The following is a 144,179-nucleotide window of genomic DNA, read 5'->3' on the forward strand; positions in this document are numbered from 1 at the left end:
ATCAATGTAATCCCTTTATTTAGAAACCACAAAAGACCTCAACTGTAGGCCAGAATCAAGAACATATGTACATTTACAACAAAAAATCAACAGTTAACTCAAATCCTCTGGAGGTATTTCATTTGAAAAAGGCCTAGTGCATACTTGTTCCCTAAGAGCATGTCAGCAGAGGCTATAAAGACTGTTAAATTATCTTTAAACATTGTATTTATTACAGATGATTTAAATAGGACACCTGTATGTCTCGTCAATTTTATTGTAAAACAAATTATAACAAACAAAGCATACAGTAAATGAGCACAATTTACATGGGTAGAACACAATCAGTTCAAAGTGAAATACTCTTGGCCCTCTTTCTAAAGGTGAAAAATGAGGCCCTTTCCAGTTACAGTCTCAGGCAGTATTAGATGACTGATTTCTTTGTGGAATTTGACAAATTACGGCAGGTTAATATGAACAAAACAAAAAAGTCCAGACATTGTCTCTGTGCTTGATTTTTCTCTCTAGTACTGACTTGGTGTGTATGCCACAGATCCTGGTGGGGGTACAGAGTAGGCCGGCTGGTAGGAGTATGCTGGCTGGTAGGTGTATGGCTGGTATGTGTATCCAGGTTGGTAGATATTTTCCCCAGGGTTGTATACAATCCTCTCATCTTGGTCCTGGGTGCGGGGAGCGTGACGGCACAGCAGGATCACCCCGGCAGTGAAGAGCAGAGCTGAGGTCACCCAGCCGATGTAAAGAGCCTCCCCCAGCTCCCTGCGCTGGGCATCGATCAGCAGAGGGTTGTAGAAATCTCTTATTATGACATGGCCTGTCCAGGAGACGGGGATGATAGTGGTGACACAGGCCAAGAGGAACAGACAGCCTCCAGTCACAAGAACGATATGCTTGGTGCGGGCCCGTTGGTCCACCACTTTGGTACACTTCATTCCAACTGCTGAAACGATAAGGGCAAAGCAGGCCAAAGCCACAGAGCTGCACATCAGACCCCTAGCAGCCTGGAGGTCCGGGGGCAGAAACAGTAGGGAGTCGTACACCTTGCACTGCATCCTGATGTTGGCTTGTCTGTAGCAGTTCATCCACAAACCCTCCCAACGTGTCTCCATTACAATAATGTTTTCCTCGATGAAAGCTGTTACCTTCCACATTGGCAGGCCTGTCACGGCTGCCACCCCGATAAGTCCAATGAAGCCGATGACGATGGCCACAACTTCGCAGCAGATAGCATCTTGACGGTCCTTTTTCTCTATTCTCTTTTTCTCTTCATATACAGAATCTTGATAATCTGCATAGGCTTTGGCCTGTTTCTCATCATAGTAGGACCCAGCGTAAGATTGAGGCGGCTTGGTGTAGCCACTGTAAGCCGTGTAAGAAGCCATTATCTCAGAGAGAGCCAAAGACAAGCTTTGGCAGCACCCTCACAGCTCAGGAAACAAATCTGAGGAAGAAGAAGAGCAAGTAAAAGAACTTATACACCCACAAACATGCCAAGGATGCAATGCAACCGTACTGGTTCAGCTGCTTTACAGAGAGATAAAAGGTGACACACCAATGAGTGCTGATTGTTTTGATGCAAATACACCTTTCTTCTCTAACAATAGATCTGGGTGATTTAGAATGAAGAATAAAAATAAAAAAAAGACTATAAAAAGCCACAGTGGGTTAAATAATGCATCCTTTCTGTTGTTCAGCTTGAACACATTAGACACAATTTTAAACATCACAAAATAATCTTGTTTTTCAAACTAAACAACATAACCTGGAAATCAAAAAGGTTAGCTAAAATAGACTGTAAACATGAATAGTACATAAGGTCTCATTGTCATTTTTCGTTGGAATTTTAAATTTTAAATATCAATAGAAATAATATTAGAAAATCATGTGTAGGCAGTTTTTATGTAGGTAGTGCTAACCCTAACCAATTGTTTTTTGTAGAACATAATTTTCTCTCTCTCAAACCAGAAGCTGATACAATGAATACAGATGTCTAATAGGTAAACTGAGCTGATGAAAAGGTGTTGATCACTGAAACTGGAGTAGGATTGGTTTCTTTGTAACACTGTGCTGTTCACTCACCGACACTCCCCCCTGCAGTGTGAAGTCTACTGACATAATAACTTGCTGTATTGTAATACTTTGTAATGTGAAGTTTTCATTGCAAAAATAACAACTGAACTGCTAAACCAGGAGATGTCTGGAGTTGTAGCTGTTCATGGTTAAAAGGTTTTATTCAATACTTAAGTATATATATAGATATATATATATATATATATATAATATTATTAACAGACTTTAAAAAGTTCAAACATAAAATCCAACCTTTGAGAAACTTTAATTTACATTGCTGGTTACATAACTTCTTGGCCATGACATACTGCCAGCTCATAATTTCATTTAATCAATTTCATTATTTCAGCCTTTGAAGGAACAATTGAGCAGTTCAGAGAAAGAGTCCACAGTGAAGAAACTCTTGTGAAAGCACGGAAGCATATTGTGGTACAAATATCTTTATTTGTACATCAAATACCATCATATATTTTTTGAAAACTGTCAAGGACTTTGGTCTCTATTACTTGGAGAGGAACTCATTTCCAGTGCAACAACATCACAGGGTACATTTGTCATTTACACAGTCACATTGATTAAACAACGTTTTGTGGATCTAGTGGAAAAAACAATCGTACAGAATTTGCACACTTTCACTCTTTCAAATGTTTGATACATGTTAAGTTGAATTTTTTACATTTCAGGCAGTACAGTACATTTCTTCACAAGTATACTTGATGTTTATACGAGCTGGATAGTGTCCTTTGCAGATACACACTCTGCTCTTTCTCCTCTTCCCTCGCAGCCACAGCATAAGCTTCAGGGTAGGACTCCTCTTCCATTGATCTGCGTTTGCTGTAGCTGAACAGAACAATGATCCCGGTGATCAGCAGAATACCCGATGTGGCCCAGCCAATGAAGAGAGCGTCCCCAAGCTCCCGTTTCTGAGAATCCAGCGTTGTTGGGTTGTAAAATTTTCTGATGACAGTATGACCCACCAAGCTGACAGGGATAAGGGTAGTCAAAAAAGAAAGGAGGAACAAACAGCCGCCTAAAGCCAGGGTAATGTTTTTGCTTTTTGTGTCATCACCACAACAGTTGCACTTTCGGGACCCACATCCTGTGATGGACAGGGAGAGGGCGACCAGGACTATGGAGACGCACATGAGCCCCCTGGCTGCCTGCAGCTCTGTTGGGAGAATTAGCACTGAGTCGTACTCCTTGCACTGCATCCTGAAGTTTTCCTGGTTGTAGCAGGTCATCCACAAGCCCTCCCAGAGTTCCTCCATGACAATGAGATTGGCCCCTATGAAGGCAGAGACCCTCCACATAGGCAGGGCAGTGACCAGTATGGTCCCAAACAGGCCAATGAAGCCCAGGATCATGGCCAAGATCTCTAACTTTGCTGTCATTGCTCAGAGTGGAGTCTTGTTTCTAGTTGTTTGTCTTATGAAAAGAGTGCTCAACGTCTGTTCCAAATATGTGAAACATCAACATGCCTGCAATGTCATCAGTCTGGTTTTCGTTGACTTAACATTGGTTCTTTCCAGTATTTGAACTGCAACTGAAAAAAAACCTACTTTGCATGTCAGACTTTCATCTTTAGCTCCCCCTGAAAACCAGAAAGGTGTGTTGCACATTTATCATTATTGCGCATCAGTCACTATGACAAACTCCAAGAAAAAAAAATGATCTGATTCATCCCTTTTGGCCTAGTGCATTTACACATACAAGGAATTTAATTACATTTTCATTGCTCTATATTCTTGCTTTGTTTTTTTTTTTTGGAAGATCACAAGAAAGCTGAACAAAGATAGACAAAAAATAATCATAGCTATGGCTATGCACAAATCAATCTGTCTCCTGAAAGTTATAAACCAGAATACAGTAGTGAAGGGGTATGGATGGAATAATAACTTTATATAGGCAAAGCAGATTACATGTATATTTCAACATTTCTTTACAATTTACAAATACAGTCAACACAGAGCTTCTAAGTCTAATATGTACGTATAGTTGATGTTTTGAGTAACACGATTACTGGACAGGGATCATTGTCTCACATGATAAGACTTGTGTGGCAAGGCACTGCTTGTGTGTTCGGTGTTTTTAGCGCTATACGTAGTGCCAAAAGGCAGACCATTTGTCCAACCTTTTTGACCTGTTTGTCCAATATATTATAAAACAACAGGGTTCAATCAGTGGGCTTGTAGACCTTCATGTTGACCAATACAGTAAAGGCTTTCATCATCACAGAAGTCAGGTCGATGGGCCTGTAGTCCCCGTGATCATCTCAGTTTTGGAGAACATAATCAAGCCCAGACTGTAATACATCATAGTCTCTCAAATCCTTTTCAAACATAATTGTATTAAATCAAAAAAGCTCAATATTCCATATTATACCAGCTTCATGTGCTGTTAAGTTACTGTGCTATATTGTATCTTATTTACCTCTAGAGTTACCTGACTGTTTGATATAGGAAGTCATTTGGCTGTTTAAATGTTGGATAAAGGAATTGACCTAGGATAAAGGATAAAACTTGTTTTAGCAGCAAAGAGAATCAAGTCAGAGTACTGAAAATATTTCTCCTTTAAAATCTGAAAACTTTGGAGAGAAAGTAAATAGAATTGGGGTTAATGCCAATTTACTGACTTCTCTGTTGTCACTTTGAAATGATTTCTATATATAGGCACTTTACTTATACAGGCGTTGTAACTTGCTTTAACTAAGACTAAAATGATTGCAAGTAGATTCAAACTGCTGATAAGGAGGAAATGTTTCAGAACAGCTGAGGATTGTTAAAAAGAGCCTCTCCTTTATTTAAACTTGAATTGGTCTGGGAACGGTTACACCCTGTTCACCATTGTTTTTGAGAAGTTGGAGAGACAGAAAGGGAAGAGAGAGAGAACAAGATACAGCAGTTGAGGTCATCCAACAGGAACAGAAACTGGAGAGCCAGTTGAACAGGTTTGCTGAGTGATACTATCGTCACATCCATAGCTGCTTTAAGAGTAAACAGATACGCACATGCTGACAAATGTGCACCTTGTGACTGAAATACATCAAACATGCACTGTGATGTATTCTTGTACATATGTCACATTAAGCCTGCCTGTGTGGGAATTTTGTATATACATTTGAGTTACATTTCATGGTAATATGATGGGCGTTGAAGAAACTGAACTCATGTGAGAGGTTCAGATAGTTGTTGGGGAAATGGTACAGTTACAGGAGACATCAAGAGCAAGTCTGCCTCCTGCTGTATGCAAATGTGACTGCACTTTCCTGAGCCGTAATACGATGATAAAAGAAGAGTTAATATCATGTTTTTCACCTTTGTATTGCCTGGCTTGTTTTCCCACTTATTTCAGTGTTTATTTTTAGATTTAATGTTCAGATGTCTGACTGACCAGAGCTCAAATTGTAAGTCAATGTATTGATCCAAAGTACATATCATACGTTTATAAGTTAACTGTTTCATTACGTTTTCAAGCAAAAACATGTTTTGCTTCTTAAATGTAAGGATTTTCTGCCTTTGAGCATTTGATCAAAGTATATATCAAATATATTTGAGGCTTTGGGTATTAACCTTTTTTTTGGCATTTAAAAACTAAAACATTGACAGACAAACCAGCAGAATGACAGTTAATGACAGACAAAAAAAACTGCATCAAAACAAAATGCATCAGTATCCAGTGAATCAACTTTGTTATTTTCTCGGGTAAGATGTGAATCATTTCCTTCAAATGAAACCTGTCCCATCTCAGCACTCTTGTCATTCAGTGCTCCTGCAGATACTGTTCTGCAGAGCTACAGCCCAGTGAAGTCTGAAGTAATCGTTTCCCTTTATATCTGAAGGAGCACCAGAGCTTTTGTGGTGGGTTTGACGATTGACAAGTATGAGAATGAGAATGAGCCTGGGTGCCAAGATGCCCACAAAGCCCATAGACATAAGAAGGAGATAAGGCTTTGAGAGCTATAGCGTTTGTTTATCTCCTGTTGTCAACATTTTTTTACTGGACAGCCTTAACTACAGGTGTGAACGCCCACAGGACACATTGAGGGAGGTTTAAGATCCAGTAAATCAGGCTATATATGGTGATGGCCTGCGATGCATTTGTCCACTTTGGTCTGGCAGTGTGTGCATACACATGTCCTGAGCCACATCATCCACTCTCCTCCTGTTGATGGCTAAGAACAAAGGTTTTTCATGCTCTCTGTAACTGCATGAATCAGATCGGTCCTGTATGCACACCCTGATATAATGCATGATGCATGTCTCCACATGCTGTGGATGACACGTTCGGGAGAGCTGACCAACAGTCTGGTCATCAGATTTTTTTTTAAAGTTCACATATAGTTCTACTAGCTCAGCTCTTTCACTTCCAAGTGAAAGGGTTTAGTGAAAACTACATTTTGTTCAAGACATTTCTCTTCCCTTTTTTTTTTTTTGTGATGACTGCTGTTTTAGCTCCTTCCCCATCATTTAGACACCTCTCACTCTGAGGCTTGAAGACCTACAAAATGGCTCTTGATGTCTTCTGAAGGTTTAGTTGTGAGTTTCTCGTCTTTTGTTCTGGGATTGAAGTCTGTCTTTCAGTGCTGCTTTGAGGCAGAGCGAGGAACATTGATTTTTTTTTTTCTTTCCTTCTCAGTCATGTCTCGGAACATTAGCTTTTTGATTTTCTTACATCAAAATATTGTTTTGCAGAGGCAACATAAATAATTCATCACAATAGAGAGGAGCTTTGTATTATAAGTAAGAAACAATTGTATTTATTATGATATCAATACATTTCTTCTATATACACACAGTAATAAAAATGCAGTCTTAGTAGCACATTGAGTTGTTTACAAGTATGACTTCTTTCACTGTTCAGGCATACTGCAAGACTTTCCCCTTGATTGCATGAGCAAATTTGGACTCTCCCTGTGAAAAAAAAATGCTGCTTATGTTTTTGCCAACAAATGTACATGTGTAATTAATTTCCATGAGAATAAATTAAAAAAAGCATTACTTTGTAATCAATTACCAGTGAACAGTTTAAAAAAAACAACACATTTTACAAATAGCTGATGAGGAAATTCTCTACAATAGTGTTCAGTGTTGAAAATGAAATGTAAAATCGAGCGTTCATTAAATGGCAATACTGAAGAGTAAAAAGGTAAAACCCAAAAACATTGCTTCACAGTAAACAAAAACATGAAATAGCAAATTCAAGTAAAACAGGATGATGTTAAGTTAAAACAAAATAAAAATAAAAATCCCCTTGTGACTGTTAACAAAGGAGATATTACGTAACTCAACTTTAACAAGAGAACAATCAAAATTCATCTGGTTTTTAAAGATAGCTTTAAACTGTAAAACAAGACGTCAAAATAATATTATACATAACCAGGAAATCTTTCCCATAACATCTCAGTGTATATTCATGTGAAAATATTTTTACAAGTACAGTTAACTATGCAATACATGACTGTCCTTAGCAATTATTCTATTTCTTTAAGGACAAAAAATATACAGCCCTTAACTATGATAATATCTCTGAGTCACATAGACAAACAAATATTCATGTTTTCACAATATCCAAATTTGGCAACAGCAGGCAGGACTATAGAATGCTGCCCAAATGTGCAAACCATGCCAATCGAAGCAACTGATTAGATTCCATGATTGTACCAATAATTCATCTTTCAAAGCTTACACTTGACTTTTATGTAACAGCATTTCATTTGGGATAAAGCTCCCTCATTCTTGATTCCTGTATTGCTCCACTGATGATCCTACCTGTACAAAAAGCATTCAGCAAAGTAAGGTAAGGAGGGATATATCTTCTAGCTGTGCGATATACGTCAATGCCCATGCATTGTTTGTGAAGACTGATGACTGATCTTATGGAGCCCATGTAAAGCTGTCTAAGACACTCACTATCAGCCTGTGCTCGTCAGCTTTTATGTGCCACAGTCAGAGGAAGAACCTGATTTCTCCCTTCGTACCCAAATGTCATCTTTCACTGCTTGCTCTTGACCCTCCAGATCATCATCATCATCAGGTGTTTCACCAACTGTTGGGGATTTAAGGCTCTCACTCTCGGTTTCCTCACCCTCCAAGGATAAAGCCATGACAGGAGCCTCCAGGTCATCCTCAGCGGATGGCATTCTGGGAGGCTTGCTGAACTCGTCATCCTCATCACTAAGGATGTCAGTCTCCTTCACCTCTTCCCGGTCCTCGTATTCCTCTAGGTCAAATTGTTCCTCCACCCAGCGATCTGTGTCACCTGCCACCTCGGACTGCTGCTGCTGCTGATCGGGTTCATCCTCCTTCTTTAGTCTGTTTGAATCAGACTCTTGTGGTGAAGCAGGGTCCTGTTCGGGCTCACCATCAAAAACAATGTCTGTGTCTATGGTGAAGCGGTTGCGCACCAACTTCCTTCTGCCGAGTGTCCTGGAAGGGGCAGATGCTACCCAAAAAAAAAAACAACAACATATGATTAAAATCAAGTCATTGAAATTGCTTTTAAAACTCTCCCATGACATTGCATTATATTGTGGTATCATCTTATAAAAACTCTTTTTTTCAAATGTTGATGACTAGCTGAATGTAACTGTTCATCAGAGTAAAATAACAGATTAAATAAATAATAAATAATAATAACGTTTTGCTTTGACTTTAAGTACAAAAAGAGATTTTTTTAAAAACAATATGTAACTTTTTTTTTTTTTTAAATCTATAGGCTGAAGTTTATTTGAATGCAGAGATCTCCCCAAATTGACAGTCTTATACCAGTGCATATCATATTGCTGATTTTACAGTATATCTATACATGTGGTAAAGCACCAAAACATTCTATCTGTGTCAGAAAAAGAGCAGCAAATTCAGAATTGGGACACTTGGAGCTGGAGGGAGAATGTAGCCACAGACTGGCATTTACCTGCTCTATTTATGGCAGGACGGGCTCCCTTCAGGGCACAGAGGCGCTTTCCTCCAAAGGGCACATACTGCTGGTTAAGGGGTAAACTCTCTGTTTTAAGGAGCTGCCGGCGGTGCTTTTCTCTCAAGATGGAATGGACTGTCTTCAGAAAGTCTTTTTTACTCTCTGGAGAGCTGAGAGAGATAAAAGGGCATGTTATCAGTTTGACATTCTATAGATATCAGCTGACAGCACTTTATCAGTGCAGGCTTCAATCTTCAGAGGAATTCAACCTCCATCAGAAGAGATCCTTACCTACAGCACAGCTGAAACGTCCTCTCTGGCCTCCCCTCTGACTCTGACTTTGTGTGGACGATCTCACACACAGCAGAGCCCTCGCCATCTAATAAAGAATCAAAATGCATGCTGTCTTACATAAAAAGCAATCTGGTAAGGTTTATATGTTTTTGATTTGAAAGGAAAAAAATATTTCAACCCGTTACCTAACATTATTCATCAAATAATTTACCTGCATTCGCCAAGGATCTGACTTGGAGGGCATCAGTTGGGATCATGTGACGGTATCTGAAGGGGTCTTTTTCTTCAGAAGCTTCAGACACGCGATGGTAGCCACCCTACAATCATTCAAAACACAGACATTTAGTTAATCTTTTCTGCCATCCCCATGCTTTTGAAATAAGTCTCAGCAGTTATATTTTACTGGTGACCTACTGGGCTGATTCTGATTGAATTAATTAACAATGCAATAATACACAATAATGTATATTTCAAAAGGGCTTTGTAATAGTTGATGGCTTCTTTTTCTGTAAGAAACGTACAATTTTCTTTTTCTGCTTGGCTCCATCTTTGCAAACGAAGACCACTGCCATTTTGAACACTGAAAAAAAAGTGAGGAAAAGGTTATCACTCATAGTCAAGAAGGCGTGAAAAGATTGAGTTCAAATCACATCATCATGGAGGAAACTGTATTCTGACATACCAAATGTAGCCAACTGGGGCTCTTTCTTCCATTTTCCTAGAGAGGCTGGGGGGTTGATCCAGCTCACAGTGGTGTGGAGAAGCAGGTCACCCATGGACAAATCAGCAACCTGGCAAAAACCAGCAAAATATCAACTGTCACTCTGAACGTATTCAAGTTGTTAAAAGATCCAAGTCATTCATTCAACATACCTCTTTCTTGTCCCCACTCTGCTCAGTGATGAGCAGATCAAACACTGCTCCAAACTCCTCATGGATCTTCTGCATCTCATTGATGTGGCTGGCAACTTTGTTCATGGCTTTCATGGCAACTGCAGATGGGAGTAAACATCAATTAATTTGAGCTGTAGTGACCGTGCACATTCACCCACATGGTCCCCTCTTGGAATGATTAGGTCTTAACCGTCAGCCTTGTGGCCCAGTCTTACCATCAAGGTGGTAATGCTCCTCGCTGTCTGGGTCTGTGAGTGAGTACAGCTCCTTCAGCAGCAGGGGATACTTAAGCACCCTCTGAATTGGTTTGATCAGGTATGACTCCAGGGTGGAGGAGTGCTGCTGCTTGGGGTTTCGCTCATCCAGGAAGGCTTTGAAATCGGCATCGGTTTTGGCTGCAATGACCAATAAAAAACACTAAATGTAACTCTTTCAGGCATCAAATCCACTTTCCTTTCATTTTTTCCTTTCCACAACTGATATGTTGGCATGCAGATGATTCTACGCTAGTGTTTTATTTAAGTGTTTTGGTTTATGGCCTGCCATATACAGTATAAAAAAGCTCAACTCTGGTATGGGGCGGATCTTTTGTTTTCGTTCTTTCGTTTGTGGGCAGGATAATAAAATATGTTTACAGTTTTCATTAACAGCTTTATCTCCATCCTAACTCAGAATGGCAAATAACTTGTTAACCTGTTGAATGTAAACAAAGCCATCCACTCAAATGTTTAAGGGAGTGGATGTAGTAGCAACAGGCTGTTCAACACTTCCCATTATATATCATACAATCTTGCAAGGCTCTTCAGCCCCGGGAGCCAACAGCTTGAAAGTATGCAGAGGTCAAATGGACAACTGTCTGGCTGACAGTTCCACAGAGCAGATTTATGGAGCCTTGCAGGATATGGCAGATGGTTGATGGATAAATACATCCTCTCCTTTGAGGCAAGAAGGAATGTCAACCCAAGAGCACATTTACTCACCCTTTACGAGGACCTTAGGGACTTTGGTGTGGCTTGCGCAGAAAGCACTGTAGATTTTAAAACGGTCTGCATAGTACAGGAAAGAGCCTCCCAGAGAGAACAGGATTTTCTGTGGAAAAAAAAAAAGGTGGCAGTCAGACAACCAGTAGTTGTTAGAAACGTTTTGAAGTCTCGTTGATGGTCATATTTCCATGGAGTATGATTCACAAAGATAGGGAATACCTTAAACTGATCCACTCGCTCCAGCTTCTCTAGGTCTGGAACCAGTCGAGTCCCATCTTCCAGGGTTTTAAGAAATTCAACCTGGAACTCCACCATTTCTGGCAAGTTCCCAAACAGAACATCCAGCTGGAGGATAAATACATAAAGGAAGGTCAAATAATGTCTCCTTTTTTTCTCTCTCTTTATATAATGCATCTAATAGTAAATCCTTCCCACAGTTAGAGCCTGGACGTGATCCAAAAATGCATCTAATTACAGCAAGTGCATGTAAAACATCTCTTAACTGCAAACCTCCCCCTCTCTCATCATCATCATCCACCCCTCTTGTCCTTGTACACAGATACTCTCCACATGATTATGTAAGCCACTTTTCACTTGGAACATTTCAACTGTGTTGGCATTTAAAAGGCAGCTACCCCTCATTGGCTCCTGGGGAACATTTAACATACCTCATCCTGAGTGAGGAAGGTCTCTTTCTGCAGTGGGGTTAAATATCTCCCAATGAGGCAATTGAGATCCTGCAAGACAAAAGGGAATCGTGTTTGAGAAAAGGGCTGCCCAAGTCATTATGTGAAATACAGAGAGAAAAACCACGCTGCTTTACAAGTTTATTCACAACAAAACGGTGATTAAGTCGAGCAGTCTGACAGTTTCTTCTGTGTAAAAGAAAGAATGGCTGATGGATGCCTTGCAGTACAAACTTTCAAAGGAAAGTGAGTGGAAAATCATTTCCATGAAGGACTATGGTAACAGTTACCTAAGCTGAACTATAGAGAGCCTATGAGATTCATTTGGAGATCTGCCAAAAAAATAGAAAAATTGACCATCTAATGTCTCCTTTATCATCCTTATTATAATCTTAAAATTAACTCAACCTCAAAGTAACTTTCAATTAACTGTGAGTAAAGAAGCAGGTCAGTAGATTCTTAAAAAGTTAATTGTCTGTATATAAACATTAATAATGCCTGCTATTTAATGAGTTAAATAAAAAAAATAACCACAACAATGGATGCATAAAAACACCACAAGCTTAAAGTGACAAACCCTAAAGTGATGAAATTATGATCTGTCTTTTTAGCAATTTTAAGCATTGTTTTCATCAAAATAATTATTTTTCTCTGTTTCCGTATATTTCATCTACCTTTTTATTACATTTGTAACTGAACAGACAGTCCCTGTTCTGCACATTTCACACATAGACCTACAAAAGGTATCTCTTAACTCTAATAACGACAAATAGCCAAAATATCAAACAACCCCATTTGAAAAAATCACAATACACCATCCATCATACAAAGTGTTATTACAATCTTAATAATGTATAGCAAGCTCCAGCTGAAATAAGATACAACATTTGCGATAGCCTTGACTTTATCCCATTATATACCCTCTCTAACCCAGTTATTCCACTGAGCCACATTTATACCGGGCAGAAAAAAAGATTAGGCAATATCCAAGCAAGGGCACAGCTGTGTCCCCTTAATGTCTCCTGGGATGGAGATATAAATATGGATTGGTCATGTGGAATAGGTAATATGTTGGAATAAACAAACCTGAGGCTGACAGAAACACAGATCAATGGACAGGAGGAACAAACACACACACTCACAAAAGACCATCTGGCTCTTACAAGTAAGATGAGTAATACTGACTTTGACATAGGTGCGTTCGGTCTCCACCAGCTCACAAATGACTTTGCGGAGCTTGTCGGCATCCGAGAGCAGTCGCAGAGTTGCAGGAGGTGGAAAGGGCGAGTCCGGGCTAGGCGAAGAGGACACACACTCCGAGGGATTCATGTCATGGAGACTGCGACAGAAAGCAGCGACTTGCTCTGTACTCTGCAAATTGAGAGGAAAAGAAAAGTCTAGCATAAAAAAGCATGCAACTCCGATTTGGAGGCAAAAGAAGTCAAATCCAAAGATGTATCGGTCAGTAAAGACGCAGCACCTTAAATATTAGATTGCTGTTGTTACTTTCCATGCATATGCACAGAGTCATGACTGTGCAGAGAGTGAGCCTGGAAAGAGGAAGAGAGGCAGCTCTAAAAAAATCATTTGCACTAATTTGGTCTATTTTCAGTGTGTCATAACAATGACTCTCCACCTACCTCTCTTTCACTCACATCCCTCTCTTTCCTGATGTTTTCCTCCTACTGATGGATCAGTGGTGTAATGATTCATCTCTATCACAGAATCAAAATATACACACAACAGACCTGTCCAAATACAGTATGGGTTGCCGTGGAGACCAGCCTTGATGTGCACTAGACTATCATTTTGGACAAAAATAGACCCCACTAAGCAACAGCTTACATGGCTGTACTAATACCAGTGTTTCCCCTACCATTATATTAGGGGGCGCCACCCCCCCCCCCCCGAGGGTCAAGTAAAAAATAAAATAAAATAAAAAAATACATTAACCCTTTCCGATAGAAAAGGACAGCTGTCATTAAAAGTAACGCATGAACACCAAGATGTTTGTGTCAGTGTGTCGGCATGTGCGTCCCCCCCCCCCCCCCCCCCAAAAGCTGTAAACCTAGGGGAAACACTGAATACGGGTTACTTTGAATGCAACAAGCAACAGGCACATCCACCCTGACAACCTAAGAGGCTTTTTAACATAAACACAAAACAAAAAACACCAAAACTGTTGAAGTACCCATTTCACCTGTATTTCATCTTATGACAGAGGGATGTAACAGATCAAACACTTCCCCTACTTACTATTTCAGAGCAAGTAATACATAAAGGTTATATGGTTAAGTTGCAGGGAACAAACCTTTATAGCCTCATAACAGGAACCACTAGCTGGTATTGAAGCCACTGAGTGCAAAGCAGAAAGCTGAAAGGTCTCTAGGTGGTAATATAAGGATTTTTATAGGCCAGACAGAAGCAATTTATTCTGTTGCACCTACAAGCTCCTTTGAGAATAATAATAACAAAGCCTCCATTCAGCAGTTTTGGATGGGTCGTTATTATTCTCAAATAAACATAATCTTAATTAAATTCTGAAGAACAGGCCTGACATCATTCTAAACATTTGAGGCTCATATTAGGCATCACTGATTGATCATTGAGTTCCAATCATCAACTTATTGTTTAAATTAGTTTGAAATCCATGTTTTCAAGATTTACTTTCATTGTTGCTTCTAATATTTCAAAGTCAAATGTTAATTACATACAGAACATCGGAGGCTCTTTTGTATCCAATGCCAGTCACACATCCTCTCAATGGTTATCAGCATTGTTATCTAATCAGACAGACACATCCATGTGTGAGGCACGACAGCAATTTGTCTCTCTAGAAAATGTTCCCAAAGGCGGCTCCCAGATCAACAGATGAGAAGTGTGATAACGTATGAAAATGTAATCTGTGTACCACCTTCACTGGTGCTTTGTTGGCTCATTCTATAGTATGGAGCCACTGTGTTAAGTATTCTGTCAACCTTGATGAACTTTTCAATGATTAAAATATCATAATCTCTTAATCGCCATCACAACCATTTGAATATAAAGAGTTGATATATTAAAATCAAGTTGCCTGACAAAGGTCTCCCCTCCCCAACCAAAACCTTCCTTCACGAATGCATTTACTGTGAATGTGAATGATGTGCTGTAATAAAAACAGCTTTGGGGATCATGTCATCACAGATCAATTGAGATCTACTCAATTTGCAGCCAGTGACATATGATGACATAATAGTTTTCCTCGATGTATTTCTTAGTTCTTGCAAACCAATACTTGTGATTAGTGTATAATAAAGTGAAAGAAGATGTAAAAGAGCAGCTTGGCATCAAACCAGCACAAATTCAAACTGCATTCTTTTGATTTTGCAACCCAGAAAAGAGAAAAGATGGGGTGAAATCTGTAAATAAATCTGATTCATTTCATCAGCCCAATTATTCATCTGAGCTCAGCCAGTTTCAGTGAGCCTGATGAGACACAGTCACAGCCCAGTCATACTCTTCACAAACACAATCCAGGCTCATTAACAGCATGACAGCTCTGCATGCATGGACAATCATGACATGGCAGGGTGAAGAGAACTAAAAGAAAGAGGAGGGGGTCAGAGCATTGACTGCCCCATGAAAATACCAATATGAAGATAAAAGAGGCTAACATTTATAAAACCATGCATTGTCAGAGGCAAGGCTTTCCCCCAAGTAAAGGCAATTGAAGTATGAATGCAGAGATTATGGGTTAAGAGAAGATTGCACATCTATTTTCTGAAACTAAGATAAGCCTGAGACCACAGCTCAAGATGCAAACAGAGAATACTCTACAGAAGTCGCAGAGTCACAGCAAAAGCATATTGTCAAAGTCGAGTCACTCCTACATGCAGTGTTTGATTTTGCATCCTGTGAAGCACTCCTGTGATTACAGGGCATCTCTGCGACACAGTGGTGACTCACAGCTTCCTTTTGTCTGTCTGTAGCAGCCAAAAGCATGTGAGACACAAACAGTGAGAAGCAGAGGTGTTTCACTCTCACTGGAATACCACAACGGCTTGCCATCTATCACAGCAGTACCAAGAGTTTGCTAGGTAAAGGAAAGCGGTACAAGGAAGGAATCTCACCAGATGAAGTATGTCATGGACGGAGTCTGTGGAGCGCTTGCTGTGTTTACTCCACTTCAGGATGGACATTGCCAGGTGAAGGTGGACAGTCAGCGTCACGTTAGGAGGAAAAGTGACTCCAGGCTTTTGAAAGAATCAAGTCTACCCTGCGCCTCTCCAACACATTTCTTCTCACTTTTGTCTTCCTTTTTTTTTTTTTTTTAAAGGAGAAGGTCCTGTGGAGTCTGTGATGAGAGATGAGCAAAGCTGCTCAGCCTCCTCCTCTCCGCCCACCAGCGCCTACAGCCTCCCAACTCCTTCTTCTCGCCTTCAGAGTCTGCTATAGATCTGTCACTGTTATGTAGCCGTTTTCTCTCCCTCCCTCCCTCCCTCTCGCTCTCTCTCTCTCCTCTACAGACTGGTTTTAACTCAGGCACACAGAGTGAGTGTGAAGATCTAGCCAACTCCAGCACTATCATAAATGAGTCTTTACAATTCTCCAGACCGGAGCGAGAGGAAAGGAGCAGGAGGCAAGAGTCTCCTCCTCAAGGTTGTGGTTAAGCAGGATTGGCTGGGAGAGCAGCACCGCAGTAGAATATAAATGCAGGGATTCAGGATTAAGGACAGAGGAAGCAGGTTGTACAATAGGGCGAAGAATGGAAAAACCAGTTTGGGAGGTTTTGCAGGAGTAAAATGAGGAGTTGGAAATGTTGAGGTGTGCCAAAGAATGTTTGATGACAGGTCACAAATCAAACAAGGTACAAGTCCTTGTGATAAGTTCACATAGCAATGACTATACCCTTGTTCAGAGAAATAGAAAAAACTCAAGACTTATATAACAATAAAGTAAGTTGTTTAAACCAATACAAGTTTGGGCAGAGATTAATACATCCAGGTTGTGCTGTTACTGCGTGTTGCATAGTAGAGAGGCGACTGGTACTGGGTGAAACAATAATTTATTTCTGTATTCTTGTCTTTTAGCCCACAGCCTGTGCCATTAGTTGTATAATCGCCTGTAGCTGGTCTAAACCAGTCCCAAATGTTGAGTCTCGAAAAAAAGAGTCTTTCGAAAATGAAGTTTTTGCTCTGAATTATTAGCAATATTCTCTGACAACTAACTTGTGTAATCATCAAAAACTGCACAGAACATGTAAAAGGCAGCAGCAGCCGCTTCATTAAATCAAGCTTTTTTTTTTTTCAATACATAAGTGTGCCTGGATTTCTGCCCTTTGTGCAAATAATGAAAAAAATCTTTAAGGGTTGTCCATCATTTCATATTTTTTGGAATAAAAAATGTACTTGTGGCTACAGGTGTTTTAGGAAACTAATTTGTAGGATCTTGTTTTTTTGTTATGTTTGAGCTTGTGGATTTTAAGAAACAAAGATGCAATTCATCACTCATCTCTGAATCATGATGCTGCACTTTGTATAGTTCTGAAAGAATGTGAAGGTTTTCAGAGACAGCTTCAATGATTCATCTTCAGAAATGTAACCTCAAGAGAGAGAAGGGGCCGTCTACATTAAAAGAGGAAAAGAAAAGAAAGGTGCACAATTTTAGTTGAAGTTAAAGAATGCTTTGTCATCTTTCTCAGTGATGGCGTGTTCTTGTTACCGCTAACACTGTCACCGGCTGTATATGTGGATCTGCTCATATTCGTTCCTTTGTTACTCCTTGCCGCTTTGACCATCATTTTGTTGTAATGTTTTTCATAAACTACTCTGTTTTAACTCAGTGAGTTGCCTTTTGTTGTCTGTTTGTGTATAGTTAACATTTTGTCTTTGTTTTGTTTTTTTCTGTTCTGTTTCAATTTTTGAACTGTTGTCAATTTTTATCATCAAGTCATGTTGTGATGTGTCGTCTGTTGGGACCCCCTTTAAAATGAGATTGGACATCTCAAGGGGCTTATCCGAATAAAACAAATAAATACAATTTAACAGAACAAAGCATTGCTAAACCACTGTGAAGACATTCTGTGCACGTCCCTTTAGTTGGCTTTCATTCATCTGGTAGGATATTTGATGTACTGCTGCTCTTTTAAGAGACAAAAACAAAAGAGTTGAAGTCACCAGTCCATAAAATGAAGGGCAAGTTGGAAGAATGAGGTTCTCCCATTGACGTTTGATGTTCTAGTGAATATTAAGGAAGAAATAAAGTTTGAATAATTCAATCTAGAAGAAGATACCCATCCTACAGCGTTTCATCAGCAGCTGCCCTTTGAAATCAGCTAGTTTCAAAAATAATACCAGGATTTAATCTAATATAAAAACGTTATTTCGCTGCGTCGTTTTTTTTACAACTTGTAATCCAATGTACTTTAAAAGCTAAATATATTTATGTCTCTTTGATTTCCACTCTGTAAGAAGCTGCATATATGTACTGAAAGGAAGAGAGAAAACCTGATGCAAGGTGGTTCAAGAAGCAGGATAACACCTGGGTAATACGGACACGGTTTTCTTTCCTAAACAAGATCAAATAATCCAGCAACAGATGGTGATTCAAAATGTGAACACAGTCTTTTCAAATGCGTTTTTTACAATTCCACAGAGCTGAGAGGATGCAGTGAAGGACAAGGTACAGCACATCATATAAAAGATGTTCTTTCACAGGTTTTCATAATAGAGTCCAATGTGTGCCCTTACCTTTCTGCACTCATCAAACTCACTGAAGATCTCAGAGTCTTCATCCAGGCTGTCTCCTGAGCTCTCAAGCAACAGTCCCACACCGTCATCAAGAATCTCCTCTGCAACAGGCAAAAACAAAGTACGAGTTGCATAAAAAACACTGAATACAATTTGACTTATATTTAGACTGCTTCATTTTCCACAGCAATTTATGGACGCGTCTAAAATAATGATCCTAGCCTTCTATAATTGTGTTAAGTTTTAAGACCTTTACATTAAAAAAATGCCAACCTTATCAAAGTATTCCACAAGGTTGGGCTGCAGCACACTGCTGAGATCCTCCTATGCTTGCTAATTAACACCCTGTAGAGTTAGTGTTTGCATAAATTAAACTAGTGTCACTAAGAGCACCAGCAGAAGTCCTTTCTGCTCACAAGAAAGGAAAGCTCAGATACTGAGGACTGCCTCCATTTCCTTTCTGATCCATTTGGTATTTTTTGGTACAAAGTAATTACACCCCAGCTGGTCTGATAAACATGATCACAGTGTAAGCGGTGGGTTTGAAACACTAATCATGAGTCCTGAAGCTGTACTTTTGGAGTTAAACTCTTTTATAACTGGTGTTTCTCACCTTGACTCTGTGAGAAAATGTCTGTGTAGAGATCTTCCTGTGCGTCTGAGCGGCGTGGTGGCAGGTAGCAGAGCTGACGGCGTTCCACAGAAGGAAGGGTGTTGACTGTCAATGCAAGCGAGGCTTGAGAAAATGCTGCCTTCATGTCGGAGAAGTTGAGACTATGAGAGTCTTTTCCGTTTAGCTGAAGTATTTCATCCCCAGCATTTAGACCTGCAAAGTAAGAATCCCATCAGCTGTGAGTCCATTTGCTGCCTTTCACACATCCATACATTTAATCAAAAGTATCTGCACTAAGAGATGAATCAAGAATCTATCTCACCTCAGTTTATTGATTGACCATAAGATGCTTTATTAAGATAAGCAGATCATTTTAAGACATCTTCAACAAAGTTTAAATACTACTTTGGAGACTATTCAATGCAAATGAGATGTTATACATTTCCCTTTTCACCTTCCTTTCTTCTTGATCCCCTTTTTGTCACCTGCAGGTATCACATATCCTGCTGCAAAGCATCACGGCCTGTGCTCTCTCTGCACTGTGACCATCTTCATTATAATATGTCACCTCCCTCAAACCTGCAGTCTAACTTTGTAGCAAAGCTACTGATGTGAAGCAGCTGCAGTGAAGCTTTGAATTCATTGTCATCCTTCACAAAGGCCAGTGAGAGGCACTGTGGTTATGATTATAGTAATCAACTTCCCTAAGAACAGCTGAAACGTTGCTGCCTAGTCAAAAAAACATACGCTAATGCATCTCTGAAGCAGAAAAGCAAAAAGGTCTGTTGACCTCCATGTACGATGAGCCTTTTCTTTAGAAAACAAGTAAGACACTTGCCGTCTTACATTATGTCATGAGTTCACACACAGATTGTCTTTGAAGGGAGTTTATTTGATGGAAATGAAGCTTAATGTACCTTTGGCGAAGGCTAATCCGCCTGCCTTCACATCAGTGATGTAGAGCTGCTGTACTTCATCCTCCTCCACCACTGAAATGGAGAAACCTGGAGGAGGGAAAGGAGAGGCAAGAAGTGTAGGAGAGAGAGAGAGAGAGAAGAGGGACTCTTACATAAAACTCATCAGAGGGATTTGTGCAGTACAAATGGGAATAGTGTGGAAAAAAACATGGGCCATGTTTAGGTCAAAGAAAAGCAATTATTGTGCTGACAACAACAGCACTGCATATGAAATCTTTCAAATTGACTTCATTACAGCATCTTAACTGCAAACCAAATATCAAATTATAAATGTCATCTAAAAAAAAACAAAACTACATAGGATAATTCAAAAGAGTACCTACCATAACCAATCATGCAGGATTCATCTCGGTCGAACTGGATTACTTTAGTTATTTTGGAGCAGAGCTCAATTTCTTTGTAAAGCTGTGAAAGACAAAAAAAAGTTACATAAATCATAAAATAACGGCCTACTTTATTCATATTCTGGTGGGTGGGTTTCTGACAGAATGGAGAAAGAGCGTTCATTTTCTGTTTCATTAGACAAAGCAGCTCTAACAGAGGGTATGATGTGTCATGATAACACCCTGTTACGACAAAAGTCACTGCAGCTATTGCTTATTAAGGCGCTCCTTTAATAGATTGATGTTTTATTGCATGCTCCTCCCAGGCACACAATTCTCCAGAGAATACATTTGAAATTGAAAGGACAAAAAAAAAAAAAACCTATTAATAATTCACAACTGCGATGCGCTTGTGGTTTTAGTTCAGATTGTGATTCTTTACACAACAAAGTGATCGGGGCTTGCTCACACCTTTTCTATGCCTTTTTAATTTGAAGTAGTCAAAGATATATTCACACTGAAAGTTACACACCAAGTCGCACACATCTTCTTCTGGTTTGGGAATGTAGAATTGCACTTGGTTTTCAATAAGGAGTTTAAGCCGCAGGTAGTGCTTAGTAGGATCCAGTTGATGAGCCTGTGGTATGAGAGCAAAAACGACAGAATGAGGATGTGTTGTTTGATAGCATAAACGTGAATCTATTTTGACAACAAAGGTTTACTAGTTCGCATTTTTACCCAGCAAAATAGCGATGTCATCTTTCATACATTATAAGTCAGACTGTTATTTGTCTACTTTAGTAGGCTTTCATTACTGAAGTGCTCTGTCCCTGATCTTTGTCACGCAAACATCACTGTAGTGAAATGTCATCCTTGGGTCCGGTAAGGTCAGGTCGTTTCAGGTTAGGATGTGTTACCTTGCAAATGGTTTCCAGAACACACAGTGCCGACTCCCCGGGCTGGATGATTGTTAGCACTGGCTGGTCATTCGGCAGACACACCCAGGAAGGAGTGAGGTGGTCAGGGACCCACAGGTCACTCTCCGTGCTTGGCCGTGGAAAGCTTTTCACAGTTCCACCTTCACTTTTCTTTGAACAAAGACAAGAAAAGTCACATTTAACTGCAAAGTTTGGTCTGCAGTGTTGTGTCGTATTACCAACTGGATATAATAGATAGAAAAATCAGAAGAAAGACGGCTGGCTTCATAACGTTGGGATGAAGCTCCCACTTATTTTTGACCTACAACACCGTGCTAACACCATTAGTCCTCCTTACCGTGTGTTCATTGGCAGGATCAACAAATGTGCCTTCCAAAGGCTTCTTCGCTGGCTCTTCGCCATCAGCAAAGACCTGCTAGGACAAAAGGAGAAGGTCAGGTGGTCATAACTCAAAAAGCAGATCTATTTAACGCTGACCGTTTCAAATAAATGAAAGTCTTACAGACCTGGTTGATACTGGGATGAGCTTTTGTTTTTTTCTTTGAGGTAGTGTCAAGACCCCAGAGAGAGGAGAACCTGCTCTTGCGCTTGCTGCAGGAACGTGACATGGCCTGTGTCCGCCGTCGCACGCCGGTCTCTGTGCGAGCTGCCACCTGGAAAAAACCCCCCCCGAAATTCAGTCAAAGCTCAAAAAAAGCTGACATAGACAACCATCTGTTTGACCTCATTTCATGTCACACTTAGCTAATGTTTTAATTTATTCATACAGAACAAAAATAAAGGAATACATAAAAAAGCAACTTGAAGGGGAACAGATATGTGGTCTTGTACGATGTACAAAATGTAAAACATATGCAACTCATCAGAAGGCATTTTCACTTATCTGTTTAAATTAAAGAGGAGAAGGGGTCAATTTGGCCTTGTATGATAAATAAGAGAGATGAAGATGTCTATTTCACACAAACACACTAGCCTAAAGCAGGCTTTTACCCAACCTGGCATTTCTCGGCTGCTCGTATGCGACAAGATGGCATTCAAAGCACTGTGCGTGTAGGACCAAGCATGCTCTGAATCTAACCGCTTCTTGATCCGTCAATTTTTCTCATCTCTTTTTTGGACATAATGCTGATAGAGGGATTCGCGGAAGTAGACATGTGCAAATTTGAGGGGAGAAAAACAGTAGGAACGAAGAAGAGCGCTGTTGGATTGTGCCTTTAGTTAGATGTCCCACTCTGCTACCTCTTGCTGCCCAAACACCCACCTGCTCCACAGCTTGCGTTGGTGGTACGGGAAAAAAAAAAAAAAGAGTACATCAATGATCTGAAAACTTGTCTCTAAAAAATCGAATACTTGTTTTCCTGTACTACAAGTGCTTTTTAGCTGTGGAGTACGTAACCTCCATACAGGAGTGGGAGGAATAAAATGAAACAAGCCTCTTTGACAGCTGCCCTGCATGAGACACAGCCTTAAAAATAGCACTCATTGTCGGGAAAGATGTTAAACAGTAGATGTATGAGTTCCTAGAACCACCATGTGTACTACTAAGTCATGACAAGGTAACTTTGAAAGAATATACAGTACAGTATTTCACTATGCTTACTTCTAAATGAATGAATTTCTAAATTTTAATGCTACAGTTTGTGTAGCTGAAGTAATCTAGAACTAATCATTACAAGCTTCACTATTCAGTGATTTTAAGACAAATTTGTGTTAGCTTCAGGTTCATGCATTGAAGTGTATACATTTAAATAAAGTATCTCATACAAAGTGTAAAACATCTATATTCAATAAAACCCAATATCAAAAGGGCTTTTAGTACAGTTGAAGAATAAAAGAGGTTATATTTACCAATGCATGGAAGGAAGAGACGGAGAATATCCCCAGACGTCCCATGGCCAGCTTTGTGGGGCGAGATGCAAAGGCCAGGAGGCGTTTGGGGTTGGGCAGCTCTCCTCCCTGCAGACTGGCCAGGTAGCATCTGAAGCGGAATAGATCCATGTGAAACTGCTCCAGGTTTTGCTCCCACAAGAAGATCTGCAGGATGAGAGGGAGACAATAAAACTTCCAGTTGATTGTTCATCAAAGTTCTGTTTGTCGACTCTAGCCCAAGACAGGGCATCTCCTCTCTTTGGAAGCTCTGCTGTAAATTTGTAAAACAGTATTGCCAACCTGCGCTCTCTGTAAGTAATGGGTGGATGTTTACTGGGGCAGTAGAGCAGCACATTGTGATTATGCACTGCGCCGTCCCCTCCTAGTCACGGTCCTACACTGCTGTTTGGAAGAGGTGGGCAGCACCATGGTGGAGGGCTCTGTATCACTGCCAAGTAGCCCAGAGATGAGAAAGAAACAATACTGCACATTCCACTGGCAGATAGAGTCTGGGAGCGCTTCAGCTTTCCAAGGAGCAGGCCTATATCCATTCAGCTCTGCACAATGTGAAACCTGACACTGCCAAAAAGAACCGCTCCAACCAGTCACTACCTAACTGACCAAACAAAGGCCATTTGATCCCCCTTCTCTGTAAACATTCCCATTCAAGACAATATGAGCCTTGCAATTAAGCAAGAGAATGGCAGGCTTTCCACTGGTGCCAACTGCCTACCATGTTGAGAAAACAAAAAGCAACCTGGTGGCTGATAAGTGTGGAGCAGCAGCAGCCTCAATGATGAAAGCTCTGATATCTGTTACTTAATCCCCCTCTTACCTCTCTTAGAAAATGATTGGTGGGTTGTGGTTCATCATGAAGCTAATTTCCTACTTTATCAAGTTCAACAGTTGAGTTTAAAGTCACAACAGTCAGCGACGGCAGCAGCAGGAGGTTGATGGCAAAAACTCTTGTGTTGATTAAAAGTTTTACGAGTGTTTCTGAGACTTTACTAAATTCAGGAAGAGCTGGTTCTTGACCTTTTATCAATCCCTCTTGGATTAGATTGCTTATCAGCACAAATAGATTAGTCAAATGTGAAGGTTGATTTTCACAAACACAAGTACTGAATTAGAGAAAAATGTTTCATCAGGTGGTACTGTCATCTTGAACTGAATGACAATTAAAATACAAAAAATCCATCAACTTTTTATTTAATGCCAAATCATAACCAAAAGTTATCCCAGGACAGTTAGTAATAAAGAAGGTCTAGAATTTCCTTCATGTCATTGAAAGACACCCATCATAATTTCACCGTTAGCAAGCAACAAAGTTTGGCAACTGTGGCAGGAAATAGTCTGCCCCGTTTGGAAATCTCAGATGTGTTTTTTTAGCTAAAGGTATATTGAAAAAACAAACAAAAAGACTACATATAAGCTCAATACAGAAAGAAATTGTAAGAAAATTGACAGGATACCGGATTGAGGATATATGGACAAAAGAAATTATCTTGACAAAATTGGGTTTATTTCTTTACTAGACAAATTGAGTATTTTAATATTATCCACTCAATGAAATAAGAGAGGTCAAATGGGGAACAGAAACAGATAAATGTAAATGTAAACAGCACTGACAACAAAGTCAGCATAATACTTCTCAAATTCTAATCCCACTGCCTGACGTGTGGGAACTCTGTAAGAGGCAAGCTGAACAAACAGAATACACATACCTGATCCAGGATCGTCTTCCTCTTCTTGGTGTCAGTAACAGCAGACAGCTGCATGTCTCCCATCTTCTTCATCTTCTCGTCCATGTCTATCTTCTGCTCCAGCTTTTTGATCTCGGCACGAAGCAGGCGGACCGTGTCCTCTCGGTGGTGTTGGCGGGCGACGGCGGTGGCACATGCAGAGTGGACAGCGGTGATCCAGTTCTCCAGCTCTGTCTGGCTGCAGGTCTGTGTGGGGACACACGGTAAAAGGTCAGAGGTTAAACAACAAAACCAAACGCCATGTACTTGTTTTTGGATGATTCACTGCTAATAATATACGAACATCAGGCTTTAAAGAGCATGAAAGGGGAACAAACAGTGTTAATATATGTTAAGGCAATGCTTACTAATGGGAGAATTTTGCACTTATTTACAGACCAGATGACATTTAAGTATTCTCTTACCTGGAAAAGAAAAGCATCTCCCAGGGAGTTGCTGAGACAGAACACAAAGTCCTTTTTGGGATGCTCCGGCACAGCCTGGACAATACTGTTCTCTACCCAGATGGCATGCTTTGGAATACTGTTGTTGTCGATCCCTGAGCGACCATCAGTCTCATAGAAGAAAAGAGTGCAGCCTGAAAAATCAAAAACAACCTATTAGAACAATGCTTGACTGACAAGAGAAAAGAATAATAATAATAATAATACATGATTTATCTTAAACACAGATTTTTTCAAGCAATTTAATTCTGCTCTCCAGTGGCCGATACTAAGAAGTGCAGCATGGCTCACTCATCAGCAACAAGGCACCATGATCATTCAAATGTTCTTTTGATTTCAAGCCCAGTCAAGTGCCATGTCATCTAATAATGAGCTTTGCATTGTGCATGAATTGAAGCTTGGTTCAATGAGATTAGTTAAGAGTTATATTAGATCAAGTTTCACTGCATGAGAAGCTGCATGTCAGTAGGAAACTAAACATTATCAAATGCCAACAGTGTTAACATGTATAGATAGTTATTTTATAGAATCAAGGTAAAATAATGAAGGGCAAAACGGACCTTTCAGGGAAACCCAATAACTCTTCCACTTGCGCCTCGTGGCTGACTCCACCTTCTTGTTCTTCTTATGTACGAGGAAGTTCTTGACAGCAAGCCTGCCAGCTTTGCGCACCATCCCCTGGGCAACACTTAGCAACGGGTCAGACTGGTAGGCGGAGCTCATAGTGCTTTGCTCATCACTCAGGGCCGACCCCGCCTCTTCCAGGCTTTCTGTCTGGCAGGAGCTCATTTCCAGTTCCTGGCGAAAGTTCTCGTACACGCCCTGCACACACTCGGCAGCCCCACCACCGCTGCTGCTGCCGCTGTCGCTGCCAGCGAACATGCTCCTGCCGGCAGCGGAGCACACGGAGAAGGAGGCCGACATGGTCTTGTACCTTCGGGACTGGTGCTCTGCCTCCACTGTCACCCCGTCGATGCCACTGTCCTCATACTCGCTGCCCTCCCCGGCTGTGACATCCTGCGTTGGGGAAGAAGCGCAAGACAGGTGAGTCGGCATGGTGCCCACCTTTTTTCATTGCTAAGAAGAAAGCCTTTCACCAGATTTTGGCCTGTGTGAAAGCAAAGCTGTCTCTGCAGATGCCGGATGGAGCCATTCTTCAAAATGAAACATGTTGCAAAGTGACTATGGAAGCCCAGTTAATCTTAAATTAATCACAAAAAGCAAAGCTGCTGTTGTGGGAGCACAGCCTGCCCTCCCTGTGGCACCGTAGGGTATGTCCTCTTCTACCCACATGGCCAAAGGCTCCTGAGAGATGAAGGGGGCTACACCGAGCTTGGTATCTCCATCTGGTCACATGACCCAATCATGCGCTCCAGAACTCTATTCACTAGGGCTGCCGGTGTCCCGTAGTGACAGGGCCACCACACACGTTTTACTGTTACACTCTTCCACAGGCCTCCCCTCATTATCATAACAAAGGACTGAGGCATTCTCAACAGGGAGTGACTTTAAGCTCTGCTTCCCCCTCCTGTCATTGGAGTTCCTCTCCCAGGAAAACTTAACAGATTTCATCGGGAAAGACCAATACCACACACGTGATATAAGCTTTCTTTTATACTTGAATCTGTTCAGTAGCTTATTATCTGTGAAGAGAATGCAGCAGAGGAAACGCCAAGACACAAGGGGGGAAATGTATAAAGGTAGGTGTCTTGTTGGTGATGCCACCAGACTACATTAAGATTCTGCAAAGCAACTCTGACTATGTCCAAAGAAGAACAAAAGAAGCAATGACACAGCTTGGACAGATCAGTTTCCCTTAAGTATGCTAAGCACCAAACTGCCATGAATACACTGTGTACTTCTTCATCAATGGAGAAAATGATTTGTTCTGTATTCTATTAATTGTTTCTCATTGTAGAAGGACATATTGTAAGTTATGTTAATCACCACAGTGTGAAATTGCTCTACTTCTTACCTGTATAGTCTGTGCCCTCCTGCCCTGCATACTGGCACAAATGGCAGCTTGGTGGCTGCTTAGGCCTTCAGACAGGCAGTGTGAGCGCCGGCAGGGAAGGGTGTATGCACTGTAGGTGTTCCCATCCTCCTCTGATGGAGAGAGCATCTTGTCATCCTCTCCCTCCCTTACTGCCCTGTTTCCATCATGCCACTTAGCATAGCGGCGTTGGGCTTTCTGACGGGCGGGGTTCTTCTGGCTGTAAAGCTCGTCGAGTGAGTTGGCCCTGTCAGCTGAGTCTGTGGGACTGGAATGCAGGTGGCCTTCGCAGTCAGTAAAGTCCCTCTCATTGGCCATGTCTATGATCTCCTCCGTGCTCGTCAGATGCTCTTGGCTGAGGTCCGACAGAGAGAACTCTAGGCTGTCATCTCGCCACATGTCCGCAGATTTCGACCTCTTCTTCTTAAAGCTCGCACTCTCTTTAAGGCCCTCCTGAGTTTTCTGGAGGTAAGTCACCTCGCCGGTGTACAAATCTTCATCCTGCACCTCGTCCGCAGTGGGGCTAGGTAGGGTTACATGCATTGTTTTCATGTGAACAGACAGATTGGCCAGGTCATTGTGGAAGGACACAGGGCGCAGGTTCATGGCTACACGGTCCACCCAAATGGGACTACCGAAGTCAGGAAGTATGTTTGTCTCATTGAACGGCTCCAGACCATTGTCAGCTAGGGATTGTGGGATACTTGGAGTGCTGCTTGAGCGTGTGCTCGTCTCAGAGTTCCTGTGCTCTATTTTCCCTGATGAAGCATGTCTCGTGCGTCTGGACTGCTTGTTGGAGATGCGAAGAGAGCGAGACATGTGCTTACGTGACAAATAGCCATGCTCATTTCCGTAGAGGTTATGGTCCCCGTTCTGGCTCTCGGCATTTCCCATGATTCACAGGCTGAATAAAAGAGGAAATACATCTTAAAACAAATTCCGGAGAACATGAAAAGAAGACAGGATTATCATTTTTCAGTTGCAACAGAATTGTTTCTGACATCAAATGAAAGAATGTCTTTCTGAATGTTAGTATACCTGCAGGATCTTATTGGTTTTTCTGGCATTTTGTTTGTCTCTGGATATTCAGTCTGGTCCTTAACCTGCTGCAACAATCCACAAAGTGCTGAAAAAAAATACACAGACAAGACAGCATATCACATTTTTTGCACTTTGTTCAGTTAGTTGTGTGAGCTTTTTGAGTTAAGTACGGTCTTAGCATAGAAATACATCTGCAGCTTAAAATGTAAATAAAAGAGCCAATAGCGTTTTTTCTTGTGCTTAAAAAAAAGAGTAGTAGATAGCCGCGTTTACTTTCACAGAGATAATGGGACCAAATATTACATGCACAAGGAGCACACCAGTTGCTTACTGGTTGCATTATATAAACTTCTGGCTTGCCAACAGTGAATTTACCTGACTTACACCTAGTCAGGTTCACCACAAGAATTTTTACTAGGGGGCACAGTCAAGGTGAAAAATGTATCTGTTAGCTTTTAGACATGCAGCTCACACTGAGTTTTTATGCATGCATGAAAACACAACATGACGACTCGCCCAAGAGTGTACAGTGAAACCAATCATAAGCCTTTGTCTATTGTAACTTTGGTTTAAACAGTGTAATTTGTTATCAAACAACAAAGACCAAGTATTCTACTTGTAACAGTTGCTACTTAACTGCTGCCTATTTTCTTTTGCCTACTTATAACCCTTATACATGAAGACAAGACAGCTTTGGACAAGCCAACTAGATGAAAATAACAACCATCACTCTGACAGAGGAAGCGATCCACTCAGCCCCTTTCCACATGCACAGGGGTTGTGTGAAGTGGAGGGGATGTAATGACAACATGAGCACTGTGACAGCCTGAGTGAGCATGAGTTATTCAGAGCTAAAGTGAACCGTCCATACAGCGTTGTTGTTCTCGTCTGTTCTCAAGCATTGCCTTCTGCATCCGAAAGCACTGGGACAGGGGATAAGTTTGCAACATGATGCACAGTTTGCACACTACCTGCCTTTAGGCTGGACAGCCTGCTCCAAAAAAGTGGTCCAGTTCTATGCCTGGGACCACTAACAGATGGGACAGAAAATTAGCTACACACATTGTGGCTGTTGTTCCTCCTGATGTGCACTCCCCTCCTTTTAGGACAGACCCTTTGGGGGGGTGCAGTGTTTTTGCGTGTGGAGTACACATTGGGAGCCAAACCCTCTGCTGCTGCATGCACTCAGGCTTACTGTGAAAGGGGCGTTACATAAACTGGAGCTGACCCCGTTTCTCTACCTTATGCTGCCCCCTTTCCCCCTCTTCATCTGCTCACTCATCACCCCTCACTGGTACTGCAATGCACAATATTTGATGTTGATGGAAGCCCTTCTTCTTTCTTTCCTTGCAGTTTATTGCCTGCTTCATTCCTTCCTCTTTGGTAGAGGAAAGAAAAGGAAATAAAAAGAGCGACAGAGCTTTGGAATGCCAGTGCACTCATTACAGGAAACAAGATTCACTGAGGGACACAAACATGCTTACAGATGCTGGTTCAGACATTACACCAAGGGCTTCTTCTACGCCTGTTTGTACCCTTTCAAACACAGTGCCCTTTATTTTTTTCACGTGTGTGGGGTGAAAGTTTAATGGCTCCACAGATGTCATCCCTGGAGCCTGCAGTCAAATGAAAACCTACAAGAAGGTTTTTGACAGCGGTAAGTATTTATGGATTAAGTTTCTGCTATTTATAGCACAGCTGTTAATACGTGCAGTACTTGATTTTTACTAATGTTCTTAGTGGTTGTGATGTAAATATTATGTGAAATAGACCAGGAATTAACTCCACTGTTTCAAAAAGAGATGAGGAGCTTAATTATAAGTAGATGTGGTTTCCTTCCGTCGGTACAGTCAAGACGACCCACTGTGTTGTGACCTTGGATTTTCCAGCACACACTCCATTTACTAACCTGGAATATGTTAACCCCCTGTTTACTGTATATGCCAAGATGTTTGACATATTTACGTAACAGACAATTCAATTAATTCTTCAATTCCTCCTGCTACTATGTCTTTGTTCCTTTTGTTTTCTCTCACTTTTTTTTTAGATTACCAAAAGTGACAGCAAAGTCTAAGAAAACCAAAAAAAAAATGAAGTGAAACTGAAGAATCTAACTTTGCTTTACTTTACTTTACATGAGAACAGAGTTAAACTAGTCGTCATATGTGGACTGCAAGACCACTCAATACATTCATGTTGACAAAATTATTAAATCTTGACAGTACAAACTGCCCCTTGTTTAAACTGTAACACAATGATTGATAGAGTTCAGAGAAGAGGGGGCAGCTCTCTTTAACCTAAAATCTTAGCAGATGGATCTACAATCAATGGTCAAGGTACTTCTGCTCCTTTTGAAAAGATAACAGAACACTAATTCACTCTAAAGATAGGTATCTAAACCAAATATTTATGGTGAAGTTCAGAGATTGACCTGATTTTTTTTTTTTTAAATAACAAATAATGCATGTTCTAAATTTGAAAATGTATGGGGGTAAATTCACTACATCCGAGTTACCAAAATATCTGAATACAGGATAGGAATAGTCCCTGTTTCCCCCCACTGTATCCACCAAAGCTGAAATACTGCTGGAGCTCTGATCAGCTCTTATTAATGCATGAGGAAGAATTGCAAGGATGGAAAAGATGCTCTAGTACACCAAATCCTCAGGAAGAGCCAGTGGGTTTTCCTAGAAATAACACACACCAAGTGAATGCTTCTTTTTTTTTTGATATTCTGTATCCACTAACATTCTCACAATACAGCCTAATAAACAAAGTGAAATCATCGAATGGTTTAGAAAACATTGCTGGTAATTTTGCAGTGCATGGCCCAAAGTGGGTCATTTTTAACAGGCTGCATAAGAGCACAGGACAGCAGCAAGTCTCAGAAGATGCATCCAACACAAGGCTTTAATGAAACGCATAACCACAGGAGATTCCAGCCACCCACAAATAACAAAGAAGAATAGTTTTATTGTGACCCAAGATTAGCAACACAACGGCTTCAGGGGAAAGCACAGAAATTCACCAACAACAGTGAGCACAGGAAAGGCTTCAAGCTGCTTCTCCAGAAGCTGCTGCTGTTTAAATATCCAAGTCACAAAATACATAAAGTCACGTTCTCATATATAGATAATCAGGGCACAAAGAAAATACTTAATGTCTAAATATCATGTTTTCAAAAGCAAGATTTGCCAAACTTCCTTTACCATTTTGACAACCTTTTTGTTTCCTTTTCATTTATTGAGTCAATAGTACGCTGGTTTGATGAAAAGAGTAAATGATCAATTACAGTTAAAGCCAACCTTATGTTCTTTCTAATAACAAAATGATACAACGTGAAGTTAACAACCATTAAGAAGTATTAAGTTTAAAATGGTCCCCATTGGCCTAAAACTAGATTTATCGTAAGAAATATGTATCTGGATGACACTTTTGAAACATAAATGTCAAATTGTGATTCATGCCTATAGAAATGTAATGTAACGATTTTGATGAGAGCTGAAACTGTTTTGGGAGAGACATGCTCATATTTCTTTTTCATGTGCTGTGGGATTTTGTCATCCCTGAAGTATGTGACAAGTAGATTTAAGGTCCTGTGGTTATTAAAGACCACTTAAAAGCACAGCTTATATTTGACAAATACTCGGGCCTGTTCGAACAGGATCAAGGGGAAAAGGATCCCAAGCTCCACCTGCCCTTAGTCTTCTCAAGATGCCCAGGGACAAAAATGTCAAGCTGCTTGAATCATTTGAGGAAATTATGAAAGTTCTTGCCCTGAAGCATAAATATGTCTTATGGACTTTGAAAACAAGGTCTTACTGAGTGTGTGAAACACCTGGTCACACATTCCTAAACTCCTGAGCTCCATGAGGTAAGACCTCAGACAAATGTAAAGATAACAGACTTACAATGCGACAGAAGATTCAACCACAACTTGAGCTTAAGTTTGACAAAACCTGGGTTAGACTCTTTATGTTCTCTTTCTTAAACACATCACTGCCATTAAAAGGCAACTGCACTGGTGAAAGGCAAGAATGCATTGGGCTGACTAGTTACAAGCTCCAACACAAAACCCTGTAATCTGAACACTCCAGTCCCTAGAGATAATAACACAGGTAGTTCTATGGAAGAGGAGTGGGGGGGGGGGTTTGTGTGCGTGTGTGTGTGTGAGCTGAAACGCTGTACTCAACACAGCTTGTGTCATATACCTCTGTGCGAATAGAAGACCCAAACAGCAATCTCCTGTTCTCATGACTCATTCTGCTCCCGAGTGTGCTCAACTGTAGCTAAGATTCTGAGGCTAGAGGGAAACTCTGCATCAACAAAGCTTTCAGCTTCTATTAAATGTTGCACTTTGTTGTTGGGGATGCTGATGGACAAAAAAAAAAAAAAAAACTACTTCCTCCAGTCTTTGCATTTGAAAGCTCAGCTGAAAAGCACATAACACTGGTGTGTAGCCAAAGAGTGTCTTCTTGGATCGGAATCCTTAGAAACCCTGAATTGCAGACAGCTGGAAAATGGGGCTTTCAGTGTTGATGAAAGCAGCAAACTTTTTTTGGAAAGCTTTTTGACAAGTGGTGGCACATAATATACAACAGAGCCATGGACTTGCCAGCATTAGGCCCCTCCAGCAAACAATTAAACACCCCTATTCATGCTGTATCAGTATGGAGTCCTGTAGGCTCAGGTAAGAAAACATAAAAAGCTGTTTGTAAACCTGTACCCATGGTTTATAAAATCCATATGCATGGATTTGCAGTCTGTTAGCACCTGTGCATGGATATGCTGGTGTAAAGTTTGCAAATCCATGCTCCTGATCTTTTGTCTTAAAAACAAGTATTTTTTGTTAACAGCTGATTAACCTAAACACTTTTATCTAATATGATGTCTGTGTTTTTTAAATTTTTTTAAAGTATTGCGGCTGAAGTCACATTAAACAGAATCTTGTTTTTGCAAACTCCCCTGAGAGTACCAATTATGATTCTACATAAGGCTGAACTACTGTGGTTTTATTTCTTTTTATGACAGATAAGCTCCAATCACAAGACTGTATTTGCATTTCCACAATTTGCTACTTTCAAAATTGAGCTATTTTCACTGCAATAAATCGTTAGAAACCATTTCTGGAGCTTGTTGCTGTGCAGCAGCTGGTCATGTTTAGCCTGGTGGCACCTTTGGCCCTGCAAGTGTTTTCTCTGGAGCACCACTGTGTGCAGAGGTCACCACTGCTGCTGCTGCATGGGATTTGTGTAGAACAGATGCTGCAGGTTTCGTTGGGTCAACAGATCTTTATTGCACTTTAGAGGGTGAAAAATGCTTACATTGCTTCTATGGCTGCAGTCAGTTAGACCGTACAGACCCCGATGAGACCCTGGTGATATAAAATCTCACCTAAACGTTTATGTTAAAAGATACAATGCTGAGAGAAACCATTGTTCTACCTCAACACTGGCTCAAGATACAGGATTTTGTCATTTAAATGCTCCGAGTACTTTCATCTCTATGATCAATACCAGCTATTTCTTGATCACATCCAAGGTGCCATCAGACCACATCCTGCTGACAAGTCTTTAGCCCCTCAATGACAACTTTTGAAGTCCTTCAGCAGCTGTTAATTGGGATAACACGTCAGCCACAGGCCGCTGTAAGACAAAGGGTGGTAAGTACAGGATGTGTTTGTAACTCTTCTCACTACAGTTATGGGGGGGGAGGGTTCAGTGGTTTTTAATGTGGGGTGGGGGTGGGGGTAGGGGGTGTCCTTTAAACTACTATCTTTATTATGTCACTTTGAATATTACAGCCTTTAAAACTTAGCCTGTATAAGTCATTTAGTTGATTTGGTCAAACCACCACAAAGATTGCTCTGAGCATTACTTACACGGGTAACATAAGAAAACAACCCAATCTAAAATGTCTCTTTCAAAAAGATTGTTTTTGTATAGCATCACAAATAATGTCTGTTTTTTGTGTGTAAAGCTGTGTTGAGTAAAAATGAATATACACTAAGCACATTTTTATAAACCTTATTTATTTTAAGAACTTTTATTTATTTTTTGGAAACCTCCATTTCTATCAGTCTGTGCTAAAAAAAACGATCAGCTGAGTTTACAGAGACTACCTTTAACAGAGATTCAAAAGGGGAGAGTCAGGCATACAAGTGCAAACATTATGGGTTTTTAAATTAAAACATGTTAGTGTGAATAGCATTAAGAACTGACAACGCAGTTTGAGACATGAAGGTTTAACAAAATGTCCTTTCCATTAGTGTTTCCGATGTAGCCCCTTTTTATTGCATTTGATGATTTGGATACACCAGAACAAAGTAATTCTGTTGAATCACTTAATTTAATCTCCGGATTTAATTAACCTCCCATTGATTCTGTCATTTTCCCTAAATTTCATTTCTCTAGATCACAGCCTCAGTGTTCATTACACAGGCCACTGTGTCTGAACATCAGTAATCCTTTTTTCGTCTTAAACTCTTACAGAAGCTGCTCCTAGATCAGAAGCAAGATCTAGTTATCTTCAATCCATTAAAGCACATCTGGATGAAAACAAAAGTGCAAAAGTAAACCCTTTGAAATGTTTCAAACTTCCCTCCTGATAGTAAAACCTTCAGATGTGTGGAGAAATGTGAGAAAGTGACAGAAGGCTCACACAGGAATTCAGGATCAATGTTTTACAGTTTGTGATGGGGAGTATTCATCCGAGAAGTGTAAAGAAAGCGCTTCATGAAAGGAAAAAAGGCGTCAGCTGCTGTGATAAAATATCAGAACCACAAAACCACCAGAGACTTCCTTGAGTGTCCCATCTCATTGCCTGTTACTGTCACTGTCACCACACAGAGTATCCGCACCAGTCTGCCTTTACATACTTCACATTCCTGACTTTAACAATCTACTCCTCTACACTCTGACTCCAAACACACCCAACAACCCCCCCCACCTCCTCTCACTAGGAGCAAATGTGTTTGACAGCTTTATGATTACAGATTTGTGATCAACGGTATCAATGCTGGGAAAACTGGTTACCAAAACACAAGGTTTCTGTTTTGGCAAATTGGTGCATGCACCGGGGAATATTATATGCTGGGAACTTGAACAGAATGATGTGTATGAAAAATGACTGTAAGCCTAAACAAACTGAAAGTGACATATATAAACTTTGTTTTGTCTTGTCTTTATTCCCTGTATTCTAGTTCAAGTTTAATAGTTAGTCTAGGATTTCATTCTGGAGATAAATTACATTTCATAAAAGTTAACTATATGTGCCACTCACATTATTTAAAAAGAAAATTGCAGAGACAATGAAAAAAGGTGTAATCAAACCTTTGAGACACATTATAATGAAAATGTATAAAGGTGCAATAATGTTTGAATATTTTCTGTGCTTGTATAGTTTGTACTGCGGTATGTCTGCGGGTTTTACCCTTCAGCATCGGTCAGCTCTTTTCCTTTTTCATTATATGAAGTTCAAATCTGATGTCCTTCGCTCTTCAGTAAGCCAGCAGTACAACAAAACAGCACTGAATGGATGTTGATGTTTTCAGACCAGAAGCCAGTCCACTGCTAGCCGAGCCATTCACCGAGCAATCTCAGTATGGCAGCTGACTTGTCTTCCTCTGAATGTCCCTCTGCTGGCAGCAGAATAAACACAATGCCAATGACACAGAGGAACAGCAATACTGCACTGGAAATGTGTTTTCTATATCTGGTTCACTCAAGATCTTTTCCACAGAGGCGATCGTTTGCTTTCAGGTCAGTGAGTTCTGAGCATGGCTTCAGTTTAAGTTGCTTTCTTTTATACAGAAATGTAGGAGCAGGCATATAATTCAAACTCCACTCAAAATCACTTCTGGTTTAATGAAAAGGTGCGTCACTTTGATTGCATTATCAATAAGCAGCTAATGTGGTCATGAAAAAAAGCATACATAAGAAGGTAGAGTATTTGATCATCCTAGTTCCTTAAGATATACTTAAAGCATGCATTTTAAGTGTAACTTATTTAATGTTTACATGCACAAAGGACATTTGCTCGAAATCATATCAGTTGACAGAGCTTGTGGAGAATCCCTGAGCACCACTCCAACCATAACACCCCTGGAGCTCCCAGCCCCATACTGTGTTGCATTGTGCACTGAGGCAGAGCCAAGGTGGATCCTGACACACATGACTACACAAAGAAGGGTAAAAAATATGTCTGTTTCCTCCAAGCGGCTCTGATCACAGTTCTCTCTGGCACTGTGGTAAAATCTCACCTAGAAAGGCACATTTCAGCAGAAGTATGGTACCTTCATGCATTTTACTAGTGTTTTCTAATAAGGCCAAACTTTTTAGTTAAAGGTGCATCCTTGTTGTCCGACAGTCTACCTATACCATCACATGTTATCTCAGGGGTTGTTTCTGTTTCTGTATGTCTCCCTCTTTCATCACAATCGCAACTGTAAATGAATCCAATTTAAAAAAAGTCAATCAAAATAATACAAAACAAAGACCTGGTTTACTAAAGTGTACTGTTCAAAACAGATACTCGTAAATGTTGCACGAGGATAAGCCTAAACAAAATGAGCAGTGGTTGAACTTTCTGGTGTCAACAAGAGGGGCTAGAAAAATCTAATTGTGGAGCGGCATGTCTCACCATGCTTAATTCGACTCTGAAAAACCACCTGATCTCAGATGAACTCGACTGGCTTGTAAGTCTACAATATAACCTTTGTTCTATTGCACACCGTGCCTTTCAATTAAGTGAAGCTTATGACACAAGATCATGCAAAACAATCTGCGATTACACATATTTTATTCTCAGGAGAGTCATTTTATTAGGTTTAATTAAGATAAAACTCAAGTTTCCCACTGAATGTGATTTTCCTATTAAGTATTTTAACTTAGAACTCATAGTTGTTGTTTTTTTTTTTAAAGCTTGCTTTTCTGCACTCATCATGAGAGCTTTGTCATGATTTACAAGCCTGAAAGCTGGAGCCTGACCTCCTGTCCTGCTAAGCCCCAAGCGGTCAATACATTTCCATAACTATGACACCAGATGACCATTTCTCGCCCCTCTCCCCACCACAGGAGTCACACAACCGCCTTTCAAACACAAAGCCCGGATTTTAAATGAACTCACACATCATGAAGTCCTCCAGCCCCCCTCCAGGATGCGCTCTGGGAATTCTCCTTGACTTTGACCATCTCCCACATTTGCAATTCATCATCTCTCTTTCTCAGCATCACAAAACCTCCACCACTGACGCCGCTTTGTCATTACAACTACGCAGACGCAAGCAGTATTGTTTGCATTCGGCAGAGAATGGAGAGCAATACAATGGCTCGCTGCCTGCAGTTGTAGGTAAAAGTTGTTCCCTAAACAGGAGTGCTACAGGTACAAACATGAGGTGGAACCCCACCCTAAACACAGGCTGTAAAGACCCCAGGATATGGTTACATCGTGTGTGATGTAACCATGTCCTGGGGTCTTTACACACACAAAACCCCAATGACCTAATAGTATATGAGGATGGAAACAAAATCACTGTTGCAAACTATGGGAATGAAACATTTCAACTTGAAAAATGCAAACCCTCAAGGCAACATGATTTGCAAGAGCTTTGGTTGGATCTGACAAATTTAACTGCAGTCTGAAATGTACCAAACCCTATGCTCACAGGCCACACACTGACTGTGTGTTGTTGGTGGTGTTGTTATTTAGCACCTTTTCTGATGAGTGGGAGGTTTAAGGCTGGACAGCCATTTGTCTCCTCTATCTACTTACACAGCCAAACACACTAGAAACAGGCAACAACAACAAAAATACACAGCACTTACAATGACTTACCTTACTCTGTGCAACCAGGAAGTGTCACTTCTTTTTTTCTCCAGGCAGAAGCCAAGAGTAGCTCCACACTGAGGGGTAAATTTCAAGCTCTACATGAGGGGATTGTTGATACTCTTCCTGTAAGTCCACAGCAGACTGACTCCTGTATGCAAGGATGAGTGAGGAACTGAGGGAAGGGTGGGGGAGTGACTGTTTGTAACCCCTCTCCTCCTCCTCTTGCTGACTCTTTCACACTCTTGGCTCCCTCCCTCCCTTCTTGCTCCCTCCTTCCTTCTATAATTCCATCCCCCTAAACTACAAACCTACTGCCAGGAGGAATGTGTGTTCCCTCCCTTGTCTCCTCTGTAATTGCCCCTCCACTCCCCTATGAGAAGCTTTATGTTTACACTAAAGTTGCAGCCTTTTTGCCGTATGAAAACTGATAAGATCAACAACTGTCATGCTGTTCATTTCCCCTGCCAGATCACTTACAGCTTAATTGTAAACTTGAGCTCATTTTTGTAGCCAAGACAGAAATTACTTTTGCTTTAATCTCTTTTCTTTGTGGCTAAAAAGCCAGATTTACAAAAACAGCATCCTAGGAAATTAAAGCAATGTTTACTTTGCTTCCAAGGCACTAAGGGCTGAAAGGGTCACAGTCTTACTGTGTTGTGTTGGATTAATTTGGACCATTCAACAACAGTCCAAAATGGACCTGTAAGAAAGAGAGAGAGGCTTGCTGTTGTCATAGCACCAGTGATGTCGTGTGGCTATCACGTCAGCAGCGGCAGCAGTGCCGGATTCATTTTCAGATGATGGAACCTGCGGAGTTAACAGGGGAGAGAGGAAGGGAGGACGACGGAGTGAGGGCACAGCGGCAGCGACAGTGTTTAGCTGCAGCCTGCATCATGTGCTCCAGGAGCAGCTTTGCATGAACGCTGAGGCAGAGGACGTAAACATCCTGACAGCCACGCAGAGGAAGGACAGGGGGAGAACCAAGATTGGAGGAGTGAATTGCCATGTCTAGACTTTGTGATGACTATGACCAACATAAAAAGCTCTCAGCACTGTGGTCAGACACTTCCTCTGAATGTAGATTCATGTCATGCCAAGGTTTTGACCCTGATTTTAAACTAAACCACAGGGGTTTCGTAGTTAGGACAGGAATGTCTGGTCTGCAAAGCCAGCCTTGTTTCTGAACTTGATTTCACACAGGTAATCTGTCCTAATGATTTGTCTTTTAGGGGTTTTGTCCCAGAATTTCGTCAAATTTCCCACACAAAACACACCATGTGCCAATATTGCCTTTTCAATAAGTGTTCAAACAATTTGTTTGGGATCTAATCCAGTGCAAACAAAAGACCTGGCAGCACATGAACCATCTGAAGTCATTATGACAAGAGATTGTTATTAAATCTGACAAATCTACTTCAAAGGGTGGGGGAAAGAAAATGTTGATGTAGTTCTATGATGTTGGGGATAGTAGAAATTGACAACCATATATTAACCCAGACTGACTTTCTTGTACTCAGAGAGGTGGTGAATTAAAAATGTAAGCTACATACAACAAGATCATCTTATCTGCTTGTCCCCGTGCCCAAAAATACTGGATCAGATTGCAGTGGTCTAAATGTGCCTATCAGTGAAATGCGAACTAATGCTGAATCCACGTCTGCTCTCACCACAGGCATCTTAGAAATGTAGATTGCTTTCAAGGTGCTCAGCTAAACAGAATAGTCTGCTTTCTCATAGGCAGCACAGGGCTATTAAGCTCAGTGCTATCCTCTCTCAATTTACTAACTGATTGAGTTGGACATCCAATTCATTGACAGGCCATTCGATACGGTGGAGCAATTTGGCAGGTGAGACTACGGTTACATATCCACAGCAACACTTCAGACTGCTGATGCTGTCCAGGTGTCACAACCAACAGCAATCACTGCCAATCACCTTCAGCCATAGTGAACAGAAAAAAAAATAACTGCTGAATGTGGAGCAGAGACAGAGTTCTATTTCCCCGGATATGCAATAGACTGACTCCACACAAAAAAAAGTACAACAATCTGACTCATTCAAATGTTTCTGTTAAAGGTTGTTTACATACGAGTGAATATTATGAAACAAAAAATATGTTCACAGATATAACGTAAAATCATTTGGAAATTTCTTGTCCGAGCCAAAGTTTCAATTAAACGTCCCAGCAGATGCTTTAAATAGTTTGTTGTTCCTCAATGCTGGTCAAATAGCATCTTCAAGCTTTAACGGGGCTGCCTGCCACTAGCCAGGAGTGTAGCCACAGACTGGCCGTGGTCCCAGTTAATGTGCCTCATTGCTCTACTACCAGGATGTAAACAAGCACAGTGACCGGATAGCATCTTGTAGGAGCAACACGTCTAGAAGTATTTTGATCTAGAAAATGGAGATTCAAATGTATGTAGACTGTTTCGGGGTTAAACTGGCATAATGCGTAACAACATTTATCACAGGCACATAGACATTAACCTGCAAGGAGAAGCAAAGGCTGGCCATTCTAGCACTAACATGAGCCACACGTGGATTTTGATACAAATGATTTGTATGTATTAATGTTGGCATGAAGTCACATGACCTGAGTACTTCAACAAACCCTCCCTTCAGTGTTTCTCCAGATATCAAGTGCACCCACTTCATTTCCCCTCCAACAACCCATAGGCTGTCAAATGTCTGTATCCCCCAGGATACAGAAACCATTCAATAAAGGTCAGTTAATAATTGTCCAAAGTCCATGCACCGTTTCATTGTTATTATTATTTACAACATTCTGATTGGACCATAGGATGAAGAATAATTCAACTGGATGCAGTTGTAAAGTTTACTCTTCCACTTGAAATGTGTTAATGTGAAAGAAATGAGCATTTTAAGAGACACAATGTCCTGCCCTTTAGAGAAAAAAAGAAATATACAGCAATTTCAATGTTGGCCGTCAAGGCAGGCTGTAATAAGGAAAAAAGACTTGTTGAGGATATTATGATTATATGAAAATGTTCGAAAACATCTACACAGTAGAATGAAACCATGTCTAGCACCAGCTGAAAGAACTTTGAACTACAAAACCAAAGTGCTTCTTTGTCTCGCACCAATCTAACTCCCAACAAACAAACAATGGGTGAGTGTTGGGCACATAATCAAGATGTAGATTCAACAGCCTCAGTCTGTTGATTCAAACTTTAAATGTCAGAACTGTACATCACAGCCTCTAGTATATTAACACACCCTGACTGTGCATACATCACATATTACTATCAACCAAGGAGGTTATTTGGATGCAGCACTTTGTTTATCATAAGAGCATTTTATATATCTACATCACTGTAAAGAAGCTCCATCACCACAAGGGTTCAAGTGTTTACTTTCTTCAAGGTCTCCTCAATCACAACACCAGACACTCTCCTGCTGCCCTTCTGATGAAACAGATGATCCATTGTACTGAAAAGGACACTATGTACAACTGATATCTCAAAGAGAAAAATGCAACTGTTACACAAGACATGAAAGCAGTAACCTCACACCGGGTTGAGATCATTAGCGGAGGATTCAGTGGTCTCCAGCAGTGAGTTGACTCTCAAGAGCAAACATCAAAGACAGCGGTACAGAGAGGGAAATAATTTAAAATGCGAAGAAAAAGCTGGAATTGATTGGTTGGGACTGAACCCATATAGAGAGCATAGGTAGCTGTCCAATATTACATTTTCAACTATGCTCTGAGCATATTTTAGTGCAGTGGTCTGCACTTAACAAGCTGCTGGGCAAGGTCAATACAGAGCCTTACATAAAGAGCACACTGAGCATCATTTTGCCCACACAAATTTGTCAGCTGCTAAAAAGCATACATGACTCAATTAGCAAATGACAGGTCAAGAGAAATCGGGATCATTAGATGATGTTTTATAAATATACTGAGAATCAAGTTTTAGGAAAATGGCAGAGCCTATACTGTAACAATAACATTTTGTAAATGAATAAAATAGAGATTATGGTTATGTGTCTAAACATATTTATTTTCAGCACAAATGGTTTAAACAATTTTGCAAAATTCAAAATTGTACATTTTATGTATGTGATTAACTTGACCTATTGTGTTCATCCTTAGCCACTATCTTTCAACATGTAATATTGGAACTCCTTCCCATGTAAATAGTCAATTAAATGTTAGGAAATTGTTACTAATTTCTTACAAACTTGAATCTTTCGTGCAAATTAGCCTATCTTTTGCCTTGATGTCAGGACCTCCGCCATTATGAAAATGCCAACAATTCATATTAATACTAATAATCATGATATACCAGTGTTTCCCCTAGGTTTAAAGCATTGGGGGGGTGGGGACAAGCCGACATGCCGACACGGCGACACAAACACTTTTTAGGAAGCTTGGTGTTCAGGTTTAACTTTTAATGACAGCTGTCCTTTTCTATCGGAAAGGTATCCTTAAATGACTTCTTTCCTTAATTTCCGACTCTATCCACTGTCATATCCCTACAATAAAGGCACAAAAAGCCAAAAAATTACTTGACCTTCGGGGGAGGGGGAAACACTGTATACCAACTAAAATCTCCTCCCACATCAAAGTCAACCAAAAAGCCCTTCTTCTCCTGTATTTGATTGACGGTGCGGTAACGTTACTCTAGTCTCCCAAAAGAGGCTTGTCGTCTCAGCAGTTTTTGTACTAAGTATCTATTTTTCATCCCAAACCACAAGGCTCCATCAGCCACATGATGCTGATGATCATCAACATGTGCATTTCTGACAGCCAGTCATACGTTCCTGCTCATGGAACAGGGAGGAGGAACAAAGCTCTGTAGATGCCTTCTGATCCTCGTCTGTGAGGATTTGCCAAATCCCATGACCATTATGCAGAGCTGGTACCAGAGTGCTAGTGAAAACAAAACACTAACCTTTGCATATAGACAGTAACCTCTTACTTTAGAATAGTAACCAGCCAGAACTAGAAGATAATCTTTTGAGATATTCCTTTTAGGAGAATACAACAACCTAAAAGAGGCTATGAATCCTTGAGTCTACACATTGCAGAAAAGCTCAATTTGCTGGGAGAAATTGTTTGTTTCTAAAAGGTGAGAGCATCAGCATTTGGCCTACTTGTTTTTTAATGTGATCAGAGTATTCATTAAGGTTTGTAATAATTCATGAGAACACCCACACGTTCATTATGCTTGAAAGGTGAAATTAATACATAATGTTTCCAGAGCAGTGAGCTGCTTGCTCCAAGCTTTTACTGAAGGGGGAACAGATCTCAGAGCCCTTGCTGTTGGTGCAAAGCGGCAACCTACAGTGTTAAAAGTGAAGCCAAAGGCGGAAGTTTAAAAAAAAAAACTGCAGTTCCTCAGGTGTCCACTTGAGGCTGGCTCCAAAAGCCCTAGAGGTCACATGCACACCCATTTAAAAGAAATGCTCATTTCCACAGCAGAAATAGACATGTTTACAGGCTGGTACAAATAGTCCATGCCTTTAGTAGCACACACTGTACTGGGAGAGGAATTGGTTGAATTATTTTGAATAACTAATCCGTTTTGATATTATTAAGAGTTATGCATTATTAGGGGTGACTGATATGACTGACTGATATGCAGGCAGATGTTTCGCACGAGCCTTAAGGCCTGCCTCAACTCCATCTCTTTGACTGTTACTATAGGTTGAGCAAAAGTAAGGTTAAGACAGCATTTTCAATAAGCCGTTCTCAATCATTCAAAGTTCCCTGCCTGCAACCAATGACATCACTGATACTGTCCAAGTTTTATAGAGTGCACAACTAAACATTTTTCTCACACCGCATGAAGTGCAGAGTCACTCTTACGTGCAGCAATACAAGGGGGGGGTGTGTGCTCTCGAAAGCATCTGGGATCAAATCTTGGCAAGCAATCTAGGTGCTTTTCCATATTATGCTGACTGTCAGCACATCATGAATTCATCACACATGACCTCACTTTGTCAGATGCAGGAATATGTGGCAACATTCAGCCTCTGCAATCATGAACTCATGAGAAAAATGTGTACATCTATTTTTTTCCAAATACATGTGTGACACAGAAGTGTGGGTTTAAAAAATTTAGCAAATCACCTGCTTAGCAGAACATGGTCTATATGAAGATGATACTTTACTTTCAGATGTGAACAATGTGGCTGATGAGCCAGAACAATTGGAATCCTCTTTTCAACTTTCCAAAGATGGTGGAAGACAGACTGATACAACAGCACATCAATAGTGTTCTCTAATGGAGACAGATATCCTGTCAGAGGAACAAGGGAACCCCGAGCTCTTGTCTGTAACTCAATACAACATGGATGTAAACAGGGGTTGAAGGTAAGCATAGTTGTGCTTCATCAATCAATTTGAGCTGGAAAGAGAACAAAGACTGCTTGATTTAGAAAAAAAAACACTCTTAAATACAATGTCATGTTATTATTTGATATACATATAGTAGAAAAAAAGGACTGACCAAATTGTTTCTTGCATAATTATGGCTGCAACAAGAAGTCTATCTTCCTCTTATATAAGGACAGAGTTGTTCTGTGCAGAAAAAGAGCTGATAATCCTCACAAGACTAACTTGGCTATCAGCCTGTGAAGACTGCACTCAACAAGAGAGAAGACCACTCACAGCTGCAACATCAACACTGTTACACAATGTGGCCGCTTCATTACAGGATTTGTGTGGGAGAAGACCACTCGCAAACTCTAGAGGGTTTTATAGAATGTGATTCAAATGGTCATATTTCAGCTGTAATGAAAGGGAGGGACATTGTCCTCTTAAATACATCCTGTAAACATGTTAGGGCAAAAAAAAGGAAAAAAAGACCAAAAATAATTGAACACTAAAGTAGAAGACCAGCAGATTTGAGAGGCTGAAAACAGCATATGTTTGAAGATATAAAAGATAAATCAACTGAATCATTTACAATCAAATTTAGATCAGATGAAGCATTTAGCAGAGGTTCATATTTCTATAATTAAATTAAACAACAACAACGGAATCATGAGATCTCTCTTTTTTATGAACAGAGCATCTATTCAGCCTCAGCAAATATGATTTATTCAACGTGACTAAAAGGAGGCCCAGAGTTAAGTCAAATCTTTAAACAACTTTGCTCAGTGTGCATACAAGTAAACTGCACTTGAGTACTGATGAGGTCATTTCATCAGACCATAGGTGCAGAATAATGGTTATTCAGATGGCATTTTCCTACCACATCTGGAGACTTGTGTGCATGCCACTGAGGCTTTGGCAGAACTCAGTGCTCTTATTGTAATACCTAAAAATCAGCCACTTAGCAGGATGACATGTTTCCTGGGAAATATTTCAAGCTCTATGTCTGTGGTGTAATTTCTATACTTCCATATATTATTCCATATAATATTTCCCCAGAACACCTCCTCTTCTTATTTACTCATCTAACATATGGTTAGACGTCAAGCCAAGTTAAGTCAGTCCTTTGATTCAAGTTATTTAACCCTTAAGGATTTCAAACACTTCTTAAAGACATGCTATCATAATGTTATTAACAATAAAAGTATTGATTTGACCACAGCACAAAGCACCGTCGGGAATACAGCAGTCATCAGATAGTATGTGTTGGAATGAATGGTATGTGTTAATGTTATCACACTGGGTTCAGTATGTTATTCACTTTGCACTAAGCAAAACACTAGACTCTCTTCAGTATTTACTTTTCACCACTTTGCAAAAGGAATGAAGCACTATGTGTAAGTGGGACGGAAATGAATAATTCACAAAGAGCACTTTTGAGGTTTAAATTATGCGCATCTGAAGAAATCAACTGTGTTTGGTTGTACATCGCTGTACACGCATGGAAAACAAAGTCATGGATTGTACAAAAAGCCAACGCATTACCATATGAATGTGCAGACATTCTTTCATGTGTGGCTGAAGTCGCTACAGTGCCTCAAATTGGGCTAACATTTGAGATCTTTGAGACGGAGAGTTAAAGAGTGTGGACAGCAGCCAGGGGGGGAGTAAAAACTAGTCACAGCTCGACCACACAGAGGCAGACAATAAGAGAGAGAGGGAGGGTGAGGTCTCTGCGCAGGCATGTCACACAGGTGTACTCGGGTTACCACCACTACCCTGAAGACACATCACTCAACGCTGGGGCTATTCTGCCGGATGCTCCACGGCTAGGTTGTTTATTCCATCACAGACAAGGCATTCAGATTGCTGTTTGAGTTATGCATGCAGGTTCCGTTACCACTGCAGAAACACTCTCCACAGGTTGACAAGATAATCTCAACTTTCATCCTTTAAAACATCAAGAGAACAATATAGAAAATAGATCGAAATTCCAAATTAGATTAAGCCAATCAAATTCAACAGCATCTTCCGACTATCAACACTGACTGTGCCTAATTCCACAAAAAAAAAAAAAATGAATCAGTGAGCTTTTAAAATAAAAAAATTAAACTGTTTGTTTAAAAAGCAAATTGCTGGAGGGGGTGTTGAGAAGATAAAGCAGGTACTTTTGACAGCCGAAAAAGCAGAATAACTCCATTCAAGCTACAAAGTTCTCAGTTACAAATGTGAATTAGATCTAATCTGATTAGCTCTCCGTGTTGCAAAACTTGAGCCAGGATAAACTTTTTTGCCCCAAATAACAGTGCAGTTTCTCATTAGGCCACTGCATTAGAACCACCGCTGTGAAAACAAATTGGTTTCAGTGTAATGTTGGAGGAAGCTGCATGTTTTAACGCTTCTGTTGGCGTGAACGCTGCAGGATGGTGTGACAGATTTCTGAGAAGAAGTCAAAACTAGTTTACATTAGCACTGTACAATAAAAGAACTGTATAGCTTCCACACATACTGTATACATTGAAAATGGAAGAATTCTGTCAATGTCTCCATGACACCTTCTGTTAGAGCTCAGGAGCTTTGAGCAGGAAGAGTATGAGGACAGAAGCAATGCTTTTAGGCAAATTATAGGATTGGAAACACGCTGAGCATTAGGACGGATACAAAGTGGATTATGCTGCGGTTTAAGAGATTTCTGGGAGTGTTGTAAGACTTTTCCTTTTGGGAAACTCTTTACTTTAAGAATTCACAAAAAAAGTCAAACACGTGAAGAAATGAACTATTAATTTCTCCCTTCAAGTCCATGGGGATTGGATTTGACATGATTAGATTTGCATACTATCACTTTAAGGGTTTTAACAACTGCAGTTTTACACTTGTGCTTCCTATAAACTATACTGTAGCAGACTAGCAGTTAATGCATGGATATATGTTTGTCTTATTTCCCTGGATAAAGTATTTTTTTCAATGATTATTTGAAGAAAAGTCAAACTGCAATCAACATGCTGCAGACCAAGAAAAAAAAACTGCGCCTTACAGAAAATTACATTTCATTTAAAAGCATGCATCGCATAAAAACACAACTGACAACAGATTGTAGGCCTATCGCTCAAATATCTTATATAATCAGCTTCCAACTGTCTGCTTCAATTCAGAATATGTTATTTTTCAGAGACTGAATAAAAAAAAACACTGGTCACATGTATGGTGTGATAAGACGTCTAAACATCTGATGCAGCACCATCTACTAAATTCACAGCATTGCACATTCACATCAGTTGAGAGTCCCCTTTAGACACCAGCCAGTTCAGGATGTTTATCACAGCACAACAGTATCAGGACAGGAAGACACCAATTACAGCAGCGGACTGTGGCAGTGACGCTGCAACAAACTTGACACCATAAGGTCATTGGAGTTAAGCAGCTGTACGAATGAGCTATTACCTTTCAGTCGAGTCACCTGCGCATGATCGGTGACTAAAGCACGGTGTAAACACAGGAGAAGCACCGGATCTTCTGTTTACAAGGCAGAGAGATGGAACCAGCATGATTAGAATGACTGGCTTCATGCAACAATTTACCGCACTGAGGCCACACGCCCCTTCAGCAGAAATGACCACAGAGACGTTCAAACACCTCCGAGGTGATGCGGATGTTCCTCTGTCCGTTTTTTTCCTACATGTCGGGTTAAAACTGCATTCTGACGCTGAGAAGAAGGCACATTTGTCCATAGGGCTGCTGTGCAGGATGACTGTCTGGGCATGCACGTAAAACCCCTTGCTGTATGCACCGTCACTCCTGCTGCTTTTACCCCCCAAAAAACACCAGATGTCTTACTGAATAGCCAGACACCAGATGTGCGACAATCGGTGAACATGAGAAAGCTTGTCGGACTCGTCCACTGAACCGTGTCGCCGCCTCAGTGCGGTATCAGCTGTCACCTCTGATAAACTTGTATGATTGAGTGACGCGGTCATGCGAACAGGCGGCGCTAGGACCACGCGGAAACATGTTCGGACATCGATCTTTTTTTTTTATTATTCCTTATAATAAATTAGGCCTGCATGCTTACCGGTGTCCCCTACATACCTGTCACCGCCGCTCCTCCGTTCTTGCTGTGTCCATCCTGACATTAAAATCTGCATGTTTCACACGCCGGTGTTAAGACATCCTCATCTCTCGCCTCTCCAAGGTCTGCCTGCCTGCCTGCCTGCCTGCCTTGCCTGTCCGCGGACCATGCGTGCTGTTTCACACCGCTGAGAGGGGGCGGGGCCCAGCTTCCTTGGAGACGGCGTGCAAGTGGATCACAGGAGTGCCACTTATTTCTTATCCGAGCCAATCAGCGGCGAGTCACCTCAAATCGGCATGAAATATCTGCGGGAGATGCAAATGTGGCTAAAATAGTGGTCAAACGGGGAGATATGTTAACCATAATAAATCATATTAATACTGTGGTGATGTCTGTCTGTGAGCAAATGAGACAAGATAGACGCTCTTAGTTAGTGGCACATCTGATTTATACATTTCAGACTAAAATAATACAGATTTGTGTTGCAATTATATCCAATATCATTGCGAACTCCTATAACATTACAGTCATACATAATTATCAATCCGTGTCTGTTGTCTTACAAAGAAATGACGTGTGAGTTTGATCAACAAAAGTAAAAAAAAAAACACCTCAAACACATCAAATGGTAGTTCCTGTTTTTAATATTCACAGCACATTATTCTACAAGGTGTGACCTTAATGTACAACAGAGGTTGGTTATAGTAACAGGGTTTGTTCTACCCTCTACTGGCAGGATATGAAATCCCTCCTGTGTTAAATGAAATCCACTTCTCTGCTGAGGAGCTAAGCATCAGTTTGGTAAAAAGGCATTTTAGTAAACACAAAAAAATACCCCAAAGGTATGTACTATGGATTTTACGATAATATTCTAAGAACACAAATTCTGGATAGGTTATTATGTCAAAAATACAGACTGTCTGTTAGCTTTCCTACAATGCAACTACCAAAGCTACAGACTTAAGCATAGAGTTCACATCTTCAAATATACAAAAAAGATAGGAAACGGCTAAAAGCAAGAACAATATTCACAGCAAGCAGTCTTGTCTCTGATGAACTGGAAGAAGCACAGAAAACATTCAGAACATCTCGTCTTGTTTCATCGTTTATTTCAACCTAAGAAAATGTTCCTGTGGTGTAAGAAAAAGTCTCAAATGTTCGAATCATTGCCCACTGAACCAGGAGTTCTGAAATTGAACAATGTCTTCCACAGTGGTTCAGCTTCATTTCCTTTCAGGTCCATCACTCCAGCCAAACCCTACCACCTCCCTCTGGAGAAAGGGGGCCCACAAAATCCTGGCCCCCCGTTTCGGAAAAGCCTTCCATCTCTGTCATCCATACCTCCTGGTCCCATAGGGGGAGGTCGATGGAAAGGAGGTCCACGAGGAGGGAAGCTCATTTGCATTCGGAACCTGTCTGGTGGAAACATAGGTCCTCCAGGCATCATTTGAGGGGGCATATGTGACATGTTTGGGGGTGGGAGGAAGGGAGGTACGTGAGGATTTGGCATACCAGGGGGAGGCTGCAAAGGGGTCATAACTGGTCGGGGACCTGGCATGACGCCTGGACCTGGCAGGTTGATGACTGGTGCGGTAGGAGACCCGAGCTGGTTGTCAGTGCAGGCGTCCGAGGGTGTGCCTTTGTCTCCTACAGAATCATTTATCGACTTCTCTGGAGGATTTAGACTTCCTGCTGCAAAAGAGGATAAGATAAGGTTTTATTGATCGCCATAGGAAGTTAAGTATTGTGGCAGCAAAAAGAAAGGAAGCTCACCGTGAGGCAACTTTGCGAGGTCAAACTCTGACGGGATAAAAGGAGCTCCACCTGGAGGCATGGCAGTGGGGGACAGCATGATGGGTGCAGGGAAAGCTGGTGGACTTCTGATCGGCTCTGTCTGTTCAACCGGTGGCACCTGGAGGACACACAGACACAATTGCATCCTTATTCAGAACAAATGAGCAAAGAAGCCGGCTTGACGCTGAAAAAAGAAAGAACTTTATTAACATTTTCTGTTCCCACAGCATGAAGCCGCTGATTGATTTCATCCCACATGTATTCATCTGATGTGGAAAGAAGCTCTAGGAGTGTTTTTGTACACTAATTCTCAGAGTGACATTTTCATCGTTTACAGAAGGGTCGTTGAAAGACGACGTGATCATACATCGTACTCCCATGCTTACTCTAGAGAAGTTCAAACAAAAAAGGCAAAGAAAAAGGAAGACATCATTTTTAATAAAGGTTCCCCCAGTGTGTTTGAGGAAGACAACAGAAGAGGCTGACATAACTTTCACTTGCAAGAACAGCTACTGATAGGGCATGTACAAAAAGGCCTTTAATCCTTTGATAATCTACACAATCTATAACATGAGAACGTGTGTGTCATACTATAAAACACAGACAGGGGAAATACACATGAACACATCTTTAAGATTCAGCTCAGCCATGTACAGGGATACAATGCCTTCACATTCAGATGTTTACCCAGTGAATATAAAACACTGTGTCATAAAGAGGCATATTTCAGGGGCTGGATGAACTCCCACAATTTGACAGGAAATGTAGGTGATGTCACTAAAGGCATTAGTCCTGAAATACAAACGAAAGTTGTCACCCAGAAAGATCTATTACAGAAAAGGTTTGATTGCTCGGCACATGGCAATGATATATAATACAATTTTTATTTTATATTTTTTGTAATGCCGTGCTAAAACAATGCTGTATAATACAAGGATGTCTTTTGCTGGCAAACAGAACAATCAATCAGAAATCTAGATCAAGTACAAGTCCTCTTTCAATAAAAATAACTGCTGGAACAAAAACAAAAGGGTGACATGATTTGTTACTTACCCCTTGAATACAGTCTGCAGATGTGAACCCAGCATAGCCAGGGTTAATAATATCCAAATAAACATATAATTACAGACTTCCTAAAGACAAAAACACATCACCTGCTTGTTTTGTGGCTTACATGTGTAAGACAGAGTTGAATCATCAGGGACAAACAGGAGCTTTAGTTTCAGTTGGGTTGAAAGTGCTTTAATTTGGCACACAGCACAACCTCACTAACTGTTTGTTTGTATGAAGTATAAATGTTGTACTTGGAGAACAGGGAGTGTTCATGGCCGTACGTTTTTTTTGCCACAACAGATCTCTAATAAAACAAGAAAGTAAGGAGTTTTAATTGGTGGAGCTGTTGGCTGCCGAGGGACACTTGAGGTAAACCATTAAACCTAAAAGGGTGCAAATCCTTAACATAACAATGAAGAACAAAGTGCTAAATGCTAAAGTGCTCATGATGGATAGGCCGGGTCTTTGTACCATAACAAAGAGTAAGGTCTTTTTACCTGCTTTTTGTAACATAACAATGAGTAAGGTCTTTTTACCTGCTTTTTGTAACATAACAATGAGTAAGGTCTTTTTACCTGCTTTTTGTAGTGTCTCGAGATAACACTTGTTATGAGTTGACGCTATACAAATAGAAATTGATTGATTGAGAGAACAATATTATATCTACTTTATTGATCCAGAACAAGCATCCCTTACTTACAGCTGATACAGTGGGTTTACTTTATGGACATATTAAATAAAGACAGATATGTGGGGAGGTTTGCAGTGTTTAAGTGCCTGCAAAGGTACAGAGTTCAAATACAAAGATGTGAAGATTCTAATACCAGGATAGAGGATCATTTGAAAACTCTCGACAAATAGAGTCTTGTATCGCAGTGAGAATATTTTTTTTTTAGTGGCCAAGAAAAGCCAATATTAACAAAAAAATAAGGCCTTAGGACAGCCATCGAATTCAATGGAAAAATGTTTTGAGTTATCCTTCTGACAGACCAACAAAAAGCTCAGTCCCTATGATGGAGAACAGTGTTGTTTTTTTGTCATCACAGCGTCCATACACACCTACTATGCAGCATTTTACAGAAATACAAATTCTATTATTTTAAAGATAATAAAACTGTGCTTTTTACATGAATTGGCACTTCACATACCCTGTTACTAGTGTACAGCTTGAGTAAATACTTAAATTCAACTATTAAATAAGCCTTGGGGAATGCTGCCATTTTCTTCCCCTGCTTTTGAACAAATGATATAAAATCTGAGTCATTTTCATAAAGAATTGAAAAAATTGTTAAAAAATAAAAGTGTTTGTAAAATAAAGATACTGAGATATTTATATCACAGTTTGTCAAAACTTAAGTTGGTAATAAATCATTGTGAAATATTTGTCATGCATTTAGAATGAATCCATCTCTATAATAAAAATCATAAATGTATTAATCATTCTTCATGTGCAGAACCGGTCACTGCATGACTGCATGACAGAGGTTTAATTAGTAACACTCGTTCAATTCAAACATTTCAGAGTTGATGAATTTAAGTCAGAATTGCTAAATGCTTATATCTTCTCATGCATTTAACCTATAACCCTAAAATCTATCATAATCTTAAATATCTTTCCCTCCCATGAATGATTGAGAACTATAAATCAAAGAGAAACCTTCTACATCAAATTAAAACTCACAGCCTACCAGATGCTCCAAGCTGATCACCTTGACTTTCTCTTCTTGGTGCTGAAGCTGATCATACAAACATTAGCTTCATAGAAGTTTACTTATTCATCTTGATAAGGATACTCTTCCAAATGAGACTGCCTGACCTCTCAGGGGGGAAAAAAACACACCAGCACAGCAAATATCACTACTGGTTCACAGGTTCAAAAATGAGCAGAAAAGATCAAAAGATCAAAAGATTTCTCTCAAGTTTGCTTTTCACACCAGTTTTTGATTAGACATCTCAATCTCATGTGGTGGGATGTGATGAGAAGACACATCTTTGCACTGATTGGTGGTTGGCAAAGGACAAAAAAAGAAAAAAAGAAAACCAAAAACAACACCAAAGACATGCAAAAAAGTTGATAAGGGTATATCTTTATAAAACACAAAAGTGTTCCCACCAAATAAATGCATTTGAAGTTTTTCTTTGTGCATCAAAAGTTAAATATCTACAAAGTATGACCCATGAAAAGTCAGCAACATAATGCAAGGTATTTTTTGGCACTAGACAAAACACTGTGTATTCTGATCAATTTTATTTACCTATTTGTGTACTTCATTTTATTATAGTTATGATCTAGACTTGTGTCCTCTTTTTTCTCTCAAATATTTTTGAGTATTCTTCTGGCACATTTTCACACAGAAAACACATTCTTCTGAGTACTTTTACAAACGTGGACTTTAACAGCTTGTGTTTCTGCACCTCATTAGCCCTGCAGTGTTCCTGAAGCTGTAAATTAGCCTTTGAAAAGTTCACACGTATTTTTTTTTTTACATTACTGGATTGAGTTTTAGTTTTGTTTAGGCACTTATAAGAGTGGCACAAAACTATGAGCATATGAACATAATCCAGACTGATTATTTCTGACATAAGGTCACTTCTTCACTGCAAGATCATTATTTCAATTTACTTGAATCTTGATTTGAATCAATAGATTTTACTGAACATAATCATTGATCAATATCTTGAAGTTTTATTTCAAAGATGTAAAAAAAGAAAAGAAAACATACAAATAAGCAAAAAACTTACAAATAAGCAGACAGAAAAAAAGTTATATGTACAAACCCTGAAAGATATCATAAAATAAGCTTTCAAATACCACGTCTGAAAAGTATAAATTTAATTAATCCCACCCCTTCTCCAATAGTTATTACTCATCCTGCCAGTTTCTTATTTTTTGTTACTTATTTGATTATACAATGAAATGAAATGTTTTATATTGAAAACCAGCTCTACTCTTTCTTCAATCTTCTTCAGCAGAAAGTTTGTAGTCTCCCTGATCTAATCCTTTTGTAAAATATTCCACCCAATCTGCCCAAAGAGTCAACTGCCTGTCAGCTTAAACATGGAAATGTATATTTAAGTTCTGTTATATTTTTCATGCTAATTTTAGATGCAACAAATAACACATTGTCTACACATAGTAGTAAAATACTCATTGTCCCATAGTTCACAAAAAGTGAAATATGAGTTTAACAATTTCTATTACCTCAAAAAAAGCTTTGGAGTTTACACTATGACTTTAATAATGTTTTCTTTTGTTCCCAACTTGGGGTCTGGGCCCCATTGGGGGGGGGGGGGGGGGGCGTCAAAAATCTATGGGGGATATCAAATTTAGATTTGAACATATTAACTTAAATCATGTTAACACTTACTGTATAGATTATACAAGCGTGCTCCATCTTGAAAGTGTGCAAGTCTTTTCTGAGGTGGTTAAAGAAAATTAAATTCTAATTGTATACCCCCAAATCAAATGTTTACCAATGAAAATCATTGATGTTAATTTAAAACAGCAATTCAATTTCCCCTAGTCCCAGTCCTTGGGGGAGCTCAACTTTTCTTTCGTTGATGGGGGTGTGAAAAGAAAAAAAAAAAAAGAAAAAAAAAGATATGTTGTGTATTTCATGGAAACACCACCAAGTGGTCATTAGAAGAACTGAAGGCAAAGGCTGATCGCACTGGATTAACATTTGGTCAGTTGTTGCTGATGGATCCATCAGGAGCCCAAATAAATCTGCTAGTTCTAACAGTAAAAATTCTGTCGACAAAATCAGCTTGGCTAAATTAAAAAAAAAAAGAAGTGAATTCAATGATGAAAGAGAAACGCTCAAACACCCCCAGTGGTCAAGTCTGGAATTTACTGATCAATTGAATGTTAACCTACCTTAGTCCAGCAGTGATGCTCAATGAAAGACCTTGTTGTCGTTTTCAGAATCTACCTACTGAAAAACCTAATTTCTGCAGGTAAGGCGTCTTTATTTCTGTTAGCCATGATGTAAATTCCTAGACTGCCACAGGGGGGCACCAGAGTTTGAAAATTTGAACTCGTACATAGCAGCTTTAAGTTTAATTCCTGCGCGTCTAAAGGACAGAAGTGCTGTTGTTGGCAAGTACTATTAGAATTTTATTTTTTTCATTATTCTTAAATTGTCTTGAGTAGCTTCTCAATGACATGTAACTTTTCATTTTAGAATGACTTTGAAGCAGTTATAAAGAACTTAAATATTGTACCGTTTATTCCACAGGGGCTGCATGGGTGTAGTCTTCTTTCAGTAAAATCTTGTTCTGGTTCCTTTTGAATATAACATCCTACTCACAGTGAAACTTCAGGGTTTTTTTATTTATTTTTTTATAGCAGGCATCAAAAATTACTGACAACAGACAATTTTGACTGATGGTCTGCTTTGCTCTGCTGTGTCCTCATAAAAAATGTGACATTTCATGACCAGTTCAAAAATAAAGTTGGACTAAAACTTTCAGTTTAACCTTTTTGTTCATCTGGTGACAAAAAGTCCCTGTACTAAACAATGAACTTAAGTTTTTTCTTTGGCAACCTAAACTACAGCAATTAAGATATAAAAAAATAAAGGGATTATTATGACTGTTATAGGGAACTCATTGTTTAATATGGACACTATCTTTCATGCCGTTTAAAATCTGTCCAGATAAAAATTCAAAAAGGGGGAAGTGGTTCTAAAGTCAAACTGCTGTGATGTATCACGCATAAGGGGTTAACAACAGAGGGGTCTGCTCTTACCCTGGTGTTCGCTCCATCAGCAGAAAATACAGGATGTGCTGCTCCATTTCTCCCGCAGGTTAAATCAGCCAGGCAGCTGGGCAATGTATCTTTGATCAAGACTCAAATCCCAGACGGGTATCATCTCGGTTTTTCCCCTCTTGTAAACATAATTCCTTTGTTCTTTGGACATACCTGCTACTTGTAAAACATGTGGAAAGAAAGTAAGGAGGCAGCCCTACAAAATACTGGCCTTGATATTTCAAACTTATTCACAAGTGTCATGAAAAAAATGACACTCAAATCTCAGGGTTACAACAATTCTCAGATCTTTACAGTTTTTTTAAGAAACAAATATAAGGCCATATTTTTTCTTCGGTTTTTGTTGATTTATCAATTTCTTTTAACTCCAAAAAAAAGAGCAGGACTTTGCAGCACCATCAGCTGTCTGCTTTGCTAGATATTTATGAAGGAATCTACCTTTCATTACTGAGCCTTTTGTTACCTTCCAGCCATTTCACAGCATCATCTGAAAGTGTGACGCCCAATATCAAAAACTTACTTCAATGACACTTCACCTCCATGAGGCTTGGTGAGAGTCAGATATTGAGTCTACACAATGACCAAGGCCCCTGCTGTACTACTTGATGTTACTTAAAAATGTGCCTTTCCTTGTAAAACAAGTGAGGTGATATAGAAGGCAAAAAGTGTACTATTAATCATAGTACTGAGCTCACGGCTCCCATTGAATGCATGGAGGACTGCTTCAGTGGTCATATTAATTATAGAATTTGTTTTATTCATTAAAGGTTTAGAAGGTTTTAAGAAGGCTGTTAGAAAATTATTTACATTTGTTTTTTAAAGAGTAAATATCTGACAAAAAGTGGGCAGCTCAAGGTTGTAAGTCTATAACATCCTGAATCTCTCTCTCTCCCTGCTTGTGCTCTCTCACTCACATTTACATACACTGTGTTTTTATTCTAAGCACCTGCTAGAGGACATTGAAAGTGTTGACTCCACATTTCTATATAATAAAGGCAGAAAAGCCCTGAATAAAATCTACAAATACATAGATTGTATATATTAATGAACTCAAATGACTTTGGCTCAATTTGGCCATTTATGTTCAGGCCACTTTTTAATAGTTTTATCGTTAATTCATTTATTTTATCAACACTATTAAACAGTAAGAAGGACATGGGAGGTGGTTTAAACTGAGGCTCAGATTTTGTACATTTGTGTTCCTTGTGTAAACACCACATATGCAATCTTTGCATGTGCCGCTAATTGTTGTTTTTTGTTTATATGCAGGTTTTTTTTTTTACGCTATTGAAAGGGCTGCCATACATTGTTTTAGTCTACACCTCACATCAACATACCTGATTACCTGCAGAAGCAATAATTGATAGTTGAACTGAAAACATTTGGATCCGTCTGCACATCCTGGATCAGGAGTTCAAAAAAAGTGAAGACAAATTTAGAATTTTCTGACCCTCTAATGAAACATTGAGCTCATATGAATGAGCTTTGACATTGTACCCCAACAACACAAGAGGCAGGGTACTGAGTGATATTTGACATCTACGAGACCAGGCAATGTAGAATGTTTTATATTGCAATACTAATGATAATTCAATATGCCTTAGGGTGCAAGGCAGATTTGTGGTTTCAAATCAATCTTACCACGTGTTACAAAGCTCAGTCCTTCACACAGATCCCGTTTACTTCTATGAAGCCACTTTTGACACATTTTAACAATTAAGAAAATGTAGCATCCTAATGAAATCTAAGATAAATAATAGAAAAATATGAAATCATTAACCATAACGGCATTTGGCAAGAGTAAAGAGTAAAACTTGCAGTGCCACAGGCCCTGTCAACTCCATTTATTGAGCAGACTGTCTGGACAGTTTAACTCCATGCTTTGCTTGTTTAAGATCATTAATTCTTTCTTGCCACTTTTTCTTTGTCCTTCTCTTCTCCCTCTATCCGTGCTAGCACAGGGCCAAGAATGAAACTCCATCCCTTTGGCACAACACAGACAGACCACATCATGTTCATCAGAATGTGTCATTTGACACCTTCACTTTACACCAAACCTGCCATACAGACAGAAGAGTCAGTCACGGAGCAGAAGCTGAGATGTGCTGATCCAGAAACTAAATGTGATGTGAAGAAACTGCAGGATTTATGGAGTTGACGCACATTGAAAAAATACAGCAGTTTGTCACAACATTCAAACTGTGCCATGACACTGCAGTTTGAGGAATCAAATAAATATAAATATGTAAACAATATTGTTGGTGTTGTGATGCGCATATTACAATGCAGGCTGAATTAACAGCCTGTGGTCAAGTCTATCTGTGCTGTACACAAGCCAGATGCAGATGACCGAACAAGTCATGTAGAGACATTTCCAAAGATATGAAACATGACTCATGTTACAAATAAAAAAGCAAATTGGTTATTAAGATTTAATTGACAGCAGCAAATTGGTTGGCCAGAGAAAAACCTTAAGATATTTGGTTGGTCACTATGTGGTTCACAGAACTTCAGCACTGATTTGACAAAAATCTAAAATGCCACCAAATGTAGATTTCTGTTAAGTCCTTAGACGTTAACCACAAGATTCAGTGCTAATAGTTAAAATTCTAATTTTTTGATGTATCCCTGGAGAGAAAGAGCTGTTTGACTCACATTTGGACAGAAAACACAGCAGCTCTTTGCCAGCCTACCACATCCAATAAAAAAGCTACCCACAAACATCAAAAGTGAAAGCAGCATGTCATCCTCCTGTAGTGGTATTCCTTAAAAGGTGATTGGATACAATTCAACTTTACATGGTGGTGGCCAGGTGTGGCACATAGAGTGGACAACTTCAAGATTTCAAACTGTATCAAACCAAAAAAAGAGGAACAAGCAAGGGCATAATCCAGATAATGACGCAATCAATTCTCTCCATGTCTATTGTGTAAGTGACCACTTGCTGAGTCTATACGAGGCCACATTGTTCTAATGCGACTGTTTGGAGCCTCTGGGGACAAAGGACAACATAATGAACAAGCATGCTAGATCTTTGTGTGTTTGACCCCTAAGTTGTCTACTTTTTCAATACTTGTATAACTTACTTTGAGTCCCTTTGACTCTTTGCTGCTTGATGAGGAGCAAACAGGACAGGGCTTGGGAAAGAGTCCAAGAAACAAGTGTCCCACCACAGCCTTGAATTTGCATCTTGCAAAGAAGGAGATGTACTGTGATGTAATGATTGCATTACATCACAGTACATCTTAATGCAAAATATCTTAATAGAAAACTTTCAGATAAGTTTAGTCTTTGGTAAAAATGGTTCCTTTGGTGATACAATATTGGCTTACTTGAGCTGTATGATCAGGTTAAATGAAAAGAATCAATAACTTAAACCTGCTGTATGTGGTGCAGGAAATGGACAATAAGTACAAAAAAGCCCACACGTTTTCTGATCCATTTCTTTTCTTGGTTTGGCTGATGTGATTGGATTTGAAGATACCACATGACCCTTCATGAAAAATAATCCTGTTCTTGTTTTGCTGGGAATTTTAATTTTTGCGAGAACCATATCTGAACATAAACAACAATCCAACGTCTCGTCCAGTTTTTATAAACAGTTTCCAGGCCAAGCGCAGAAAGTTGTTAACGGTGTTGTAGGCTTACCTTGTCTTCCGCTTGGACACTTCTCTCAATTGAGCCTTTGAGTCCAACCAGCAGCCAACAGTCAGATTGTCCCAAGCTCAAAACATTTGAGCAACCGTTCTTCAAAGTGGTGTGCACAGTTTAGCAGGCCTGCTAAGTATGGCAGGTGGCTGACAGTCCAGTTGGATCGTGTTTTGTTAGACCTACTTTGTTCACCATTTTCTATGCATATAGCCATACGAAGACTTTTTGATTTTTATTTAGAAATCTTAAAGACATAACTAAGAAAAACTTGTATTTTCAGCAGTTCAGACGTTCATCCAGTGTGAAGTCATGATCAATTAAATTTACTTTTAATCTGTTGCTTTAACCGAGTTATGGAAAGCTCACGATCAGCCTGTACATTCAGGAGTTAAGGATTCACAGTAGAGCTGAACTTTGTGTTCAAAAGAAACACATTATAATTATAGTTAGGGATACTAAAAACAGATTGAATTAACGATGAGTGGAAATCATAATTTCTTTGTATCACGCCTCTCATTGTCACTAAAAACTATTTTGGAGGTCTCTACAAAATAAATATTTTCTATTACGTTTCAAAAAGATTTTTAGGCGAGGGCATCCCTGCTGAACGACAGCGTTGATGTTTTTTCACTTTAAAAATCATTTTAAAGTTCAGCTTCTGATATTTGGATATGTAAAAACATTTGATTAATTTGAATACGTTGTTCAGCCTTAATACACACCTAATGATGCAACGTAACACACAATAATCTCACTAAGAGCCTTTTCATCTATTCACCCATCTTATTGTTGTCTTCACAAATGTTTTTATAAACAATCCCTGATAACTTCGCCAAAAGCAAACAGAGAGACAGAAATACTTCCATCTACACATACAACAGTAATTAACATTTTTTGTCATTCCCCACTTTATTATTAAAAGGTATTCTGCACAGAACAAGGCATCTAAAATGAAGCTGCAAGACCTTTTTGAAAAACAAGGAGAAATGGATGAAGAAGCATTATTGAATTAAATCCCCTCACCAGAGGAGTTTATCTGAACGGTGAAACGGTGGATGAAAATCACCACATTGCATTTCTCTGCAACACCCCATATGATGCGCAGACATGGGAGACTTTATACAACCCTTGTTGAATGACAACTATTCCGATATTCATCAACACTGAAACATCTCTCTTGTAATGGGAAAGTTTAATTCAGAACTACAAAATACTATCATGTCCCATATCTTGCACATACCTTTTTGTCCCCCGCCCCGCCTCAAAAAAATAATTCTATGACAATACATAAAGGACTGAGTATTGCTGAACTCGGACATAAGAAGAACGCAAAGATCCAACCTATTTAGTTTTAGCATCCCAGTGTGTGTTAGGGGTTTCTTTGAACAGTATTACGAAATAAGGCATATATCTTCTAATGGCATGGCTATTAGTTTTATTCATAATTATTCTTCATTTGTGTGGTTGGAGGATATTGAGCTAGTCCACAAATATTCACATATGCACTGACCAAACGGTATAGTGCAAATTTTGACACTAATTCAACTAGAGACCGGCAGATTATTTAGTGCAAATCACTCGCAGTAAATCGTAGACACAATCAGCAATGACTAGGCTGGTGATGGAGTACTTCACCACTTAGTAAACTATAACTTTACTGGATGCAGTCTTACAAGCTAATGTTAACTTGTGTTCTTTGACAGCACTTTGACTACTTATTTTGTTCTTATGTTTGGCTGAAGTTTACCCACTAGTTAATTACTTCACTGACATGACAGAATCCTCATTAATGTTGCTCCAAACTGTATGGCCTGTTATGGGTCGATGACCATCTTAAAGTATAACAGTAACGGTGTTGGGTCAGAAAGGTCCTATGTTTATACCTTAGGGATGAAACAATACCTCACAATACAATTGGCTCTACAATCTGCTTTTGGCTTCACTTTGACGGATGTGAGCAGCTGAAGAAGAGAAACGTACAGACATGGCGGAAGCAACTAAAGATTCTGAGGTTTAGAAAGCAAGGGTCAAGATGCTACATGAGCAGACAACAGACAAAACAAAACAGTGTGCAAACATTTTAAGAGACTGATGAACAAAACAAACTGCACAACCAATGTGATGCAGCACGTGAAGTTGCACCACCCTGCAAGCTCGAGACAACAAAAACATATCAATACCATACAGTGGGAAGTGGATTAGTAAACCAACTCGCCCAAACAAGTGCAAGAGCCACAGAGATTACTTCATGCAGCAGTGTTTTAAGGATTTCGGCTGACGATTGACACGATAGTCTTTTTTTTAAACTTTCTATTTCAACGTCAGAAACAAATTCTGCATCTCTTAATACTTTAAGAGATTTACCCAATTTGTGCTACACAAATCCTTTATGTATTTTAAATACACGTTTCAGAAAATCGTTTTTTAAAAAAAGGTATCAAGAACCAAAAATGTAGACACGTATAGCATTGTGAGTTTAGTGTATTGTTACATCCCTAGTACACCTTTGAGCACTATTTCTTAGTGAATGGGATAGTTTTAAAGGGAGAATCTACTGATCATACATTGAGGGTTTTTTCTTTTAAGAAATTACTTGTGACAAGATTCTTGAAGAGAAAATGAGAGGGGTTTCAGATAAGCTCCTTTACTCATTTGTAATAATTTATTCTTTGTAGATCCTCATCAAGAAAGTTGAATATCCAAACCAAGGCCATTAAACCAATAAAAGAACACTTGTCATACTGAAAAGAAGGTTTTGAGAGACAGTATTAGCATTACCTGTACGTGGGCAGTTATGGTCCCATCTACTGGTACACTTTCAGATGCTCCGTTAACCGCTGGTGCTTTGTTGAGGTCCTTGGCTTTATTCCAATCTTCACACAATGAAATAAAAATAGAATGACAACATAAGCTTAACGGTTTCTAATAACCGTCAGCAGGTGAATCTTTGGTCATTGGATCTTGGGTTAAGTGTTTACCTGGATTCAGTGTCTCCGCGTCCAGTATGCCCCCTTCCCGATAGATTTCCAAATCCTCAACTTTGACTTTGCTCCAGGGGATGTAGGTAACTCCTCGCTCCACATCCCAGAACTTTTTGTGAGCTGATTTTATACCTTTGTTTAGAGCCCAAGCGATCTAGACAAGAAAGGCAGTAGTTATAATCATCAAGATCAACAGAGCAAATATGAACAGTGACCCATAATGCATTTGTGTAAATGCTTAGGTACCTTAACAGGTTTTTGATTGACTTTGTAAGACCCTTTACTCAGTTTGTTTAAGGCTGTATTGGCATCTTGTCTGTGAACCATAACAATATAAGCACAACCCCTGGGAGGAATCATCTGTGCAAGGAGAAAGATCAGAAGGCATGTTACAACACTTGTTGACATCTTCAGATTGTGGAGCATTACAAGTGTCTTTGACATCAATTGTACAAACTCACATTAATCGACTCTATCTGGCCAAACTCTTCCAAAAGGGACATCACATCAGACTGCTGAGTTTTCTTGTCTAGTTGTCCAACCCAAAGTGTAGTGCTGCAAACTAAATAAAACACAAGCGATTAATATCATGTTCAACAAGCTGCAAACATGGCAACATCAACGTTAATATTGGTAACAACATTCACAGGCTTGCTTCTGTTGTCGTACATACCACTGAGCGTCTGGCTCTTTATGCTGGGAAGACCCTTCTGTCTGCGCTCTCTGTCTTTCTCTCTTTCATTTTTGTCCTGAGAACCAGAGCGAGATCCCCAGCGCCATTCTCTGGAGCGAGAACGAGAACGACGATGCCTAGACCTTCTTGAGCGGGACGAAGATCTTGATCTTCTTCTCCTTGGAGATCTAAAACACAAGATTGATTAGCCAATTCCCACATTAACTTAGTAATAAATGACATCATTTATTTCGTTTCATATTTTGAAACATCGATCTAAAACACACAGCACTAAAGTCTGGAGTGATGATCACAGCCACTTACCTTGAACCCGATCTGGATCTTCTGCTATAGCCTCTGTGTCTGCCCTCCCGTCTCAGAGCTGAACTTTCTCTCGAATTTTCCTATCAAATAATGATGACATGAAATTTTCAATTCACCAAATTAGAGGGCAGAGTGTAAAAAAAAAAAATTCAGTATAAATCTTGGTCTCTCCTCTTAAAATATGACACTAAAAAGATATTTCCCTGCCAATTGAGGTAGCTATGGCAGTGTCTAGGTTAGGATTTCAGATTTACCTGTGATTGCGGATAAGCCTCACTTAGGGAAGAGTACCCATCTGGCATCCTATGACGTTCAACATGACTTACACCGCCACTGTGCTGAGGGATGACAAAAAGACAGCCACAGGAGACAGTTGAAAGGCAAGACATAACAGGGACAGTTATGACAGTAGCTGAAAGGTCCACACAGAAAATCATTTAAATGATCAACACAAATAGAAGTCATCTTCATTTCAGTGATCAATTCAGCTTTTCAAAGTGTGAAGAAAAACCAGCAATTGTTTCAAACAGAGATGCACCGATAGCAATTATTTAGGCCAATTTAGGATCATGTTAATTAACTGATCATTGAAATAATCTCCCAAACTGCAGTTATACATCATCTCCCATTATCTCTCAAACAAATCTTCCCCAGAAAATGACTGTACAACCCTTTGTTTCCTGTGTTCTCGTGAATGTTCTGCCATCTTTTATAGTGGAAGTGTTTTTATATATGAAAGTAAAACAAAAAAACACATCAAATCCATTCTAGAAAGATTTAAACAGCCATGACTAACACCCTCTTTACCCCTGCTTCTTTGACGCAAGAGAATCGGAGAAGTTTACTACTTCCCTTTCTTCCGCTGCATTCTCCCTGAATCCTGAAGGAATTTTGAATTACCCAACAAATAACTCAAATAACCAAATTTCTTTTGGCTATTGCTTGCAGTCTCATACTGTACTGTCTCTCTTTTTAGCTGCCTTTTTGAACAGTATTTACAGCCGAGTTGTGTTGTGTTTTGTATTCATCAATTATCAAAATGCATTCATGTGTAATATTCCCTGCAAAGTGATATGTCTCACGGCAGCCCAAACCATTTAACCACACTCTCACAGGCTCAGGTTTTATTCAGGTGTCCCACTGTAACCAAAGAACATTACAGGAACATTAATTAAATGGTAAATTAATTTGTTGCGCGCCCTAAGCCCCGAGGAGAGAGAGACAGCGGGGAGTGCACACATACATAAGGACAGCGCAGATGTACACACCGACGTGTGCAGTGAGTTACTACGTGTGCAGTGAGTTACTAACGGGCAAGAACAGGGCAACTTTCTTTGCTTATCCTTGTTCTCCTCTGCTGATGGGGACGTCACCTCCACACTGACATGCTCTCTTGTGTGGGGTGGTCATGTGTTTGTGTTGCTGTGTGCATGGCATTAAATGGCTAGTGTGGGTGGCACTGAGATTGGTTTGGAATGGCCTACATTTGTGCGGACATGGCAGGTAATCTGTCACGGCCGCAAAAGATTGAAAATTGGCTGATTGTGGACATCAGCCGATCTATTGGTGCATGACTAGTTTCAAACAAACAACGCATGAGATAGTGGACTGATTAAACATCAGAAAATAAATAAATAAATCAATACCTCTGCACCGCCAGTCTGGCTCATCATATGTGGATGAACATTCTCCGTGTTGGGCATCTGACCGTGAAACTGGTTAAACACATTTTCAGGCATTCCTCTGTCATGAAAAAATATTAACAGATAGTTAGTCTGGTGATTACAAACAGATAACGCAATAATACAAAAACACATCAACTATTAGAGCCACGGGTCTTTTGTCAGGTACATATTTTGAAACAAAATAAATATAAAAGTAAAGATATGTCTGATCACATGAATCCATTAACTGTGATTCCAGTTCCAAAACATTGAAGTTATTCATTCAGTTTCATTCGCCCTGACAGGACATTACAATGTAAGTGCAGTGAATTCATGTGCATAGGTCCTGTTTGTGCATGTATTTATTCTGGTTCTGTGTGTGTGTGAAGTATGTCTTTCAATATCAGAGTGTAAACTAGAATTTAATAAATAAAAAGTATAAATAAACATTGTTTTTAATTCTGTGAAAAGTCAAAACCAAAAGCCAAGAAGGACTAAATATCTGTTCTACATTAATATTTTTTTTCCAAACGTGGCTAGACTTGGCAATGTAATACTTGGAATAAAATGAGTAGAGTATCTGAAAAGATTTATAGAAGCAAGTTTTAAGTCATAACAAATACTATTCTTGAAATAATGAGCGACTTGGGAAATTGGTTGAATCTTCTAATCGCACAAAAAAAAAAAAAAAAGTCCTCTACTTCATTGTTACTTCAACAACGTTTTAAGGTTGATTTGCACTGCAGGCGTTTTGATCTATGTTACATTTTTCATTCTGTTTCAGGACTGGCCTTTAAAGTAGTCGAATGTGACTAAATTTACCCGATTAGAAATTAAACTGAGATTTGATGAGAGCTTAATAAAACAAACCCCTTTCAGCAAATACACATGAAAACATCAAAGTAATGGACCCATAAGCAAAAAACATTTTTGAATAATGAGAGACTTCAACCTTTCCCAACTCAACCAGAAAGCCAAGGAGCACAAAACAAACTAAGAAAATAAAACATTATCTTTTGAAATACCCAGATGATGGCCATCGCAGCATGTTGGGCTAGAATAGGATGTTACAACAGATATTTATCCCACTCACACAGTACACAATAAGTATTCTATTTTAGATGCACTGATTGCAAACTATTTTCAATCAGCTGTCCAAGATAAACACCCAGCAAGGTGCTTAAGTCTCAACCAAAAAACTAAACAGTACCATTTTCCCATCACATTTACAACTAGAAGATACACAAAGCTCTCATTTATAAACAAAAAACAAAAAAAACAATGATATGAGAATATAAATAATATGAAACTCACTGTAACTGGGCAGTGCCTTCTTTAGCCATTATATCCTCAGGTTCATCATCATAGTCAAATCGGTCTAATAGTTTCTGGGGAAACAAATAAATATCAAAGTCAGGTAAATGAGAAAACAATTTGCAGAAGATCACAGCAGGTAAGGTTGCAACACTTTAAACTATGCTTTTACCTCAGCTAAAGAGTTTCTCTTCTCTGTGTGTGCATTGTATGAGTTATGCTGGTCCACAGGTATCTGAGGTGGGTTTGTTATGTTGTTTGCAATGGCTGCCAGACTCTTATCTGCCTGCTGAAAGCTCTGAAGCATCCTCTGCAGCTGCAAGAGGGAGAAGGAGGAGTCATCTAGAATTTGAACAACTCAAAAATAAGATGATAAAAAACTGCAACAGGCCCTTACACTTGTGTATTGCTTACCTCTTGTCCATGGGGGGACTGAAACAGCTGTGCCACAGCAGCTAAAGCATCAGGAGTTGGTAGTTTGGGCACAGCAGGCACATCCACGGCACTAGAGACAGGAGGCTGCATTTCTGGTAGGGGATCAACAGGAACTGTTCAGAAAAAATTATTTGAAGAAGATTAATGTCTTTCATGATCTCTTTGGACACAGTTTCAGCTTTTGAAGTTACAACGTCAATTCATGACCTCTTTGTAACACTCATGGGTATTTTTATTTAAAAAAAATTAACTTCACCTGCAAGTGTAGGAGCAGAAACACTAGATCCATCGGCCATATCCATTAGAGGCTGGATGATGTCCATGTCGAATACGCCATTTTTCTGCCACAGGTTCAGGACTCGAAGAATTTTGCTCTGATGAAAAAAAAAAAAAAAAAAAAAAAAGAATACCCGTGTTTAGATATTTCTTATAAGTCATTGTAAACATACATAATATTGGAGGCCTCAGCTTGGCTCACCTTATCATCCTCTGGGCAGTGGTAAAGGTTTTGAAAGGTATCTGTGAAGTTCTTCAAGAATCTGGGCGCAAATACATCCTTTTCAACACCAAACTGATGCCGTGACTGTCGAACAATAGAATCAACCACGTACAAACCAGGGACCTTTAGATCTGGTTTACACTAAAAAAAAAAAAAGGGGAAAGAAAAAAAAGATGTATTGCTGTTGTCTATTTAAAGATTGCAATACAAGCGTACTTTGATCTCAATATAATGAACGTTACACTCACTGCTCTATAATACATACCTTCTTGATGAACTTTTCCACTATCTGAACAACATGTTTGTAAAGCTAAAAAAGACAAAAACAAAAAAATCAGTCATTTCAGCTCACTACATCAAACCTTCATCATGAGACAGAACCGAGAATATAACCGAGATAACACCCTCGTTCATTTCATCACAAATACTATCAGTCAAATTAAAACTGACTGTTAATACTGAATGGCATCAAATGAGAAATTAACATTTCTTACATCAGATAATGTTTCAGCAACTAATGTGCCCACACTAAAATCACACCTAACACATCATATTCAATTTTTTTGATACCTCTGGAAGTATCAATGCCCATAAACGGATTGGATATTCAAGATCTTAAAAGTTTAATTAAGGAATGATTAAAGACAAATTCTGCACGGTTACATGCATGGCTTTTTAAACAATAAGTCAAATGAATGACAAAATGTTTTCATTTCTCAATTAATTATTTGTCCATCTATGATATACATAAATAATGTGATAAATGAGCCAGTCAAATTGCTAAAGCAGCACAGCAGAGATACGTCTACCAAATGTGTCAACACTGATACACCATTTAGTAGCAATGCTCAAGAAGTATGGATACCTCCTATTCCAAAGTAAACATAGATGTCAAGCTACACTCATTACCAGAAGGGAGCGGTTGGTGTGAAAATGATAGGCACTTAGAAGGAGGTATTCATATTTCTTGAGATGATTAAACCACCTTTGGATTTTATTAGCCATAACAGTGTTTCCCCTAGGTTTACAGCGTTGGGGGGGTGGGGGGTGGGGGGGACACGCCGACGTGCCGACACAAACACTTGAATTAACCTTGGTGTTCATGTGTTACTTTTAATGACAGCTGTCCTTTCCTATTGGAAAGGTATTCTTAAATTACTTCTTTCCCTGATTACGGACTCTATCCACTATCCTATCCCTACAATAAAAGGCACAAAAAGCCCAAAAACAAATATTTAAAAAAACCAAAAAAACAATGGGCCGCCCCCCTAATATAATGGTAGGAGAAACACTGCATAACCAAATAACACACAATAAACATATATTGTATTTATTTAGTTTACCTTAATTGCTTTGATTGCTGATTTTGTTACAGACATCATTTTAGCCCGGGAAATCGGAGGCTTCATGTCAATCATGGAGAACAACTGGTTGGATGTAAACAAAACAAAAATACATATATAATGTCATCTAAAACACTGTTATAAAGGAACAGGAAATGTTTCTAGTGAGAAAAGACAGGGATTTTCAACAGGCAGATAATACACAAGTATTACAACAAACATGTCAGAATATGATTTAGGATATTGGTAGCTTTGATAAGTTTGTTTATAACATTTCAACCATAGACTGTAAATATACAGGGTATATACTCTGTCACTGCACTATAACTTCACTTATTTGCACTATATCTCTATATTTATATTTGTTTAATTAATCAGTCACTGCAAAATAATAACTGTATATATTCTTTCAGTCACCACAACTGTGTATTTATTATTATTGTTATTGTTATTATTACCATTCATTCACTGAACAGAAATTGCTCTGGCCACTTTTTACACACTTCTCTGTCATATCACCACAAATATATTTGTATTGTTGTTTTTGTAAACGCTGCTGTTTAGGATTGCAGAAAGTTTCGTTGTGTCCTTGTATACAAAGATAATAAAGATTATTTCTCTCTATAAACATGTCTTCTGTGCAGTTTCATTTGTTTTCTACTCTTTGCTTTGACCTACACTCAATAAAAAATGTTATATACCCTCTAAAACATCCAGGAATCTGTGATTAGATAGAGTAGGTTTGTGTCTGAGCAGGTATTTGAGTTTGCTGACAAACACAGATATGAAGTTCAATTCTGACCTGTACTGTAGCAATAATTAATTGTAATCATGTGTTTTATGGTCACAGTGACCAGCAGTCTGACAGGCCATGGGTTAAATGCAGTATAAATACATTTTAACTCCCACATGGGGTTCATCTTCTAACTAGTCAAACTACGTTACAACACCAGCACATTTTATTTAGCACTTAAATCGACTGTTTCCCCCCCAAACAGACACACAAACAGAGTAGAATCCAAAGTCCAAAGTCCAACACGTAGAAACCTGATCACAGAGTTGGTTAAAATCGTCGTGGTGTGTGTGTGTGTGTGTGCGTGTGTGTTTACAACGACCGCGGCTCGTAAAAGCAAAGCTAGCCGATAGCAACGCTAACGCTACACAGGGACGTTAAGTTAACGATTTATTTATCATAAACCTGATATAAGGACACACAACTACGATTGGGATGGAAAGCTAAGTTTAAAAAACAGTTATTCTGACTCGTCATTATTGTGTTGGTGTTGCAAACGGACAGTTCAGTCGACACAGAAAGGGAAGGCCTGACACACGCTCAGCGGTCACTTTAGCCGACATGTTTAAAAACACGAGCAAACTTTACCTCCATGTTGAACGCGTTCACTGCATCCATACTGGTTTGTTATACTGACGACCGCTCGATGAACTTGCCAACTTTAACGACCACGCGTCGTTATTAAGTGAAATACATATCCAGGACCGGAGAGTAAACTCTGTTTTCTCTGAATGATTTTGTGGTCACATTCCTCTCCGACGTTCTGCTTAGCTGTTGCGGTCCCACCCTCTCCTGCGTGTCACGTTACGCACGGTTACGCAGTGGCGTTTTAGCGTCTGATGATGTCGTAGGGCAATGCTGCGTTCAAGAACATCGGAACAAACGAGCAATACCAAATATATAACAATTAATTTAATTTCTTTATTTATTTCGAACGATTAAAGAAATAGATGAAAATTAATAAACAAATGGAAAAAAAAAATCTGTATAAAATAAAAAAAAAGCCAATTTCAATATAATACACATTCGACTTGTTCGAAAAGGGATAGGAAGAAGCCTAGGCTTATCAAGTCCTACCCCCATTCTTCACCATTAACAAATGCAAAATCCAATAAAATAAAATAAAATAAACGGACAATACAAAAAAAATACTCCAATCGAGCTATTAAGAAAAACAAAACAAAAAAAAACATTAACATCTGTTAGATTTACATTCTCCTTCCTCATTTCTGTACTTTTCAAAGATATATCTTTTGTACATTTTTTTTAAATTGCATTGTATTCATACTTTGTTTAATCGTTTCGTCAAGACCATTCCACAAAACCACCCCACAAATGGAAATACACATACTTTTTAAATTGGTCCGAGCATAATGCTGTTTCAAGTTTAGTTTCCCTCTAAAGTTATAACCCCCCCTCTCTGTCTTTGAACAGTTTTTGTATGTTTACAGGTAGCAGTTTATTTTTTGCTTTATGCATTATTTGTGCAGTCTTAAATGCTACCAGATCCCCAAACTTCAAGGTGTGTAATTTTAAAAACAGTATATTGGTGTGTTCATAATATCCTACATTGTTTACTATAGGAATGGCTCTTTTTTTGTAGTGTGCTTAGTGTTTGTAAGGTGGTTTTGTAGGTGTTGCCCCATACTTCCACACAGTAATTTAAATATGGTAACACAAGTGAACTATACAGAATATACAGTGCTCTCTCATTCAAAACGTGCCTTGCTTTCCTCATCACTCCAATGCTCCGTGCTACTTTTGGACTAACAGCATTAGTTAGTTACTTTTGGACTACTACATGGACTAAGATACAGAGAAGCAGAGAAAACCATAGACTGTAAATATTGGAGAAAACCTATAAAAAAAACCCTATAATATTAATAAATAAAAAAATATAAATATAAAACATAAACAGACAAAGTAATGTATAGATGTATATCGTCTGTACCGTTTGTTCATTTTCTTCATCTTCTGTCTTTTTGTTTATGTCTTTGATTCATTAAAAGAAAGATAGGCTGGTATGTCATAGCTCATAGGATAATGCTGCCTTTAAGGACCTCTGAAAATGATCATTGAATTCTTATTTAATGGAAAAGGAATTTGGTGGTCCCTTTGTATGCGTTTGTTTCCCTTTTTTAAAATAAAAAAAACACTACGCTCCGATCCGAGTCCGACCACAGTTGAGATTTATATATTTCACAATTTTTCATTCGATTAATTGTCAATTTGAATATAAGAAAGACTTGACTGTGAATAAATGATTCACATTAATCTCTCAGCCTACTTTCCGTTACGGTGCAGTACGTGAAGGCGACCTCCCTGGGTTGCTGGTCAACTGGAAACAAATACAATAACAAACTGCAAGGGGTTCATCTGATCAGCTTTAATACTGAAGAGTTGGCAAAAAAATAATAAATAAGAGCTAAATTCTTCTAACAGGCTTTTGAATGTGAGTGTTAGAAAATCTAAATTAAAGTCACAACTGCTTGTTTGATTTCAAAGATTATGATTTCTGAAAGATAGAAAATGTATTAATACAAAAGGTTAGAAAAAACATACAGAGAATTAAAGGCATACTGTTTATTATTGAAAAAAATACAATTCCCAGTTCTTTTGTCTTGCACCTTGTTAAGTGACTCGTTTATGCCCTCCTGTGGCCAAACCTGGACACTGCGTGCCTCTGCAGATACAGTGCCACAAACGAAGAGACTGGAGTAGAGCAAACATTTGCGTCTGAGGATTGAAGACTTGATGAAATATGAGAAAGCAACTTTTTGGAGGACAAGGAGAAACCGTAATGTAGTTTTTCATCGTGGTCAAAATAATGTCCTCTACCAACTCTTTGGATTGAGATAGACTTTGTTCTATGTCAAAATGAGATGATGGCCATAATGGAGAACTCAACCAGTGCTGTGACATACGAGTGGGAATACTATGATGATTATCTTGATCCTGTGGTTGTGGATCAGAACAAGCTGAAATACAATAAATGTAAGTCTTTATACTTGATCTTTATTAGTCTAAGTTTTTCTGATATTACAACTGTTTTGACAAAATAATCCACGTTTCATGACAGACCCATAATATACCCTTTATCTCTGTCTATAAAAGATTATAGGATTTTTATTTTATTTTAATTTTCTTACCAAAAGTCAGTCATTAAGGCAGTTTCTATGAGTACAAATATTTTACCATGACCCAGTTGTTTATATTTGAGCAGTTATAATTTAATAGCTTTGTGTAACATTTGTTGGCACCATACAAATAAAGATTGATTAATTGAACTGTCCTCTTCCATTTCAGACTCAATAGTTATCATATTTTGGATCGTCCTGGCTGCTTTTGTGGGATTTCTCTTTCTTAGTCTGAATATAATGTCTGGCAGTGGACACTTTTCAAGGTAATTATCTTTAAAAGTCTCACTACCTGAAATGTAGGTAGACAGAACTGGCTCCACTAACTGAATACTGAAATAAACATAAATGTATACAATGGACAAACATGGGTACTTTTGCTAAATAAGACCACAAAGCTCTTCTAACGTTTCACTTCTTATTATTGCAGGGGTCAAAGATCAAAAAACAAACACAGTCCCAGTACATCAACTGCCTGACCTGAGATGGATCTGATTGACGACACATTTTACGAGTGTAATGATTATGAAGTAGGACGTTATGTAACAATTGTCACAGGATTTAACCAGCAGTGTATATATACTGTACTCAGGAATGCTACCTTAGACATAAAACAGTAGTAGAAGAGATCAGGTATGCTGCAGTGATTTCAACACTTTGAATCTAGTCTTCAACTTTGTCTAATATATCCTTTGTGATCTAATTATCCCTATAAAAATGTAACAGTCATAGTTTTTGTCAAGCAGGAACGTTATGCTAAAGAAAATGCACAACATTTGTGACAGATTTGTAAATCAACATTTTATAACAGCTTTTATAAAATAACTTCAGTCTTTTACATGAAACAAAAAAAGCAGTAAAATGAACGATTACAAGGTTATCTTATAACCAGTAAGTCTTAAACGAAGAACACGGTAGTGTTCACAGGTTTGATCTATCTCTTCATGGTGATGATGTGATTACAGATGGCTCTGATGGCTGTTTGAGGCACTGATGATTTGGATGCTTTCCGTTTCTTGCACTTGGCTCTGGTCACCAAACTGATATGAGACAGGAACAGGTCGGTTGATGCTGCTCCACTCCACAACTCATGGATGTATAATGACAACAGACACAGTCCGGCTTCTGGAACAGAGAAAACAATCAATAAATGACTTACAGTACAACTTATCACAACTGAGTGATGTTCCATACAGCCATCGTTCTCTGGCTCATCTCGGCCAATTTATGATTTTTAATTTATCAACAGCAATTTAAAATATGTTGAATTCTGTTTACACAGCATATGTAGCACATATAGTGCAATAGTTGTTTAGCACCAATACACCAAGTCAAATTCCTTGTATGTGTAAATGTACTTGACAATAAAACCTGATTTTGATTCTGAATAGTTTAACTCATTTGTAAGGCACAGAAGGACTGATTTGGTTCTTTTGTACAAGCATCACCGCACTAGAACTTTTATTTGATGGAAACTACAATAAATGCTACACAACATACACTGTCTTCGTATGTTTTCATATTGCCATGGTTTACCTCAGGAAGTAAGTCTTTCTAAAACTGTCATTAAAAGAATCAGCTTCCATCAGTATGTAAATACACACAGGGAAAATCAGCCTTGTTTTCCCCCAATCAGTATAAATATTACTTTCATAAATGTCCTGTTGTAAAATGTAAAAGCTCCAGAACCAACATCAACTAATCAATTCTTGTTTATTTGCATTATGCAAAAGCCTTTGTTAAATATTTTTGAGTTATGCTGTGGAAGAGTAAGTTCTTTTTTTTTTTTTACAATATTGATATAGTATTGTTGGTTTGCATACTAGCTGTCATTGATGGTTGACGTGAGAGTCTCTCAATGAGGCATCATGCTCTTACCACGTCTACACTGATCGTCCGAGGCCTCTGGCAGGCAGGCAGAGACGACTACCTGGTGCAGCTCTGGAAGGTGGCCTTGGCTCTCCAGGAAGTGCATCATAATCTTGGTGAAAACATGGCAGGTTTCCACTCTTGTTGAAATGCTGGAATGATACTGAGCCTGAAGGGTCTGATGGTAGAGTCGAAGAAGGTCTGCTTTCCAGCCAGGATCAAGTAACACAATGTCAACACTTCCCCTGTGCTCAACCACAACCTTTTCAACCCACTGCAGGAATTCTTTGGTTCTGTTTTCATCATACACATCCTCCACCAAGCACCTCAGGGACCACTTGGTAAGCAGGTGCGCAGTATCACCGGCCAACCCACTGGGACCCAGTTTGTCTCTTGGCAGAGCTAACTGGGCTTCAGTGAAGGGAAACACAGGCTGCCAGTGAACGAAGATACTGCTGAGGTAAGATTTACACTCTGTCAGGAGACTCTGTTCTTGTTTCTCAGTCTCAGCGTCCTCTGCCAGATTCTCTTGTTTTGTACGGCTCTTGGAAACAGAGCCTTTACCACGGGCCTTATCCTTCCCAATCCCTTAGGAGGAAGCAGAACAAAAAAAACTGTGCTTAGTATACTAATAATGCAAGAATGATTTATCTACTGACACAGAAGATTTACATACTTGAATGTTTTCAGTAGTAAAAGAAGACTTGAAGAGTACAACATTCTTAGCAATGGTTTGGCTTCATGATATGTTTTTGGTATTGGCTTTATTTATATGCCTCATAGGTTCAATAAAATGAACCGCAACAGAATCAAATTAACTGTGAAACCAAGGCTGGCTATAAATCAGCATGTAAAAGTATATCTGTTAGAAGATTAAATCACCTCCTTTACAAGACACATACACCAAAGTCATACCTCGTAATGTGAACTTGTGATTGGGATATCTATGTGACTTTGAATACATTTGATAATATTGATACTTTCTGAGTTTTTCTTAATTGTACTCCCACACACATCGATCTGGCGGCTTTTGCTTCGTTGTCTCATGCTGCTTTAAAAAGTCACACATTAGAAGGCATACTGCAATGTTTCCGATTCCCATCCCACTATGACCGTTATCGTCCACTGCAGCAGTGTTATAATACTCATTGTCACTATCGCTTTGCTATTATGTGTTTACTTTACATGTATATGGTCAATCTTTTGGCAGACAGACAGCCAGGACAATTTTTGCACACCATCTTGGTTGGACAGAAATCGTTGAATTTAATAACACTCACCCAACAACTCTTTCACTTTGTGCTTTTCAGACACAGCTTGTATCTGGGTAAGGAGTGCTGTGTTGCGGGACAGGGAGGCCCAGCAGAGCAGCAGAGTGAGGGCGTCAGTACAAGAGAGAAGCTGCGGTTGCAGTGTGAGCCAGTCCGCCTGTTTTCTCACATTGAGAGCTGTCCCACGATGCTTCAGTATAGAGCAAAGAGTCTGCAGAAACAGGCTGAGCTGTGTGGCCTTCACACGCAATCTGATGGGAGGAGACCAAACAAGCACTGACATCCTTGACCAAAGACAGTGAATGTTTATCAAGGTTCATTCTGACTGACATCTCCTCTTAAATGGTTAGAATAAAGTAAACGCCCCAAAGAGTGACTTTAATCTTCTACAACTGCTCAATGTTCAGTACCTGGAGGTTACAATGCTTTACCTGAGGTGTCTGCTGACACTTGATGCCACACAAAGGAATTCACTGATGAGTGGGAGTGGAAGACACTTCCCAGAGCGCTGAGGTTTCTCCTCTGAAGATGAGAAGGTCCCACCTCCATCCACCTGCTTCTCTTTCTGCCCAAGGTTAGTAAACCACAGCACATGGAGCAGATCTATGAGGGCAGCAAGCAGCTGCTGGTTGAGATTCCTGAAGAGAAAAGTACATTGAGGCTTGAGAAGAAAATGTGACACTGACAGAAGAGAATATTGTAGTTTTGATAATAATAATGTATGAAAACGGAGCGAAAGCTGGGACTGCACTTCACTCTGGGCGTACCTTTTTTCAACCATCTGTATTATCCATGACAGGAGTCCACAGCTCTTGGTGAGGTTATAAGCAGCTTTGGTCACACGGGCCGCCTTGGACAACACCCTGATAATCTGTGCCTATTGGAGCAATACAAAGAAATCATTTATTGGGTTTTTTTTGTGTGCAAAATTGAAACTGACTTCAACCTTGGCTGATTTGTCAATGTGATTCCCACAGTATGTACCTGTGCGGGTTCATCACACAGGGGGCTGCTGCTGAAGCCTAAAAGAGTCTGAAAGATGCCTTGTTGGTTACACAGTTCATAGCACTGTGCATCACTTAGGCCTTCCTCCAGCACACTCAGGATCCACTCTCGTTCCGTTTTGTGCTAGAGCAAATAAAAGAAAACACACAGTCAGACACACTCTCACAGCTGACACAGCTTATAGAGAAACACCACAGAGACTGATAACATCAGTCTAAATATCCAAGGTTGGTTAAAACAAACGGATGAAGGTTAAATGTTGTTGACACAAGATGAGTTTATTTGGACCGTCATTTGTCTGTTCAGGGTAAAATTCACTAATCACCGTTTAAAAAGTTGCAGTACAAACAAACAAACAGTTTATGTAACTTACCTCCAAGTCAAAGCCATAAAAAAGCTTGAAGAACTCAGGGACTTTTCTGAAGTCCAAACTCTGATGGGACAGCAGGAACCTGTTTAACACCACATACATGTGGTCCTCTGGGAGGGGGGGGGGGGGAGACAGCAAAGAAAGTTATGCAGAGGGCAATGATAAAATATGTTCTTTATATAGAATTGCAACATTAAATATAATATTACAGAGTGTCTTGTAAGATTAAAAAAGGCTCAAACGGCCTTAACAGAAATCCGTATTTAAACAATAGACTGAGTCGATAGTTTTTCAGGGTTACACACCAGGTTTGAGCATCTGCTGAGCCACTTTAGTGATGTAAGAGGTCAGAACAAATGGAAGCCTTTGATTCTGCTGTCGGATTCCATTCTTCACTGTATCCATCAAGTACAGCAACTATTTGATCAAATCAAGCTCGTCACATTTCTGAAGGAGATTTCAGCACGCATAACATTTTTAAAAAAAACTAACACGTTTCCATCGACTCTTTTACCTGTCTCTTCTCTCTGAAGCGAGCCCCCTCAAGGTGTTGGTAGAAGCAGCTCAGCACATGATACGCAGCCGCTCTCACTTTTGAGTCGTAGCTACTTAGAGCCATCACAGTAACTCCCAGGGCATGGCTGGATACAAACTTGATGCAGTCGATCACGCACTCTGTTGGGTAGAAAAATGAGAGCGTGGAACATAAATGAAGCGGCGATGACTGATTTAAAGGAATGACAACCCGGATGATCACTGAATTACACTCACCTGGCCCCAGGATGGCGCTGAATAGAGGCAAAAGAAAACAGGGATCATACAAATCCCCAATGTCCTTTACTGCATTGTTGGAGAACAGTAGCTGCTTATCGCTCTATAAAAGACAAAAATACATTCCGGAGTTATTTAACATAAAACATGTTTTTTTTTTTACTGTATCCCTTTTGAGATATCTCTGACATGCAGCCACATAATCACATTAACACTGGATGTATTGATCGTCTTTTTGTGATTTGGATGACCCTTTGAGGGAACTTTTTAAAGGGAATGCTGTTCTTCAAAGTTAATATGAAATCAAGGTCTACCTGCAGGATGATTTTGCGATGTTGGGGAAAGAGTGCAATAGTTTGCAGCATCACGTCGGGTTTCAGCAGGGCCAGCAGGTCGTCTGAGCTCGCTTGCTTCCACAGGGACGCTCCCAGGCTTTTCCTGGTCTTGTGATGCTCCACAGCTGCTGGACCCCACAGGAAGGATCTAATGTTGAACACACGTAGTGAGTGTCTGAAAATTAAAGGTTTTACTAGTGGCGTGTGCGACATATAAAGATCACTGTTACGTACTGAAATTTCAGCAGACTGACGTTGTTTCTTTCATATTCGTGAAGCAGCAGTAACAGTTTCTGATCTGCAAACCAAAAGAAGATGTGAGAGGAAAGAAAACAACAAAGAAGCAACACAGTAATCACCATATTATCTGGTTTACCTGTAGTACTCAGTGTCACTCCGTAGGCTCCAAGAAGAACAACAAAGTGATTGGTGTTACAAACAGTAGGACACTTCTTCACCAAACACAGAAGAAGGGACACCAATGATCCTGAAATGACAGCAACACAAGTTTTTTTTTTTTGTTTTAAAATAAACAATTGTCTTCAGGTTTTTAATTTTACGCTTTGTTCAGAATCTAGTCGTACCTTTAGCCTGACACGTGCTAGGCTCGTCATCAGAGTCCAACATGGTGGGCAGGAACAGAGAATGGCTGCTGATCATCATGTAAAGGGTGGATAAAGGTATCAGATCCTTCTGGACCTCACTGCCGCTGTACATCATTTCCAACAAGCTGCTCAGTGTGTTCAGGAAGTGGGGATCTCTGTAGCGATATCTGCAGGAGGAGGATTTGTTTTTTCCTCATTAAATGTCAAAAGCAAATGTTGTGGCCCTTTAAAACTAAAATCAAGAAGGTAAATATCTTACTTCAGTCCATTCTTAACAAAACTGTTCCATTCAGATGCAGAAATGTCTTCAGCAGACAGCTGTACAAAAAAGAGAAAGTATGAAATGTAAATCAAGTAAAAACTGAAATTCATCATGTGTGAGGAAAATGAACCCACAAGAAGTTCTTGCAGTTTTCCCAGGATGGCCTGCTCCTGTTCTGACAGGGAAGAAGTCTGTTCTTTAGAGCGACTGTAAGCTGAGATGAGACACTTGATGGCAGCACTGGTGACAGACTTCCTCCAGGTATCTTTTTCCTCTGGGCACTCAGACAGTTTCTCAGTGATGACATCAACTAGTTGCCATCTGGAGGGTAAAACAAGCAACAATTAGCTTATAGCTTGTGCGACTAAAGACATACAGTATCAAGAGTCCATTAATACCTTTCAAAACTGTCCACTTTTTGAAGAGCAGAGGGCAGATTTGTGATCAAGTCTTTGGTGTCCTTGATGTCTGCAGAGAGTTTGATCAGACTGGCAAGTGTTTCAGTTATTCGTGCTCCAGAGTCTTCTGTCAGCTCTCCCAGAGCACACTGGGACAATTCGGAGAAAAGCGCTCGCTTCAAAGCTTTCAGAGCTTCTTTTTGCACTACAAAAGCACAGAATTTGAAAATATTTAAATTAATATACAAATGTCAACGAGAGCAGAAAGAATGACAGCCTGCATACTTAAAAACAATAAGAGAACTTGTTTTTAATACAAACCATCCTTGGGCCTTGTAGGATCCTCTTTTTCTGCCATCTTTAGGTAGGCATTGATTAGTGGAAGGAATGTTTCTCTCTGGTCCGACAGCTTCTCCATGTTTGTTTGCTCTAGGCACCACATTTCAAATGCAAGGCAGTGTGTGGAGCAGTTCTGCAGCAGCAGAGAGCTGATGGCCAGAGTGTCTGAGCAAGGCTGCTTGAGACAATGCAGCAGCAAGTCAGTGTGGATAAGCTTGGCACTGCCCGGCTCACTGGACAGAGTCTGCAGGAGGAAGGCCTCCAGCGCAGGGCTGGAGCACGACATCAGCAGGGTGCCCAGGCCCTGGAGGTGTGCCTGAGTCAGAAAGATGCTGCGATCCTGGGTAGAGTTAGCTTTGGACTCTGTCAAGATCTGCACTGCTGCATTACCGTAGACACTTAGCTCAGATTGTGTGCGCTCACTTCTGGAGAAGATTAGGCTTTCCTGGGGGAGGAGAAGCAGCTTGGAGACCACCTCCCTCAGATAACAGGAGTCCATGCAGCTGTGCAGTGACAGGAGGGCCTGGAAAGGTCTCGACTGTTTTGTTTCAGCCTCTGTGCCTTTCTCCATTAGTTCCTTGACCACAGCTTTTTCTATAGCCCCCATGTAGCTGCAAACAAGATCCAGGTGACCCAGATCACACAGAGTGGGAGTGCTGATCTTCAGTAGGGCCAGTATGTCATCATTCAGCTGAGCACACAGATGTTTAAGTCGGACAGGGTTCAGAGTGTGAGGAGGCAGAGCAGCCAGCTCCAAAGCCAGAAACCACTGCTCCAAACATGGATGCTTGAAGATGGAGCTGAGTGCAGACAGAAGGACCTAAACACAAAGAGTGAATCAGTTATTCTAGTATTCTAAGTATAAGAATTTAACATGATCAAAAACACAAAAAAAAAAGTCTTATTTAAGGCAGAACTTTTTCCCAACCTGCTCTTTATTGGCTTCTACCGTGGACATCTGGTTGATCTCCAGAAAGAGATCTGATCCTTCTTGGAAGCTCTCTGTGGTCTCAGAGTTTTGGGTCTCCTGAAAGCCTTGTAGCCTGGACACCATGTCCTGGAGTATTTGCATTAAGGTCCTCAGAAGAGCAGTTCCTGTGTCTTTGGAGAACTGTGCAGAGGGAAAACATGTGTTATGTATTAATGGCTTAGATATGAACTGAGTAGTAATCCTGTTTTATGCTCTTACTGTGCCAAGGCTTTCCACCGTAGACTTTATGTAGAGTAAGAGCTGCTTGATTGCCACAGGAAACTCAACCATCAACATGGGAGCCAGCATTTCTTCCACATCCTTCCTGAAGGAATCCTCAAGCAAAGGGCTGAGTCCTCGGCTATACGCAGATTTCATCAGTTCAGTGAATGAAGAAGGGGTCAATGATTCTGTTGTAGGGCTTTCAGAGGGTTTGAACTGTTAAAAAAAAAAAAAGGGAGCCATTATTTTCTACACAAAGAAATCCCCGGTATGTCACCCCTTCAGTTAAACAATTTCCTGGTTCCTCACCAGTTCTTCCCGGCACTGCTGTGGTAGCCATTTGGAGTAATAGTGATGAAGATGAATGATGGAGGGATGAGGAGGAGACGAGAGCTCTGAGGTTACAAGCTCTTTATCGTACTGCAGCAGAGCCAGACAGAGGGGGAGCGGCTCCCTTTGACAATGCAGCACATCGGAAAGCACGGCAGACAAGTACTCATGTACCACCGCTGAGGAAAGAACAGATGGACAGGTGGTCAGCATCATTACAACATACCTTACTATTCACTTTGTCAATTTAGGAATCTACTTTAAAGTTTTTTTTTTAATCTTGCTCTTTTTTTAATTCTCATGTGGACCTATAGATCTAAAAAGTGGATATCAACTCTATACCAATGTACACACATTCATAGTCTCTGTATGAAACTATGGTTGGTAAAGTATTTAAGCGATCACTGACTTGATTAAAATAATGTTAAACATTAGTCATTGTTTGGACACAGCATTTCAGGCTATTGATTTATATTTAGGTCAAAGTGTTTTACCTTTTTCTGCTGGCAGTTTGTTCCGGGCCTCCAGGGCTGCGGGTACCGCCGCACTGAAGGGGAAGGTCTGGATAATGAGGTCTTCGCTCAGAGCTGGCCCAAACTGTTCCATCTCCCCGTCATTTCCCTCCATAATGACATCCAGCATGTCTAATACATCTACAAGACATTGTCAGATTGTAAACCCATAAAATGTTTTACACGCCGGCTTGTGGCTGAAACAAATAAACATGGATCTTTTTAACGCTCACCATCGATGTGTGAGACCGGGGTACTGGCAGTGTCGCCCTCCTGGCTGCTCAGGTTAGCCTGCAGATAAGCTGCCTCCTGCACCAGGCTGGCAACCTTATCGGTGTATGTGTGAGAATTACTCACCAATTTCCCTATCACCTGGAGCAAGAGGACAAGCGTTTATTATTGATTACTACTACTATGTATGTCCTAATTAAAATGTCTTCATTTATCCTAAAATAATTATATATCAGAAAGAGGCAGAACTGTTGAGATTTTATAAAGGATGTTGGCTAGATGAGCTCACCCTCTCCAGGAACTGAATGACTGTCTCTTGTTGGTTTGATTCTACTCTGGCCAGCTGGTCGAGCCAGAGCTCAAGCTCATTGTAGGTGTACTCAAACACTCCACTGTCCTTTAACACCTGGAGCCAAGGCAGGAAATACAAATCAGTTATATGCACAAAGTTTGGCAGAAATGCATATAAGATCAGATAAAAAACATCTGTAGTGAAGAACCTTTTGCTTATGCAGCTTTAACATCATACTCATGGATACAATTTGCCCAAATAATTATATTGCTCGAGGATTTTAAGTTATATGTGAACTAGTCTCCTGAACTCAGTTGAGTTATCTAAATCCTGAAATATCTGAAGAAATGCTAACATATCCTGATGCTTTGCCAATAGATTAAATATATATTAAAGAACTAATGTTACTTACTTTAAGAACCAGCATCCTCATTGAGTTTTTCAGGTGGCTGCTGCTGCTGCTGACAAACATCTTCAGAAGCAGGTACAGTACTGACTTCTCTCCAGACGATGATTCTGTGTCTGCAACATCCTGAGAAGGAAAGAAACATACCATACGTAAGAAACAAAAAAATGATTACAAATGAACACCCTCCAAACAGCGATCTAAAATCAAACAGTGTAACTTCTTTACCTGTAAGCGAAACCAGGAGAACTTGCTAGCAGGTAGATCTAATGCTAACTGCAGTATCTGATACTGCAAAACTGGGGGAACTTCCTCCCTCATGCCTTTATCGGACACAATCCCTGGAGAGTTTAAAAAAGAGAGAGAGAGAGAGAGAAACAACTTTATTTTTTCATTTATTTTTTGAAGAAACGGCCACATCCTTCTTGAAACATGACTCTTATGAATTCAATGATAAAAAAAAAGCATCACCTTTCAGGAGCTTGCTGAAGTCAAACTTGCACTGGCTAACCAGATGAGGCACTACTTTCTGGTACAGACATATGACCTGAAGAATCAGAGCCTTCAGCAGGATCACCTCGGCCGTCTCAGCAGCTGCTCATCACAAGGAACACGGTTCAATCATTAAGCAGTGTTTTCAAGTATTAACAATAAACATGCAGCCCGCTGTGACTGTCATTACCTGGAGCTTCGTTTTTGTTATCCGTCTCTTCAGCACCGCCTTTAGTTCTATTCTTTTTGTCTTCACCATCTGTCTTCTCCTTCTTGCTTATTGACTGCCACTTTGAGACGATGCCCGTCATATCAGGTAAAATCTAAGAGCAGCGTGAGAGGTGGATAAGTGATTCGCTCGGAGGAGCCTCATTACTGTTTGTTGGGTTTAAACACAACACAATGCGGAGCTTACCTTGCTAAGTGTCTCCCTGTACTGCTGCACCAAGTCCTCCATCATGTCAGGGGAGTGAACATCTGAGCCGAGGCCCTCAGATTTATCCAAAAGGTACTCGATGTTGGTTCTGGCTCTTTTCAGGATGAAATTCATCATGGACAGAGTTGTGAGCTGCACTGCTGTGTTGGCAAGCTGACATACACAAGAGAAGATTTTATTTTACGATACATTTTCAGCAATTTATGATTGTGCAGATGCAAAGTTTATTTCCATGAATGAATCGCTGTCACTTACACTGAGGCCCTGTGTGAAGAAGGTCTTGTTACAAACCGGAGGTACAGAGATCACCATGATCATGGAGAGGAGGCGCGGGAGGGGGGTGACCTCACGAGTTTGAAAGACTGTGGTGATATCTGGCTGGGCCTCGTAAATCTGAGATATACATCCAACACTCATCATTTGTTTTTAAGACAAGTTATGTAGAAGCAAAAACTCCCTGAACAAAAAAAAAAAAAAAAAAAAGGCTTTACCTTCTTCAGCAGCTTCACATTGTCCTGCCAAGCACTTTTGAGGCGGGGGGTGTAAGAAAACTGAGTCTCCTGAAAGTACCTGGCCAGAATGTCAGGACTCACTTTCAGCACATTAACCACCAGCTCTGCCACCAACACATCCTCGGTGGCCTGTTTCAGTCCCACCAAGAACTGAAGCAAGACAATGTTTCCCACCCTGGAAAAAAAAACAAAAAACAACAGAAAGATCCTGTAAACCAGCAAGTGGAGCGATCAGGAGGGAAAACATAACTTTGACAGTCTGATCTCTTACCTGCCGGCCGTGCCAAAGCTCGCGTCATGAAAGCTGATACCATGCTTGCGAGAGCAGCACAGGTCGAGAAAGAAACTGTGGACAAGTTCCCTGACAACAGATGTACCAGCATGCTCCGAGTCGGCTTCCATCTTTTGAAAAAAATGATAAAATAAAAGTAGAAGTAAATTCATAACCAACAGTTCAATTTTTGTCTCAACCAACAAAGTCAAAAAGCAATTCACTCACTTTGGTATCATCAGTGGTTGCGTCCACGATTCCATTCCACTTATACAGAGATGCTACGTTGGCCATTACGACAGGTGTGAAAAAACGCACTTTCTGTGTTTTAGTGATGCCCTTGTTTAGGACGACCTGCAAAATAAACGAATAACAACAAATAAAGACAATGAATCCATTAAAAAAAAAAGGGTCGTTTAATGTAACGCGTGCACCGCAGAGCACTCACTCTCGTCTTCAGCGTAGACAAAATGAGATTGACGATAGACAACCTGTCCTCCTTCACGCCTGTACTCAGGATCTCCGGCAGGAGTTCTGACAAACCAAGTCAACGTGTCATTAAAACAGCTGAGATAAGGTTACACTGTTTATTTTACATGTTTGCTGCATTTTTACCCTTGATTTCCAATAGCTGTCCGACTGTAGCGTTGTCTCCCGATACCAGAAAGGACAGCACGAACTGGATAAAAGCCATGCGGACATCCGGTTTTCCCTGAGTAGATAAGGAACGATGTAAAAAGAACACACACTGATCGCAACACATCAGAACAAGGCAAGAGCTACTTCACACCTTCTTATCCCTTCTTTTTGCCAGTCCAGACACAACTCTGTTGATGTGAATGTGACTCAGGACCTCTCTGGCAGCTTCAGGACCCTGAGACACTAAGGCGGACAGGAGACTGAGGCACTGTCGAACAAACCTGCACACACAAAACAAAACACTACGTCAGCAGGGGAGTGTGTGTGTGTGTGTGTTAAGGGATCGGTTTAGGGATCACGATGCACACCTGTGGTTTTCCGAATGGAACGATCCCTGCAGAAGTTTCATGTAGTTTGAAACTGTCTTTTTCACGATAGCGTTGCCGACCATGCTGAAGTGAGACAAGTCACTGGCTGTCCTCAGAAGAATCATCTCCAGGCTCTCAAAAATCAGCATCATCTGGCCGGAGGGAAAATCTGATAAGAACTCTGCATGGACAAACAACAAGGAAAAAGCCAGGAGGAGGTGCAGCAGAGAGAAGAGCTGCAGCTTACCTCACTCTCTACAGGATTGCCTCTGTCGAGCAGTTTGAATATTTCCGCACACTCCATTGAGATTTTTATATAACCTTCAACCACATCATACAGGTCGGGAGAAGGCAGCTTTTGAGCTGTTGATATGAATGTCTCCAGGCCTGCAAGTAAGAATTAAACACAGCAGGAGATTGTTATGTAAAACTGATGGTCTATTATATATTATTATATCACTTATCACTGTGTGAAATAAACGTAACATGTGACCCTCACCCTTCATGGCTGTGGTGGGTTCCTTCAGCATGGTTTTAAACGCAGTGCCATTAAACTCCGGAACCTTTTCTTTCTTCAGCGGAGTTTCGGACTCAGCCGAGTCTTCACTGCTTCGCTTTTTACCCATTTTTTTTTTTTTTTTAAATGACTAACAAAGTGAAATTTAGTGACTTCTACAATAACTGAACTCTCATGCCTTCACAGTTCTGTCACGTTGTGGTGTAAACAGAGCGACCGTCCAACCAAATGTATATCCGGTGGGAAACGTCTGCTGCAAAACCTTAGTTCCGCAATCTTTAGCTTCTGTTAACTTTAAAATAAACGAGTTTCTGTAACAGCCTACTGCCGCACTGCATCTTTAACATGGACATACTTGGATGTGTCATTTATTTTAAGACCTATCGATCTGTCCAAGGTGTTTTCTCTCGTGGAATCAGTCAGGAAATAAGCTCAGAAAATGACACTTTTTGACGCATTCACAATGAGCTCAATATAATACACCTAAGTTTCATCAGTTGTTTCGATTAATTAACCGAAACACGAGGTGGTGAGTACGTTTAATATGGTAACAATTTATTTTATTTTTTTCCAAGTTAACCTGCTTGTTAGTTAAGTAAAAAAAAAAAAAAAAGCTACAATAAAGGGCAAATTCAATACCAGAACCAACATACAAAGAACATTGGCAGGCATAAAAACACACATACAGTCCCAGCAACAACCATCTTCTCTAGTCCAGAGATCTGGTTGATTGAATATGATTTGAATTTCAGAAGAGAAGTGATATAATAGGGTGTTTTTTTTTTCTTGAATGAGAGTTTTCTCAGACAAGAATGATAAAACTCATTTTCCAGTCATCGCTTGTGAGGGCAAACTTAAACAACAGATTATAAGTTTGGTATATTTTCCCATCCTTAAGATGGAAACGCGTGTGTTTCTGATAGTTTTTATATCTTCATGCTGTTTAAAGTTAGAATTTCTTCCATCCAAATTCCAATTTTTCAAATGCAGTTTTTACTCCCACTGGATGGACCATGGCAGGGACGTGAACACTGGGATGATAGGTTCTTTAGGAGAACATGCATTTTGTTTTTAGGATTTTGCATGCCTGAAAAATGTTAAAGGCAGGTTGTTGTCCTAACATAGCTGACAGACTCTGTTTCATTTCTAAAATATTTGTGCTAATTGGAGATATGTCTGAGTGCAGTTCTTTTTTTATACACTTCAGTTTTCAGCATGTTTGTCTCTCCATTACAGCATTATTTTTGGGTTAACACACACTTTGTTGAGACCACAGAATGGTGGTTCAGCTCTGTAGCCTATTTGAAGAGTGTGTGGTTTACAACATAAGTGTAGCCTCTTCTCAGTTATTCCCTCAACAAACATTTGGATGCACTTTGTACCAAAAATTAAAATGAATGTTAAAATTGCAAGGAGCTTGTGCTGTTCTGTAAAGGTAGAAAGATAGTAATGTACATTATATGTTTGTATAGTGTAGGTGATCTTCACATTATGGACATAATAATCTATTTTTGTACATCATAAGTCTTGCATCTTATCAGTTATGTTGCATTATGACAAATTAGACTCATACAACAGTGATGTTTTTTAAATAAATTGCGCACATTTGCATTCTGAGTTTACTGAGAGATATAATAATGACATGTATTTGTAGGATTAATTTGAATGAGGTCAAAACCCTTTACATTAAAAAAGGAATAGTAGCATTAAAATCTGTGCAGTAGGCTGTGTGCTTGTGATCAAATTTCCTCTTTTAGCTGTCATTCTGTTGTCTGACCACCAGGGGCCACCATTGCTTGCTTTGAGATTTAAAGCGACCCACAAATTTACCTGATAATGATTTGCAGGTAACTTGGCATCAGCCTCTGTCCACATTATTCAAGAGTATGTGTTCTGTTTGTTAGTTCAGTCATTGTGAGAGGCGTCCAGATGAACTGTTTCGACATAATTATAAAGATCTTGTGAGGTTGATTCTGCAGCAGTCTGCTGTTGTCTGGGATGTTACTTTGGATTCTGGTGATCTGATTACAGCTCACTGCTGTGGATGCTATAAAACACATCTGCCTGTGGTGCAGAAACCACCAAAGGACATTTTTAGAATAAAGATCTAAAGCAGGCAAATGTTGCTCTGCCTGTTATACAACACACTGTACAATATCTGCAACACGACAGCATGTAGCATAAAGTTTTACATGGAGTTCATGCTACCGTTTCCTCAGTTTGATTACATATTTCTTCTTTTACAGGTAAAGTCAGAAATGTTGAGACACTTATTGTCTAAGGCATTTTGTTATTGTTTTTTCAGAGGTTAACAAAATTACATTTTGCCCACAGATTCACTTTAAATAGTGCTAAAACTTTAGTGGCTGGTGTTCTGATGCAACAGTTAGTGACTATGAGGATGTCTACTGACTGAGCTGAGCATTTAGTGAATGATATGCCTTCAAGCATGACAAAATGGATGAAAGTAGATCTTAGAGAAACCAGAAATCCTGGTTTCCTTTGCTAGAAAACACAATATCCTGCTGAGACTAAAACCTCTGAAAATTCAGATCATCCCTGCAGAGTTTCATCTAGACAGAATAATACCGCTAAATCATTTGGTCTGACAATCACACTTAATGTTTCAATACAAAACACATTTTCAATTTACTCCCATGTGGCTTTTATACCTGATCTGTAGTAATAGTTATCATGAGAGCTGTAGAACCATTAAGTAACAAACTATTACTGTGTCATTAAGTCAAATATAAAAACCTAAAATCACTTGTTTATGATTCTTTGACTAAGTCCCTTTATGTTTATGACAGGTAACATGTAGATGTGATTTTGTTTCGTTTAGTCTAATCCTTTCACTCAGCAGCTGTAGCTGGTTTGAGATTTTATCACATAGTGTTTGTTATAAATGTGTTTGGATTAATTCTTATGACAATGAGCATCTGTGATATGCATCATTACTGTTGTACACTGAGAAATATTTGTGAAGGAAATATGCATTGAAGCCCAACAAAGGGAGAACGCAGCACAATGATGACCAGCTGTCAATATGTCTTCCTTTCTTGTTGAGCTCTGTTCCTTGTGATGTTTCCACCCTGATGAGTTAGGACTCTCTCTTATGTAATAATGCTCTTAGTCTTAAATGATGTGCGTTTGAACTCCAAGGGAGAGGGTATTTAATGCATGAGAGAAAACTCTCCTGTGCTCCCTCTGTAGGACCAGCTGCTGAAGTGGTCGATGCTGGATTTTGGAGGAAGCAGGAGTGGCACAGTTATGTGAAGTCTTTTCCGGTCCATAAATGCCATGTTTATTTTTGAAGTTCTGGCCTGGTGTGCACCACTTCTCTTTTAAACAAAATGGTGGGTGTATGAAGCCTGTCACAGCGCTGACAGTGGTGGTCAGGCCTTTATAGCCCTGGGATGTAGGAGCAGGATGCTCATCAGTTCAAAGCGGCTGTAGCCACGTGTAGCTCAGGCAGATCATGTCAGCAGAAGGGCAAACTGCTTCCTTTCTTTGCAGGGCCAAAGAAAAAAAAAAGGGTTATTTACGACATTGGTGTCCTTCATGCCACAATGTGCTGCACAACTCACCAGTGATATATGATGGAAATAGCCTTTTAGTGTAATTATTCAGCTGAATACATTGATGTGGATTTTTTTATTTTAAAGTTTTTATTACAAAGAGATTTCCAAGTCATATAAAAAAAAAAAAAAAACTGTTCAATATTTTTGCACTTTCCTCTTGGTACAACTCAATATATGACAAAGTTATATGCCAAACTTATGTGTTTACTTCTACTGTTACGATGCCAGTGGCACGAATGGGTCTGGATAGAGACACTTGGGTGGTTTCCAAAGAGTTTTTTTCCGCAGCTGAAGCCACTTTACTGAGCCTGTTTTCACCGCAGTGCACCACAGGCCCTTCTGTGGGGTTTCTGTGCTTCCGTTGTGTGCCTCTCAGAGCCTCTCAGGCCTCCTCACAATAACACTGCAGCCAACGCTGTCAAAGGATCAAAGATCACCCCACGCCTAACAAACAGTGAGACACTTGGCCTATCAGAAACATCTGGGAGTGGTTGGGTGCAGCTGTTGGTGCGTGCCCACACCCCTGTAACAAACAGGACTCAAGCCAGATGCGGACATCATCTCACGTAAGGTACAGATGTTTCTGTTCCTCACAATCACTCGCCACAAGCAGAGTCAGGATGCTTTCTGAAGTCCTATTACATTTTGGCTGTTTATATTGCACCACGATATGGTTCATTGCCTTGGGATATGCCAATAGCTCGTGGGTTGTCACTACTCGGCAATTGATTGAAAACAGTGCTGCTGTTGCAAAATGCTTTTGGAAAACTGTGCACATTTTTTTGTTTTTCCGACTGGGTGATTGTAAACCACTAAATATCACCCAGTCTGACCCTACTGCTGATATAGAGGTGATGTGGCTGATCTTTTCGTACATTTTGAATAATAAGCACTTTTATTACAGTTCTAGAAATATGCTGCCAAGTTATGGTGCACCACAGAAATCTCATAACTTCTCAACGTGAAATCCCAGCAGCAGGTCCACCAGATTATTGATGTGACCCCCCTCTATTAGGAAGAACTAACCCGATCGTCTACATCATGAAAAGTGACAATTAAAAAAAACGGGGAAAAAAACCTGTAAGTAAAAGTCAGAAACCATTTGTTTTTTGAATTGAACTATAAATATCTAAAGTACTCATAAGGAAGAAGGTTCCCTTTCTCTGTATTATATTGTTGATGAATAAATGAGTTGAGTCCAGATAAACTAACGTCTCTGTTTGGATTTTATGAAAGTTAAGAGTTATAAGGAGAGTGGCTGATCTCGCTGACATTGGCACATTGTTGCTGTTTAGGAGTCTTAAGACCCACCTCCGCTCCTGCTGTTTGTCTGTTGCTAAGGTGACCGAAAGTTGGTATGAGACAGCATTTCCAAACTTTTGAGTGCCATCAATGGGCTTCAAAAGTCTTCTTGAGAAGCCAATGGGTGTCGTCACTTAAAGGCCATATGTTTTATATAGTCTATGGCAGGGATTCTCAAACTTTTTTGGCTTGTGTAACCCCTTTCAGAATTGTTTTCAGCCAAGTACCCCTTTGTCCGGCCAAGAAAATGTTTCGTCTTCCACCTCATTTTCCCCAACTGATTCATTGTCTCGTTTCAACAACCTGTTCATTTTTATCTTCCGCGCTCTTGTTAGCATGCGAACGTACACGCTTGCTCGCTGAACAATACACGTCAACAGACGGAGGCCCTCTGGTCGAAGCGGCTCTGCACATAATGCAGGCTATAGTATAAATGAATACCCTCAAGTTGGAAGTAGTTCCCTATTTGATGTCACATAGAGAACATATGCTGTTAATTAAGTTGTCTTAAATCAGTGTATGGATTTAAATCACTAATTTGGCTTGTTGTGATGCAACTTTTTTGAAATGACATTTGTCACGTACCCCTTGCAGTGCTTGCACGTACCCCCATTTGAGAAACACTAGTCTACGGTAGCAGTTCATGTTTTATTTGAATTTTGATATTAATCTGGCAGAATGATATGTTTGTATTTTTATCAATGAGATTACTATTTGCAGCTTTTTGATGTATAGGTGATATAATCACAATACTTACGTTTTTGATACTTATTGCTGAATTCATCATTTCACTATCACTGTTATACTAAAAATAATCAAAGGAAACTATTTGCACAGTGCAATATTCACAGATAATATACGATATAAGATAATTTTGCGAGAGTGTCAGTGTTGGATCTCCACTCCTGTTTATCATGCCATGGTATCCACTGTGGAGATGTAAAGTTAATGATACATGGACATGAGGACACCTCTTAGTGATTGCCAAGTTGACATATTGATGCACTAGATATGATGTCAAAAGCAGACCTGAGACAGTCTGCAGAAAGTCTTCCGTTCCTGCAGGCTCCCTGCAGTGATTAGAAAAACACTTTGGTGGATATTACAGCGTGTTATTCTTCCCTCTGCTGTCTCCGCCTGTTCCCTCTCTCTGCACACCATTAAAACAACATCTTTGGCCCAGGCTCACCAAGCATGACATCGGAAGCAAAGTTTAGTGAGGTACCCTCCCCATGACCTCCTACTCCCTTTTTTCATGAATGAAATGGTTTTTGTTCTGTACATCAAAGTGTGTGTGTGTGTGTGTGTGTGTGTGTGTGGGTGTGGGGATCTCTTCCTCAGTGTTTCTCTGCAGTGTAAACCATAAGTTCAAACCTTCTTATAAGACTTATGAGTTGTGATAAAATCAAAGCCTGAATGCATTGTTTTTACTCAAGAATTGATTTCCCGTTGTTGCAGTGCCATGTCTAATTTTGCTGTCTTTCTGTCATCAGTCTGTCCTCCAGCTGGCTGGTGGTCTTCAAAGAGAGAAACTATGTTTGTACCCTGAGGCTTTTAAATCACTAGGGACAGTCACCTGTCAGAAGAAGGCACTGTGGAGTGTTAGTCGAATCCTAACCTCATTACTCATAATCCTCCATATATAAAGAGAGAAGACAGAAGTGGGGTTCAGTGCAGCTCTTGCAGGTTAATGAGGAGAGTTAATGTGGTCTTCTTGAACATCAGTCAGCAGATGTGATAAAGCAGCGCTTCCTGAGAGTGATAAATCTCAGAGGTCTTCCTGTGAGAACATGATGTTTTAATTATTAACAACTCTCTTGATTTAACACAGACTGCAGAGAATGAAATACCTTTTCACATTATTTTAGTGGGTTTTTTTGTTCATGTTAGTCAAAACTGAACTTGGATAATGAGGTTGATTGTTATTAATGAAATCTACTCTAACCTCCCTTGTTCTAAGTCTTGTATGTTATGCAGACTTTGGCAATAGATCCTAACAGGCCTCGGAGTGGCATCCCGAGTACATCTCCCTTCCCTGTCAGGTGTTTTGGTTACAACCAGACTGTATATTAAGATGGATGGAGCAACGGTCACCTGGGAGTGAAGCCAAAAGATTTACAGCTCCCCCTGCTGACTGGCTGCAGTAATAACGTAAACCACGCCTCCTCAATGATTACAGATGGGACATGGCTCAAACTATATAGTTCAGCAAAATGGAAGAAGATGGTAAAGCGCTCTTCATTTAAACAACAGTCAGTGGTTACAACCCAACAATTAAAAACGAGGCATTACAAGCATTTGTCTTTTTAGGATCTCCCCCCCTCATATAAAGGAGAGTTCCCACACTGATCCCCATGATAAGAAACATCCAAAGAGGATGAGTAAATAAAAAACAACTCCAAGGTACAATGAAATGTGTGATAAATATTGAGTGTCTTGTTTGTGTTTTGGCAGCCTTTTGAAATAATTGAACACTGACTGTCAATTACAAAAGTTTGACTTCACAGAAACAGTAAAAAAGTGAAACACCTCTTCGTAGTTAAAGGTATTTTGGAGGAAGAAGCGGGAACAAACATTTTGTTGATTTTCATTCATTCCAGCTTCAGTAATTCTCAGTCTTTGCAATGGTTCATTAGCTATCTAACGTGCATTGTTCTGACTAAATCAGTGAAGTGGTGTGAAGGGTGCATGGATATGAACCAGGGTGAAACAGATTCTGACACGCAGAAGTCATGGATCGTCTCCAATCTTCCATCCTGAGCGTCTCCACCCTTCTTTGATCATATAACTATCTTTCACAACATCCTCACCATTCGTTAATTATTAGCCCAGGATTCCTGAACTGATGAGTCATGACTCTGTGTGTGCCTCAGGCAGAGGATTGGGGTGCAGACCTTAGCAAACCATCAAAGAGTTAAAAGGGGATGTGGTGATTTACTATATCTGAGGCTGTAAAATAATTTCTTTCACCATTAAAATGATTATACTGGTTTATTATCTGTCATTTCTGATGGGAAACCCTTCCTGTGTATTTTTAGTTGTGGTTCTCAGCAGCTGCTTTACAGAGTGCTACTGATTATAGTGTTTGTGCAAACCAAAGCACATATGGCTCCGACATGTGTCACAGCAGCTCTCTTCTTGAACATCTGTGCGTGACTAAAACTGAAACACGACAAACTCATGTTGGTTCTTCCTATGAGATTTACTCCCCATCACCTTTATCCTCCATCCTTCTTCTCAAGTATGTTTTGGATTTCTGTGGCTTTGTTCTCAAACTCCTGACAAGCATTTATTATGATTCCCAAGTTGGGCTTATTTTACACAACAGGCCTTGTTGCACGCTAGAGCAGTTTCCACTTGGGTGATTTAAGTCATAGATCATAACTGACCAGCTGTCCAGGCTCACAAAATGGTTGTACATGGTCACAGCTGTGTGCTATTGCTCTTTGATGTCACTGTATCCCTCAGATTCTCACAGTATAAATATCAGTCATTCAGTTGTGGAGCATGGCCAATGCAAAAATATAAAACTGTAAAATTTGAGTGCTTCTCCTTGAGGCCAAATACAACAGAGGCCCATAGAGAGTCATCTTTTAATGATAAACAGTCACAATAATCACTCCACAGTATGAGGGAGCCTGATAAGAAGCTAGCCTGATCTATATTTAATATTGCTCAGTTATATGTGGCCGATGATGGGTTTTGTAATGCCCTCAGATTGTGCAACGTGAGGGACTTCATCATCAAAGGTAAACTTAATCTTAATCATTAGTCTTAAGTTAAACTTTTGTGACGTCCCCTACTTTACTTGTATGTGTCTGTGCGGCTGTCTGTAAATGTAAATATCCTTTCTACCAGGTGCCAAAGTAGCCAATTGTCATATCCTGCTAGATCTTGAGCCCCTGGGCACATTGCTCCTCAGAGGATATAAAAGCCTACTTCTGGTGCCACACTCGCTCTCTCTCAGCCAGATCCCCATCTGCACCATTCTGCTTAGTTTAGCTTTTCTTTGTGTTAGTGCATTCTTCAGCACCCTTCACCACACCATGCTTACACATGCATACAAGCTACCTTGATGATAGCGACCAAACACACCTCATAAACATCTTTATCTTTGATTTATTCTCTATAATAATTTACAAATTTGATTAGGCAACTTGCCTTTTTGCATGGCCCATAAGCCGGGTTATGGCACATTTGATAAATAATGATCATGGATATGCATACTTTAATTGTAGCCGTTTTTTGTGAATGAGGTTTTCAAGACAGAAGAAAACTTGTGAAAATCTTGTTGGAAATAAGTGTATAAGGTTGTGTGTATGTGTGTGTTGACCTATGTGTGCTATTAGGGCTGAACAGTTAATGACAGTTTCATCATTGTCTTGATATGGGCACCAGGAACGGGTGCATCACAGATTTCTGAATTGGTCTTAATGAATCGGGGGATGGCTGGTGTTAATGGGCTAGCAGGGCTAAGGGCTCCATTTCTTTAACAATAAAGGTGAGAAAATGTTCTTCAAATAACTTATATTATAGATAGATTGTTTTAAATTTTGGTGAAAACTTTGGGTCGCAAACAAACCTAATAGCTGCAAGAAAAAAGTGACATCTCTGTATATGTTTCACAGCCTAATCTATGTAGTATCCTCTTTCTTTCACTTCTATAGTGAAAATGATTTACAGCTCACCGACTTTTGACCAATGACACAACTGTTGTGTTACAGACTGTAGAGATCCTAAGAAACTAGCATGTTGTTATTTGTTTTCTTGTTTCTTCTGTTTTATGTTGTTTGTAAATTTTCATCTTTTTTAACATCTTTTTTTTCTACAATACTCAAAAAATGTGTGAGTGTATCAGACTATAGGATGTTGACACTGAAAACGTTTAATGCTGAAAAAGGTTAAGAAAATTCTGAGGATGAATAAAGTTTCCCCGGACTCGTTTCTACAGCTCCTTATGCTTTCCTGGTGAGGGATGGGCTTCACTTCCATGTCCAATAAGATGTGTATTTAAGGGGCACAGTTCTTCAGACAAATGAACAGATACACATGACATCTTGTACTTTATATCCAATGTTATTTCTGTATGTAGCTAAGGATTACAACACTAGAACTTCCCTCATAGGCTGTACATCTAGATGTCAGTCTTTGGTTGCTTGATTTATTGAAAAAAATGTGTATCCAGTTTTGGCTAAAAATTGGTTTTATTAATTGTGCAGGTTAAAAACTGTAATTAAATAAAAAAAACAAATAAATGAACCGTTATAACACAGAGCACAACATGGGAAACAAATAAAGAAACCATTTAAGGTTTTTGGTTTCTCTGATTTTTAAAACACTACAGAGATGAAAGCAGAAAACCCTGAATTCTCAAAAACTCTTAAACTAGGCACTTGAGTTTTTACACCAAACTGCAAAAATAATGAGACTTTCCGCAGCATCCACTTTGCTGCGGACAAGTTTGTGTTTCTAATTATGAGTACCTAAAAGAAAGGTTGGCAAAAGTGTAAATCCCCAGTTTGATGTTTTGAACTGCTTCATGCACGACATTCAGTGAGCTGTTTTGTATTTGGCATCTCCAGAAGGAACTATTTACCATTTCTAACTATTCAGTGCTGTTTCTTGTTATGTGAATGTTTGCTCATGAGCGTGACCATATGGATCATGTGACCCTTCGACAAATTGTTGGTGAAGTTTGCAGCCTTGAGGGCTCATGCCTAACACACAAATACAGAACATCAGTCTTTGAATGTAGGCCTATATCCTATTTCTGTAAAGCAAAAACACCAAATCACAGAAAAACAAATCCTGCTGATGTCTTAAAGAAGAAAGCCTGTGCTCAGACCATCAACGTAATACAGTTACTCAAAGGATCCCCAGCACTTTCTAGTTCATGCAGAGCGTTAGTACTGACACTTCATCACGTCAATGTGTGCTTTCGGTTTCCCCTTCTGTATGGACTTGATTTAAAGAAGTTACATGGAAACTTTTAATTTATTTGTATTTTCTGAACTCACAGGCTTCAGTGACTACTTGTTCTATGTCTTTATTCACTACTCAGTAGTGGTTATCTTTGGTTTCTGTGTTGATGTTGATTGACAGGTTCTCAGGGAATTGTGAAACAACACAATTTTAGCTCCCTCTGCTATAAATACAAGAATATAATTTATCGCTGATGGGAGGGTGTGGGTCATTTTGTTTCCTGTGGAACTCACCGAAAGCTTCACATGGGCCAAAGAAAATGATCACTGCAAGTGACTCATAGCAGAGAAAAATAGTTTCCACAGTTATATATTATTTAACTTTATGTCACTCACTCAGAATCAGTTCTCAGTCCTTCGTTCGTTGTGATCTGCCGGTGTGGTCACGACATGAAGTGGAGTTCTGTGAGGTGAAAAATGAAGGAATTCAGGCAGCCTGCTCTGTGCTGACCCTGATAGTGATTGTTCACTTCACTGTCAAGACCCATTGCTATGGTGTGTTTCAAAATGACAGACCAAAAAGAGTCAACAGTTTCAGAAATGTCTCAAGTGACAGCATTGTGAAGAGTGGAGTAATGGGATTAGAGGCTTTTCCCCCTCTTCTAAAAGAACCGTTTGCTTGAACAATTTAATTGTTCAGGGAATTCCAGGTCATCTCTCTCAATGCTGTGCATTCCTCTCCTACACAACAGAACGCATTCCTGAGGAATAAAAGTGATCTCCATCAGAATCAGTCGGACTCCCTACAATGTCTGAGGAATGTCGTTCTGCAGGAGAACGACATGCTGGACTTTGTGATTGATAGTCTATTAATTAGAAAGAATTCTCTTTTTTTCTGAAGTGGGTGTCATTGTTATAAGCCAGACTTATGTTCAGACGGCAAGAGTCGAAGACAGAGCTCATCATTTGAAGTGTTTGAAGAAACTGAATTTGAAGGATAAAGAACGTTATAAATGTATATCTTTGGTTGTTTGCTGTAAATACAGATAGGTTTAAGTAAAGCTGAAGCACCCAAAGTTTTATTTCCAAACCACATTGACTCGATATCATGCCGGAAGACAAATTCTTCTGCTGATGAATCCCAAGCTTGGCAGACCATTTTTTTTTTTCTTGCTTTTTTTGTTTGTAGCTCAGTTTATTTCCAACCCAAGAGAATCACTTGAGGGAAGTATCGGTTTCATTGATTTTCTTGTCATTTATAAACTTTTCCTGAGAATGTTGCAACAAATTCATAGGCAGATACATTCTGAATAACAGTAGCTGAATATAAAGTGCTCATTTTGTTTACTATTTCTCATTAATATTCAATGATCTCATTAGCTTTGGTTACCATTTAAATGTGAAATGTCTTCTTTAAGTTCTCCAGATCTGACCAGGCGAATCCAGGATTAATACAACAAATACACCAACAAACAACAAATGTGCTCAGGAATCCAGCGTGCAAAGCTCAGAGCTGTTTTGCAGCAGCTTTAAACTGTTTAAAGGTGTATTTCCCTCTGTTTCTCCATACATGGACATATTTTTACTGTGCACATGCAATATGTAGGAGAGAGCAAAGTAGTTGCAGGCGCTTGCTGTCTTTGTCGTCAGAGAATGCACGAGAAACACAATATTGTTGTGGTTTGTCATGGACTGTTGTTCAGTCTTTTTTTAATGCACACAAGCACAAGCAGACCTTCTTTGTCAGCAGAGCTCTGCTTTCTCTCTCCACAGTCACACAAGTCTCACCTGGGACTCACAGAGCTCACAGCATCGTCTGTTTCACTATGACAGACGGTCTTCTTGCTCTATCTTGGTTTACAGGATAGACTATGAGATCACAGTTTTAATACAAGAAAAGAGCCAGGGGAACAAATTAAAACACTAAAAATGATCCATGAAGGCACATATAAGAAGTCGTAGCAGCGACAGTGAAATGTTTTGTTGGGTTACTTCAACAGAAATGAGTTTATTTCATGTTTTTAAATGCATCTGTGGGCAAAATAAAACATTTATTGGACACAGGTTGCAGCAAACTAAACATTTACTTTTATGGACTGTTAATCTACGCTGTCTGGACCCTCGTGTCCGTCAGAGCGACAAACACATCATTTATAGTCACTATCATCAGCTGTACTAACTCACATTAAGTTAATGGATAGCATGTTGTTTGAAATAAAATGAACATGTGCGGCTTGAGTTCAGAGTCCTGGCTCAGATTTCTTTACATGAAAGATTTATTGATGTAATTTTTTGGAGTCAGGAAGCAATAACACTGAACAGAAACCTAAAAGATCTTTAACATCATGATTAACCAGAGGATGACAAAAAGCTGGTCCTCCAGAATTGTATTAACCAAATGCAAACCACCTGTGCACTCATACCTGATATAACTTTAAAGAATTGTGCACATACAAGACATATGAAGAGGTAGATATAAGTGTGCTTTACAAGATAGTGCTACTGAAAATAATCTTTAACTTGTCCAAGAACTGACTTCACGTCTTCTCATCAATCAAGTGTATGAAGTGCATTTATTTAAACGTTACAAAAGAGCTCATATTTCCCCAAATGCACAGCAATCGAGAGGAAATGGTCCACGAGTGCTTCTGGTTAATGTTTCAACTCAATAAAAGTCCACATTAGACCTCTGCTCAAGCAGATGCCCAGCCCCCCTAAAGCATCACTGTGGTTCTACTTTAAATACCCAACACTTTCCACCTTTCCTTAAAAATATGATTAAATATTAAACAGCCCCTTTGTTTGGATCAGGAGGGACTGCTATAGAGAAAGAAGGCGTAGTTCATATTTTTATTGGACACCATAATTAACTATGTGAGAATAAAAGAGAGCTGAATGAAATACATGCTTATTGTTTCAGGAAACAAATGATAGTATTGACAACGTCAGTATCTACCCAATGGACCCGACAACTCAACCATGACACTCAGAATATTAATAAATATCAGGGCTGTTCCGTGACTGTTTTCTAAGTCTTGATGAAATTCAGATTTTGCATTCTTGCATGCTTTGAGAGAAAACATTCAAAGGCCTTTTTTGTTACCGAAGGCACATTTTCAAAGGCAAACAATAAAAATCTTCTGAGTTTAACAAAAACAACACAGACTTCAATGATTTGAGGGTCTGATGCTCTTCTCAAAAATTCAGATTAGTGGAAAAGAAAAGTCATAAATTGTGTTTGCTCAATGAGGATGTACGACCAGTTGGATCCTCATAAGCTTCTCACTCCATAAATAATGCATGAAGTAGCTCAATAACTACGTATTTAATCCCATTTTATTGCCTTGCATGTATCAGGTTTGGAACACTTTGTTGTGGTTGAAGTGAATTAATCTGGCAAAGGGCCTGTCACACAGTTAACTTTAATCATGATTACACTTGATCTGTTTATTATTTCTTCCATGGACTCTCAGCACAGCTAAAGGAGCCAAGCTCTGTGGTTTCCCCTCTAATCCACGGTCAAATGTCACTAAAATAGCCATCACAGAAAAATGGCAGAGACCACAAACTTATGATGTGGACAACATCTTACCTCAAAGTAGAACTGCAGATCTGTCCGCCATTACAGCACCTTGGCTTTTTTTGAAAAAGCGTCTCCGCCTATGACTCATAAGCGCAGCATAGTATAGATGCTCTCCACGAGTGAAGATGAGGAGCTGAACTCAGTGGATTCTCTGTGCTGGGCAATCATATGCATGGAAAGAGATATGAAAAGTTCAATAAGTAACCCATGGTTAAAATTGATGCATATAAAGTGTAAGGATGTAGAGGGCAACATGTGAGTAAGAAAGTGAAGCTATATGTTTGAATGGAACTAAAGTGCTAGATTAGATGCTCCGCTGGTGTTTTGGTGCAATCTATCCACAGTACAATACCTTGTGTGCTACAAAAACAAACAAAAACAAATGAATCATCTTGACATTTTTTTCAGGACTCATCATTTGTCAAAGTCAGATTATACTGTTCTGTCTAAAAAAAACTTTGAATAGCATGCTGTCTGCAGGATATTTGACCATCCATTGTCACGTCGACAGGCAGTGCTTATGAAAGATTTCAGATGTATTTGCACAAAATCAAAACACAAAGGTTTTTCTCAATAGTAATACATCTTGATAAGACAACAAATCAAATGTTTCTTTTCTAAACATACGCACAGGGACAGGCTGTAAAGATTCAGAGTCCAAGTCATATTTTGCATATTTTGCAAACAAACTCCTTTGTCCTGCTGCTACTGGACTCCTTTACAAAAGAGTATTTCTATTTTATCATCATTTCAATCATTGTTTTGCTTCTGTGCACTTAAATACACTGATGAGTAAACAAATCCATGCATTGTGTGATTTAGTTTGCAATGCCTGTCGGTTTGTCAGATTGAGTGACAGTGAAGCATAGAGGCAGATAGTGCAGGTGACAGAGATGCTTCAGCGTGAAGTAAAGCTGTAGGCTACTCACCCAGTTAAAAAAAAAAGAGGAGTGTACATGTGTGTGTGGTTTAGTGTGTTCAGTGTGTGTGATGCCTGTGTGAGTTCTCCTCCTCTTCCTCTGCTGTCACAGTAATAATGAGTTGCTGGCAGAGCTGGAACTCATTCCACTTGGTGATACAGGAGTTCACAGACTCTGCAGACAGAACTGGGTTGCTTGGAGGTGAAAAAGGTTCAGCTCGTAAAAATGTTGAACTACGACGGGATTGACATTGACCAAACTTTTTTTCTGAAAGTTTTATTACTCTTAATCATCACAAATAGAGTGACAGTCACAGCATGTCAATTCTATTCATAGAATCACTCTTTTATACTGTCACTGTATGTGCATGTGAGTTTACTATATATTATACAACTTTATATCTGTTATTGCCAACAAGACTCGTATTTCATCAATAATGACAAAAATCAATCAACCTTAAAAAAGACTGCAGGATGATCAGTTTCATGCATGTACTCCCCTTTCATTAAATATGATCATTGACACAGCTTGGTCCCCCGTTGTTTTTTTGTTTAGAGGCTCTAAAAGCAAAGTGACGAGGGTTTAATAACTCAGTGATCGACAGGAGAGAGAAACAGGGTTAAGACTCTCGCACCATTAGAGATTAAAGCACGGCTCCTCTTGGGGAGCAGAGAGCAGAGATGTAGGCCGTGCTCCTTTATAGAGTCGCAAGATGTGAGGGAAAGTTAGGGGCATTGATTCTTTTCTAGACTCAGATGAAAAACACCCGCAGGAGGTCTTTTGACTTCAAACATCTGAAGGGAAAACTGTCTGTCTGTGTGAAAGCTGTGTCTCCACATGATGCCGTGGTTGTGTTATGAAATACAGGTGAATAAAAGAGAGGCTTCGCTACACTTGAGTGCCTGGAAATATAAGAAATCCAACTATTAAATTGAATTATAAAAGGAAGAAAAGAATATTATGTTCAAAACTTAAAAACTCTTGCCTGATTAAATCTGAAGTCTAACATTTCAGACCTCCTCTCCACCCAGGTTAAAGCCACAGAAATGTGTTGCAATATGCATAAGGTACCAGCACCCTTATCTAAACTTTCCTGACTTTCATGTTTGTTTGTTTTTAACCTTAAATCAGGTTATTTCAACCCGTGATAAACCACGTTGAACTGAACAAATTGTTACTGGTTTACACTTCCCTTTTGCAGAGGATGGTGGCACCAAAGTTCAGCAATAACCTGGCTCTCCACTGTGCAGCCGGTGTGTCTCCCTGTGGCAGCCGCAGCAGCAGCAGCAGCAGCAGCACTGAGGAGGAGGAGGAGGAGAAGAAGGAGAAGGAGAAGGAGGAGGAGAGGAGCAGGAGGCTTCACTTCGTCACGTGTTGAATAAATTAGATTTGGAGAGGGACGTCCACAGCTCGGCCCCGGACTGTTCGGCTACAGTCAGCGTGCTGCAGCAGATACACACACATTGGATGCCGACAAGTTACCGTTTACTGGAAGAGGAGGACAGAGAACTTTTTCCGAGTTTCAATTTGATTTAGAAACGTTTCTTCTGGCGAGATATCCAAGAGAAGTAAAGAGGGGTTTTTAGCTGAGAAAGATTTTTGCGCCCAGCAGGAGGAATCTCTACAAACATATAAGGACACATGTTTCTGAAGTCCTGACATGGATGTAACTTTCACTTTGAACTTCTTAGGGGAATATTAAAAGGAATCTGGATACCTGGAAACTCGGCTTCTTTAAAGCACAGCAGAGCAACAGATGAATGTGAGTACCTATCACAGCATGTCACAGAAATCACACTGAACTCTGATGAAGCTGATGAGAGAGACAAAACAACACTTTTAACCACTTGTTTATCACACTTAACAGCTAATTACAAACAACTTCGCTCAGACATTTGTGATGGGGGGGGGGGGGGGGGTGTTTAAAACTCATAGGCCCCATGACTTGAGACGATACCCCTTCCAGGAGATTCGTTTCTCATAGCTGCCTTTCTGCCATGAAAGTAGGCGACAGTTTCAAAGTTGTTGACGCACATTTTACAGTAACCCTGAAAAACGTCTGTTTTCAAACAGTCCAAATCAAACAAGCATCCAAGTGCATTGTTGTGTTCATTTATATGTTAAACTCGTAAACGACATTAGTTTAGTTGTAGATGAAGCCCGAATGTGTCTGCAGAGATGATTCCGTGAGCAGAACGCGCTCAGCTCGCGCGCGTACAGCCCACTTGGAGGAGCAGACAAATATTTTAACAGCAGGTCATGTCGCACTTTTTTTTTTTTTTAAACTCCTCTGAGACATTCCTTTCAAATTGGTCACTCTATGGAGTTATTTGATTGTCTTCAGTGCTGCTGCTGCTGCTGCCGCTGCCGCTGCGCCTTTGTGCCTCCCCTCTCTCACTCCGGTTGTCCACATACCAAATGATTACCCACATGTCGGCACAGTTATTGTGTGTAGACTTGCCTTCATTGACCGTGAATGGGTGTTTCTTTCCCTCAATTAATGAATTAATTATGCCTCCGCTGGGTTCCATCACTTGCACTTTAGCTTTGAGTGGGATGGTTGCCATGGTGCAGCTCACTAACTATGCAGCCTTTTTTTTTTTTTTTTTTTTTTTTTTTCTAACTTCAGAGTGAATGAGGAGCTCAGACTCCTCCTTTCGTTTTCTCACCATGCACCAGTCATCAGTTTCAGGGGAACAGGAACAGCAGACTTGAATGTGTGTGCCACCTTTACAATGGTTACATTTCCACATGTGCAGGCCTTCTTAATACTTACTACAATAAGGGTTAAATTGGGCTAATTGACCCACAAGAGTATCACTTAGCCTCTTAGAATTGAATTGTCAAGGCTTTATTCATCTACCCATGTATCCAATTATTTACTGGCACATCCATAAATGGATTTTAATACTTGCTTACTTTTGGAGCAGTTTTAGAAATATTGAGAATTTGGCATCAGTATTTCTGTATCACCACCTTACAGCAATATTTAAACATGTGCCACCACTATTAAGACTGACCTGAGTTAAAATGTATAACTGCTAGAGATAAAAAAAAAAAAAAATGCAGCTCTAGTGTAGAAAACCAAAATGTGGACCTCCACTGATTTTATTACATTCCAGGGATTGTGTCATAAAGCCTCGAGACAGTGCATGAAGTAATCATTTCACCAGTCTCTTCTCTAAAGATTAGTTCCAGACTCCAAAAGCAAAACAAGTAACTGCAAGATGGCTTCATCAACACCACCTAGAAAGTTTCTTGCAGCCTCACAATTCTGCAAACTGCCTGGCTAGGGTTGTTTTTACTCATCTGCCCAATGTGTAACTTCTGGAGTTTGTTTTCTCAATCAGGATTACACTCCGTCGCCTCCAATTAAAAGTCTATATGCTGCGAGCAGGAGTTCTTCAATTTATGAACTCAGTAGGCCTGTGTTCTATTTAGAAACACATGATATTGTGAACGTATGGGCTGAACTTTGACTCTTCTTGCAGTAATGTTTTCCTTACTCTAAGTTTACCCTGCTACTGTAACTCGATGCACATGTGTTTTTAATGATGCACCATCGAGTATATCAGATGGTGTCATCTTCAAAGCAAAAGGTTTGTGTTTTTTTTAAATCCGGAACATCTTACACAAACAGCTGTACAAACCCATGCTGCTCTTGCTGTGGGAATGAGGTGATTCTTCTTGTGATGGACTCTCAGTAACCTTCAGGTAATTGTGAAAAACAAGCCAATTTATCCTCGGTTTTTGTTCAACCTTGGTAGTGCATGTGTATCTGAGGCCTGTGTTAGCTTTTTAGGCTCTAATAGATTTATGTTTGAAGACTAATTTTGGGCACAGAGACATGGAACTTAAAAAAAAGTCAATAGTCTGGCAAACACTCAGTATTTTAGTTTACTTTGTGCTAAACCTGTCATACTAATGTCCAGTCAATCTGCAGCTCCCTCTGTGGTTTCCATTACAGCTCCAGTGAGCCTCAGGCAGAGCGGCATAATAGAGAAACCACAGAAGTTTTGTTTGAGTTAACTGGAATCACGGCATGGAATAAGAAGCTAATTTTAAGAACCAGTCACTATAGATGTCCCTCGTGGTTTGCTGTGGTCAACATGGATTTGTTAATTAAAGTAGTGGACCCGAGGTAGTGTACTGAGGATCATATTTTTGATGAAATGGAAACTATATTAATCAGTATTTTGTTTTTTCTCCTGACAATCAGATACTCTGGTTAGATTAAGAGCCTCCAATTAAATCACAAGAGGCTATCTCAAATATCAGGTTTGATTACAGTTTGAAATTAAAACTCAAGATTAGTATTTGACAATCATTTAATATCCCCAAGATATGGCATGTCAGATGAAATGATAGTGTTTGAGTTGGCCAGTTTGAGCTGCGGCATATCCACAACATTAATTAGGGTGTTTAAAAACCTTTTAAGAATCATATTTATGTTCTATGAGAGGTTTGGCAGTGATAAGTGTAATGTAGGTTTTGGCTCATAGAGGGAGGCAGTAGTGTTTATGCAGATGTACTGACAGTCGTAGGTTTTGCCAAACCAAGAACCTGGCTGGTTGTCTTGATCCTGTAGTGCAAGAGAGAGAAATTTACACAAAATTGAAATATGAAAATAAGTAAGAAAGCAGTTTTTCTATTGTTGTAAAAGATGAAAATCTGTCACAGTTCACCAAACATGATGAAGACCACAGTGCAGAGGAACAAAAGCAGCCCTGATGTTCTCATCACTCGCGGCTGCCAAGGATTTGATGCTGATTCCAGTCGTGCTAGCAAACACCCAGAATTCATTCTGCATGTAAATCCTAGAAACCTTGGATTTTGTCGTTGACTTGCTTTAGAGCATTTCAAAAGAAAGTGGGTCAAGATGATGATAGTGACTATCCACAATGAGATGTACATACTGTGTTCACAACACATATGTTTAATTTAGAAAATCACCTCAATTAAGATTTACCAATAACATATGTAGCTGTATTTTCTGCTGATGCATGGGAGTATAAACCTCCATCTTTTACAACAGCTTAACTAAACTCTTCAATATGTTCATTTTTTTCCCTGATTTTTTTCTCAATTTTTTCTCCATTACTTTCCCTGAAGCCCCACACACATAGGATGTTACATTTAACATCCTGACTACTAACTGCCCACTAACTTTTGACATGCAGTTCTCTGTGATTGAAGCCTTGGTAGGCGGAACACCGTTGTTATATAATGTCTTAGCTTTAAAGTTCAGAACCTTCCTTTTGACTTAGCTCCAGACAGAATATTTTAAAACCATATGTTCGCCTTAACCTGGTATTGTGCAATTAGCCTACCCGACTGTGTCTGCTAAATCCATCAGGTTACTCTGTTCTGCAGAGGTCCTCCACTGTAGCTCAACCAGAGAGAGCTTTATTTCAGTTGTGGCATTTCGACAAAGATTCTGGCCTTGAAAAGTTATCCTTTGTGCTTTGGAGAAACCTTTTCAAAAGCGCATCCCCAGTGTTGCAGTAAAGTAAATCAAAACTGGGCTTTAAAGTTCAAGAGCTGTCAGGATATTCATGGATGTGCTTATGGTATGGCATGTGATGGTGGATTAGGACTTATTTCTTTACAGTTCTGTCATTGGCAATTTTTATGATCTATTTTGGATTCAGAATGAATGAATGGCATAATCTACTCAAGAGTGGATAGAGTACATTAACAGCACTGTTTTTCATGGGTTAGTCACTCTTCACTATAGGTTGAACTTGAACCGATTCATGGCTGTAAAGTTAGTATCTTCAGTGTTGCAGGATCCAGATAACGGCTGACTGAAATTAGCCCTGAAATCTTGTGTGCTCATGGCCAACTTCCAGCAGCCCTCAATTACAATGCTGCAGAGCCAGAAAAAGGGAAAGAGGTAGACTGCAAGGAGCCCTTCAACTCTGCTGTACTGCTCTGTCACTCAAACACACTGTCACCACTACGACTGAGACGGATCACCACACTGCCTTCAGGGACACATGGGAGGCATTTAGTGCACCATATACACACACAGACTCACATACTATTGACACACAGATACACAGATGTTTTGTAAACGTTTCCTTGCAGGTGTCAGTTGAACCACTAGGGGGAGCCTTGAAGAGCTTAAAATAGACAACATTTTCCTTATAATTTCATTTTGTATACCATGTGCCTTGGTAAATATTTCCTCAAAATAAAGCTATAAACTTTGCACACATGTCAAAACAGACATGAATTACATGAACATACCCAAAACCACAGAAAATTAAATCTGCTGTCATTATTTAATGAAAAAGACACTATAATCTTTGTGTGCCAGACACTCTGAGGTTTTGCATTATGCTGCAGATGGTGACAATCTTGTTGAACAATTTCCACACTGCTCCAAAATGTTTCTCAGTCTCGGTTACGGATCCTCTGCTGTGGTGTGGCTTGATTGCTCGCCTGGGCTTATTGTTTATACAAGAAATCCTAACACCCTTGTTCCTTTTAAATATCAATATTTGAATATTTCCCGCTTGGCTTGACATTCAAACTATTCATTTTAAAATGTAGTGTAAGACCAATGTTAGCTTTGGTTCAGTTAAATATTGACAAGGTTCTTTGAGGGCTGTTTCAAAACATAGCTACATGTGATGGCACATTAATATTAAATCCAGGACCTCACCTCCCAGACTTACATTAGTGGTACTGCTATGGTAAGCACACTGGGTAGTGATTTGTGCACCTTTTTAATTAGAGATGAATAGCTAGCCAAAAACTCCCTGTCTGAGGTAGTATGCTGCGGCCTGTGGGTTGAAGTTTTGTAGGGGAGAGCTTTCTGGTATGTAGAAGGAACAAGGTGTTAAATTATTAAGTGAACTAAGAAGTGTAGGAAAAATTTGAGTGCAGGTTATATTGTAGGTGCTGTGGCTGGGAACAGGGCCCATAAAACATGTGGGAAAGTGTTTAAGGCATACACTTATTTTTCTTAAACGTACTAACTCAGATTATTTTGACTCAGAAATAATACACCTTTTCTTAGTTTCTGCAGCTGTCAGGTTTTGATATCTCTCAGCTTTTCCTCTCTGTGTGTCTTCAGGTTTAAAAAGAAGGAGCCAAAATGAAGACAGCTGCCAAGGGTTTTGGGAAGTCTATAATGGACTCTTCAGGTTGGTGGAACAGAAGAATAGTGCTGATGGTGTACGTCGTCTTGGAGCTAGTAACTGTCCATTCAACCATCGTCCTGGGGACTCTTGAGCTACAGCTGGACGAGGAACAGCCGGCAGGCACAATTGTAGGTGACATCAGTGCAGGACTTCCTCCCGGCATTACTGCAGCACTGTACTTCATCTCAGACCATGAGGGCACAGGTGTGGGTTCTGATTTGGACATAGATGAAAGTACAGGCATTATTAAAACTGCCAAAGTTCTTGACAGGGAACTTCGGGATAGATACAACTTCATCGCAGTCACCATGACAGGTGTCACCGTGGAAGTGACAATCAAGGTGATCGACATAAATGACCACGCCCCAATGTTCCCAAGAAAACAGGCCACCTTTAAAATCCCTGAGCAGACTGCCATTGGCACCAGGTTTCCTCTCGATCCAGCTGTTGATGCTGATAAAGGCCAGCTCACAACACAGGGTTACCTTATCAAGGATGGAAATGTTGGCCAGGCATTCACATTGGAGACAAGGAGGGGCAGCAACGAGGTCCTTTATCTGGACTTGGTGGTCAATGCTATCCTTGACAGAGAGAAAAGATCCACCTATACTTTATCTCTGGAGGCCTTTGATGGTGGTTCTCCTAAGAGGACTGATCAGATAACATTAGATATAACTGTACAAGACATCAATGACAACGCTCCTGTTTTCAACCAGAGCCGCTACCATGCCATAATATCTGAAAACCTGCAGCCAGGAAGCAACATCCTGCAGGTGTTTGCCACAGACGCTGATGAAGGAGACAATGGGATGGTTCTGTATGAAATCAACCGACGACAAAGCGATCCAGACCGTTACTTTGTCATCGACTCTCGCACCGGCATCATCACACTCAACAAGCCGCTGGACTTTGAGATGAGGCGGGTCCATGAGCTGGTGGTGCAGGCTCAGGACAACGCAACCCAGCCAGAGGTGACCAATGCCTTCGTCACCATCCATGTAAGAGACTACAATGACAACCAGCCCACTATGACTATAATTTTCCTCAGTGAGGATGGATCTCCAAGAATCTCTGAAGGTGCACAGCCAGGCCAGTATGTCGCTAGGATTTCAGTCACCGACCCAGACTATGGAGAGTATGCAAATGTCAATGTGTCGCTAGAGGGAGGAGATGGAAAATTTGCCCTGACGACCAAGGATAGCATAATTTATCTGATCTGTGTGGACCAGATACTTGACCGGGAAGAGAGAGACACGTATGATCTAAGGGTGATGGCAACAGACTCAGGAACGCCTCCTCTCAGGGCCGAGTCTTCCTTCGTCATCCAGGTGACTGATGTCAATGACAACCCTCCTCTGTTTGACCAGCCAGTCTACAGGCAGGTTATCCCTGAAGTGGTGTTTCCAGGGAGCTTTGTGTTACAGGTAACAGCTAGAGACAAAGACCAGGGACCCAATGGAGACATTAACTACAGCATCCTGCAAGACCGAGGTACTTACTCTGACTGGTTCAGTATAGACTCTGTTACGGGGATAATCACCACTCTTACCCAGCTGGATTATGAAAAGAACCCCAATCCCAGTATAACTGTGGTGGCCACAGATGGAGGGAAACCACTGCTGTCCTCCACTGCTGTAGTACACATTGTGCTTCAGGATATAAATGACAACGAGCCTGTTTTTGAGAGAAACTTCTACAATGTTTCCATCATGGAGAACACAGCTTTAGGAACCTGCATTCTTGAGGTAAGACTTTTTTTTGGAAAGGTATTTCATTGAAAGTTTGAGAATTGATTGATTTTTCAAACATACTCCTGCACTTTAACACTGAGCTCATGCTAAAGTTGAACTCAGCCTGGGGCCAATAGTGAAGAGCAAAACAAATGAGAATTTATTAGATAAATAGGACAGGAATTTGTCAGACTTTCCTTATTCTTTACATTCCTCTCTGAGGAGTTATGTTTTAATGGTACAACTGTTGAAATTGGACTGCCTTAGTGAGGATTTACCTGCAGATTTGGGCCAAGATGATCTCCTCCTTGGCTGTCCTCCCCTTCACCTCTTAAAATGTTTCCAGGGTAACAGAGGCAGTGCAAAGTACTTTGTCAGCCCAAGCACAAAGGGCTTTTTCACATATCCACAGACAGAGACAAATTCAGGGCTTTATCCAAAGAAATAGATGTCACTTCACTCTCAAAAGGCACCTTAATTAGGCTAGTTGAGCGTGAGAAAAAATGGCTTTAGACGACGAGATGATTTAAAGTTCAGACAAATTACAGCAACCCCAGCGACTGCAGTCCTGCTTGACTAAACAGATTGTTTTCTCAAATCATTTTTGGCCATCTCATAAAAAAGACACAAATTTACAAAAAGACAGATTATTAGTTGTTTTAATCAGACTAGCAAAAATCAGCACCTAGGTGTTAAAAAAAAAATTCTGTTACACAAGAGTCTGCAGTAGTATTGCATGGATCAAGGAGTTGGATGCAGAGTTTAGTCCCGACAGACGGCCCAGCAGACGAGATCTTGGCCCAGGGTTTGGCCTTGGGAGAGGGAGGGGTGATAGGAGACGCAGGCCTTACCACGACTCCTGGCTCAAATACAGAAATAGAAGCTATAAGGGCTTCTTCTGGGAGGCCCCCTAATTATAAATCACAGGGACCACAAGGATAAGGAGAAAGGGGAACATACTGAAATTGATAATGGAAATTGAAACAGAGTCAAAGAATAATTAAAAAATGTATGCTTTGGAGAACTGTAAGTCTCTACAATAACTCTTTCCAATGTGACCTGAAGTTCATGTTTTTTGAGGACATCTTAAAACCCATATTTCTTTTTCCAACTATATGGTCAGAGTTGTTTTTCTTTTATCTGCATTACCCCCAGAAGCATTACTACCTGCTCTCAAACTCTCAGAGTATGACATGTTTGATCAGTTGGCTCGCTCTATGAAGCGGTTCTTTAAAGCCACGGCTCTCTGGCCTCTCTCGGGCCTGCCTGGATGCTGCAGACATGCGGTTGGCGGGCCATGTGAGAACAGACGGTTTTTACTCAGGGTGCCAGCTCTACATCCAAACATCTCAGCAAGACATCTGATGTCTGCCTTTCTTTTTTTGCGCTGATGAAATTCCCACTGTCCCCCCTATTTTCCCAAACCCTGTGCTGTCCAAAAAACCCATTTCAATCTGGGTATTGTGACCATTAATTCAAACGTTTGAAGTGGCTCGATTATTTTCCTCTGCAGGTCACCAGCACAGCAGTTCATGATTATTCTAATATAGTCTGGCTCCACACTGCTGTGCCTGTGATATTTTGCTATATTTCCCTTGAACATCGATTGGTTTATGGATGACTTTGGAATTAGATGTGTGGGGAAAACAGATAACTAAAAATAAGGACTTAAGCCTATTAACAGCAATCAGTCTTGTAACGCAAAATGCTAAGATCTACTGCAAAGAAAATAGGTCATCCTTTAGAGGGGAAATCAAATACGACATGAAAAACATTTTAAAAACCACAGGCTTCATTGTGGAATGTGTTTCATGAGCCATTAAGATTCTGTTTTCCATTATTAGTTTAACAAGTTTGATTGTGCAGAAGTCAAATATAACGGTTACTCTCAAGATCTGATGCCATAAGGAATAAAAGGATGCTGGTGTTCTCTTGCATATATTTATTTGACGAAGAGGTACTGTTACACTGTGTTTTAATACAATAGTTTGAAGTCCTCTAATAATAATAGAAAGCGTACAAGATTAAAGCCAAAAATTACCAAGAGGTTATTATTTAAAGCCTTGAAGCGTGTGGCTTTTGATTCCTGACATGGCTGAAGTGTAAAAAAAAAAAAAAAAAAAAAGATGTCGTCAGGGATAATGAGGAACATCAGAAAGTCTTAATATGCTTGAATCCAGTAAAGCAAAGCCTGGTATTCTTGGCTTTGAGAGGGATTTGCCATCAATTCTCCTTCGTGTTATTTCACTTATGAAATAATAAAGCACTCCCATTGGTTATGTCAGAATCTCACATTGGGGAATAATTTACACCTCATAGTGTTGTGGTTTTTAGTTGGTTTGGAGTGAATTGGCCCTCTGTCTGTTTCGGGGGGTCGTTCTGGCTCCACTAGAAAGGTGAGAGGGGGTCTCCAGGCAGCTGAGGGGGAAATGAGCCCTGACAAGTGCTGGCATGAGTGGCGGAGGTGACACAAGCAGGGGGGCTTCCTCGTCTGTCCGTTGGGCTGTCCCTCCAAATTCTTATCTGATCTCACTTCATTTCTCATTAGCTGGGTTTGAGGATAGGCCAGACCTAATTTTTTAAACCTCTCTCCCCTGTGGTCATGACAGAGTGGACCGCTTGTCATTTCTGGAGCCCCTTTCGCAACGTGAGACCAACACTGATTGCTACAATTGAAGGAGCAAATACTTCCATGTTTTTTAATGGTTGAAGCTGTGGCAAAAGCTTCTGCTTTGCCCCCCAAAGTGCTTCCTGACTGAGCACTGTCTTGGCAACTTCTTGACTGGCAAACACATCACGTCCCTTAAAAAACACACATCTGTGATATTGTGTAGAGTTGTGATGCTTTGGCTGTGATTTCTTGCGAGCAACATTATGGGCCATTTTTAAGTTGAGATAGCTAGTCTTTATAATCAGTGGAACATGAAATACCTCTCAAACACATTCATTATTTCATTGAAATCTTGAAAGGCAGCCTTGTTGAAAGGGGTGCCTCAGTAGAGTGGCACTCTCCATCATTTCTTCATCCCTGCCTCCATAAAAGCAATCAGTCTATGGGGAAAAAGACTACTCATAATTGCCCTGGAGAGAAACTCTGAATGATTTGAAAGAATGTGTTCCATTCACACTGGGGTTTCACAGTTTTTGTGTTCTTTAGTGACCACCTACTGCTGACCACCAGGCAGGCTCTAATAACACTGATACCAATACTTTGAGCCATTGTGTCCCTGAGCTTTATTACCTGCTTTAAACAAAATGCTGGTACCGCACTGGTCTGAGGTAATATCTAATCCAGAAATGTTCATAATGCGCTCTGCAGAACAGGATAATGATCTGTTTTTCACAGAATAATTACAGGAGTTTCTTTTATTGGTGAGGGGACTTTGGAAATCCTGCAGAGCTGCAGTACAGCAGCTTTTCACAATCTGCCTTTATTCTTTTGTTTGTGCAAAAATAGCTATGTAACATCACCAAGACTTAGTTGGTATTTTACATTTAAGAATTGAAAAGTATCCTCAAAAGTGACCCGTAGACAATAAATGATGATTGAAAGAAATGTGCAAGTGGAATGTGAAGAAATGAATTTGTTTAACATTTCTTTGTGGCTCTCCTCAGAAAAGCATCCCTCTGTATTTTAGATGCTAGTCTTCTCAGTGTAAACCCCACATGGCACCATCTTTAAATGCAGTGCGTGCAAATAGCTCATTGTGATTGTCACCTCAATTAAAATTCTGCAAAAAACAAACAATGTAACATGCAATAATTTGGTGACTAAAGGGGATACCTGACTGCTCAATCACATTGCCACATTTACCCTCTGTAATCCACTCAGTTAACTTGTCAAATAAAGCTTCGCTGGTGTAGCCAAACTATGGAGATGAGTGAAATTGCCAGTTTCAGGATACTATTTTGGTACACAAACCGTGGAATCAGTTCTCACCAGACATTTTTCAGGGGATGGTTTGTGTCAAACAAAATGTTCTCTTGTCTGTTTTAATATCAGACTGGCGCGTCTCCTGTGAGATTGGTTTAGCTTGAGGCCAGCTGACTCTGCTTTTGGTCTCCTCTGTTTCTTTTTCCTCGTGCTATAACTACCGAGCTTCGCTGTGGCTCTGTGGTATAACTGTATTTCAGGGAATGGTGAAATTGCAGGAAACTGGATGTGCTACTTAATGTGTTCGCAAATGTAATACTTCCTTGAACACTTACTCCTGGGCCTTGCAGGGGCACTGAAGCGAACATAAACACTGATGTACATCTGGATGGAGTGTGGGTGTTCAGGTCAAAGTTGCTGTGCTCGAGACAGCCAAGCGCATTTTATTGTGTTCAGACGTCCATCAGCAAATCCACTGCTTCTCCTTTTTCCAAAGGCACGGGAAGAGGAGAAAGCTGTGGTCAAACTTTTCATGATTTAGGGTTGAAAACAGAAGCTGGGTGGAAATATTGCTTATTAGGGGTAAACCGAATCTCCAAGAGTTTGAACACCAAACCTTGGAAGAGAATAGACAGAGCCCTTATTTGTGAATTATTAGTATAAGTAAAACATGTGATTGATGTGCAATCATTTTAATCAGAGTCCATGGTGATGTCCTTAGATAGCTATTAAAGTCAAACTTATTGTCCAAAACTCAAAAGTACTAGATGGAAATGATATAAACTGAGAAAAGCAGACCTTCTCATATTTCAGAAGTTAAAGCCAGTGAGCGTTTGCCTTTTATGCTTGATAAATGACATACAGGGTGCATCATTTATCAAAATTACTGTCAACAAGCTAATCTAATTGTTTCAGCAGTGGTTTTATTTATGTGAGAGAGCCAAGCCTTTTGAATAGTAAAGGGTTTTGACTTTTTTAAACATTTTTCTGACCTAATGTTTTGAGTCCATATCTTTTCTGATCCCGCTCAGGCATGTAAAATTGTAGCTGTCTTTCAAAGGTGCAGCCAAAAGAAAGCGAAACTTCTAAAAACATGTAAACAGTGATGTCGATGGATGTTATGTGGCTGCTGAGTGGTAAAGCGAGCGGTGACTCCAAGCTTTCCGAGTGACGATAAAGGGTCAGTGAGGCATCCATGCGGTGTAGTCTGTGACTGTGACGCAACACTTGTGTGTGACAACAGTCTGCTGGAGGGGTATCCTGCCCACATCTGGTGAGGAAGGAAGATGGGCTTATATGGCTCTCTCTCCTGGGATCAGAAATTTCATTAGCACAGTCTGTCTACCAGACCGTCTACTGCAGGTGAAGCAGACATTTGAGCACTGTGTCCAAGTTTCTTTTAAAGGGTGTGAGTATAGTGAAAGGAGAGAGAAAGAGAGGGAGAGGGAGAAAAGAAAACAGTCAGTCGTCTCCAGGGGGACAGTCAGACTCTGGCAGATGTGACAAAGGCCCGACTCAGCAGCTGGATCCAGCTGTTGATCCCTCCTCCAACATCCCTCCTCTGACTCTGAGGGGTGGGATCTCCCAAACTCTTTCCTGTCTCTTTGTCTCTTTTTACTCTTTCTCCTTGTGCGTCCAGACTTCTTATCTCTCTCCACTTCCTTTTCCCACACTGCTGCGTTCCCTCTGTGATCCAGTTACACCTCTTCACTTCCCCTGGTTTCCCTCTGGAGTGGTGACAGTGGGGTTCGAGCAGGTGAGAGCAGCACATCTGCCTGCCCAGGGACCCTCAGTTCTCCCTGGTTGACCTGAACACAGCGCCTCGTGGTTCTCAGTCAGGCGAGGCCCAGGCTTATCCAATTTGATGATGCAAGAGAGAAATGGGTGTAAATTACAAACAGAGTGAAGTCAGACTGCAGGTGTGTGTTCCTTCACAGTCCGGTTGTCACAGTGTTGTGTTCGAAGCACTTTTTTGCTTGACCTTTTTTAATAGAGACAATTATTCACTTTGCGTCCTCCTCCTTTGGGACAGCTGAATGGGATGGCTGGGATAGACTGAGGCTCGCTGCGATGGGGGCTGTCAGGCCTTCTGTTGTCACAGCTCGTGGTCGTCCTGCACATGTGCAAGACAGTTGGCACCGCAAAACAAGCTGGGCATCAGGAAGCATCATCTGCTTGTGATATTCATTCTGTTCCAAAGCAAATCTGAGCTAAATCATCCATCCAGTCCCCTGCTGTCCATAAGACGCCACCAGACTGGAAAGCAGATGCTAAGTGACAAGCCTGCCAGGTTAAAAAATCATTAACAATGAAAGTAGATATAAGAAACGGAACCAAAAATATAATTTTTCTCCTTGTCTGATGAATTTCAAGTCATGTATTGATCGATGCTAATTTGCCAACATGTTGTATTTTACATTCACTTAACTGCCTCTTTCCAGAAAAGCATGGGCTATATTTATACACAGCCCCAACATTTCTTAACCACTGAGCAAATTGTCTCCATATCCAGAACTCGACTGTTACAAAGAATGCGTCGCTTTTGTCTGCCAGTAACCTCAGCCCCTCTTCAGCCTCTGCCTTGCTGCTGCAGACTGCCAGTTTCAAAAACGCTTGAGAAGAAAGTTACCAAGCCCAACAAGCTCATGAAAAAGACTGGAGCATTCAGCTACAGGGCGTGTGGTCAGATCATTCTATTTCTGCTCTCAATTGAATCAATCTGGGTTTACCACCAGGTCTAGTTATGGCTGTGAAGATCGCTGAGCAGAAGGATTAATCAATACCTCCATTTTGAAAGTGAGGAAAAAGGTAATGGGGGTGGTGCTGCTGCAGAAGTCGTGAAACACAGATAAACCCTGCAAAATAAAAAGAAGGCCAGAGGTAACATTTCCAAAGCGGAGGGTATACTTCTCTGTGTTTTCAATAAATGTGGGGGAAACTGACACTGTGCGAGCAGGATGTTTTGCAGATGCTTGTTAACGGTAATGATGCTGCCAGTGCTCTTGGCTCCTGTGTGAAACAAATGATTGGTTAGGCCTGGGTATTGAATTTGACTAATACTTTCTGCATATTGACTGATTTGGTGTTGTTCTAAATGTTTCCAGAAAATGCACAAGTACACTGTAAAAACTGTTTATTTGATATTATATGAAGATTTAAATATTGGACACATTCTAAAATTAACAGTGCTTACATGTCAACTTAAATGAAGAGAAAATTTGGTAAAAATAATTTAAGTGATCAAATACTTGTAGCCAGTTCCTAAAATCAGACTTGGTTCTGTTGAATATGTTTTTTTTTAAAGACTTGTAATATGGAATAAGTTAGCAAGAGAGAATGACAAACCACACGGAGAGAGAGGTTTGTTGGGTGAGACACTCCACTTTTGCGCTGTGGTTCCCCCCACTTTGTCTGTCTTGGCTTTAGACAGAGAGGCACCCAGGCCTGCTCCCACCAGACTCCCAGTCTGTGTGTGCTGATGCTCCATGGTGGTCCACCCTCACACTGTTGGTTTCATATCTTGAAACCTTCGCCACATAGACCAGAAACGCCTCTCGTGTTATAAGGGAGGACATCTGTTCTGCCTTATCTACTGTTAAGGTTCTGCTTTCACCCAGCAGATTAGTTGTAATAAGGAGACAACTGCTTAGCTTAACACTGACGTCCCTCTGAGTGCGAGCAGCTGATTTAAAGATTTAGTAAGAGAACTAATTGCTACAGGGCTGCGCTCCTCGTCAATAAGGCTAATTTGGTTTGGTGCTGCAGAGTTTATGTTGAGAGTGGTGTGCTGCTTCTTTTAACCGCCGTGTTGAAAGGCTAAGTCTTTGTTTGGATTGTTGTGTATAGCCTGGCGCTGTGAGGAGCTCGCAGGCAGTGTGGGGAGCAGTGGGACTCTCTGCTGTAATTAGGCCGAGCTGGTATGCAGGAGAGCAGGACTCAGTGTGTGATGTGGTATCAGAAAAAGTGAACAAATTGCCAGGGACTACACTGTGTGTATTTGTGTGTCTTGGTGTAGACTAAGTTTTAGGGTGGAAAATTCTCTAATCAGATCCTCCCAGATTGCGTCACAAATGCATTTTTGTGAGATCCAGATCATCAGCACGGGAGACTAAGTAGCCTAGAAACCAATGATAATCTAATTATTCATTTACTCTGCACCTTCTTCCCATTCCAGCCTAAGTTGAAGGCTGGACATGCAGCTTTTGTGATCGGGACAGATGATTTCTATTGTTTTTACATTGAGTGACCTGCACACTGGCTCTCTCTCTTGGGCTTTTACTGGAGGTGGATCACCCTCAGAGCACCCATTAAAAAAGAAGCATCATGGTTAAGTGGCCAAAAAAAAAAGCTGTATTGTCTGCATCAGCTTCTGAGAAGTCGACTAATACTCCTAGCCATGCAGACGGGAAGCTGGTCAGTGCAGTAGCCAGGATAATGGAGAAACAAGTTGTTGCTTTCAACAATCCAATTCATCATAGGCTGGGCCTAAGGCATCCAGACATCTGGTTTGAGAAGATGTCTCTAGTTAAACCTGGCTGTCTTTATAGAAGATCCCCTGCACAATGTTCTTCTTTGGATTCTTCTGTTGTTGCATCAGGAATCCAGTCACAGTCACAGTCTTGTCCTGTGTTACAAAATCCTGTTTCATCCCTTCCATACCTCTCGACCCTACTTTACAAAAAGAAATCTCTGGAATAACCTATTCTCACAGTGCTGCACCAGAACATTCCCACAGATCTTTGTTTTTGTCAGAGGTAATGCTTACATGTAATCTCACTGAACAGGTCTGTTTGGATGTGCAGATGTGAATGATTTTGTTTTCTGAACTATGCAGATCTTTGGTGAACTGGGAGAAAATAAAGTCACCTGTTGCTGTTTTTTTCCCCCAACAACAAGTTATTTCTTACAGGACCTGATTAGACTGTGGATAAAATGATTAATGATGCAATTTGCTTTTTGTATGTAAAGTCACGTCATGCAGAGATACACCTGGCTCATTCAAACGTTTGTCTTGGATTGGTCGTTTTTTTTTCTTTACTTTTTAGTAATTTAGGGAAATGGCTTGACTATTTTGTTTCCTCTTTCTGTCCAATTCACAGTTTTCGATTACAAACTCTTTTACTGCTTGCCGCTGGGTAGGTTTAGCTCAATGGAACCTTTATGTTTGAGTGAGTTTTCTCTTTTTGAATGACATTTTTCAGTTATTCAGGACTGAAATCTGTGAAGATAGGCAGTTTCACATGTATTACAAAGGCTTTGATCAAAAATAAAAAGTATTTTCACCCCAGGGCAAGCCCTTGTGTGGTTGATTTTGACAACATAAAGAATCTCCTGGGCTCCGTGGATGTGTGGTCTCCAAAGCAAACAGAATATTTGATCAGATTGGTGAAATATAAAATCTTATTGTGCTGCTTATAAATCAACAAAAACCTCATGCATAAGAGCTTATTCTTAAACTGTGCGTTAATCTAGAGCTCGATTTCAAATTGTACATAATGATTTCAGTACTTCCTAAATGTGACTCTGCTTTTTAAGAGTCCTGTAATGTGTGTGGTTGTTTTCTGTGCTGCATTAAATATGTCACTCATTAGTTTGAGGTCAATTAAAATATCTGCCTTTAAATGCATTTTATTGATACCACTGTGTGTAATGTGAGAGCAGATGCTTTGGTTTAAGAAGTAACATAAAGCTTCTGCAGTTGCTTTGAGTGAATATAGCAAACTGAGTACATCATTTCTCTATAGGGAAAGATGAGAAATAATAAGGCTCCTTTTTCTGGCTTTAAATCTCAGATAGTTTCAGTCAACGCTCTTACCATGCCACAGTTCCTGTTATTGCTGCTTCTGCACCATTTTTTATTCATGGGTCTTCCCTTCCTAGTCTTTTTTTCCCCCTTAAGCATATTAATTCTACACGCTAAGGGGGCTTAGTGTTATCTATGCAGGTTTTTTTTCTTCGCCTTTTACCCTTTATTTAACTTTGAAATCTCAATCCTCCTCCATTTGAAATGATCTGCCCTCAGATCTTCTGCTCATGTAACCTACCTTCTACTTTAACAGAAGTCAAAACGTTGTCTTCGATCCAGGAGAAGTTCTGCCGCCTCATTTTGCTCACGTTAAGTTTCTGAAATGAAGGCTTTCTTTGGGAGCCTCTGTCCCTCCTGCAGTTCTGTAAAAGACGTGTAAACAGGCTGTTTAAGTGTGAAGTCACCCTGTGCCCTGTTGCTTCCGCTATTTATTCATCACACTAACGCACGTACACATTGGAGTATGCTGAATGCTTTCGCTAAATAGCTGGGGGTATCCTATCACTACTGCACTGTGACTGAGCCAAGCTCTGACACGATCTTCAGAATGTCTGCAGGAGATATGAGGAAAAATACTTTTTTTAAATGTTGTATGTTATTGACGTGTTCATTATTTAATGGTCTTATATAACACAATATTTTGATAATGAATTCTCAGAAGTTCTTTTTAGAAAATGATCTAATAACCTGCAATTATAAATTATACATATAGTACCAGTTTTTTTATTCTAGCATGGGGGAAAGAGTGAAAAAAAAAAGTATGAATAAAGAACAGTACTTAGACATGAATGCTTTTGGAGAGACTGAATGAAGGTAGTGGAAAATGAAACAAATGGGGAACGTGAGAGGAGGAAGAGTGAGAAAGAAAGCAGATGCTGAAGGGAAAAGGACGACAATTTACTTCATGCGGTGTGCGTGCAGAAGTGCCCTGTCGATGAAGCTGAAGTAGTCCTTTGTTACCATGGCAATATTGGGAAATGAGGGGAGGCGTAAACAAGGAACCCCATCGATTTCATGGGCAAATCATCATTCCAAAATGACTGCTTTCCGTTGCAACGGCGCTGGAGTATTTACACAGGACAGTCTGTAAGTGAATCATACAGAGGTGAATCATGAAACCTTGAATGTTCAGCTGCTCTGCACGGTGTACAAACACAGTCCTCTCTGACTCTCTGGTGTGTCAGGATACTGGACTGTAAAGAGTTAAGCTGTCCTTTCTCCTGAGTTCATCACTGTTTCTCTTTGGACTGTCTCAGCTATCACACGACATTATCAACACATCCTAAGGGTCTGGGGAACATGGAGCAGGGTCCGAGGATGTTTGTTTAGAGATAGAAACATCATGATCTCCTGGCCAGAGAAGGTACATTTATCCTGGTGTATAAACACCGAGGATAAACTGAGCTATCCGATGAATCTATATTGTATATCAACTGAGGTTTTCATTCAGAGGGGGAAATCAGGGGGGAGCAAAGGACTGAATATGTTTATTCAACATTTTCACCCCCCCACCCCTCCCCCCCGGTTGTTGTCAGTGGTTGGGCCTCTGCATCCGTCATGAAGGACAGACATGGGGGAGAGTTCACAAGGCTGTCTCTCTCTCTCTCTCTCTCTCTCTCTCTCTCTCTCTCCAGCTCTGTTCACATGTCTTTGTCCATGCTTTTCGTCTTGCTGCAAGGACTTCCTTGGCTCTGTCCCTCCGGCCTCCTCTGGGCACTGATAACACATTGGGGGGCATCCTAATGAAGTGCCAGCCTGATTAGATTCAATTTGCCCTTTTTTTCCACATGGGATGCAAGAGCTATCAGTATAAAAAACACTTCCCTTCAGAAACAAACGTATCCCACACCTACATCCCCTTGTTGCCCGGAATTGCCAGACCAATACTAACATTCGGACTTTATCTCACTGTAGTCATGTGAAGAAACAAAAATAAATCAGTTAAAACGACTGATGTGAGCTTTCATTGGACAGAGAGTCCGACGATGTGTTTAAAAAAAATACCTTGTCTCTTCGATTCAGAAACGTTGGTTTCCAAACAGATAAGCTATTTTTTTTGCCATTAGAGCCGACTATAATCTCATCATGTCATGTGTTTAGTTTTGATGTTCGGTCTGGTCACTCTCAGTCAATATTTACTTCATTACAGGAATTGATCGATTAGATAAAATAAGAAAAAGACAAGTCAGAATCATAAAATCTCCCTCTCCTGTCAGCCGTCTCTCAGAAGAATTTAAAGTGGAAGGACTGAACCTGATGTCATATTACATTTATGATCACCAAAGGCAAAATCCAACAGGAGAAATTCTTATCACACATGCCATATCACTATCAGATTCCATTGATGACCCAGTAGATAAAGCTTTTTCCTAGTCACTTGTAACTTTGGAAGATTTTCATTTTGTTTTTTAATGGTGGTTTAAATAATGGTTGTACTTACTCGGAGGCTCCTGTTCCCACTTGAAGTATTCTTGTATTCATTCATTTTAATGTTTGTTTAGTTCCTGAGTCTGTGCCTCAGGGACAATGAAGTTGAAGATCCGTCTGAGTTGTAGGGTATTATTCCTCTTCAATCAACTACATATCTGTACAATGTTCCTAAAACTTGAGTAAAATGTTCACAACCACTTTAAGTCATTCAGTTGAAAAGAAAAATGGTGTTATGTAAGGGTATGAGAGGGATAAGTTGTGCAGTAGTTTGCGTGCCAGTGTGTTCTTTTCCCAGTCTGGGAAGGTAGGACAAAGCTTCAGGATTTGGCCAGTGTTTGTGCAGAAGGAGAAGGGTGCATCAAGATGAGGCCAAGCCGAGGAGAATTTTGGCCTCGACATTCAGGAGACAACGCTTCAATCACAGCAGATCCATACTTACAGAACTGTGGGATCAGAAAACAATCCAGGACATAGTTTTTCTTCTGTGCGAATAGTACTGTTGACGTAATGAAATTGGCCTTCTAATTATACTGAATTACCGGTCAAGTACTTAAAAGTGGGAGCTTAATGAAATAAATGAGGTGATGTTGATGAAGAATCCATACACCCTGAGGCAGTTCTGAAGATAGATATTTTCTTACACCATTTTACCGATACCAAGACTTGGCCAGATGACCACTCCTACAGCAGTGCAGAAATATGTATAATATATATATAGATTTTTTTTTTCTCGTTGCCTTACATTACAAAAGATTTGAGGGATTGAAGCTGAGTCTATATCAGCCTGTAACATTAGTCGTGATTACTGACAATTTGATAGTTCTGACTCTCACTGTGATGCCTAAATATACAATTTAAAAACAATTATGAACATGTTTTCAAATGTTTGCTTCTTTAATCATGTTGGCGACTGTTTTATAATGCATGCCATACTGCTGAGGTCTTTTCAAGTTTATTTTTCTAATCTTGGATAGGACAGTTGAAAAGAGACTGGAAATGTGGGGAGGGGTCTCAGGTCGTGAGTCTCACCAGTGACCAGTACGTAAAGGTTACTGGGTGCACACTTCACCGACTCAGCTAAACCAGACCCACTGCTCAGATTTTTGTGAAGCACTTTCTCCATCCTTCCATGCAGTCAGTCAGTCATAGTGAAACACTAATTATTACAGTTTAATCAAAACTCTTTTTTTTTTTGTTAATGTCACATGACTGAAGTGTAGCATTGATTTAAAGTCAGATTTAAAAAGATGTTGGATCACACCAGCAGACTTGAAGGATTACACAGCCAAAGCAAGTTTATAAGAAGTCTGTCAGCTGATTTTTTTAACTATACAGAAATGAATGTAATCCAAATGAGGCCTGGGACATGAGTAAAAAGGCATTAAATCATAAATGTGTGTATTGAGAGACGGGGCTAAAAATACAAAACATTTTCAGATTTAAAAAATTGGCCGCTGAACCGAAGCTTCATGTTTGTTAAGAAGTCTCCGTGTCCTGGGAAAAAGTCGGCTTCTTTCTCTGCTGCTCTGCTGCTCTGCTGCTCTGCTGCTTTATAGTCATAACTTTTTTTGTGATTTTTGTTGAAGAGTTTCTCCTTCTCACTGGCAACATCTGTGGCAGTTCTGATATGACCTCTCCTTTGCTGGCTCATCTTTAGTGCTCTGCCTCCAGTGTAGTTTATTACTGGTCTGCAGTGTGCAGTAAGATTCATTAATTTGATCCCAGTGGTACTCACTCCTGTTTTCAAAGGAGAGCGTTCAGGATTTGGTGTGGTCTCCCTGAGGCCTGGGTGGTATGGTGAAAGGGATTAACGGTGTGACGTCAGTGTGCTCTGACTGGAAAGAGTGGCATGATATGCTCTCATAGCTGTGTTCACACTGGACAGTAGGTTAGTTTCCAGCCCTGCTAAAGCCTGGGAATCTTCAGATGTGGCCTCTGAAGGAAGCCAGTGGAAATGAACACCGTGGCAGCGGTGCGCTCTGTGGATGAGAGAGAGGAAATTGCTCGCTCATACAGCACCAAACTAATTCAGGGTTTTTAAAATCCTTTCCAGGCTCACCAAAGGAGACATTTTTTTTTATATAACTCTCTACTTTTTTTCTGCTTTTTATCCCATCAGGTAACAAAAAGAACAGAGGGGAAACGGTGTTCTTCTAAAGCTGAGTGGCAGCCTAGATTGGTGGATCAACCATTTAGCCATATTCATGCCATTCTGCAAAATAAATTATTCAAATGAATTCTACTCAGCCAGGAAAGCTCTGAAAACTTTGTGTGAAACTGCAGAACTCATTTAGCGTTGGCTGTTAGCAGAGTGATGGGCGATGCTGAGACTAAAGCAGATTGGTTCTAAATAAATCAAATCACTCCTTTATCTCTTGCCAGGGACCTTCTGACTCTGCTTTCACCTTTTCCTACAAAAACATTGCCTCAAGTACAAAAGACATAAATAGACTTTTTAAGTGTTTTTCACCTTGATAGCTGTTGTTTTGCTCCTATTTTCACCCTGATAAAAAGTTACTGTTAATGTTTGTTCCAATCTGGAGTTCTGGTAACCTGACCTAATTAAGGGTTTATTTACAAGTGCATCAGTATCCTTGTTGTTTCTTTTAACCCAGAGCTCTAATGTGAAGCGAGGGTTCCTTTAGAAGACCAGTCTAGACCCCTTTCACAGTGAGCTTCCTGTTGCCAGGCTGTTAAAAATGCCGGAGGAGTTGCCACAATGTGCCTGTATAGAATGGCTTATGGCACAAACACGGCGTTGTGTCCGTAGGGTCTGTTGGTGTGGGACAGCTGCTTTATGATGGTAAACTCCTTCCTGAAAGCTGAGGACCCCCTGCTAACTTGCCAGCATAACCACATTGTACGTGAATTGACTCAACGTGTTGGATTAGCTGATTAAATACAGTGATCCTTTCCCTCAAACGTGCAATCCTGACATTTAGGGCATTAGAATACCAACAAAGACTGTTCAATCTTTCTCAGGCTTTCTTTCTTGTTTATTCTTGGCCCAGTGTGAGGAAGACAGCAACCTGCATGTTAATTATGCTTCTCTGTGTAGCTCTATGGAAGAGCTTTCATGCAGGGATTAAATCAATGTTTGAGGGAGACAAACATGAGAAACAGAACAGTTTTTGGTCTACAATACTTCTGTTGTAGTTTTCAATAAAAAGGGTTAAAGCACTTTGAATATATGGATACAGCCAAACCAGTGACAGGGAGCTCTTGCCATCTTGGCAAGTATCTGTGCTAAATAAATACAGCAAGACAGAAGGGGAAAAAGGCAAGTGAATATTGGGATCCAAACCAGAAAACCGAGCCCTGTAGGATTTTTTTATTTCCCTCTGTCATGCACATAGACCGAAACACATCTCAACAGCCTGGAAGAGGAGGAGAGCGTTAAGGAAGATAGACAGAGAAGGCAAAAGTATAGATTTAGAAAAAAAAGAGTAGGAGAGGTCTGCGTAGGGCAGAAGAAAAAAAGAGTGAAAGAGAAAATGGAATAAAAATAGGCTCATGATGGAGCTGGTGTCTCGATGAGGCAGCCCACTAACCTCAGAGGCGCCACACTCCCGGGCTTATCCCGGCCCAGTGAAAAGGAGGGGCCACACCACACATCTTTGTGACTGCCAAGGCTCCAGCGTCGGGCCGACTCTCTCCCTCTCTGTCTGGGGGTGGAGGGGCCCGTCATTGAAGACTTTGAAACACAATAAAGCACTGCTCTCTTTCCCCCCGCCCCCCCCCCCCCCCCACCTCTGACTGACAGAGCAGCCCCTCATGCTTCAGAGCAGCCAGCATCCAGGTGTCACCTCAGACCTGCAGGTTTTTTTTTCTATGATTGGTTTCAGTGATGTTTCTGACTCAGTGTGGGAGCTTGATGCCACTGAGTCAGAAGCCTGACATTTGAACTGCGTGCTGCAGTGGAGGTCACATCAATCACAGTAAAGTTTTGGGCAGATGGAGAAGACATGAACCTGGCAGGAGGTTACTGACCCAGGACTGAAATTCCACCGGCTTCCTATCACTTCCTGTCATCCTGTGCTTTCATGTGTATGGCTGCTGGAAATATGACTGTGGGTGAATCAGATATGAAGGTGGTACACCCTATTAAAGTGACAATAAAAAAAAATAGATAAAAGATAAAATTCTTATCAGATGTATGAGGAAAGAAGGGAAGACTTGTTTTCAAACTTGTATATGCCTCCATGAGTCATCAAACTTTCAGTTATTCACATAAAAAGGTTTGTTTAGCCACTCTGTACATTAATTAAAACACCGCCCGGGATAAGGACCACAGCTCATACAGAAGCAATGTTTTCAAAAAGTTATGAATAGAGTAGATGTAGTAGTAACTTAAACGAAGGATTATGTTCATGATTAAGATGTTTAAGAACTTTATGAAATCCTTTTTTAATTAATCGCTTAGGAGTAGGTTTCTTCCACTAGTTATCCTCGTGATGTTTATCGATTTCTGTTCTGTAGTCAAACTTCAGATATGTATTTTCCATTTTCTCTCAGACTTTATCACCAAACAATGAAGACCAGCTGGAAGCCACGGGACGTCGCCCAAATGGTTTTTTTGTGAAGCTTAGAGTTAATTTTCAATTGTCTTTGAAAGTGGTTAACCTCAAAATAGTTTTGATTCAGGGAAATATGTTGCTGCAGGCAAACAAGGAGAGGACTTTTATCCAATTGAGTGTTTTTCATTCAAAATTCTCATTATAGGACCATTTGGAGCAAATTAAGTTTCATTTTTGTCTATGTCACAGCGTTATTCTTCATTTAGTGAAGGCCATGATAATATTCAGTGTGCAGAGTTATAGCTTTATTAGAAACCACCCAGTTTGCACTCTAAAGACCTTCTTCATCTGGTAGCAATCTCACCCGTGTGCAGTTTTAGCCACCAAAAGCCCAATCCATCAGCCACTGTCATGTGCCGCAATGAAATGTGAAAGGGAGTGTGGAAGCAGAGAGGAATAATGTCCTTTTAAAATGGAAAATACAAGTTTAAACTTGATTTGTGCTTAATTGCTTTAGGGAAGAACAGCTCATTTAGAAAATCAATAGAAAACTCCACTAATTTAAAGACGAACATGGCGCTGTAAACAAAGCAGCTTTCTCTTTTTAAACTTGCTGCTGCTCATTACTCTTAAGAAAACAGTGCGATTATGGTCAAATGTGCTGATTTCATTCATAACACAACAGATTGGTTGTAATTGCTTCCACTTTCATGTTTCACGAGACTGTCACCACAGTGCGTTTGAGTTTGATTCAGAAAATGAGCAGCAGACCTCGACTCCAATGCAAAGGAGGGAAAAAGCTGCCGTGTGCATTCAATATTAGTGATCGTTGCCAGATTACACGCGCCATATGTATTCCTTTTTAGAGGATAGACCGTATTTCCTCTTTGATAAATTCCTCCCAAAGCCATCACAGAGTACAGCCATATTTACCTACGCAGCTAACTGGTTCCATGCTTTTCAATTCAAGTTTAGCCTGTGGACGGATGATGGCAGCACAGCGGGTCAAAGAAGGACAGCACAGCCTTCAGCTATCTCCTACACAGAAAACAAATCATATCCGCTCAACTTTACAGAGTAAGACCCGGGATAAAAGGTAATATTAACTGTCTGTCTAATCGGATGAAAAGCAGTCTGGGAGCATGCAGAATCCTCACTCCTGCCTCGAGCATCAGGCATGCATGTCCACGCTGCAGCAGGTCCCCTCTGTAAGGTCATTGAAGGGCTGCAGTGTGGGATTATGGAATGCAGGATGTCTGCCCGTACTATACAGAAAGGGAAATGAGAGGTGTCTAACTAAAGAGAGAGTGAGATAGAGAGAGAGAGAGAGAGAGGGTAATGACAGAGAGAGCGGGTGGAATGAGAGAGAAAGGGAGACTATCACAGCTGTTGGAAACACAAGCAAACTCAGACGTTTTTTTCAACCTTATTGAATGTCTCCTGTGGAGAATGAGGGCTTCAGGGTTAAAGTGTCCCTCTGACAGAGACAAGACAGCCATAATGTTGGACTGGTGAAGCAATCTAGAAACAAGATGGAGTTTTCTGTTTGCTTGTTGTGTTATTTTTACCCAGCGCGGTGAGCTGGGTCAAAATACAGAACTTTGAATCAGTTCAATTATAATGATTCATTCAGAGGATGCCAGTGTGTCCTGATCAGGTCAGATGGATTGTATGTTATCACATCAGATGTCCAGCAGTGAAAGCCTCCGTTAATGGAATTGGCTGTCAGGCAGGACTGTGTGTTTTCTTACTGTCTGTGCATTGCGTTTCTTTTGCTTTGTGCTGATTCAGATAAACCTTAAAGCTGGGGTTCTGCTTTATCTGTAGTTTTTTTTTTTTTATTGTTAGTGTCTGGACTAATGGAAAGAATAAAAGAGACAATACAAAGTCAGCTAAATCCTTTTATTCCTTCTAAACAAGGCTGACGGTAATCCCCAGGAGGCTACTATGACATTGCATCAACTCTAATGAATGCTTTCTGAGTCATGTCACATTAAAAACTTCATGGCAAAAACAACATCAGTGTTCTGTGATCAGGGGCACCGCTGAAAGATAGTCATTGATCATTCAGCCATCATTCATTTTCTCTTTAAAAATCAACAACCGTATATCATCCTTAAACTGTTTAGCTTTAAGTCGAAGGCTTAAACTCAGATTGTTTTTTAAAAAAAGGTTATTTTTCAGGTGATTATATTTCTGGCATATATGTTTCTGTTGAAGTGTTAACTTCACAAACTTTTAAAAAGCCTAAGAACCTCGCCCAGCACTTTCTGCTGACCACACTGATTGACCTTTTTGGTTCTCTTTGTTTTCTCATTTACATAACTGAGAGTGGTTCTACCAGGGGGAAGTGAGGCCCAGCAAGTAGCCGGCAGTGAGCAGCTGCTTCTCATCTTTCTATATAAGCTTGTGTGTTATGACTCTGCTCTGATTGGGTATCACATAACCCCATGTATCTCCCAGGCCCTTTGAGAATTGGCTGTAGGCACTTGGTGTTTCATTATTGCACCATAGAGATGTCTGCACTCTGTGAAGAATAGCTCATTGCTAAAATATATTTTAAAAAGTTCTCTGTCTGTATTATTTATTGATGTGTTAAGAAGATGAAACACTGCATATGTGAAAGATGTGAAAATGTAACTTAGTGAACAAAGATAAAAAAAAATTCCAATTAAATAATAATGCCGTAATTATTAATTGTTCAGTTAACTTTAAACTGCATCGTTCGATTTGGCTGCTGGTTAAAACTAGAAACCATATCAATGACATACAAGTTCAATCTTATCCCAAATGAAAAGTAAACGTTCTGGTAGTTCTGGACAGAAACAACCCAGCCACCATTCAGCCTGACACCTCCATTTTCAGTGATCCCATCATTCCGAGTGTCGTTCCCCCTCTCCCTCTTGTCAGGGGTCGCTCGCTCAGATATAAACCTGGTCTCTTGCCAGGCTCAGGCTTATATCTGTTTCTCTGTTTTGGAATCTGGCCCTCTCCTCGGCTCCTCCACTTCCCGCATCGTGCGCGACGGTCCTTAGGTTGTTTGTGAAATGGAAGTAGCGCAGGACTCCTCTGGGACGTAACAGAGAAGGAGAGTTCTGCAGCCCCCTCACCTCTGTGTTCCTGCAGCGTCCCCAGCGGCTCAGTCAACAGTGGACTCGCTCTCCAGCTCTTCAGAGTTCTTGGCTGTGTTTTTTTTTCTTTTGAGAAATAGAGGACTCTTTACATTTGTGTGTTGGAGGTGGGCTTTTTTTTGCATAAGAAGTAGATGTCACATTGAGTTAGTCCAGCCAGCTGCTGAAATCTGGCTAGACTGGAGAACAATATTTTTCCAAGATTGCCCTGGAGTGCCAGTAGCCAAGCCAAAACGGAGGGATGCTGCCGTCCAAGCTTCTGCACATTCCTCTTGTTTCTCTGCATGACCATTCAAACATTTTCCTACAGTATCCTTACAACAGGTTAAATAAGTGTATATTTGCAGTTCTAGCTCGTAAATATACATTGTGCCGGTCTATCAGTCTCGCTTTAGGCCTTCACCCCAGTCCACTGCTGTGAGGTTTGCACACTGTTATCTTTATCTGCAGGATGCACAAGGCAGTCTGACTGAAGGGTGGCGCATCTACTGTTGCATAGATATAAAATATCTCCAGCACGTACTTTCTGTGGTGTCACTTGTAATTGATTTCAGTTGTGCTTTGTTGAGTTTCTCATATTACACCCCACTGGAGTTTCCCTCCCTGTCCCAAAGCTCAATAAGCTTTCATGGCTGCTTGAGCTCATCAGATGTAGAGGCAGATTTTCTTCTCTGGGAAAAATTAAGACCCATTTATAACAATAAACTAAACATTTTCTTGGATGAGACATGAGGCATTGCTTCACTAGAGGGAAATTAGCTGCCTTATTTGTTCTCAACAAAAGATCAGGGACATCCCGCATTTCTCGCTGAGGCATTGAATGTACTGTATAGCATGTGAAACTAAAGGATGTGATTTTCATAACTGGCATGAATAAGGACTTGTTTGGTTCTGAAGTGAAGGTCCACCCAATCCCACACTACCAATGCTATGAAATCCAATAGTTCCCATGGTTGATTTTTTTCTCCTGTTTAAGTAGAAGAGGAGAACGTGTTGTGGGCAGTCCTGCACACCTCCTGTGGCTGACTGAGGTGCTTTCTCTGGGCAGCTGTCTCAGCCCAGGGTTCATAATGCCCAGGTGGGAGTATCTGTGACTGGGCCCAGTGAGGGCGGCACACTTGGGTTGCCAGCTTTAGCATGAATTCCATCAACACCCGCATGTCGTCCGTCAGCTGCACTAATCTAAAGTCGACAGTTGTAAAAATAGAGCTGTTACACGGTAGATCTCCCCTCATTGACTCCGTCTGCAGCAGTCCCCGGGTTTAATCCTGCAGTTGTTCTCCTGATTGAAAACAAATGCATCCTTCATCCCTGCATTCATCAAAACCTAAATTCCTTGCAAAAGAATCAGTTATAGAGACATTTCCACAAATGGAGAATTAACTGGTCATAGTTAAAATGCAAGTAGGAACATTCTTCCTGGTCTTTAACGGCAAATTTGGGACAAAATGAAAACAGTACAACATGTAGTGAAGTCAGCGCAGAGATGAGTTTCTGGCAGCAGTTTTAAATAGATTTTGTTAAACAACGAGAATACATATGTTAAACAATAATCAAATAAGGTTTCTGAAAGAGTAACCAAAATAAACACGACACTGAGAGGGTCTACCCCGAAGTGTTTGTTCTCTGCTGCTCTCTCCAGTTTGACATTAGTCTTTTCAACTGCATCTGGTATGATCTGTTGGATCCATTAGTCTGAGGAGGCCTGTGGCTCTTTGTCTGAAGGGATATTTCAAACTGTTAGCAGTGAATGGTCTATTGGCACATAAAATCAGGCAGAGAATTGAAGCATGGGCTTCAAAAGAGAAACAGCTAAAAAGCTGACAGACTGAGTGAGCCTGTGAGCCAATAACCAAGGAGACTGATCGTCTCAGCTTGACAGTTGAAAACAGAAATACAATTATTTCTTAAATTTGAAGAATGGTGCCTGGCACAGTTTATTTGTTAAGTGCTCAGAGGAAATATTGATGACAATACTGAAGCACTGACTTTAAGATATGAAAAACTATACTATAGTTGTTTATAAAGGAACAAGGAAGCACCTGAGCCCTAAATCAGTGATCAGTTTTCTTTGAAAAAATATACATATTACACAGAATCTGTATATCCACTGACTAGTGAAGCCTGCTGTCAACACACAGTGGTTATTTTAGAGAAAATTGGAACACATAAAAGCAGGTATTTGTTCTTTCATCTCTTGTTCAATGTCAATGTCATGTAGCATTATATCAAATTTAGACATACTGCAGTGAATTTCAGCGATTGTTCAGCCCTGGTTTTGTTGGTTTGTGTATGGGCGGTTGTTATTTCCTTTGCTCTTTCCACATCCTCGGTCCTGGCTCTATTTGGCAGTACTCATCATTGTGTTGCTTGTGGTGTTTAGCAGCAGGTCGATCGGAGTCATCCAGAAGCCAGGCCTGGAACCGTGAGAAAAGACGGCTGTGTGATTGGATTAGTTTTTGAGCGCCACGTTGCTTAATTAATGAAAATGACCCAGGAGCAGAGGGTGAAGCCATTGTCTGCAGAGTGACAAAGTCCCTGCCCGTCAACAGTATCCGTAACAGGATTTCACAAAGTACGCCAGGCGTTCTTAATTTGTTGGCTTAAATCTCTACAGAGGAGAGTTACTGGCAGCTGAGTTATTGTCTTCACTTTGCTCTACAGTGAACATTCATGCATTAGCTTCAATTCGTGAGCAAAGGCAAGAATTGTAAATAACATTTGTCTGCATGAGTAACAGGTATTGACTCAGCCAAGCAGAGCTTTTTTGTTTGCCTTCCTTCAACCTTTAATTCTACATGAAAACTGAAGTCCAGCGATTGAACCTTCATTTCCATTCAGCTGGTCAGCAGCTCACACCTACGGATTATGGCACAGTTCAATGCTTTCAGTGCACATGTGAACAGTAGCTTTGATTCACTTGATGATGTGTGAGCCCCCCCCCCCCACCTACATCCTCCTTTCATTCCTCTGCCTTTAACTTTGTATTGAAGGGGGATGTAAAAGTGGGCTGGTATTCTGGGGGTGACGACCCTGCGGGGTCTTCTGAGAGCTTCAGCAGAACCAATGTGACCAGATTAGTTTGCATTCCTCCGTGCTGAATGGCTCTCTGGAAACTATTACCTGGAATTACTTCAAATCAAAGACTTCTTCCTATTATCTCAGCAGGATCAGTCAGAGCACACCACTGTGTGACTGCCAACAAAGATGTTAAAATAACAAAAACGCATAACCGTTCCCATGACAATTCATTTGATTTAATGCAGTTGACCCCTTCCATCTCCCATCTCCTCCCAAAAGATTAGAAATGTCTGTTTTTGTGAGGATTCCTTGAGTCTTTATCATTTAAAAGGTTATGAACAGAAGTGAATCGCATAGATCCTTTCTCCAGAACAAACTGACCAGTTAATTCAAATTGAAAAACAAGTGGATAAATCAGTTTTATTTTGCTGGTTTAATTGCTGATTTGTAATCATTCATTCCAGCCAATTGACGACGCGTCTCACAGGTAAAAAATGTTTTGTAATACTCTTACCATGACAGCTTTAGATAGTAACCACACACATAAAGACACACACATATACAAAAGGCCCACACATGTCAGTCTTTCTCCACAGCCTCATCTTTCAATCACTGACAACACGTACTGACACTGTCTAAATATTCTCAAAGGCTCCCCAACTCTTCATGTCTGTAAAGATGTGCCAGACACAGTTTGTGCTTTGTGTCTACAGCCTGCAGAGCACAGACTGACTCTTGTTCGCCAAACAGGCCATCAACAGGACAACTGCGGTGTGAAAGGGAAGCTTATTTAAGAATAAAATCACCGAGTGTGTGAGTTATCAATGTTTTATGAGAAAGACTTTCAAAAACATCGAGAAAGCAGCCAATCCTCGTTGAACACAGAGCAGCTAACATGAAATCTTAGACATCTTGACTTGAATTGTTGAAACCCCTTGAAATCACGGGTGTGAAGCTGAGTTTAATGACACTTTCTCACATTCTCACTGTGGTCGACACGCTTAATGGGTTTCCTGATACGTATGTGTTTTGAGTTCCGCTTTGATGTTTTTAAATCTCAACTGAAATTTAGTACAGCATGAAAACTGCATTTTCTATTCAATACTTTTCCATCCTGGCCTTTTGTTGTTTTTTTCTCCCCCCACAAGAGTCCCTGGTTTCAGGTTTCTCCTTGGCTTACACAAATCTGGAAATCTCTGAGCTTTAAACTGCATCTTAAACTTCAACTTAATGCGCTCCCAGATAAAGAATTGAGTTTTGTCGATGCAGTAGACATGTCTTTATAGCTCGAGCTCCGTTCTTATGCTTTTTTATATTATTAATGTGAAAGAATTGAAGAAGAAAGTTTTGTAACAACCAGGGAATGTGGAAAGCCTTTCAGCTTTGCACTCAGTCAGCAGCACAATTTAAACACTTTCAAGGGGAAAGTAATGAATGAATTAGATCCCCATTCTTTTTGGCTACTTTGACAGTGTTCATTTTGGACTGGCGTTGAGTCCCAAGCCACTTCTGGTTGGATCTCTGTGTAGGGAGGAGAACAACAGCTCAAAGACGAATCATCTACTTGCTGCATAGTGCTGTGACCAGAATTCCTGGGCAGCTTGCCCGTAAGAGTGAATTTCTAGTTTTCTGAGTGCACGAGTTTCATAAGATGTTCGTCTTGTGTGTGTGTGTGTGTGTGTGTGTGTGTGTGTGTGTGTGTGTGTGTGTGTGTGAACCGTAATTTGAGGCATAAGGCGGAGCATGTTGCAGAGAATAACTTTAACTTTGTAGAAGTGGACAGAAAGAGAGTGAACATTCTGACAACATGTGGGAAAATCAACATCTTGCTTCAATTGTTTTGTCCCCTTTATCTGACTTTAAAATAATCGCCATAAAATCAGGTATAGTCTTCAATTTCCCCTTTGATTAGATTGGCCGGCAACTCAATTTCTCCTTTGGTCTCCCTCCAGCAGGCTTGTCTGATAGGAAGGGTCCTAATCCCCCAGAGTTAGGGGGTGTGCTGTGGGGGAAACTCCATATGGTCACACAAAGTGTGAGGGTCCTGGGTCATGCCTGGTGGGTCTTAAAGGGATCACCAGAGCACAGAAGTCTTTTCTCATATTTTCATCTCTATCTGCATAAATTGTAAAATGTTGTTACATTCTTAAGTGACTAATAGGAAAATTATTCTATTTTTTAATTCCTTAAAAAGGTTTTATACTTTTTGTCAGTGTAACTTCATGTGCATAATGATATGTTGTTGTATGTGGTTCACTGGTTTCTCTGAGACCAGACAATGAGCCGTCTTTGCTCAGCTTAAATCCCATTTCTGTAGATCCTGTTTTCCTGACAAGGTGTGAAAAGAAGTTTTTACTACAGGAACTGTACATTCTGTGTCCAACACTATCAATATGGGAGTAGTGAAATGGTCTTATTCCCCTGGTGGTCATTTATAACTCACACCACTCTTGTGTGGTGGGAAGAGCACGTAACAGCCCAGCGATGACCTACTGTTTAAAATGTTCATCATAAATGTGTCAGTAAGAGGAAGAACATTTATCACACATTCCCACAGGATAACATATTAGAAACAAATGGGTCCACATTCTGCAGGGATGTAGCCTCATTCTTTACACTTATGCACTTGACACCTGTAGCTACTATGCTTAGCTATCTTTAACCTGCATATTCTAAACAGCTGTGTTGGTTTGGTGATCATACATAGACACATTGATGCAGGTGTGTTTTCTTTACAAACAGCGCGGACACAGGTGTGAATAGATGACTGGTGAAAATAGTTTAATGAGCAAAAGATATTTACACGGTTAAATGCACGCCAGGAAAACAAAGAAAGAACATTGTAGGATGACATGGCTGGTGGACAGTGAAAGAACACAAGTGTTTGCAGATGTGTTGCACACATGTTCAAACCCTTAGTTTTATCTAAAGTCACCTGGTGTGAAAGTAACATGTTTTTGTCTTAACAGTCACAGTTTGGTATGAGTGTCTTATAAAACATACAGTGGGCATTTATGATAGAATGTATTATCTCAGAGACTTTTCAAAATGTATTGACAGCTACGTTATGAACAGTGCATTTAGTACAGAAGCAATGGAGCCTTTCACTTGTGTTTTACTAATTTCATATCCTTATATTGGTAATGTATTATTTAAATACAGAGATTTTGATCATATTGAAATACACTTCTTAGCAGATGATAGAAAACAACAAACAAAAATGCCAAAGAACACCCAACAGCCAACAGTTAAATTACATGTACACTTGCTTAAAGTGGTATGTGTTGGTGTGTCTTATGTTAGATTTAGGGTTAATCAGTGTAAGTAGTTAAAAGTAAAGCCACACAGTCCAGATTTTATGTAACTGGAGCCACGTGTAGAGAAGTAAGCTGATTTAACCAGGATTAAAACACAAACATTTTCTTAAATAATTCAGCTATCATATTATCAGATTAGTGCTGAAGACTTAAAACTATTTCAAAGATCTGAGTGGATAAGAAGCAGTTTCATGGATGTGTCAGAAAACAATTGATACAGCTGGACTGCTCATATTCTACTGTTTTTTAGAGATACTGTAACTCTGCATTAAGTCTTTCCTATCCAATGTTATAACATCAGCATCTTTTCCATATAATAGCTGTTGGAATATTTTGAATATCAGTAGTCAGTATACAAGTCAGTATCGAATGAACAGTGAACCCAGCCTGAGTTTTGACATAGTAAATTATGATTTTACTCACTGAATCCAGAGTAAAGATCATTTTGGTCAATCAATCATCACTGCAGGTCTCCCCTATAGTAAATAATGACACCATGTTTACAATGAAGGCTTATGTGTTCTTTTTTTCTCTTTTCATTGCCACATCAGTGAGGTCGGCCTGAGCGGCAAACTCCAGTTTTGGAAAATGAAACCAATGCAGAAGAGCAAAAAGCTGCACTGTTTTTGTAGTTTCACAACACCCATGTTTAAATGCCAATTTTTACATCAGAGAACTGATTTGGTTCATGTCTTTATGAGGACACACTGTACGGGGGTTCATTTTTTTAACTTATCTGTCATGATGTTATGAAGAATCAGAGCTATGCGTTATTACGGCCGTGACTGACATGACTGCAAGCGGGCAGGTTGTAGCTGTTTGTCATGAGGCTTCAGGCTCCACCCCTTTGCCTACAAGGTTGACCGATAGTTAGGTTGAGACAGCTTTTCCAATATTACGAACACATCAAACCTCCCCTTCAGTAACCAATGAGTGATGTCACTGAGACTATGTCCATGTTTGTGCAGGTTATAGGTCAGCATTACGTTTACAGATGGATCAGATAATAGACAGCTGTGTTGTGCATTGGACTTAAAAGGTAATCAATTGGTTGGTGCTTTAGCGTCAGTATTGTCCTTCAAAAGATGTTTTAATCTTATCTTTTGTATCATCTTGTGACACATGATTAAGCTCTGAGAGTAAATCTATGTATTCATATTTACTTTATATATTTTTTGAAGTTTCGCACATAAGACATCTGGTTCCTCCCATGTCTGATGGTAAGTCTATAGAGATAGGAGGCCACACACTCAGATCCTCGCTGCCTTCTCCTTCAGCACGTTTCCCCACTTCTCCGTCTTTATCCCTAATATTCTCATTAGGGCCAATGGAGCGGCCGCTCTACATGTTTTCACAGCCGGTGTGTGACATCATCACATTTCAAAGGCACCTCATAAACACATAGTCCCGGTCTGAGGTCGGGTCTGGGAAAGCTTATAGCCACCCGCTCACCCTCACGGTCATTCTCTCTGCTGTGACATTGATCTAAGACAGTAAATGAAGAAAAAACTAGTTTTAACTTATTGTCAAGTCTCTACAACAAAGTGTAATATTCCTGCAGTAAAACCGTGTTCTCCTTGGGCACTCTAGGTACCAGGCTGTGAATGTGGAGAAATTAGACATTTAAGACTTCCTGGAATGTCCACAAAAGTCCTGCCTTCATTAAAATAAAAGATAGAAAAAAACTAAATCCGTCTCTAAGGCCAGTAATATATCAGACAAAGAAAAGCTTACAAAATAGTCAGTCTCTGGTCAGCCAAAAGGTCTTAAGTCAACTCATAATACTAAGACTGAAGACTTCAAATGTGTGAAGTGTGTTTTTTTCAACAGTGTTGTCCTTTAAACCTTGAACCAGAGGCCACACAGCGAGCAGAACAGAAAGGGAAATGTCTCTAAAACCAAGCTTTGATCTGCAGAGCCGGTGTTCGCCAAAGTCACATTTTTCGCCACAGTACTGCTTATCGTGGCTAAAAGAGTAAGCAGCAATCATCATCCAGCAGCATCTAAACAGCTTGTTGTCATGGTGATTTGTGTTGTGCACATAGTGCAAAATGATGCTGAGATCATCCCTCATTAATAATTGATCACAGATTGAAGCTTTTGCTTAAATTTGATATTTCTGGGTCATCGTTCACACACTCGCTTCAGACTCAGCTTTAGTAAAAAAAAAAAAAAAAATGAAGAGCTGCTGGGCTTTTCGTCTGTGAATATACAGATCAGAGATCAAAACACAATTTGATTTTTTTTTCAGAATAATTCATCTCTGCACATTTTATCTGACAGTAAATGAGGAGTAGCTGACACTAAATCATGCTGGTTGGAACTCTGTGCTGCTCTGTAGGTGGTGATCAAGTCAGGCTTTCATTCAGTCATCTGGTGTTCAAAAAGTGATGTCTTCTGCTAGATTTCAGAGATGAGCATAGAAACAGTTTATTTTCATACTTAAAAATGTAAAAGTTAAGATGATCCAGTCCAACTTTGTTTCTCTGTTTTACGAGTTCCCTTTGTGAGTCCTCTCAAATGAGATGTAATCCTTCTGAGGAGTGGTTGATCTGCTTATCGTTTCACTACACACACACAGCACTTTCTCCCCCAAAGGCTCTATCATGTGACATCTGAATCTTTAACCCATCAAATGAGCTTAAGTTATACTGGTGGGGCAAAGTTTGAGGGATCCCATGACTTGCCAATAATCCACAGTCCCCATTTCCCATTGGCTTTTTGGATTACAATATGTTTTCTTTGTTCCATTTGTCTCCTCTGCTATTAATGCTGAAACAGGCCACATAACCGAGGGTTTCTTTATGAAAGCCACATCTAATCCCTCATTAGCCCACATTCAGGCGTTTATTGCAAGCCTTGTATGTGGTCCAGATTAGTCGGTACAAGTTTCTCAGTTAATTTTTCCCCCCCCAATGCATCTGCAATATACGCATAAATAAAATGTTCATTGCAGTGACCCATGTTTTATCAGGTTTTTCTTTTTGTGTGTGTGTTCTTTCATATATCTTTGGCATCATGCTGATCTGTGAACACTGGGGCCCCTCACAGCAAGCGCAGTTAAAAACACTGTTAGATACTGAAACTATTTGTAGTTTGGAGTGATTGCACTTAAGTGATGTAATCTGCTAAAGGGAAGGAAAACATGCTATAGTTGTTGCTGAATGAGTCCTAGAAGGCCTCAGCCTCAGAGGAAACTGGGAACAGGGGGTTGGAGGATTAGTGTTTTTTTTTTCCTCAGACTTTGGCTTCACTTTTCCCCACTTTTGCCTCTCAGTTTTTCTCCATTTCCCTTCTTTGTAAAAGGGTACTAAAGTTTGCCTCAGGGTCCATTGTACAATACACCCTTTTACACACTTGGTAAAGCTCTTTTTACATAAGCACTCCTGAACATTTCTAGGATTTACAGGCAGGCCTAAAATCTTCCTGACTTGCTTGTTCACACATTTACTGCACAGCGGGAGACTATCCCTGTTGGACAGGAGGGGTGAAGGGGTCTCAGGTGGCAGTGCATGGTGTAAAAAGAATGAGGTGGAAGTGACGAAACAGGAAACAGAGTCCCACGCCATGATGACAGTTTTTGCCTTTATATCCAAGTATATCAGTGATACGTGTTGTGCTGCAAACAGAACCCATAATGAGGCAGCTTCATGCATTCATGACAATGTGCACGGGGATCGAACTTGACGCGCAAATGAAGTATGTAGTCGTGCGCTGCATGGTCACAGGATGTGCAGCGACCATGCAAGTGACCACCTTCCACTCGCTTGCAGTGAATTTCCCTGAATATCTCCTGCTGCTTTCTCACATTAGCTTTCCCCGACTTCACCAGGAAAAACACCAGACTGACCATTCGGCTTCATTCACACATTTAGCTCACCCCAAAAATGTCAAGACGTTTTGTGCATGAGTGAAAGCACCCTAACAAGCATATGTAAGTTTTGGTTGTATGTTGTCTTAAAAGATTACATAATTAATGTTTTTCCAACATAAACCCCATACAATGGACAGAAAACATAAACACAAAGATTGACTTGAAGTTCTCATAAAAGACAGACTGAAACCATAAGCGTGTGGTTACATAATGGTTAATCATTATCTTGTTCTTTAATGTGGCTTTATTTTCCTACCAGTGCTTCCAATACAGAGTAAATGTCAGCAGTTCTTGAACCATAATAGCATCAAACCACAATTTTGCTACGCTGCCATGTGAGAAAGATGCTTAGACTGATCTCAAGTTCCAAAGTGTAAGCGGGACGAGTGGAGGTTTTCCATGCCACATCCCAAATTTGATTATTTCCTACTGAAAACCTAAACCAGAAAGTAAAATAATGGATGGAAGCTTTAGTATCCTAGACTCTGCTTTAAGCGATCTGTTTTTCTAGCTCTCCTGTTTTCATGAGGACAGTTGTGTCATACGGCAGGGTTAATCTGCACTGTGGGGGTGTCATGGGCTCCTTCTGTTTCTCCTTCACAGTTGCTCCACTACTGCTCTGCTCAACTGGGTCATGTTTATCTTCTACCCCCAAAAAAACCTCTTCTCTCCTTCAGCAAATGGCTTTATTGGTTTTTGGTTTAAATACATCACTTCTTGCTGAAAACGGAGACCTGCTGCTGGTGAAAGAGTTAAATGACCCCGTGCTTCTTGTCCCGCTTAATTGTTTTTATCTCGAGCTAAATCTCTGTCCTCTATTTATTTTCATTGGCTTGTTTGTTTAGTCAGTCGTTGGCTGGGTAAGAGCCATTCTGCCACTCGCAACAGCTCATCCGCTGCCCACGAAACCAGTGACCCCAGTGCCGCCTCTCTGTGTTCATCTTGGCTCTTGTCCCGTTTCAAAAAGGCTCTAGAAGATCCTGGTAGATGTGTGTTCGGGACAGCTTGTCTGCCCTGCAGGATTTGAATTACCTAGTAGCCCCTTTCATTGAACAGCCTCACTGCTCTTTGAAGTGGTGAGGGTGTTTGTCCGTCTCATCTGCTCTGCTGCATTCATGACCTCCGGTGTGAATGAAGTGTAATGTCACTGTGACTGCTGTTATCTGGAAATAAGAATACTCCTTCACTTGGACCGTAATGACTGTGTTTTATATCAGGAAAAAGGCTCTCCAGACGTTCAGAGCTCTTACACACTCAGGCCATATTTCATGTGACAGGAATCTGTAAAAAGTTCTGCCTTTAAAGGAACCCAACATATTATGACATCTTGACAAAAACATGTATCAGGAGGTGTAAGGAGGAACACATTTAATCAGAGTTACCTCCTTCTTAAAACAGAAGATCTATAAAGAACACAAAGGGGTGAAAAAGACTGTCGCACAAAATGTTTTCAAGCTGTAAAAACACATCCACTTTCCTCACAAGCCCACATTTGCCGAAATCTAAGTCTGTTTAACATATGGACATTGTGGATCTTAAAAAAATGGGTATTTTGAATTGTGCAAAATACCAAAACAGCCTCATTAAGTAGAAGCAAATAGTGCTCCATCAAAGAAAGATGGTGTTTTTTGCTTCTCTTTTTATGATGTCCTGTCACATATAGTCATCTCAGTGTGGCTAAGACTGAGAAGTAGATTAAACAGAACATCTTAACATGATTTATTGCCATCAAAGAAAACTTTTACAGTTTAAGATCAGCGTTGGCTTGTGTTTGAAACGACCTCCTGTTGTTTAAGGCTGACCTTTAGCATTTCCACCTTCTTTTCTCTGCTTCATTACGAGACATTGAATGCACCGTAACACATTTGCTATCTTCCTCTGTCCTCAGTCAGACAGACCAGGAAGAGAAACGACGACCTCTGACTGTTGTAGTGCCTGTTAGGTCACACAATCCTTACACCCGGTGACACATTCCACTCCTCCCGATAAATCTCTCCTCAGAATTCACACTGTGATTTGTTTCTGCCATTGTGACAGGGGTCTAAAGTCAAAGCACTCAACAGAGAGTCACAGAGGTTAGTGCTCAGGGTCTCCCAGCAGGATATGACATATTAACCCATTCAGAGCTGCTGTAATGTCCTCTAACGCTGCTCTAATGGCTAATTTGTTTATCATTATGGGCATGTTTGAAAGACTAATATGCATGACTTTAAAGAATTGGTACAACTGAACAATTGTATTTGTAAGACAGAGGAACTAACACAGAGTAATGGGAATCTCCACCACACGTAGCACCTCCGCCTGTTGGTTTGCACAGTCTGGGCTTTTATTTAATTGGGTTATTTTACAGATGGTTATATGCACGCCAATGAGGTGTGAAATAGTCCCTTTTAATTTTAAATCTGTGAATCACTTGTAATTAATTTCTCCTACTAACAGATATAAAGATATAGAGTTAAATTAATAATATTACTTTAATACTCATGTGCAACTTTACACAATGCATCATTCACCTTCATTTTCCTTAAAAAAAACATATAACGATGATGACAAACCTTGATGCAGACACAGCAGTGAAACGGAGACCTGTGTTCATCTTACCAAACAGGAGACATCAACAAACAGAGAGTCATTACAGTCGAGTCAATCACAACATGTTGAGATGCTTGTGCACATAACACTGTCTAATAGGCTCCTCTGTATGCGTAGTGGTGAGATGGGCTCAGGTCATTTTGCATTTTGCATTTTATCTGTTCATTGCTAAATGTCATGCATTCAGTGTTATCGTACTGTAGCCTATTTTTACTCGCTTGTTAAAAAAGATATCTGACTCCAGAATGTGAGTAGATCAGCATTCCTGGGGTAGAAAAAGTTATCCGGTACGCTCCTATGGATCAAATAGTGAGGAGTCAGAGAGACACTGACATCAGCAGACAGATTTATTTTTTGCTTCAGGTTGAACGTACGTGTGATGATGAAGGATTCTGAACAGTGCAGTGTTCAGAACTGATAATGATGGAGCTGTGCTGGCAACAGATGCTATGTTTTCACTCAAAAAAACAATTTGAGATTAACCATAGCAACATGACATACGTTTGCTGGAACTCTGTCCTACCATAACCAAACAGTAAAGTTCACTTTGAGCTCTGTGAATGTGTTTGCAGATAAGGAGATGACAGATGACGACCCTTTCACCTCTTCTCTGTGCATGATGTATGCATTCAGCTGTAATGATGATGTTTCTCTGCTGTGTTCCTGAGGTCACTTTAGCTCAGTGCAGCATGTTTGGTTTGTCCTAACGTTTTCATCACTCAGGGTAACAAGTAGCCACAAACTGAGATGAAATGAAATGCAGCAGAGGTCTGGAGATGAAGTTTCATCATTACCAATGAAGCATTGACT

General features: G+C 40.1%; 5 protein-coding genes across 11 annotated transcripts; all 5 read right to left on the reverse strand.

The window, feature by feature from the left end:
- Nucleotides 1-238: 238 nt before the first annotated feature.
- On the reverse strand, nt 239-1,442 carry LOC109993370 (claudin-8). Its single transcript, XM_020646319.3, has one exon. It carries the CDS (start codon nt 1,377-1,379, stop codon nt 504-506), a length of 876 nt encoding a protein of 291 aa, XP_020501975.1. The 5' UTR covers nt 1,380-1,442; the 3' UTR covers nt 239-503.
- An 878-nt stretch (nt 1,443-2,320) lies between these two features.
- Nucleotides 2,321-3,677, reverse strand: LOC109993346 (claudin-17-like). The gene has a single exon (XM_020646287.3). The coding sequence runs from the start codon at nt 3,456-3,458 to the stop codon at nt 2,769-2,771; it is 690 nt and encodes a 229-aa protein (XP_020501943.2). The 5' UTR covers nt 3,459-3,677; the 3' UTR covers nt 2,321-2,768.
- A 3,117-nt stretch (nt 3,678-6,794) lies between these two features.
- Nucleotides 6,795-48,939, reverse strand: tiam1b (TIAM Rac1 associated GEF 1b). Of its 3 annotated transcripts, none has more exons than XM_020646306.2 (27): nt 48,785-48,939; nt 28,525-28,612; nt 27,469-28,390; nt 26,054-26,510; nt 25,455-25,627; nt 25,012-25,236; nt 23,267-23,452; nt 21,925-22,071; nt 21,756-21,830; nt 21,398-21,568; nt 21,013-21,117; nt 20,481-20,562; nt 20,098-20,184; nt 19,181-19,393; nt 18,568-18,668; nt 13,025-13,210; nt 11,822-11,890; nt 11,373-11,498; nt 11,151-11,259; nt 10,386-10,565; nt 10,150-10,268; nt 9,959-10,067; nt 9,798-9,856; nt 9,488-9,593; nt 9,274-9,361; nt 8,980-9,152; nt 6,795-8,508 (listed from the first exon to the last, which is right to left on the reverse strand). In XM_020646306.2, the coding sequence occupies exons 3-27, from the start codon at nt 28,378-28,380 to the stop codon at nt 8,000-8,002; spliced, it is 4,767 nt and encodes a 1,588-aa protein (XP_020501962.1). In that variant the 5' UTR covers nt 28,381-28,390; nt 28,525-28,612; nt 48,785-48,939; the 3' UTR covers nt 6,795-7,999. The 3 variants fall into 3 exon arrangements, with proteins under 3 accessions (XP_020501962.1, XP_065816090.1, XP_065816089.1); XM_065960018.1 differs by lacking the exon at nt 48,785-48,939 and adding an exon at nt 48,140-48,158; XM_065960017.1 differs by lacking the exon at nt 48,785-48,939 and adding an exon at nt 38,362-38,497.
- A 451-nt stretch (nt 48,940-49,390) lies between these two features.
- LOC109993351 (SR-related and CTD-associated factor 4-like) lies at nt 49,391-70,863 on the reverse strand. Of its 3 annotated transcripts, none has more exons than XM_065960021.1 (18): nt 70,648-70,863; nt 69,267-69,350; nt 68,189-68,233; nt 67,903-68,064; nt 67,681-67,798; nt 67,404-67,516; nt 67,162-67,305; nt 66,990-67,063; nt 65,658-65,754; nt 64,266-64,349; nt 64,012-64,091; nt 63,688-63,875; nt 63,476-63,576; nt 63,261-63,374; nt 63,012-63,168; nt 62,812-62,906; nt 50,538-50,676; nt 49,391-50,456 (listed from the first exon to the last, which is right to left on the reverse strand). In XM_065960021.1, exons 1-18 carry the CDS (start codon nt 70,675-70,677, stop codon nt 50,023-50,025), a joined length of 2,259 nt encoding a protein of 752 aa, XP_065816093.1. In that variant the 5' UTR covers nt 70,678-70,863; the 3' UTR covers nt 49,391-50,022. The 3 variants fall into 3 exon arrangements, with proteins under 3 accessions (XP_065816093.1, XP_065816091.1, XP_020501950.2); XM_065960019.1 differs by having other exon boundaries at nt 49,391-50,453; nt 67,404-67,537; XM_020646294.3 differs by having other exon boundaries at nt 67,404-67,537.
- Nucleotides 70,864-73,054: 2,191 nt separating this feature from the next.
- On the reverse strand, nt 73,055-86,827 carry urb1 (URB1 ribosome biogenesis homolog). 3 transcript variants are annotated; one of them, XM_020646321.3, is made up of 39 exons: nt 86,602-86,824; nt 86,350-86,489; nt 86,103-86,254; nt 85,886-86,015; nt 85,711-85,807; nt 85,544-85,629; nt 85,324-85,449; nt 85,096-85,226; nt 84,804-84,999; nt 84,568-84,705; nt 84,292-84,465; nt 84,067-84,199; nt 83,856-83,978; nt 83,613-83,725; nt 83,391-83,510; nt 82,976-83,092; nt 82,689-82,827; nt 82,438-82,596; nt 81,923-82,122; nt 81,611-81,829; nt 81,350-81,532; nt 80,404-81,241; nt 80,083-80,287; nt 79,819-80,005; nt 79,682-79,740; nt 79,402-79,589; nt 79,194-79,304; nt 79,052-79,115; nt 78,797-78,965; nt 78,483-78,585; nt 78,226-78,386; nt 78,017-78,128; nt 77,715-77,821; nt 77,321-77,464; nt 77,104-77,213; nt 76,768-76,974; nt 76,346-76,587; nt 75,075-75,653; nt 73,055-74,321 (listed from the first exon to the last, which is right to left on the reverse strand). In XM_020646321.3, the coding sequence occupies exons 1-39, from the start codon at nt 86,726-86,728 to the stop codon at nt 74,131-74,133; spliced, it is 6,780 nt and encodes a 2,259-aa protein (XP_020501977.2). In that variant the 5' UTR covers nt 86,729-86,824; the 3' UTR covers nt 73,055-74,130. The 3 variants fall into 3 exon arrangements, with proteins under 3 accessions (XP_020501977.2, XP_065816652.1, XP_065816651.1); XM_065960580.1 differs by having other exon boundaries at nt 73,055-74,318; nt 79,682-80,005; nt 86,602-86,827; XM_065960579.1 differs by having other exon boundaries at nt 79,682-80,005.
- Nucleotides 86,828-144,179: the final 57,352 nt, after the last annotated feature.

Source organism: Labrus bergylta, chromosome 11, assembly GCF_963930695.1.
Source record: "Labrus bergylta chromosome 11, fLabBer1.1, whole genome shotgun sequence".
NCBI lineage: Eukaryota > Metazoa > Chordata > Actinopteri > Labriformes > Labridae > Labrus > Labrus bergylta.

What these genes read in the sequence shown, in the direction of transcription:
- LOC109993370 (XM_020646319.3), bottom strand. Translation starts at nt 1,379, where the DNA reads ATGGCTTCTTACACGGCTTACAGTGGCTACACCAAGCCGCCTCAATCT.
- LOC109993346 (XM_020646287.3), bottom strand. Translation starts at nt 3,458, where the DNA reads ATGACAGCAAAGTTAGAGATCTTGGCCATGATCCTGGGCTTCATTGGC.
- tiam1b (XM_020646306.2), bottom strand. Translation starts at nt 28,380, where the DNA reads ATGGGAAATGCCGAGAGCCAGAACGGGGACCATAACCTCTACGGAAAT. An exon ending in TCTCTTCCTTCCATGCATTG is followed by an intron (nt 22,072 to 23,266) that starts GTAAATATAACC and finishes GGTTTTTTCCAG; the next exon opens with GTGGCAGCTCGCACAGAGAC. An exon ending in ATCCTGCCAATGAACACACG is followed by an intron (nt 21,569 to 21,755) that starts GTAAGGAGGACT and finishes CTTTGTTCAAAG; the next exon opens with AAAAGTGAAGGTGGAACTGT.
- LOC109993351 (XM_020646294.3), bottom strand. Translation starts at nt 70,677, where the DNA reads ATGGATGCAGTGAACGCGTTCAACATGGAG. An exon ending in AGTCCCCCCATGGACAAGAG is followed by an intron (nt 67,306 to 67,403) that starts GTAAGCAATACA and finishes TCCCTCTTGCAG; the next exon opens with CTGCAGAGGATGCTTCAGAG. An exon ending in GAAGGCACTGCCCAGTTACA is followed by an intron (nt 65,755 to 66,989) that starts GTGAGTTTCATA and finishes TTTTCATGACAG; the next exon opens with AGGAATGCCTGAAAATGTGT.
- urb1 (XM_065960579.1), bottom strand. Translation starts at nt 86,728, where the DNA reads ATGGGTAAAAAGCGAAGCAGTGAAGACTCGGCTGAGTCCGAAACTCCG. An exon ending in ATCGCAAAATCATCCTGCAG is followed by an intron (nt 78,586 to 78,796) that starts GTAGACCTTGAT and finishes TGTCTTTTATAG; the next exon opens with AGCGATAAGCAGCTACTGTT. An exon ending in CAGCGCCATCCTGGGGCCAG is followed by an intron (nt 78,387 to 78,482) that starts GTGAGTGTAATT and finishes TCTACCCAACAG; the next exon opens with AGTGCGTGATCGACTGCATC.